A 144,179-nucleotide genomic window follows, 5' to 3' on the forward strand; every position below is an offset into this window, starting at 1 on the left:
ATCATTAGGGTTAGATTTCTAACACTGCCACCCTTTGCTTTGTTGACAGCGATGCAAACCTTTGGCCACACAGTTCCAGTAGCAGACACATCTCTACATCAGCTGTTCAGACAAGACTGTGTGAATCAGGCCTTTATGGTCAAATAGCTGCTAAGAAACCACGACTAAGGAAAAGCAACAAGCAGAAGAGATTTGTTTCGGCCAAGAAACACAAGAAATGGAGATTAGACCAGTGGAAATCTGTGCTTTGGTCTGATGAGTCCAAATCTCAGATGTTTGGTTCCACAAAGGTGAACTGATGGTCTCTACATGCATGGTTCCCACTGTGAAGCACGGAGGAGATGGTGTGTGTGTGTGGGGGGGGGTTGCTGGTGAGACTGTTGGGGATTTATTCCAAACTGAAGGCACAATGAAACCAGCATGGCTACCGCAGCATCCTTCAGCGACATGCCATCCCATGATTGATTTTCCAACAATGACCCCAAACACACCTCCAGGTTGTGTCAGGGCTTTCTGACCAAGAAGGAGAGGGATGGAGTGCTGCACCAGATGGCCTGGCCTCCACAGTCACCTGACGTAAACCCAGTGGAGATGGTTTGGGATGAGATGGAGCGCGCAGAGTGAAGGCAAAAGGACCAACAAGTGCTCATCATCTCTGGGAACTCCTTCAAGACTGTTGGAAACCATTCCAGGTGATGATTATTTCACACTACAATCTATTAGTATTTTATTATTTAATTTACTTTAGTAGTTGCTGATCTTACAGTCTTGGAGCAACTATGACCACATATCATCCTCTGGCAGTCAAGGTTACAAAGAAGTCTAAAATTTTACTTTTTGAGTTAGCTACAGTAACAAATGAGCCATTGTACTTATATGAACTAAAGTGAAAGACAAAATATCACTTTCACCACTCTTATCGTCTTGGATGTCATCTGCTGTACTCTAAGGCCTCTGCCAGTGACTTCTGCCTCTGGGTCAGGTGTCGGGGTCTGTGGGGGTTTCTCTCCTCCTCTCTCTCTGTTTTTGCAACTTGATGTTTTTGTGTTTGTACTAGTGGTGTGATGGCGTCCCAGGGTTTTATTTGTGGTGCCAGCCAACAGAAAAAATAAAATGCTCAGACTTTTTCCCCTTCTAGCTTCCCAAGCCTTATCATGGTGATCTGTTTGTATCATTTTCTTTCAGTATTGCCTCTCATGTGCTGGATGAAGATGAGGAAAGGCTGGATGTCCTGGGTATGTTGAACTTGGTTGTTAGTACAGGCCCTAGGTGGTGTTAATGTTTGCTCTAATAAATGAAACTCCTCTCTACAATGAACAATAAAGTTGTATACACTGAAAAACAGAGCAGGCAGGATATTGGAGTATTTATTTGGAATATACAAGCAAATAGTAAGACCAGGTTACAACTGTGACAGAAGAACTTCAGGTGTTAGAAGTGAGATGTAAATATGTGATAATAAAACAACGCTAAACAGCTAACAAGACAGACTGATTATAATATTAAGTCTGAAATATACCTGTGGGTTTGGTGCTTAATATACTGCTGCTGGTAGTTGTTCAAACTGGGCACCAAAGTATAAAACCCACTGAAATACAACACAATATGCGACCGTTACTACGGAAATACAGAAAGCTCTCAGCTTGTTCACTTCTCTAACACTATCTTATCGAATGACAACGTGGTGCTTCTTCTTTAGGCTTTGCTTTTGTCTGAGGTGTCGTGCTCTGTGCTCTCCCCTCCACTGCCAAACCTCCGGTTCAGCTCTGATGTCAACACCAAGCAGCAGGATTTCTGCCAAAGAACAGAAGAAATGTTACAGGATAAAAACATTCCATGCCATGATTACATTGTGATATTCTTTCCTACCTTGCCATCCTTAGCTTGGTTGTGGGCCCTTGATAAGAGCTCCAGCAGGGCTAGCAGGAGCCCGATGCCCAGACCCAGTCCCAGGAGGAGGAACAGGCCCCGTAAGTCATAGGGTTGCAGGGCCTCGGAGATGTGGGCTCCACCAGTGCCAACACAGCTGCTGGCCCACCACTTCTCACGCAGGTATGTTAGCTCACCAGACTCACTGAGCTGGAGGATGGCAACAGTTAGATTCTTCACCAGCGGGGATCCTAGCAGGAAATAAACATGCGATTTGAGTGAAGAAAGAGGTTTCTGAATGTCTCACCCCATTACCATAAGTGTTTACCATTTTCCACAGTGGCACAACTCACCACCTTTACAGTTTAGTTTTTCTACTTATGACAGGAACTACTTTTTGGAGTGGCACAAATAATTTGGGTGGAATCTTATTGTGACACCTGATTGTTTTGTAAATAGTTATTTAAAAAATGCCATTGCCCAGTCTTTGTCTCTGCTGCAGGGGATAGGTGGTACAGCGGACTCGAGGTAATCAGGCGGATGAACTTTTTTCCCTTTTTTAGTGACGCCAGGGACGGGAGAGGAGCGTGGAGGCAGCTGGAAAGCTGATCACGGCAGAAACACTGGTGCCAAATCGAGCTGCATTGTACATGTGGATATATATGTATGTAAGTAAACGTGTCTCAACAGTTACCAGAGCACTGTGTCAGGTAACAATGCAATTATGGTATGAATTACAAAATCCTGTCCATTTAATGGCTGAAGGGAAAACTGATTTGTTAAACATGTTTGTGGTTTTCATAGTAAGAAATCTATCTTTTTCTTTCATTTTTGTGTGATTTTAGGGTAATACACTATGTCAAAATTAAAAAATACCTATAAAGTCAGTCAGTTTTTTAAGGTGAATTAATTTTAAAGGTATATCTATGACCGAGAGGGTTAAACTCTGTAAATGCTAATGGACTCAAGCATAGAAAAAGTGCTTGTATAAGTGCTTTCTAAGAATCCACACATTCACATTGATCTTACCTGAGGATATTTGGCCTGCAGACCTGAGCAGCCAGGAATCAAACCACCAACCTTCCGATTAGCAGATGACCTGATCTACCTCAGCCACCTCTTTGTCAATACTGATTTTATTCAATCAGATAAAATTGTCTCATTTTGTTTTTTGGGGGTTTTGTTTCAAAGTGAAAACAAAGTGAAACTTTCAAGCATACACACTGACAATAAAACCTGCCATAAATGTTGCCATAAGACAGATGCAAGTAGGTTGCTGTCCTATTTTTACTTGTGTGACTGAACCAGTAGCTCCGTCTGAACTAGGAGGTAGCTTTGTAACGCTAAGTGTGTCCAATGTTTTGTCAGTTCAGTCAATTTAATGTGAATCTGCTCTGCTAAGATTGTCTAAGGAGGGAAGTAGTGATATGAACTCTCTTGTTTGTAGTATTCCCAGAGTATTTTAATGTATTTCATAAAATATGAACTTTTGGTGTCCCTGTATTGATACAATATCACCAAGCCAAATATTGCACTATGCAATCTTACAGAGATTGTGATGATTTTATGGATAATTAAAGTCAGTCATATATCCACAAACACAAGCTGAAAGTCAGTGATGCTGCTCGGTTTGCAATCCTGAATATCACGGCACAAGCAGGATTCACTGCACTGTTAATTTTAGCTATGTTATATTGCTGCCTCTGTTTGGTGGTGTCGAGCCAAATGGACTTTAATGTTTGTTTGAACGAGCTGACGGTTCACTCGTTAAGCTGAAAGAAAGATGCCTTAATCACAGGAATCACACATGTGTCCACTGTACCATCTGGGAACTCTTCTTGTTTCGTAATAACACAAACACTAAATCCTCCTTCTCTTGTGCTGTTTTGTAGCAGTGTATACACCTGAGACTGTCACCTGTCTATCTGTCCTGCACTCTCTCTCTTTGTCTTTCTCTCTGATTGTGTAATAAAAGTATGAACATGTGTTTATAAGTTACACTTGTGTTTGAATCCTGCAGCTTATCACACATTTGATTTCCATGTGTGACAACTGCAAGTGTCCAGAGTGAGGACAGACTGAGGGACCCACTGCTGCACATCATCTGTGAGGCTTTGCACCCCTGATGATCCACCGGGACAAACTCAACAGTGTGTGAGGAAGAGGAGGAGGAAGAGCCAGCAGCAGCTGACAGATGGAGAGAATAGACAGACTGTTCCCTGTTTGTGAAGGACTGCTAGAAAAGTTTAAAATAACTAATTGTCTGTCCTGAATCAGTCTTATTAGGTAATGTTCAAATAATTTTATCATTCCAGTGTTTTCAGTGTGGGAGAAAGTACTCAGGGCCTTCAAGTTACACACTATGAAAGGCAGCAACAAGTGTAATATTCAGAAACCTAAAGTATGTATCAGCAGCAGAATGGACCTAAAATAAATGTTTGTTTCAGTTCTATGAAGCTTTGAGTATTTTGGATTAGTACTGCTGTGTTTGTTGCATCATAATCGTTTATATGCTTTATATATTCTCTGAGGTAAGTTGGTCTATAGTGTTACATCATATTCTATAAAGATGATATGATATATACTTTCGGTATACTTTCTGCCCAGTTTGACCCATTTAGCAGAAGTCAGCCTTTTTAAGGCTCTGATATCTATTCTGTATGACTTAAAGAAGCTATGACATGGTATGATTTTCTCACCCAATAAAGGAATATTCAATATATCAGTCTACTCTTCATTCTATCAGAAACAGTTATCACAGCTCGTACATTTTCTTTTTACACATATATGTAAGCATTGAGCCAAATTTAGTAATGCCATCTTAATAAAATAACAGCATTTGCCTATTATATTTAATATATCTATATACACACTGTCAAAGATGCTTGTCTTTGAGTGAAGATTTAAGGTGATAGGAAATATAAATAACTGCAACTTGAATCTTTACTGAAGCTCAGTATTTGACACAGAGTTCAAGTTCACTGCTGTAATAACTAATAATGGTTAATATAATAATAACTTTGATATTGGCCATATTACATTTACATTACCAAAGTAAGATGACTTTAGTCTCATGAACAACATTAGCTAATTGTTATTAACTAGCTAATCTTAAAATGACTGTTCAGTACAGAAATGAAGCCCAACAATCATGTTTTTACAGTCCTGTGGTCTCAGCCTCAGATACTTATCAAATCAAAGTGATGTGATAAACAAAATGAACTAACAGAAAAACTTTTCTCCTTCATTTCTGTCAAACGATGCTGTATGAAACGTTTCCAGCTGTTAGTATCATAGTTGCTAGGCAACCTGGGCAGCGAGACAGGAGCTAGACCGTCCCATTTCACAAAACTCACACTTCCGGCCTTAGCAGTCTTTGAGTGTGCGGCCCTTGTGGACCGTTAAGGCTGTGTACTTTAAGGCTTGCAGAACCTGAATTGGGATACAGCCAGTGTGTCAATGTGGCATGTTGTATAGAGCACTCTGAGTAATCTGGGAGACTAGAAAAGGGCTATATAAGAATCAGTTGATTCAGTGTCTGAACAGAGTTTCATCATGTTAGTTTTGCACTATTATGTTCCGGCACATGTTGTTATTACATGGCTTGATTAAGGTACACATTAAGCTGACATCTGGGGCCAGAGCTGAAACTGTTCTGGGCCAGCACAGGGCCAGCAGTGTGTCTGCAACTGGCCTTGTGCTGGCCCATGTGTGGGCCACCAAAGAAGAAAGCTAGAAAGCAGCATCCTGACAGATCCAAGCAACTCACCTAGAGGTGCTGCTATGGCGTAGGACCGCATAGAGATGACCTCTGGTGAACGGGTCAGTTTACAGTACCGAGCCACTGCCAAGTCCAAGGACACTGCTTCACCAATAAATGCAAAGTTTCCTTCCTGTGTGCGGCGTATACCTTCTTCTGCGTTGGACACATAGCTTTTTTTACGCTCCATGTGCTGGTAGATACGCCGGTACACAGGATTGTTGGAATTCTAGGAAAGTAAAGTAAAATATTTATCATGTTTATTGAACCTTTCCCATATGTTATGTAGCAGCAGTAATGACTATGAATGCTAACTAGGAGTAACTGATCATGCCTTAAAGAAGAGCATAGTAGATCCAGATTCAATTGTGCCGTAATTGATTACATCCTGGTTAGCCAGGTCTGCAAAGCTCTTAATGGAGATGTGTTTGCTGTTGGAGTTCAACGCAGACTTTAAGTTGCAGAGGTAGCAGGCAAGCAGCAATACAGAAAACAGCCACCAGATGGCACTGACTACACGTCCAGACAATGCCTTGGGGTGAGGACCGGCTCCTGAGAGGACAAAGAAAGTGGTCAAGCAGTCAGCAGGTGACAAACAATCAACCAAGAAACAGAGTTGCAGTTTCAACGGAAAATAATGTATTTATATTATTCAAACAGAGCCTACTCTTGATGTTCAGCTACTTGAAATATATATTTTCTACTGATATTTTTATGCTGTTTCACTCTGCACAATTCTCTCATATTTACAGCAGGGTTATTTTAAAAAGCATAGATTTTTCCTTTTGTCTTTACAGTAGTCAGTGTATATACACAGATTAGTCATTTGCACTCTTCACTATTCATTACATAGCCAATCAAATCATTACTGAGAGCAACATGAAGAGTGAGAAAAGAAGTGTTAAAGCTACTGTGAAGTTTTTACATGTCAAATAAACTTGAGGGGAAAAAAAGAGGGAATCCTAACTACTCCTGTTAGTTATTAGTAAGCAGTTTATTTAAAAACAGCTTTATTTTTCAATGCAAACTTTATTTGCAGTTTCTTATTAATAAAATACCCCCAGCTCATTGTGAAAATGAAAAGTAGATGCTGAATTGACTGATTTTTAGAGAGCACTTTTATACTCAACTTATGCATCCAAAGCACTTCAAACAACTTGCGTCATTCACTCATTCATACAAGCACATTTTTCTATCTAACCTGCCCAAGGACACTTTGGCATTCTGACTGGAGTAGCCAGGAATTAAACCACCAACCTTCTGATTAGCTGATGAAGTGGTCTACCTCCTGCACTACAGCCATCACACGTTTACACATAATACTAGCGAATTGTAACTTCTTTATTTTACTTGACATTCAGTTGTTGACTATATGCAGACATTGATACAAGTCTCAATATACTACATTGAATTGTTATGCATGTGGAACTTGTCATTTTCATTTTCCTTATTTGATCTCTTTCTATAGGTATTACAAAATGATCCGTGTACCGTAAAACATGTTACTACATATTTGTCTTAAGGCATGTAGAAAGTGGCAAGCAGCAGAAGAGTGCATTTCTGTGCTTTAATTTAGTGGACTGCTGCAATACCTTGCAGGGTGAGAGCTCCTGTAATGTACCAGAAGCTGTGCAGCAAAGTGAAACTGTGTTCTTCTGTGTCTGGCTCAGCCCATTCACTGGGACTGATCCTGCAGGATAAAACAAATGAAAGCTTTCATAACATAATTCAAGATTCAATTGTATATACAACATTCAACCTCAACAACAAAATCATTGAGATGAACAAAATAACATGGATGATCCTGTTACAATGCAACATTGCAATGTTCTGCTAGGATGTTCTGCTGGTATTCATGTAGATCACTTTTTTTTTTTTTTTTTTTACATATTTTACAGTTTGCTTTGCTGGTAACTGGATGTTTTTGGTTTTGTTCAATTCCTCATAGGGACAATAGTTGTCAAATTCAGGTTTGTAAAACAGGTACTTGTGAGTTGGCTATGTGGTAGCTCTCTTATAGGAGTGTAATCATCCATGCATATTTTTGCTTAACCAACCATCATCATGATAACAGCAACACCTGACAATGGTGGCCTTCCCCAGCACCCCCAAGCACTCTGCCATATTAAAAACTGCCCAGGAATGGCCTAAGACAGCAGTCCCCAACCTTTTTGCGCCATGGACCGGTTTATGCCCGACAATATTTTCACGGACCGGCCTTTAAGGTGTCGCGGATAAATACAACAAATTAAAACTAGTACCGGTACCGAAAAAAAAGAAGATTTATTCATAACACAAGTGAAAAGACCCAGGAAAACCGAGTTAACGATAAAAACGATAACAAAATAACGCTGAAAACCGATAAAAACCCTGAAAATCATACATTTCACACCTGAGCCTCAACTATTGCGGCCCGGTACCAAACGACTCACGGACCGGTACTTGTCTGAGGTCCGGGGGTTGGGGACCGCTGGCCTAAGAAACATGATAAAGAGTCCAGGGCATTGTCAAGCTTCTAAATTTGGGTTCGCAATCATAGTGGGATGTATCAAGAGAAGCCTGATCCACAAAGGATGCCCTTTTAACCCACCACAGGATCTAAAGCTAATGTGCCAATGCAGAGTCAGAAGGTATCTATGCCCAAAGAGCAACATGAGCAAGACCTACACATTATCAGGAAGGTAATGTTGTGGCTGATCCATGTTGCCTTTAATTATAAGTCAGTCTACATGTGTTTTGTGGACTTGGAGAAGGCATTCAACCGTGTCCCTCAGAGTGTCCTGTGAGAGGTGCTCCGAGATTATGGGGTGTTTGGCCCATTGCTACGGGCCATTCGATTCTTATACAACCGTTACAAGAGCCTGGTCCGCACAGCCGACAATAAGTTGGACTCGTTCCTAGTGGGTGATGGGCTCCGCCAGGGCTGCCTCTGTCACAGATTCTGTTCATAATCTTTATGGCCAAGTGGAGAAAAGCTTTCACTTGGGTGGTCTCAGAATCTCTGCTTTTCGTGGATGATGTGGTTCTGTTGTACCGGTCTGTTGTGGTGAAGAGGACGCTCAAACTCCCAGGCCTCTGATAGAGGACCCGAGCTTGAATTTTTTTTTTATATAGATAAAAAAATATATATATATAAAAAAAATAAAAAATTCCCCACTCCTTCAAGCTCCTCTACCAGAGGCCTGGGAGCTTAAGGGTCCTGCGCAGTATCTTAGCTGTTCCTAGGACTGCGCTCTTCTGGACAAAGATCTCAGCTGTTGTTCCCGGGATCTGCTGGAGCCACTCGCCTAGCTTGGGAGTCACTGCACCTAGTGCTCCGATTACCACTGGGACCACCATCACCTTCACCCTCCACATCTTCTCGAGCTCTTCTCTGAGCCCTTGGTATTTCTCCAGCTTCTCGTGTTCCTTCTTACTGATGTTGCTGTCATTCAGAACCGCTACATCGATCACTACGGCCGTCTTCTTCTGTTTGTCTACCACCACTATGCCCGGTTGGTTAGCCACCACCATTTTGTCCGTCTGTATCTGGAAGTCCCACAGGATCTTAGCTCGGTCATTCTCCATCACCCTTGGGGGCATCTCCCATTTTGACATCGGGACTTCCAGGTTATACTCGGCACAGATGTTCCTGTACACTATGCCCGCCACTTGATTATGGCGTTCCATGTATGCCTTGCCTGCTAGCATCTTGCACCCTGCTGTTATGTGCTGGATTGTCTCAGGGGCGTCTTGCCTGGTGTGATAGACCCCATCCTCTATGGATCTTGTGCTCAGAGCTTGTTCTTGTGCTGCCTTGATTAGTGCCTCTGTGCTGTCTTTCAGTCCAGCTTTGTCCAGCCACTGGTAGGATTTCTGGATATCAGCCACCTCCTCTATCTGCCGGTGGTACATACCATGCAGGGGCTTGTCCTTCCATGATGGTTCCTCGCCTTGCTCCTCTTTCTTGGGTTTCTGCTGCCTGAGGTATTCACTCAGCACTCGGTCAGTTGGGGCCATCTTCCCAATGTATTCGTGGATGTTTGTTGTCTCATCCTGGACTGTGGTGCTGACACTCACCAGTCCCCGACCTCCTTCCTTCCACTTAGCGTACAGCCTCAGGATGCTGGACTTGGGGTGAAACCCTCCATGCATGGTAAGGAGTTTTCTTGTCTTTATGTCAGTGGCGTTTATCTCCTCCTTTGGCCAGCCTATTACCCCAGCAGGGTACCTGATCAAGGGCAGGGCGTAGGTGTTGATAGCCCGGATCTTGTTCTTACCATTCAGCTGACTCCTCAGGACTTGCCTGACCCTCTGCAGATACTTGGTGGTTGCAGCTTTCCTAGCGGCCTCTTCAGTGGTTCCCATTCGCCTGCGGGAACCCCAGGTACTTGTAACTGTCCTCTATGTCTGCAATGTTGCCTCCTGATAGTTCGATCCCCTCAGTTCTGACGACCTTCCTTCTCTTTGTTACCATCCGACTACACTTCTCCAGTCCGAACAACATTCCGATGTCATTGCTGTATATCCTGGTGGTGTGGATCAGTGAATCGATGTCTCGTTCACTCTTGGCATACAGCTTGATGTCATCCATGTACAGGAGGTGGCTGACAACTGCTCCATTCCGTAGTCGGTATCCGTAGCCAGTCTTGTCAATGATCACACTGAGGGGGTTAAGGCCTATGCAGAACAGCAGTGGGGACAGAGCATCTCCTTGGTAGATCACACACTTGATGGTGACTTGTGCTATGGGTTTGGAGTTGGCCTCTAGTGTTGTATGCCACATCCCCATTGAGTTCCTGATGAAGGCTCTTAGGGTCCCATTGATCTTGTACAATTCTAGGCATTCCAGTATCCAGCTGTGGGGCATTGAGTCATAGGCCTTCTTGTAATCAATCCAGGCAGTGCACAGGTTGGTCAGTCTGGTCTTGCAGTCTCGGCTGATTGTTCTGTCTACCAGTAGCTGGTGTTTTGCGCCTCTGGTATTCTTGCCAATTCCTTTCTGTGTCCCGCTCATGTATTGACCCATGTGCCTGTTCATCTTAGCTGATATGATGCCTGACAGGAGCTTCCATGTAGTACTGAGGCAGGTTATTGGTCGGTAGTTGGAGGGGACCGGTCCCTTCTTGGGGTCCTTGGGGATCAGGACCGTCCGGCCTTCAGTTAGCCATTCCGGGTGTCTCTCGTTAACTAGCAGCTGGTTCATTTGTGCTGCCAGACGCTCGTGGAGTGCAGTCAGCTTCTTCAGCCAGTAGGCGTGAACCATGTCGGGCCCTGGTGCTGTCCAGTTCTTCATACTGGAGACCCTTTCTTGGATATCTGCCACTGTGATGGTTACTGGACCCTGTTCAGGGAGGTCGCTGTGGTCTGCCCTCAGATCCTCTAGCCACTGAGCATTGCCGTTATGGGTTGCGTCCTTCTCCCATATGCTCTTCCAGTATTGCTCCGTCTCCAGCCTTGGTGGTGCTGTTCTCTTATTGTTCCCTTGCCACTGAGAGTACACCTTTGCTGGTTCTGTGGAGAACAGCTGGTTTATTCTCCTGCCTTCTATCTCTCTGGTGTACCTCCTCAAGCGGCTGGCCAAGGCTGTGAGTCTACACTGGAGAAGTGTAGTCGGATGGTAACAAAGAGAGGGAAGGTAGTCAGAACTGAGGGGATTGAACTACCAGAAGGCAACATTGCAGACATAGAGGACAGTTACAAGTACCTGGGGATCCCGCAGGCGAATGGGAAGCATGAAGAGGCCGCTAGAAAAGCTGCAACCACCAAGTACCTGCAGAGGGTCAGGCAAGTCCTGAGGAGTCAGCTGAATGGTAAGAACAAGATCCGGGCCATCAACACGTACGCCCTGCCCGTGATCAGGTACCCTGCTGGGGTAATAGGCTGGCCAAAGGAGGAGATAAACGCCACTGACATAAAGACAAGAAAGCTCCTTACCATGCATGCATGGAGGGTTTCACCTCAAGTCCAGCACCCTGAGGCTGTACGCTAAGAGGAAGGAAGAGGGCCGGGGACTGGTGAGTGTCAGCACCACAGTCCAGGATGAGACAACGAACATCCAAGAATACATTGGGAAGATGGCCCCAACTGACCGAGTGCTCAGTGAATACCTCAGGCAGCAGAAACCCAAGAAAGAGGAGGGAGACGAGGAACCATCATGGAAGGACAGGCCCCTGCACGGTATGTACCACCGGCAGATAGAGGAGGTGGCTGATATCCAGAAATCCTACCAGTGGCTGGACAAAGCTGGACTGAAAGACAGCACAGAGGCACTAATCGTGGCAGCACAAGAACAAGCTCTGAGCACAAGATCCATAGAGGCTGGGGTCTATCACACCAGGCAAGACCCAAGGTGCAGGCTGTGTAAAGATGCCCCAGAGACAATCCAGCACATAACAGCAGGGTGCAAGATGCTAGCAGGCAGGGCATACATGGAACGCCATAACCAAGTGGCCGGCATAGTGTACAGGAACATCTGTGCCGAGTATAACCTGGAAGTCCCGAGGTCAAAATGGGAGATGCCCCAAGGGTGGTGGAGAATGACCGAGCTAAGATCCTGTGGGACTTCCAGATACAGACGGACAAAATGGTGGTGGCTAACCAACCGGACATAGTGGTGGTAGACAAACAGAAGAAGACGGCCGTAGTGATCAATGTAGCGGTTCCGAATGACAGCAATATCAGGAAGAAGGAACACGAGAAGCTGGAGAAATACCAAGGGCTTAGAGAAGAGCTCGAGAGGATTTGGAGGGTGAAGGTAACGGTGGTCCCCGTGGTAATCGGAGCACTAGGTGCGGTGACTCCCAAGCTAGGCGAGTGGCTCCAGCAGATCCTGGGAACAACATCGGAGATCTCTGTCCAGAAGAGCGCAGTCCTGGGAACAGCTAAGATACTGCGCAGGACCCTCAAGCTCCCAGGCCTCTGGTAGAGGACCCGAGCTTGAAGGATAAACCGCCCGCAGGGGCGTGCTGGGTGTTTTTGTTATACATATATACATATACATATACATATATATATATTTTTTATTTTATTTAATTTTATTTAATTCTATTTTTATTTATACACATATATGTATACATCCCTAGTGTTTTAGGGATGTTTTGTTGCACTGACCTGCCCACCAGGAATATGCAGAAACCTGTTAGCAGGAAGGCAATGATAATGCCAATCCACATGTCAGTGGAGAAGGGTGCCAGCAGGCTGAACGTGCTGTCTTCAGGGTCTGTTGCTTCGCGCAAAATGAAGCTGAGGCCAGTTTGAATGAAGGGGGTGGTCATGTCCACAAACCTCTCTCTGACGGCAGTGACAGTCAGCGGGGCCACAGCCAGGTCAGCCTCCTGAAGCAAGGTATAGCAACACATATGAAAAACCAGGGACACAATCAATGAAAAAAAGAAAAGAAAAGTTAAAACTCTGTACAATGTGAGTACAGATAGAAAGGAGTACAGATAGAAAGGAGTAACAATTTTAAATAATTTATGGTCAGCATTTGTTTTGTAAGTAGCACAAAACATCATAACAAATGTTGAAATATATATAACCCTATGCTCACTGCTACACAGATAGGGTAAGAGCTTATGCTATCAAAAATGTGTTTTTTGTTCATCAAATGGTCTGAAAATAACAGACGTTATTCATTACTATGCTATGCATGATTGGAATAAGTTTTAAGTAATTTGATTTATTTATGGGGTTTTTGTTGGATTTTATAACACCTGTGGTCCTCGTGGACAAAAATGACCCCAAAGTAGAAAAGTGTTGCAAAGGGCCATATTTTCACACCATACTGCTTTCAAACATCTTTGATCTTGGATCACTGATTTGTGGGGTCAAGCAATGGTCATAACAACCACCACAACAACAACAACAACAACAACAACAGGCAGCACAATGAGGAGACAGGTGCTCTATATTCAATTCAATTTTATTTATACAGCGCCAAATCACAACAACAGTCACATCAAGGTGCTTCATATTGTAAGGTAGACTCTACAATAATACATACACAGAAAGTATGCTCACAAGCCTCCATTGCACTAGAGATTTGTGAGCATACTTTTTTTTTTTTTTACCATGTTGTGCAAAGCAATGACCAGTAGAACAAAGCACATATTGTCCTCTAGTATAATGAGGAGGGAGAATCAATGTTCAGGAAGGTCCAGGGTTAGAAGATAAAGAAAATATTGTCAATATTTAGATCACATGCTACCCTTTCTCTGAAAAAGCACATCACCCACCTGCAGAAGTGGAAGAAGGCTATGAAGTGAAGGAAAATGATGAAGAATCTGAACTATGTTCAAGTAGGTTCTCAGGCATCCAGGACATGGTAGTCTGAGGAGCTTGGAAAGAAAGTGACTGGGCTTCTTGAAGTTTCTTGAATTTTCAGAATGTGAAACTGAAATAGAAGATGTGTCAGAGGACTACACATCTTCCATTTCAATTATGATGAAGACAAAGAATCAAACAAGAAAGAGGAATCAGCTGAGACAGAGGAATATTTGCAGAAATGTGAGGAAACATTGATCTGGTCTTCTATCCTTCCCAGTGACAGACGATGCATGACTCTCTCATGTGCCACAGAGAAAGACAATCTACCACGGTCCAAGCACATATGCCAGGTCCCATACTCCTTCAGTTGCTTTTCTGCTCGAGTACTGAAAGCATTATACACAGTGTATTCTGCTTGTATTATGCTTTTTAACGTTCACATGCCAATGGATTCAATTCAATTTTATTTATATAGCGCCAAATCACAACAAAAGTCGCCTCAAGGCGCTTCATAGAGACGGAGAAAAACCCAATAATCATATGACCCCCTATGAGCAAGCACTTTGGCGACAGTGGGAAGGAAAAACTCCCTTTTAACAGGAAGAAACCTCTGGCAGAACCAGGCTCAGGGAGGGGTGGGGCCATCTGCTGCGACCGGTTGGGGTGAGAGAAGGAAGACAGGATAAAGACATGCTGTGGAAAAGAGACTGAGGTTAATAACAGGTATGACTCAATGCATAGAGGTCTATTAACACATAGTGAGTGAGAAACGTGACTGGAAAGGAAAAACTCAATGCATCATGGGAATCCCCGGCAGCCTATGTCTATTGCAGCATAACTAAGGGAGGATCCAGGGTCACCTGGTCCAGCCCTAACTATATGCTTTAGCAAAAAGGAAAGTTTTAAGCCTAATCTTGAAAGTAGAGATAGTGTCTGTCTCCCGAATCCAAACTGGAAGCTGATTCCACAGAAGAGGGGCCTGAAAACTGAAGGCTCTCCCTCCCATTCTACTTTTAAATACTCTAGGAACAACAAGTAGGCCTGCAGTGCAAGAGCGAAGTACTCTAATAGGGTGATATGGTACTACAAGGTCATTAAGATAAGATGGGGCCTGATTATTTAAGACCTTGTATGTGAGGAGCAGGATTTTGAATTCAATTCTGGATTTAACAGGAAGCCAATGAAGGGAAGCCAAAACAGGAGAAATCTGCTCTCTCTTTCTACTCTTGCTGCAGCATTTTGGATTAGCTGATGGCTTTTCAGCAAGTTTTTAGGACATCCTGATAATAATGAATTACAGTAGTCCAGCCTTGAAGTAATAAATGCATGAACTAGTTTTTCAGCGTCACTCTGAGACAAGATATTTCTAACTTTAGAGATGTTGCACAAATGGAAGAAAGCAGTCTTACATATTTGTTTAATATGTGCATTGAAGGACATGTCCTGGTCAAAAATGACTCCAAGGTTCCTCACAGTGTTACTGGAGGCCAAGGTAATGCCATCCAGAGTAAGAGTCTGGTTAGATATCATATTTCTAGGCTTTTCAGGGCCGAGTACAATAACCTCGGTTTTATCTGAATTAAGAAGCAGAAAGTTAGCGGCCATCCAGGTCTTTATGTCTTTAAGACATTCCTGCAGTGTAACTAATTGATGTGTGTTATCTGGCTTCATGAACAGATAGAGCTGGGTGTCATCTGCATAGCAGTGAAAATTTATGCAATGTCTTCTAATGATGCTGCCTAGGGGAAGCATGTATAGTGTAAACAGAATTGGTCCTAGCACTGAACCCTGTGGAACTCCATAATTAACCTCAGTGTGTGAAGAGGACTCTCCATTTACATGTACAAATTGGAGTCTATTAGATAGATATGATACAAACCACTGCAGTGCAGTACCTGTAATACCTACAGCAATATATGACACACTATGTGAGTTACGGCCGGCAATGATCATCAATGTTCAAAAATTTTGGTCTGTTAGAAGCATGTTCTAATTGCTCTAATAGGATATTATGGTCAACAGTATCGAATGCTGCACTAAGGTCTACCAGGCCGATTATTAGAGATAGGTAGATCATATTTAAGATCGAAGAATTAATTAATGGCAGGACTTCTTTGAGCAGTTTTGTCGGAATGGGGTTTAAAAGACACGTTGATGGTTTGGAGGAAGTAATTATTGAAGTTAACTCAGAAAGATCAATTGGAGAAAAAGAGTCTAACTTAACATCAATGGTACTAAAAGTAGCTTGGTCTCTGGATGCATCAGAGACCAAGTTGGGGTTCAGTAACTTGCCAAAGGACACCTTGGTAAGAATTCCAGATTAGAGCACACAGAGATTGAACCAACAACCATCCAATTAGCAGATGACCTGCTCTACAGCCAACTCAATGACAAAAGAGGAGGGACAACGAGAGAGGAAGAAAAATGGATCGAATGCAGCTGTAGACATATGTGGGCATATTGATTCTTACTGCCGTGCATCTAGTAAAGTCGCTACGGCCAGTTTATGACATCCTGAGTCTGGTAGAGAAGTTTTAAAGGTGACACAAGATTAATCATAGAAGCGCAAAAAGGTTATAATTTCTTGATAAAGACACAATAGATGATCGTTGTTCATGACACAAACGTGCTCCCATTTGAGGTGTATGGAACAAGTGGATGTTTCTCCTGCTGTTGATGTAAGATCCTGGTACTGATGTGACTGTGTATGAGCAGCAAGTCCCCTTCAGAGGACTCTGTCCATTCCAACAGAACATCCCAAGTAAACCGGGGAACTATGAGATAAAAACATGGGAAGTATGTGATGCCAGGTCCAGCTGTACATGGAACATGTACGATGGCAAACAGTCTATCCTGCAGTCAGGACACGCGAGTTGTCCCTAACATTGCAGAAGGTTTCCAAAAGAAAACAATCACCAGTAACAACTTGTTTACTGTATATGACCCTTGGCCTGCAACTGCAGAAAAGAAAGCTGTCCATGATGGGACCAGTGCAGAGGAATAAACCTGAGCTTCCTCCTGCACTTGTGTCAAATATGGAGACGCCTTTGTCCTCATGAAAGTTTACCTTCACTCAGATCCATGCCCTGGTGTCCTACCATGCCAAAATATAGAAAAATGTCAGGTAATGAGTTGGAATAAAGATGAATAAAACCTTTAAACACAGAGATGGATGATATTTTATACTTATTGCTTTATAAACAGTCAAAGCAAGCGGGGTCATCTTTGAGCCCAGAGGACAACAGATGTGATGATTTGCTGCCATTAAAAAACTTGAATTAGTTTAAGAACCGCTTTCTAAATTAACTTTGACATATACCCGTCATATACCAATATATACGTATACGTCATATACCAATCACAATAACTGATGATTTAATTAATTTTTTTTACCCGAAAACAAAGAAAAAATTCATTTTTATGAGGTTTTTATCAGACTTAAATTTGAATTGGAATAAAAAAAATTGTGTCAAAATATTTGAATTAAGTTTTAATTAAAAGTGGGGGAAAATCCACTTCATATTAATTAAGTATCATTCAAACCAGATGGGGACATTTTTGACCTCTGTGGACCACAGGAGGTCAAAAATGGAGGTCACATGTGCTGCCATTTAAAAATTTTAAATGCTTCAAATGCTTCAAAAACTTTCTTACTGAAGTTCAACATACAGGACTCTGTAGTTAGACAAATAGTCAAAATTATCTAAACAATTAAATATTTTATTGTCTCGTTTTATTTTCGCTCAAAAACAGAGTGTACTTTATGTAAACAAGGTCTGGTGGCCCTAAAATGTATAATGTATGGTAAATTTTGTGTTGATGTATTGGTCTTAAGTAAAACTAAGGTGTAACACTGAATTGATTGACAACTTATATTTTATATTTTAAAAAACACTCAAATGAAGTGGGGACATTTATGACCCCTGAGGACCACAGGTGTATGGAAATCGGGAGGACATTATGAGGGATAAATTAAATTAATTTGACAATTTAAGAGTAATCTTGCCAATTAATGTAATTAATGTAAAATTGCAAAGAGCATTGTGGCTCGGATAATCTATAATGCATAATATTAGGAGGGCTCAGACATTGGTGGCATTAAATTTAAAGTGTACATTCATCAAAGCAAGGTCTGAGGTTGAACAGGAGGGTATCAAACTTAATTTAACAAGAGCAACGAAACACATTACACTAAAGACACATACTACAGTGTTCACATACTGTAACACACTGAGGTAGAGTTGTTTCAGTGCTCTATAACTCTATGACTCACCCCTCTGATGACTTCACCAATCATGCCATTCCAGTTGCCGCTGGAGTCCATGGCGCCATAGCGGTTGTCTTTGACCAGATGCAAGTTGTACTTGAAGCCTAGCTTCTTGGAGAGCTCTGAGATCAGATCAATGCAGTAGCCTTCTAGCTCAGAGCCCTTGCTCATGGCATATGGTTCATCCTGACAAAACACAAGGCAGCAAGCAAGGCATACTTTAAATTTAAAGGAAATCAACATGCTCTTACAACTTGAAGTTTGTGTAAAGTTCCATCTATCCATTCACTTCCGCTCATCCTTTTTCAGGGTCGCGGGGGGTGCTGGAGCCTATCCCAGCTGTCATAGGGCGAGAGGCGGGGTACACCCTGGACAGGTCGCCAGTCTGTCGCATAGTTTTAAGTTCTGAATCCTAAAATTGTAGTATGTAAATGACTGTTTAAAGGAAAAAGTGCTATGTGTAAGGCAGTCTCACTTTTTGCACCGAAATACTTGAGGAACTTTTCACTCTGAGTTTTTAACAGTCAGGTTCAAGAAGGTCAATCTGACATGTTCCACTCCTTTATGAACTTTGTGGAGTCAAGCACATCCTCAGTTTCCCTTAACTTCACCCTTAACCTTTTCTTTGACTTTAAGTATTTTATCACAATTGACGTGATGCCTACCGGTCTTTGTGCATTTAAAGTTTTTAAATAACTAGATTTAGGAACCAGAACTAAAAAAGCATCCATCCAAACAATAGATACATCCTGACAAGCTGACAAGCAATGACTCAGAGCTTTGGCCAGCCGCTTGAAGAGGTACACCAGGGAGATTGAAGGCAGGAGAATAAAGCAACTGTTCTCCATACAACCATCCAAGCGTCTGGGAGCACAAATGAACCAGCTGCTAGTCGATGGGAGACACCCGGAATAGCTAACACAAAGCCGGAAAGTTCTGATCCCCAAGGACCCCCAGAAGGGACCAGTCCCATCCAACTACTGGCCAATAACCTGCTGGAAGCTCCCGTCAGGCATCTGGTGGCTAAGATGAACAGGCACATGGCTCAATACATGAGCGGGGCACAGAAAGGAATTGGCAAGAATACCAGAGGAGCAAAAGACCAGCTACTGGTAGACCGAGCAGTCAGCCGAGACTGCAAGACCAGACTGACCAACCTGGTCTGTACCTGGATTGATTACAAGAAGGCATATGACTTGATGCCCCACACCTGGATCGTGGAATGCCCAGACAAGATCAACAGGACCCTAAGAGCCTTTATCAGGAACTAAATATGGATGTGGCAAACCACTCTAGAGGCCAACTTCAAGACCATAGCACAAGTCACCATCAAGTGCGGGATCTACCAAGGAGATGCCCTGTCCCCACTGCTGTTCTGCATAGGCCTTAACCCCCTCAGTCAGATCATTGACAAGACTGGCTACGGATACTGGCTACGGATACTGACTATGGAACGAAGCAATTGTCAGCCACCTCCTGTACATGGATGACATCAAGCTGTATGCCAAGAGTGAACGAGACATTGATCCATGTCACCAGGATATACAGCAATGACATAGGAATGCTGTTTAGACTGGAGAAATGTAGCTGGATGATATCAAAGAGAGGGAAGGTAGTCAGAACTGAGGTGATCGAACTACCAGAAGGTAACATTGTAGACATAGAAGACAGCTACAAGTACCTGGGGATTACACAGGCTAATGGGAACCATGATGAGGTTGGGCAAGTCATGAGGAGCCTGCTGAACAGTAAGAACAAGATCCGGGCTATCAACACCTGCACCTTGCCCTTGATCAGGTACCCTGCTGGGATAATAACCTGGCCAAAGGAGGAGATAGAAGCCACTGACATAAAGTCCAGGAAGCTCCTTACCATGCATGGAGAGTTTCACTCCAAGTCCAGCACCCTGAGGCTGTACGCCAAGCGGAATGAAGGATGCCGGGGACTGGTGAGTGTCAGCACCACAGTCCAGGATGAGACAATGAACATCCATGAATACATCTGGATGCGACCGCATGCTCAGTGAATACCTCAGACAGCAGAAACCCAAGATAGAGGAGGGAGACGAGGAACCATCATGGAAGGACAGGCCCCTGCACGGTACGTACCACCGGAAGATAGCGGAGGTGGCTGATATCCAGAAATCCTACCAGTGGCTGGACAAAGCTAGACTGAAGACAGCAAAGAGGCACTAATCATGGCAGCACAGGAACAAGCTTTGAGCACAAGATCCATAGAGGTTGGGGTCTATCACACTAGGCAAGACTCAAGGTGAAGGCTATGTAAAAATGTCCCCGAGACAATCCAGCACATAACAACAGGGTGCAAGATGCTAGCAGGCAGGCATAGGATACAGGAACATCTGTGCCGATTATGGCCTGTTTGTGGTAGACAAACACAAACAGAAGGTAGACAAACAGAAGAAGACAGCTGTAGTGATAGATGTAGCGGTTCCCAATGACATCAGGAAGAAGGAACATGAGAAAGGGCTCAGAGAAGAGTTGGAGAAGATGTGAAGGGTGAAGGTAACAGTGGTAGATGCTAGGTGCAATGACTCCCAAGCTAGGCGAGTGGCTTCAACAGATCTCAGGAACAACATCTGAGATCTCTGGCATTACCAGGTAATCAGGCATTACCTACTAACAGTACCACTCATTCGACTGCTTTCCCTGTTCAACTCAGCTTGTCTGGAAATACTCATTACATTCCCATTACATCATAGCGCACTCGGTGCTTGCTTGGAAGTTTAGGGGTTTTTTTTCGCTGTAAAAAGAAGTTTTCTTCCCACGCACAACGGACACTAATGTTTTTGTCACTTTTTATGGAATCAAAGGTCAGTACTTCCATGCTTTAAACGCTGCACGCTCATACTCTCTCCCGCACTTGATATATTATCCACTGTTGATCTGCAGACAGCTGTTGTCAAGAACGTCGCACTTGCTTACGTCACTGTCATGAGACATTCTCGCAAAAAAATCACGGATTTAGTAACGCAGCGTTCCTACGGGAAAGTAACGGTAATCTAATTACCGTTTTTGCAATAGTAATCCCTTACTTTACTCGTTACTTGAAAAAAGTAATCGGATTACAGTAACGCGTTACAAGTAACGCGTTACTGCCCATCTCTGATCTGGACTTAACAGTACTATCAAATTTCCGCCCAATCTCTAAATTGTCCTTTTTGTCAAAAGTTCTGGAGAAAATTGTCCCTCCGCAGCTCCAGACCTTTTTAGACCAACACGACATTGGTGAACCACCACCGTTTTGACACAGTAGATCACAGGATTCTTATCTCTTGACTGAAACAATGTGCTGGAATTACAGGGCTTGCTTTGGAATGGTTTAAATCCTACTTATCTAATCGTATTTTCTCTGTTAGATTCAGAGACACATAGCCTCCAAAGATGACCCTTTTTTGCGGGGTCCCCCAGGGCTCTATCCTTGGTCCAGGCCTTTTTTCAATTTATATGCTCCCGTTGGGATCTATTTTTAAAAAATATGGAATTTTGTTTCACTGTTATGCAGATGATTCTAAGATTTACCTTCCACTAAAATGAAAATCTGTGAATCCTCTGAAGGGACCATTTGATTGTCTAGAACAGGGGTGTCAAACTCCAGGCCTCGAGGGCCAGTGTCCTGCAGGTTTTAGATATTACCCTGGGTCAACACACCAGAAACAAATGATTATTTCATTACCAGGCCTCAGGAGAACTTCAAAACATGTTGAGGAGGTAATTTAGCAATTTAAATCAGCTGTGTTGGATCAAGGACACATCTAAAACCTGCAGGACACCGGCCCTTGAGGCCTGGAGTTCGACACCTGTGGTCTAGAAGATGTCAAGGCATGGATGGCTCTAAATTTTCTAAATCTAAATGAACAGAAAACTGAGGTCATTGTCTTTGGTCCTTCTGACCATTACGACCTTGGCCCCTTAGAAAATTATATAAAAAAAAACCTTTTGCAAGAAATTTACGAGTGATTTTTGGCAGCACTTGACAGATAAATAATGTAGTCAAAACCAGTTTCTTTCATCTTCGCCTAATTACAAAAGTTAAGCCCTTTCTCCGTTTCAGAGATTTTGAGAAAGCGATCCATGCCTATATCTCATCTCGCCTCGACTTCTGTAATAGTCTCTACTCTGGCGTCACCTCTTCATCAATTGGCCAACTGCAGCTAGTTCAAAACGCTGCAGCACGGTTTCTAACTAGCACACGCAAGCGAGATCATACATCTCCCATGCTTGCATCACTACACTGGCTGCCAGTCAGCTTTCCAATTGACTTTAAGATCTTAACACTTGTTTTTAAGTCATTGCATGGACTAGCCCCTACATATCTTGCTGCTCTCCTAACCTGGTATTCTCCCCCAAGATCCTTGAGGTCTGCAGACCAAATGCTTTTGGTTGTCCCTAGGTCCAGATTAAAACACAGAGGAAACCGGGCATTTGCTGTGACTGCCCCCAAACCTTGGAATATATTGCTTTTGCATATCAGACCCTCCCCAACACTGGATACTTTTAAAAGTCATCTAAAGACCCGTTTTTATTCTCTGGCTTTTGATTCATCATGAGTTTGTTACTATTATTCTTTTTTATGATTTTATTCTATTTTTTATGATTTTATTCTCTTTTTTATGATTTTATTCTCTTCTAAAACACTATTCTGTTTTTTTGTTATGTTTATTGCCTTGTCCATTTTATTGTACAGTACTTTGGTCAACACCTGTTGTTTTAGAAGTGCTATATAAATAAATTTGAACTTGAACTCTGTCCAGAAGAGCACAGCGCTAGGAATGGCTAAGATACTGCGCAGGACCCCCAAGCTCCCAGGCCTCTGGTAGAGGAGCTTGAAGGATAGATGGCAGGGGCGAGCGGGGAATTATATCCTCCATCTATTATATCACTCTCTTGTTGGGACCGTTGTCCCTCTTCCTGCACTTCTTGTTGGTGCTATTAACAGCAGCCTCCTGTGGCTGTGAGAGCTTGTAAAAGTTGTTGTTGGCAATACTGCTGATGGTGCAGCAGCAGCCCCAACAGCTAACATGTCGGTTAATTTGACACATTTTGCTGCATTTATTTTTAGTTTATTTTTATCTGTCTTAGCAGCTCCACAGCTTTTCTCCACTTCTTTCTCACTAAACTCTGTTCTACATGTTGTGTGAAGTACAGCAAAGGCAAGTGGAGTGCCTGGTTGTGTAGAGAGATTTGATTGGGCAATACAGTATCAGTAGTGAAAATTAATGAATGGGCTTATGTCAGTGCATGCAGCACTGGTGCACGGCCATCGGCCCAAAAGTGCATCAGCCCAATGGGCAAATGCCAGGTATGCCAGATTACCAGTCCAGCCCTGGCTAAAGAACATCCCAGAAACAACATCCAAGATCTCTGTCCAGAAAAGCGCAGTCCCAGGAACAGCAAAGCTACTGCGCAGGACCCTTGTTTGATGGATAAAGACTGCCTGCAAGGAATTGTTGAATTTTTTATTTTGTTTTAATTTTTTGAAAGGTGGCAGACACTGTGCTATGTTGTTTTTTGTTTGTTTGTGTTTGCTTAATAAAAAAAAATCTGTTTACTCATATTTTAATCAGATAGACTGTACAATACCTTATGTTAAGAGTGTATATATATATATATATATATATATATATATATATATATATATATATATATATTATATATATAATATATATATATATAATATATATATAATATATATATAATATATATATATATATATATATATATATATATAAGCTAACTTTGAAAATGTAAAGATAGACTTTAAAGCTTCCTTCGATATGAAAATGGTGAAGATGGCATATGGACTGTGTTTATTTGGTTTATTTTATACTTGACAGTGAAGTGTAAAGTGGGTCAGTAAGAATTATGGCGACTAGGACAGAAAACCCAACTTTGCCGATATAAAGGACAAGTGTTTATGTCTGTTTTTGAAACCAGAACACAATGTTTTAAACTATTAAAGAGACACTGTGCAACTAGTGATAATTAGCTTGCTTGTTCAAGTTCAACAAGGGTAAGATCAATTCCCAGTCTTCCAAAATAATGTATTACATGATTTAACTCATTCACTGCCAGCCATTGGCAGTGAATGAGTTAAACCCATTGACTCATTCACTGCAATTGACGGCTATAGACGTCAATGGCAGTGAATGAGTTAAGAGCTATTCTGAACATACAATGAAGTTGTATATAAGAGGCATAAATTCTTATATTGTTGACTTGACTTTGTATCACAGCTGGACTTTGGCATTCTAGTCAGGAACAAGAGACAAAGAAAGAATACCTTTATGGTTGTGATGAATAACTCCTTGGCATCTAGAACAGAAAAAAGAAAAAGAAAAACAGAATTGAACTTTTGGGAAAAAAGTAATTAAGCATCAGATCAAAATAATAGGATTCAGTCTGATTTGTGGTTTGGTTTCAAGTCTACAGGCTTATGGAAAGTATGGCTTCAAAAAGCCTAATGAAGCATATTGTTCTGCTGAGTTCCCTTCATGTGTTTTTTCTCTGAACCATAGCAAATAAATCAGCCAAACAGCCAGTGAAGGACAATGACAGTCTTGTTTTCGGTTGTTTTTTAGTAGAGCTGAGAAATTGGCTCCATGGTGAGGGGAGGTTGCGAGATACAATAGGTGGGGGGGACAAGGCTCATTTGATGGGATCAAAGTGAGGTCTTAAAGGATGTGTTTTCCTGTTCTAATCTAACCATCCCCTCCCACCACCACTGACCAACTCCTTTTCACCATGTAATCAGGGGATAAAACCCCCCAGCCAATCCCATCATTACTCATGACACTCACAGTTGTTTTCTTCTTGCTCTAACTGTGAGCAGTGGCATGCCAGGACTTAACATGCCCTGCCAAGGTCTGTCAGAGAAGAGAAAATGATGGGAGGGTAGGGGTCGGGGATGTGGGGCATGCAGAGGTGCTAGGGGTGCAAGTTTTTCATAATTGCGTACCACAACAAAAGCAGCTCTGTTTGGGTAATATAAAGCTGATGACACGATGCCAGTCTCCTCTAGTGATGATGGCAGGACCTACAATCTGCGGAGATGCTTGTCACTTCACTGCCTGCCTGCTGAGTCCTCCTCTCACACAGTAAATTGATCCATCACAGTGCTTTCTGGAGCACAGTAGGGCAGTAGCCCCTCCACTGGTGAGAAATAGGAGTCTGTCAGTGTGGACTGGACCCCTGTGTGAAGTTTGATAGGCCTCCAGCAGTCTAAATCTTGCCACAGAATTTTAGTTATAGCATACATTAAAGTTGTAATTTAATGCTAGTTAGAGTAAAATGCTAAGAGTCCAATCAGAAAATGTTTTACTTGAAGGCGTGGAGGTGTTTTCAATGCTTGTTTAAAATAAAACCTAATGGAGAAATGGATAATGGGGAACATCATGGTTAACAAAGTATCAAAAGTTGGCCCAGATCTTGATTTTTTTTTTTTTGAAATTGTAAATGTTTATACCCAGTATTCATTTGTGGGGTGGGGCTGCAATAATTAAGGGACAGTTGGATGGATTTAAAACTTTTATTCAATTCAGTTTTATTTATATAGTTGCCTCCAGGTACATTAAACGAATGAAAAACAATTGGAGACCTAAGACACAAACTCGTGCCGATTAATCAGCCCATCAGTACCTCACCATTATTTCAAGCTTGGCACAACAAAGACAATGTACTGACACTGATTATTAGCTCTGGAAGAAACTTCTTTTCACGCGACTCTAAGGGAAATATCTGTAAGTAATAGACCTCATCTTGTGTACCAGCTACTTTTTACAAAGCTGGGAAGAAAAATGTATAAATCTGACAAGAATGTGGTCAAGCACTTGAAAAAACCCCATGCACATGAAAATAACTTTGTAAGATTAGCAAACACAACTTGAGGAAGAGAGCAGAGATTGAGCAATAACAAGTGCCCATGTATAATTCCCTGATAGCTGAAGTGTTGTTTGTTCTTACTTAGAACATTTTGCCTCATCAGAAAACATCCCTACACATCAAACAAGGGTTTGTAAAAGATCACATTAGTCAGTTACTAGACCTTTAACCAGGAGACCTGGGTTTGTGTCCCATGTTAAACTGTCATTTTCAGACTTTGCTTTATTTTTGAGACTTTGTTTGGTGTGGTTCAGGTAACAAAACTTCTTTGTAAGAGTGAGGAAGAGATCATGGTTTCATGATCATAGGTAACATTATTAAAAACCTGCTTAGAAATCTAATGCAACTCATGAACTAATGGCAATTTCCTTGATTGCACATCTCTCAGATGTAGCATTATTCTTACCTGCAGTAAAGAACCATGCAGTCAGGACTGCCACACAAACGAATAAAGCCATGCAGAGTTTCATGTTTCCGTCCTGTAAATGACACAGACTACTTTAAACTTCTGTGAAAACATGACCATGTTTATGACGAGCGATGTCTTTGATTTAACATTGAAATTATCTGCAGACACAACACTTTTAAACAGGTTTTTTTGCAGTTGTTTTTACTTGGCACATGAAGGAAAAAAAACCTTACCTCTTTCCTTACCTCTGCTCTGTCAGGCACAGTATGCAGAAACAGATTGTGGACACAGGGCGAGTCCAAGAAAATGAGTAAGAAATTAAAAATATCTTGTGAGCAGGCCACTGAAAAGACTTAGTGCGGCTGAAAGTAGTGGAGGGTTTATATGGGAAACAGAGAGGGAGGAGATAAGGGCTCACAGGGAGATAAACCCACAACTGCTGGGCCAAAAAAACTACAAAGTCTTGAGAGGTATGCAATTTCCTAGAGCTGGGTGTGTTTTTCTGAGGCAGAATCACTTTATGTCTTAGATTTTCAGACTTTTAAACAGTTACCATGTGTTTTTGCACGGTTACACAACAGGATCTTTAACAACAAAGGAGGGCGGGGTATGGGTCAAGGGTTTTGGGAGCTTAACAGTGTGGTGGTGCAGTAAGCTTTACATATGGATGGACTGGAATGTCCCAGTGGCTCAGAGGAAGGGGGATTTTGTTTTGGAGCACATCACATTTTCTCTCACTCCTGACCAACCATGAGGGATTCGTCATCATAAATTCAATCTCTCCTGCAAAACAGCAACAGAGGTGACTGTGAAGCTATGTCCTTTGTTTAATTTGCTAGGACAAATGTTTTATTAATCTTCAGCAGTTTGTTAAAACTATCCAAACACCCACTCCCTACCACGTTTCTTTGTCTCAAAAATTTCTACGTATAAGCTGCAAACCAAACTGATTTATTTGTACAAAACAGGCAGTGATTTCATCTTGAAAGGAAAGACTTCATTCATTCTGTGAGACAAAAAACATTCTCTCAGGCCTTAAGTGCTAGACAGGGCCTGGAGGTTTCAGTTGAGAGGCCAAAACTTGCCAAATTGTCGAGATAAATACAGCTTTAAGAGGGACTCAGTAGATCTCTTGGAATCCTAATGAAGCTGTCTTTTGTATTTGTGTGCTGGCTGGAGCAGAGTCTGCAGCGCTAAAATGAGCATGTCGAGCTACACAAAGTCTTACAGAGCTGAGAAAGAGGCCTAGCAGTGTCTGACAGCTCGCCAGAGGTGGCTGTCAGCTTTGGAAATCACAGTCCTGACAATGGACAAACCTTTGACTGACATGCCAGTGTCCTGAGAAACCATGAAAACAGTGCATGGATTCTCAGCTCTGGAAAATGGTAAGCAGAGTTGGTGTTTTGTAGGGTCTTAACTCTAATATTGTAGGGTCTTAACCTTACTACAGAAAGCACGACCTTTTCCTAACTCACTGGCTAGGAACTTGTGACGAAAAAAGTTGTTTGAGTGTGAAAATGCTAGTCTCAAGGAAACAGGCACAAATCCAAATTTAGGAAGTGTTCCAAACAGAAACTTTATGATTGTGTGCAAATGTATATTTTAGCTACAAGTAAAATAACCCGAGTTAAACAACAACTCGATTCCAAAACCAGTCCAAAAGCACAGTATTGTCTCTTTTTAATATCTGATCTCTTAACAAGTTTGTCTCTCTTGTGAAGCTTCAAGGAACATTTTGTCTTCCTGCAGGGGGTCTAGTTCTTTTTTTCCCCTCCAAAGGTTGAAAGGGGTGATGGCTGGTAAACACAGACCCAAGCAGAGTCCATAATTAGAGAAGCCAGCACACTGCCAAAACCAAGGCCAAGGGCTTTTACATGTCACCTTGTGCAAGGCTGAATTAACCCAGCTAATGACTTTGTCAAAAAACTAAGACGGCTGCAGACAAGATTAAGTACAAATTAAATAAATGAGCTGTGAAATGTTCAGTATTATTAACTTAAGATTTATTCAGATCATTAATTCACAATGTCTAAATCAAACAAACAATACAGGATGCTGATGAATAAACGTGCTTTGAAATGCATAATTTTCATCTTATTTTAGTATCACAAACTACTGGAAACGCAGGGTTTCAAACATGATGCCATTTTGATCATCATTAGACGATAAAAACAGTGTTTAGAATATTAATTTTCATATAAAATATATTTGCAAAAAAAAGCACAAGATTCGGATAAAGGTTACAGTACATAAAAGACATGCAGTCAGCATAAAAGGGCTAAAACTTGGTAGTACAGCACTGCTTCAAAACACAGCATCTAAATGCTGCAGCATGCCACAGATGAGAATGTTAGCAAAACCTGGTCAAATTACACTGTAACTACTACACAAAGAGAAATGAAGAACTTTAAGAATCGTTCCTTTCTTCAGCAAAAACATGAGATGAACCTTGGCTTTTAGCATTGAACTACACATCTTCCACAATGATACCATGCCATCAATTTAAAAAATATTGCTAGTGGATTAACGGTCTTATAAAAATGCATATAGTATCTAACTTTTACCACAGCCAAAGTAAGTTATTCCACTTCAAGTAAATAAAAACAACACGTCTTTGAAAAACATGTAAACGTGTATTGCTACTGTATTTATAAAAAAAAAAAAGAAAAGAAAAAAAAAGAAACAACGAATAAAACCCTTGAACATGAGAGCAAATGATAGCCAACGAAACCAACATAAAAAAAAAATTCCTGGTATTTGTCACTAAACACATTCTGGAAAATATCTAACATTTTGTGCAAACAGATTTCAGTATTGTTGAACATTTTCAAGACGTTTCCTGATTGCACAAAAAATGTACATCATTGGTTCAAAATATACAACATTTAAATGTCAAACAGATTGTTCATGGATTACTAATAAGTGGTAAAACACCTTTCTTTAGACCAGTATTTTGCAAGATTTGCAGCTTTTTCTACAAGAAAGAAAATATTAATAATATAAATAAAATAAAAAGTTTTCTGCTGGAGCAAATTTATTCCATACTAGTTTCAGGCTTTCTCTCTTACAATCAGTTTAAAGTCAGCCAGTTCTTAGAGATTGAGCAAAAAAGAAACTGTAATGTTTTCAGGGTCGGTGGAGGTTTGGGATTGTATAGGGGAGGCATGTGCAGGGCATCTGCAAGGACTCTGGGACATGAAACAAGCACCTTCGGGGATTCCAAGCTCCTCAATGGGGCTACTACCAGTGCTAAGAGTAAGCCTAAAGCTTGCACCTCTGTACTGGAACACTTTGAAGCTTCAGTCTTTCCTGGGCCTCCCTGGCCCGGTTTGTAATGTACCACACTCTGCTTTGGCTCCTGGAGGCAGTCCCTCGAACCAGGGTCTTATCACCTTGCTCTTCTGGGAATTCTTTAGACCCGTGAAGCGAAATCTCCAGCAGTCAGGGGCTCCACATCAGTCAGCTTCCGTAAGTGTTCTGTAAAGTGACTGGCTGAGTTCTGTGGGCTGCCATTTGGGAATTGGTCTTTGGTTTGCCTAACAGTGAAACTGCAGATGATGCTGTGGTACTTACTATCAAAGTTGCACCATATGTCATCAGAGGTCAGATCTCCAAGGCTTTTTGGACAAAGAAGCTGTAGCTGTTGTGGATGTAGCTGGAGGTGATGAAGATTGCTTCAGTTCCTCTATGAAGATCTGGCTCCAGGTGTGGCTCCTTTGACTCACTCTGCTGGCTCACTCTACCAGTGGTTCTGCAGAAGACAGAGATTAAGCTGATCTTTGGGGCACTCATTTTGCTAAAGATTGAGGTTTGACTTGCTCTTGCATCGTCGCAGACAAACGCTGGGTGACAGCAGCTGGCCCAGGAAGCGTCACAGGTATTGCTGGCTGTAGATAGACTGTTGAGACTCTTTCTGGCCAGGTTAGAGAGATTTCAATGGCAGTGTCACTTGAACAGATACTAGAGGAGGATGATATGCTGCCGTGGTGGTTGCCTGCCTCCAGTTTCCTCCAAAAACAATCATTCACGGTAGCATCTGCACAGATCTCTGGTACTGCTGACTGAGCCAACCTAGCTGAGGTTACATCTCCTCGAGCATGGCCCTCACTTTTTGTTCTTCTTATTGGAATGTGAGATGGCACTTGGCTAAAAGAAGCTCTCCTAATCTGAGCTGGAGGGACTGCAGGAGTTCTAGCCGACACGGTTGCATGAGGAGGTAGCTCTGCTTGGTCATCAGACTTTAACTCTTGAATCACTTTTTGTTTCTGCTGTAGTGTCCTGGTTTGGTTTGATTTGTGCTCCATGTAAAAATAAGTGTTTTTGTTGGTTTTGGGGTCTTTACTGTATCCTGATAGTAACATTTTCTCAACAGGGTTTGCCAGGAAGAGGGATGTGGTTTTGGAAACTGTAGAAGGTTTCATAGCATCTCCATTCACCACAATAGGACTGTGTACCATCCCATTTGAAGGAATGGTGTGCTGTGTTGAATGTACTGATGTAAATGAGGAGCGATGTGAATATTCTTCCTGAGTGGAGGCAGGATGAACAGAACGAATGCTCTCGGTGTCTTCTGGGGTTTAGTGCAAGAAATGGAAGAGGGGCATCTGGTCTGTGTACTGTAGAACAATCTGTCGAAAAAAAGAAGGAACTCTATAAGCTTGATCACAATACTGACCTAGTGGCGATAAAACCTAATCAATTTGAAAACTGGAGATCTTTTGATCTGATGTATTTGGTATCAGCTTGGATATTGACATGCTAATGATTTGTATATTGCATAATTTAATATTGGCTAAAATAAATGCTTTTGAAATCATACATAAGTCAGTACCATGAAGCTGATGAAATAATCTGGCATGCTACTCATTTCTGCTCAGAAATGAGTAGCATGCCCTAAAGCACTAAAGTTGTCAAACAACAATAACCAGGCAGTTGTATCTTAGCTGTGTGGCACAATGGCTTATTCTCAATGTTGCCAGTAAAATGACAGAAAGCTAAAGTTACAATCTCAGTATTAGCTAACACTAGCAAGAATAATGGCGTCCCAGTGTAAGACCTGAATTTTTGCACTGTTCTTTTGCCTGCTCCCTTTACGGTTCACCACAGTGGCTCCATCTCATTATGTCACTAGCATCATCTTCTGTCAAACAAACTCTCTGCATGACATTTGCCACTACACCCATGAACCTTGTCTGAGGTCTTCTTCTTTTCCTCCCCCCTGGCAGCCTGATATACAACATAATTTGGCCAAAGTATCTGCTATCCTTCTGCTGCACATGTCCAAACCATCTCAACCTGTCCTCTCCAACTTGGTCAACCTAAGCTATCCCTTTGATGTACTCATTCTTATTCCTGATCATTCTGCTTCCTCTAGCTCTGCCTCCTGTCTTGTTGTTAGTGCTATTGCTGTGGTGGCAGGATTGGTGTATGGCTTAACTGCAGGGGAGGGGCCGTGAGGTGGGTTCAGGGGCATTGCCAGGGAAGGCTGGGAGACGCTTCTGTCAGTAGTTGCCAAACCATGTCTCTCATATTTATACAATAGTAGGGACGATGTGTGGGACTACTATGCAGTAGAAGAAATGGAACTGGCAGAAGAGGAGAGTGACCACAGCTGGCGGGCAGTGATGTAAAGCAAACAGTACAAAATAAATTGTGTGAAAATAAAAGAGAAAACACTGAACAAAGACACAGTGTGTGATGGTGCAGCTCCTGTAGCAGCAATTTGCTAAATTGGCACACAACGTTCCCCAACGTGAAGATGTTGGACCGACAGCCCGTGCAGCTGGTGCACACATTGGTTCAGGTGGTGGTAGAACTGGCTTCAATACACCGACAGTAGGAGGCAGTGCAGCTTAAGCAGCTGGAGAACCTGCAGGTCCAGGCCAAGTGTGAAACTCAGGTTCTGGACAACCTGGTGGCTTGATATGGGTCCACCCTCACAGCTCCCCACAGCACAAGCTATCATGCTGGACAAGATGGGAGACAGATTATCTGCATTCCTGGACATCTTCAATGCCACAGTAGAATCATGTAGGTGTCTGGAGACTGATTGGCCAGTGCGGCAAACACTGGTGCGCTGAATTATTGGGCATTAAGTCTATTCAGACAAGCATCTATCATCCCAGGACTCCACAAGATGTTATTCCTTTAAACTATTTGGCAGGGAGCCAGGGGGAGTGTTGGACCTAATTAAGAAAGGGTGAGTTTCTCATTCTGAAACTCACCCTGGCATGACGATGTGTTCACTGCCCTACAAATTACCTACAAACAAAGGCAAATACTTCAGAAGGAATTGGCTGATATGCTGGAGATGGGAGTAATATAAGAGCCATACAGTGGATGGTATGACCTCTTGGTTCTTGTGGTGAAAAGAGGATTCTGTAGAGTTCTGTGTAGACTAGCACAAGGTAAATGTGGTGTCACAGTTTGATGCGTATCCCATACTCCAGGTTGACAAACTGCTCAATTTTCCACAATACTTGATTTGACCAAGCACCACTGGCAGATTCCCTTGTCTCCAGAGTCTAAGGAAAAAACAGCCTTCTCTACTCCATATGGTTGTATATGGAGCCATGGCCACATTCCAGTTCTTCTTGGCCCAGGTGATGCAGCAACACACTGCATGAGCTGCCGCCTACCTGGATGATGTTATCATTCACAGTAACATCTGTGCAGAGCATGTGCAGCAGGTGGCTGCAGTCATGTAGTCTCTGCTGAGGTGGGGGTTCGGGGTTCATGGCCAACCTGAAAATGTTTGCAGTTGTATGAGGGTTACCACCTGAGAGGCAGACAGGTGCGCCCTCAGATGGCGAGGCCAGCAGTCATTGCATCCTGTCTGTAACAAAACCAAAACGGAGGTGAGGCAGTTTTGGGGCTGGCTGGTTCGTCCCGAACTTTGGGGAGCAGACCAGTCCCTTAACAGACCTCACCCAGAAAGTTGCCCCCGATTTGGTCCTGTGGATGCAGCAATGCCAGGTGGTGTTTCATGTGAAACCCTGCTCCAGACCTAACTTCTTCCCTCCCGTTTATTCTGAGGACTGACACTTTGCACACAGGGCTGGGGGTAGTTTTGTCGCAGCAGGAAAAAGGGCTGATCACCCTGTGGTGTATTTCAGCTGAAAACTGTGAGTGTTAGACTTACTGTAGCACACCTGAAAAAGAGCGCTTGGCTCTGGGGTGGTGGTCTCTCTTTATTCCTACGTCCTGGGGTGCTCATGGACCCTTTGCTCAAATCACGCCCCAATGCAGTGACTCTATTGCATTAAATATTCCAATCCCAGACCACCATTGGTATCTAGGTCTTACAGCCATATAAGTTCAACGTGATCCATAGGAGAGATATGATGATCACCTCTCCTCTTAACCTAGCTTCAATAGCACTTTCCCATAGCTTGATGTTAATGCTCATCAACTTCACTATAACCTTAAAAGCTCCAGGAAATATATAAGGACTTTCAAATATTTTAGCCACTTTTTTTTTTTAAATGATAATTACAGACCAACTTAAATTTTAAATTTTTTAAGGGTTTTTTGTACTACATCATGCAGGTCCTGTGACATTAGTTTAATGAATTGTCTTTTCCACTTGTCCACACCAAGTCTCTATTTAAACCCCTAAACACAGATGAAGCTGAATTGGTGCATTGGTGAGGTACAGTATTTTTGAGAACAGGATGAGAACAAACAACTATGGTGGGAAAGAGAAAAGTTGGTGATGGATGAATTTAAGAGGCTGCATGCATTTAACAAAGTTTACCTGACTTTGGTCATCCTCTCAATTCTGCACTAGGATGGAAAGAGAGCGTGCAAAAAGGGACACAGAGGGAAAAGGGTAATTTAGACAAACTGAGAAGAGAAAGACTGTAAGCAAGGAAACAGCTTTTTGGACAGAAGAAAAAACATCCTCACAAAAACTGGTCTCCATATCAGAACAAATCTCTCTCCATGTTAGACTGAAAAGAAAGATAATAGATAACGCTGCTAGAAAGGATTTATCTGCCAGCATCATATGACTTAACAGATGTCAGCTTGTAATCAGGCCAGAAAACTTGTAATTCAGCTCCCTACACAAACTTGCTTCCCCCATAAGGTTCATCAAACAGCAATGGCAATCACATGATGAACTGCAAAGGGCTCAAGGGGAGTCAGTTTAGGTAGAACAGCTGGTGTTTATAAGGAAGTCAACTCCTCTAAAAAATGTAATGTGTGGCTCAAAGGGGGATTGTGTGGACATAACTCAGACACCAGTACCTCATGACTCGCAGGACTCAGCGGTTGTCAATTAAGTACCTAAAATATTCTCGGTTTCAGGACTCAAGCTGAATATATGTTGATTGCTATTAAATGCAATGGTGAAGTAAAGTAAAGGGTTTTATAAGATTCAATGCAAAATCCAGAATCCGAAACAAATACCCATGAAACATTCCATGGATAGTTGTTCTGGTGGCAAATTCTTTGTATTTCTATATTTTAAATAGAAGAACACATCTCTGAAGCACCAGATGTCCTTGAACAACATTTTCTAAGATGGATGTGGGCAATCCTTGCCCGATCAAAAAATAATTTCTTTCGCATCCACACAAACCATATTTTTCAGACCATAACGTGCACTGGATTATAAGGTGCATTAAATGAAACAAAACAGTCAGTTAAGTCAAACTTTACTCATCTCATTCTTCTTGCTTCCTTCACTTCCGTATCATTGATTCATTAATGTTGAATTCTATCACAGCTGCTCTATTCCCATGTTGTTGCAGTATATTAATCACCAACCTCGTATTGTGGATGGATTATCTCAGTTGTTCTCCTGACTGAAGTTTGGTTTATTTGGTTTATTTACAGCATCCTGCCATGCGATTGCATTTGTCCCTAACCATCAGGAACCCTCACGTTAACTTTCATCGATTGGAAAAAAGTTCACGTTCATCCTCCAGCTTCACTGTCTTTATGTTATGCTAACATAGCTGTGTCGCTAGCGATCACGTAGCACATCATTATATACCACCTAGCCCAACTTCAGTAACTCTACAAACGTCACTGCTGTTTAGTTTTCTGTCTTCATTTATGTTGGAAGTGATAACAGAGCTGTACGTTTTAATTTGTTTCAGAAATCTCTCAGTCAGAACATGCTATATCATGTTTAGGTGGAGGCTAGCGAGCTAACTTCCTGCTAACTTCTAACTCTGTTAAATTTCATAAATGTAATAAATTCTGTTTTCATGGATGCCTGGATGTTAAACTTAATTGTTACACCTGGTAAAGCAGCAACGCTGATCATTTTATTAAAGATGAAAGATTTTAGACAGTTTTTAACTATCAGTGATTGACTTTGGGACCTGAGGCTGACGGCGTTTAGGACCCAGATTACTCCGCGAGGCTGAACGACCCATTGACCCACCCATTGAACAGAATTTGGTGGTGAAAAATGTTTCTTATGTTAACCCAAGAGCTGTTAAAACTGACCGGGAACACTAAAGTAAGGGGTGGGGGTGAACGTAACCGGAGGGTTAAGCGGTGCGGCTTCGTAGCTTACCAAAGTCGAGTTTTGAGCACCGTGTAGCACATAAAATCGGTTCTAGGTCAGTAAGCACAACCAGAATTCATACATAAGGTGCACCGGATTATAAGGAGCACTGTCAATTTTTGTGAAAATTAAAGGCTTTAAAGTGCGCCTTTTAGTGCAAAAAATACAGTAGTTGAAAATCATGAAAAGTGATCTTTTTAAACTTTTATGAAGACTTTGCTAAAGCTAACCTTTCAAACATTAACCAAAGCATCCTACAGAGCAATTTTATGTAATTAATAGATCTACTACCACATTTTGCCTTATCTTTACAAATGTTTTGAACTGAACTAAATGCTTTAATACCCCTGAATTATTCTCTAAAAACAGTTTAGGACAAGCACCTGCTTGACAAATTAAAAGAGTCTAGTTTGAGTTTTTTTGTACTTTGTTCAAATTGAATGATTACTATTGTTTCTAGACAAAAACTTACCATTTTTCTCATCTGTCAAGCATGTGGGTAAAGTAAGAGGATTTTAACGACATAAGCAAATTTGAAACAATTTCAATCATGAGGCTTTGATGAAAGCTACTGAACTCTAAGAAACGATTGATAGGGTTGGATTTGACTTCATTTTATCAGAGGCATGTTGCACAACACAGATCTAACTAACGGCAAAAGGGAAAGCTGACAGCACGTGCTACTAATACTGCTACAGCACACCATCTACCTGGTGAGTTCTACATCTGCCTCAGATACATCTTACCAGCAAAGAACATTGGAGACTTATGGCGCAACTCTTCCATTTTCTGAGCAAACAGGGCATTCATCTCTCTTTGAAGGGTACCCACAGCCCTCTTCCGGGTGTCAAGAATAGAACAAGGGGGCAGCGTAGGAAGAGACTCCAAACTGCTCAGACTGCCAAAGCTCTGGCAGCTACTACTGTCACTGAGCAAGAGACCTGAATTCATGTCACTGTATGTCAGTTTAGTGAGTACAGAGCCATAAACAGCACCATAGTTGGGTGGTGTCGCCTGCTGCCAACAGTGAGTGCTCCTGCAGTCTGGTGCGAGGCTTGGTGCTGGTGTAACAGCATTGGAGGATCGTCTGCGGGGAATGCTGCAGGAACGGGTGTACCTCTGTGACGTACCAGGTCGATTGTGGATATACTGGGCACCAAGTGTTTGTCTGAACTTAGATCTGGGGAATGGCATGGGCGAGTACTGAAATTGGGCCTCCATACAAGTCTTGGGTGTGGGAGGAACCTGCTGTACGTTGGGCTGGGCACCTAGGGACCGGGGCATGGCATCAGGTTCTGACTGGACTTGTCTCTTTGATGAGGAAGAGTGGTTACTTTTCTTTGGTCTCTCCCCATCTGTCACCTTGGACTTTTGCTCAACCTGACCCTCTCTTTCAGCCTCTGGGCTCCCCCTTGAGCCAGTCACACATGTGATGCAGTTGGAGGACATCCCCACACTGCCCGAGCTGCTAACAGCGAAACGTGCAAACACATTTGGCTTCGTGTCCAGCGGATCATGAATGCGGAGCCGAATGGCGCGCTTGAGAGGTTCACTCATTGGTCGTCGCTGAGTGTAGAACGAGCGCTTACCTTTACCTTCCTCGGGATGAAAATTTGTGTCGGAATGGTTCCACGGTCCCTTGGTTTGTTGGGGTGCCAGTGAATCCCCATTGTGGTGCTGAGAGGTAGCAGCAGAAGCCTTTTCTCCCTCCCCAGACTCTCGTTCCTCACTAGCTCCCTCTGAGCTGTAGTCTTTGGTGTCAATTGCAATGTCTGGTAAACCTTTCTTGATTTTGGGTTGACCTTTGGTAGGTGCACTGGCCGTGCGGCGCAGGAGGTGGGCCCCAAACGGGTTCTTACGGCTGTGCTGTACAGCAGTGTGACTGTCCAGGGAAGCCTGCTTTGGGTTTCTGTGAAACAACCCTTTTATGCCGCTGGCTGCTCTTGCCTGACAAAAACACAACAGGACATCATTGCCAAACACAATTCCCAAATAAGTTGAAGATATTGAAAACAATCTGCCATATTACACTAAATTCATTGCACCCAATGAATTTACTGCAGTAGTACATACATAGGATTAGTATAATGAGCATGCTTAAAATAAGGAAAGTAAATTAAATCCACATTTCCTACAGAAACGCACATGTGTGACTGATCTCTCATAGATCACACTGACATGATCATCCAGCTGCAACCATGCTGACTAGCTTTGAAATCCACTTGGATTCAAAGTGTTAGACATTTTAAGCAACCAGCTGAAGATCCTGTAGCAAAATATCAGTTACATGTACACATGCTTGAAGGTAACTGGCAAAGTTGAACAAAAACCTTCTCAACACTGCATGGATGTTTTCACTAAAACAGAAGGTCAAAGGTTACAATGACTGGAACAAAAGAAGGACACTGTGGCCGTGATGATTGTGAAACTCAGTGTCTTGGGGTCTTAACTGACTAAACTAACTAAAATTAACTTCCATCAAGATGGCTGTAAATTCAAAAACAGTCCCAGCCTAGAGATCATAATTTGTGAAGATCATTTGTAGACCACGGATTTGCTGACTAGTCAAATTACTAGGACAGTACTGTATAACCAAAGGAACAAAGACCATGTCAGCAGGCTAACTCACCTCATCTTTTCGGGATCTTGACTATTGTAGAAAGAGTTCTTGGCAAAGCAATTCATTCTTAGAGAACTTGGAAAGAAAGCAACTGGGCTTCTTTAAGTTTCTGGAACGTCTAGTACATAGACACCTATACTGAAAGAATTTCACTGCCTAGACCAAAAACTGCAGAGGCTGGGGAAAAAAAAGTGGGACCAGAACAATCGCATTCTACCACCTTACAATTTTCAGTACTTTAATTTAATGGACAGTTGAACAATTTGAGGGGGTGTGCACTGAGGAGAATGATGCAGGGTATGTGGCTCATGCAAGATTCTGACTGGATCTCACTACACCCAAGTTTTGAGTGGCAGCTTCAGGACTCCTAAACATTGTCTGCTTCTATGTTGAGCATTTCATAAAAGAGAGGTCCACTGCAATCACAAACAGACATGGGGAGAGAGTGGAAATGAGAAAGGAGAATGATAAAAGGAGAAAAAAATAGGTGGGCTGTGGCTTCAGACAGGAGTCACACAGCAACTCGAAGAAAGGCAACTTCAAAACAAGGACAATGTGGACAACAAAGTGGTCATTTACTAAATAGCTACTGATAGCTGAGGGCATCGAAAATATGGGCTGAATGAGGAATAACACTGAAGCTAGTGTGATCTGCAAAAACAGGTGCAGTCAGTATATTCTTATGAACAGAAAACTGAAATTTACACTGAAGTTTAAAAGCATAACAATAATAATAATAACAATAATAATGTATATATTTTACATGTCTGAATATGGTCTAGGTTACATAGTTCATAGTTCAGTTTTTGCTGAAATAACCACAAAGCAATAAACAAAAGGAGGCAAGGACGAGTGGCTAAGATTGGAGTGGATATTCTGCTATTAGAAAGTCTCCTAATCATAAGTACTGACAAGTTTTGTTTTGTTTCTAGGATTTTTGTATTTTCAAACAATATTTCAAAAAGAAAATGAAAAGAAGTTTTTGTAGAAAAACAGTTTAATAACAATTTAAATTATTATTATTATTATTATTATTATTATTATTATTATTATTATTAGTAGTAGTAGTAGTAGTAGTAGTAGTAGTAGTAGTAATAATAATAATAATAATAATAATACCAAAACACAGATTTTGGTATTATTATTTGGTTTTTGGTGAAATAACCTAAGGTAAAGTTTATTGTATATTCATTACTGTATATTCATTTTATTCATTCATTATTCATATATATTCATTCATTTTATTCTATTCTGTACAGTTGTGTACTGTATTTATTCTTATTGTATTCTAATTTTTGCTTCATAACTTTTGCACTGTCCACTTCCTGCTGTGACAAAACAAATTTCCCACGTGTGGGACTAATAAAGGTTATCTTATCTTATTACAAGAACATCTGTAAAAGCTGTCAGTGCACAACGCTTTCATGAACATTTCTGTTTGAGAGCAAAGTGAGCAAGACTTTAAGCTGGTTTCTGCAGTAATACCCACCTTACCAGTGACGTCATTAACAGCTACATGAACAAAGATGGAAGCTTCCTCCATTCCTTCCAAGTACACATGGCGATAGCCTGCATACAAAAATGTCAGAGACAGCTGCCTTATCAGGGACTCAAATATAACAGCCACAAAGGAATAGCTGTAGCCAAATACCCAATAAACACCAGCTCAACCAGCAGCAAAACTATCAATTGACATGATGTTAGCAGAGACTCGGAATCAAGAGCACCAAATTAGTTATATATAGTAGATGTATAGTGAGTTTGTACAGTGAGTTTCCGGTTTGAGTTCCTTGTTTAAGTATATAATCACTAAAACACAGCAGAAAACCTTGAACAAGTGTTAGTGCCATCCAAAAGCAGCACCATGTCTTACCTGGCATCATGCTGTTAAAGGCAATGGTACGCTGGCCAATGAAGTCCTGGCCAATTGGGTCATGATCCCACACAAGGAAACGAATCAGGGCCAGCTCGGGCATGTGAACCATGAACACCAAAGTCTCCTCCCACATCGGGTTGAAACCTACAGAACCATCCCAAATAGGGATGCAGAAGGGATGGGATAGGGGAGATATGTGTGGGAGGTGAGTGCAAAGGAAGAGCAGATAGGAGAAATAATATGATAGATAGCACAATAAGAGTAAGGCAGATAAGAGGACAGCATTTTGGCAAACGGGCATATAAAAGAGTAATAGAGACAGGGCAGCAAATTATCTTTGCACTCATCAATTATTCAGGGTGTGTTTGAGAGAGAGTTTTTGGTGCTGCCTGTGCATGTCTCGTCTTGCTGGGCTCCTCAAGTATATATCAGAAAGCTGTCAAACTATATACACAGATTCACCATATTATATTATATTATATTATATTATATTATATATGTACAAAGCACAACAACAAACCACAGATGTCTACATGCAAACACCTGGACATTGACGTGACTGCGAGTGTCCACAGAAAACTCTCGACTACTTTTAGAAGCTGCAAGAAGCGTCTGCTTCACAGGAATTGCAAGGTTGAACTTGCAGTAAGCTTCATTTGCACGGTGCTTTCAGCTGACATGTTTAGTTGAATTTCCTGACATTACTCCTACAAGTTCACCCTGACATGGCTTTGCACACCACTAGAGGTCAGCAAAAACTAGTTAGCTGTTCCAAAAGAACAAACAAAAAAAAACCAGCATCTATTAGCAAGAAACTACATCACTGATAGCAAAGCTCCTCTGTTTTTTTTTATATATATAATTTTTGCCTGTGTGCGTCACAAAAGCAATCTTGAGCACCATTAACTGTCTAATGAGATCCCCATTCAGCTTTCTGAACGTGTTCCTGTAATTATTTCAGGTGGTGATATTGTATTTTCAAACTGCTGTATGAATGAGTTCATTCAGTTTAATATGTCTGAACTGCAGTTACCTTTACACCCACGGTGATGTCTTTCAAAGCACATAAACCTTTCAATACTGAGGCTAAGGTCACTCTTTCAAAATGAATTCAATCCCATCTTTAAAACACAGGTAACTGTTAAAGAGCTGGGCCCCAAATGTTAACATTTCTGTTTAGCAATGCTGGGACACAGGTCTGACCTTTATCAGATTTAAACCAAACACTTAACTATGTACTGCATTTATGGCATCAAAGGCTCAGGAAGCAGAAAATTCTGCAGAGTGAAAATAAAATAAACAATAAAAGGTGAATCAAATGGACCATTATGGCAAGGCTGGGATGGTCAATTTGGTAAAGTAAATCCGTTGGATTCATCTTTCTTTGCCTTTAGACAACAATTCTGATGGCAAAAGAGCCAAACGGGACAGGCAAACAAAAAAAAAAAATTCTGCAGAGTTTAAAAGGTAAAAACAGTTGGAGTCCATAAACAGCTTCATGTTGGGATGTCATGTGGAAACTTGTTTTTATCTAAAATCCAACAGATGGAAACAGCTGTGGTTGCAAAAAGACTTCCAGTCATGACCTAACCTATTTAAACACTTCTTCTTGGCTGAGTTTATAGGCTGAGCCACTCGTTCTGACTCATACTAAATGAGAAAACACTGTTTTTTTACCATGTTTAAGATGGATGATTACCTGTAGTATGAAACCACACACTCATTGGCTAACGACTTGTCAATCATCAGTCATCAGCTAATAAGCTTGCAGTCTGTTTCTCAGTCAGATCCGCCCCTTGGCAGAAGTGCTGAAGTCAAGACTTCAGAAATCAATGGACGGCATCACTCTAGCTGTATATATTTATATGTATTTTATCTCTTTGTAAAGTTTATTTTATCTGTTTTCATTGTAAACCTACATCGGTTTTTATGTCGTTTTCTTCTGTGTGTCAAGCACATTGAGTTTGAGAAATTGAAATGCACCATTTAAATACAATTGACATTTCATGACTAAATGGAGACCCACCATTATCATCCACCACTCTAGTCTGTTCCTTGCAGCAATCCACTGGGAGGCCAATGATCTCCACTTCCACAAAGGGATCAATGATCTGTCAGAAAGACATTGCACAGTTTTAAGACATCTACAATTTTGACCATTCTTTCAGCAGTCAGAGGTCAGGCCTAACTTGCAGTCTCTGCTTTAATTAAAGGTTTTTATCAGGTTGAGGTCAAGACTGTGCAGGTCCACGAAGTTCTTCGACCCCAAACTCTCTCATACATATCTTTGTGCAGTCATGTTGGAACAGGAGGGAGCCATCCCCAAATTGCTACCACAAAGTTGGGACCATGAAATCTCATTTCTGCTGTTCAATACCTAAGAAACTTTAACTTTTACAAATGATTGCTCAGCTGTGTCTGTAATCAAACATCTCTAACTTTGCTCTGCTTCACTTCAGCAGCTTCAGGTAATGTTCAGATGCTGATTCATGGTTTTCTTCAGTTTTGATCTACTGCAGAATAATTTAGGTTATCTGCTATAAAATGTCAGGCCAGGAAAATCTCCTTCATGCTTTTCTGTTTTTATCCACAGTTACTTTGACACAAAGGCATCTGCTGTGATCCTCACACCTCTGATGAAGTCTCACAGTGTCAGCTTTGTTTTTATACATTGATAGTTTACACTGAGTTTGTAATTGCAGAAAAAACAGTCAAATTGTTTAAAATTGAACATTTTTAATTGTTACGACCCGTCTCAAAAGCCGCAACATAAATAAGGAGACAAACACCAGATTGTAGGTGAGAAGAGGTTTTAATCCTAAAATGCATAGCAGGTTGGCTAACATGGCTGGTACCACCAAGGCAAGGCTAGTGAGGCTTCCTGAAAGCCTGCCTCAGGTATCCTTTTGTCCACACCTGGTCAGGTGTGGTCAATTAGCAACAGCTCAACCCACTGAAGAGATTAGGGGCTGCAGAGGGACGTAACATTAATTTAGAAGTACATATAAAAGATAAATGATCAGGATTATAAATCGAATCGAAACCTTGTGAATTTGAATCAGTTGTAGAAATCAGTGGTGATACCCAGCCCTACAAATACCCATAGAACAGCAAATAGCTTACATTGGCCTGCCCATAAATCATTCAGACTAAAAGTAAGGCGCCTTCTCTGCAAAAAGACATTTTGAGGAGGTGCTGCTTGTAAGGATGATTACAGATTTATCCCATATTCATTCAGTTCAACGTGGAACTTCAATCCTATAAATCTAGTCTGTGGTCCTACCTCTCCTCGGTCTCCCAGCATTGAGTCTTTGGGTTTGGGCAGCTGTTGTCCACTAATGACCTTTAACACCAGCTGTTTCTTCATCTGACCAGGAATGGGGTCTTCCACGTTGGGGTTAAAGGCATCTGCAGTGGGTAAAATGATTACACTCTACTTGTGATTTTTCACTTATTGTAATAAAATGACAAATGTCAACCACTTCAACTATGAATTTTTTAAACTTTATTTTGTGATATTATAAAAAGCAGGACACACACATCCAGTCTGAGCCTACCTGGTTCTCTACACAAAACACTGGAAAACTCAAGTGAACTAAAGAACAGTAGAGGAGAGGGAGAGCATTAAATAAACTAAATACTGAAAAATTAGAAGCAGTTAGGGACCTGCTCAGTTAAAAACAAACAAACAAACAAACATGGAAAGATGCACAGCCTCTTTAATTCTTCTTCTTGCTACATGTCCTGTACAGTTATGGATGATATCTCTTTCTCCATCTTCTTCCACTCTCACATTAACCAAAAATAAGCATCAAAACTAATGAAAGGCAATGAAACTGATAACACACTGAAAAATGACAAACTAGTGAAATACCTTCGCTCATGAAGGCCGGTTTGAGGATGTAGCCACAGTTGCCATTGCTATAGAATTTGGCTCTGTTGAGTTGGAGGACCCGGCCTTCAGACTGGTAGTTGAGTGCAACTGAAATCAAAGCATTTCACTTCATTGTTCATAGATTGGAAACCTTTAATATGCTAGGTAACAACCACTGAGGGAAAACCAATTGGCATGAGCACCACCTACATTAGTTTAGTCATGACAAACTGAAAGCATCCCTCATAATCTGCTATTACACTAAATGTTTGGCCATACTGAATATAGTTTCAACATTCATACCAAGCTGGCACCCAGCATTCCAGAAGGGCTGAGGGTTGAAGTTGGAGGAGTCCACACGGTACGAGGAAGGATAGATGCGGGACAGCTGCCGCTGGTTGAACTGAATGAAGGACGATGCTTTTTGCTGCATCACCTGGTGGGCTTTAGTCTCACTCAGAGATGACACCTGCCAGCCACAGTTAGCTGCCAAGGATAGCACAGTTTTCTTCCTGAGGCTCATAAACTTTCCAAGTAAAGAAAATGCAGTAGTAGGTACACTGCACTTATAGTTAGGGATGGGAAACTGAGAACTGGTTTTTGTAGAGAACCAGTGGTTCAGTTCCTTGGAATTGTTAGACTGCTTGCCTTTTGATCTCAGTTCCACTTACACTTCAGTTCATGTGCAGGAAGAGGAAAATCACAACATGGTGCACCGAGTGCATACGGACATTTATTTTATTTTTACTGCGCAAAGGATGCGAGTGCATAGAGCACAGAAGAAACTGCATTATGCTGCTAATATAACTTTGGCTAAGCTAGCCAAGAACCAAGAGTGATGTTAAAGCTGCCGATCACAGCCCAGCAGCCAGACCTTCAACTTCAACTGGTAAAACCAGCAGTGATGAGCAGTTAGGCTGCAGCCTCAGTTGCTACCTGTTCATGTTTCTACTGTAGAATCACTTTGCCCTGGTTTTCATTTCTGCATCATGCTATCAACAAAATAGCATTAGGATAGAGATTTGTGTCGGTGTGTGGGACTGTAGCGTATAGCTTTATACTGTTAAATAGTAATGAAGAGTTTCACAGGAAAGTAATGTATTGAGTAGTGTAATAAGTTACTTTTCTCTGGGAGCAATTAAGTAACATGCTGCATTACTTTTAAGAAAGGTGTTCTGTGTAATGCATTCATTTTTTGAGTAAGGACCAACAACAGAGTGGAACTACCTCCAACATGCACAGATATTTGACCTCACAGCAAGCAATGAATTTATACAAATGTAATCCCTTTGACATGCTGCTTAGCAATGGTTGACTCTCAAAGCAGAGCCAACAAGAATCGATAAGAGAACTGATAAATAATCAAATCGATAGCTGATAATGATCAATTCCCCATCCCTACTTATAGGGCACTGTCACCATAAACTAAGCTTTGTGCAGTGAAAATACATTTGCTAACCTTGTGCTTCGATGTCATAGAGACCCACAGACCGCGTGTATTTGACTAGATCTGACAGAGCTCTGGACAGCTTCATGGTTTTCTTCTTTCTGTAGAATAGACAAAAGACAAAAGGTGACACATGTGTGGAAACAGCTGGCAAGATAAGGAAAAAACATCACACAGAGTTGATTTTGAGTCTCCAAGTCTCAGGGGATGTGGCTGATTCAAGTGTTGGTGAACGTGTCAGCAAAACACAGTTGTTCATTTGAGCTGAAACCTTTTAGTGGGCGCTCAGGTCCTCCAGGCGATGCACTGCCACCCTGACCACTCCCATCAGGATAGAAATGTTTCATCATAGGATAGAGCTGAACAGGGTTCAAACCTAAAGTGTGTTTCTGTAGTTTCATTCATTTATTTTTTGGACCTCTGTCCATGTGTGTAAATAATGACTGTTCTTGCTTACGGTCTGTTTAGATCCACACAAAGATGTAATATCCCAAAAGGCTAGTATTAGGCATTGTATTGAAAAAGTAGAAAGTGTGGTGTACACCCCTCTCTACACCCTTTCTTATGATATTTTACTCGATATAGTTTCTTTTTTTGAGTTAAACTTTGAACACGGGCACCAGCCATGACAGTCAGAGTCAAACGCTTAGCCAACCAAGGTGTTCGTGTCCCTCGAGGCCTGGTATATGTTTTGAACAATCCATAAAAAATTGTCAGTAACGTAAAGTTCTTTTTACATTGGGTATGACCTTGACCTGATTTTCAACAAAATTACATCAGCTCAAGCTGTTTTCGATCTAACATCACACAAAATGTGAAAATTCTATCTAGAAAATTGTGGATATTGGACCACTAAAAAGAAAGACAAAGGGAACCAGTTAGACACACCTCACACAGACTGAGTGGCTTTTGCTTCTGCACACTTACACTACAATCAGCTGATTTCAGCTCATATGCAGGAGCAGGAAAATGGTGGTACAGCATTACAGATTTTCAGGACTTTTCCTTATAAAGTGTTTGATCTTCTCAACAAAATAACCTCTCGTCTACATAATCAGACGATTCAATTATTTTTTTTAACTGGAAGCAAACACGCAGAGACCAGTACCTAACTCTTTGACTCCCACCAACCTCTGGAACACAAAATCATCAGAACCCTGAACATAGGGGAAAAACTGTTCCCTCAGTCAGAAAGAGCTAGAAGGGAAATAAAAGGAACACACACATGTAAAGAAAGCTCTTAAAACATTGGGCTTAATTGGGTTTTCATCAAATTAGTACAGTGGTGGGAAAGAAGCAACTAGGGAGAAACAGTACGACACACAGAACAATGACAAACAGCCACACACTCAGACACAAACTGGTTCATCCCAAAGACAAAACTCCCAAACACAAAGTAAACAACACAGTGTGTGCTGTGCAGCGAGGAGTGCTCAGACCTCTACACTGGAGAAACCAAACCAAGCTACTCTATAAACACATAGCACAACACAGAAGAGCCACCTCAACAGGACAAAACTCAGCTGTCCATCTGCATCTAAAGGTCAAAGGAATCCAATGTTCACATTTTGGACAGAGAAGACTGAAAGAGGAGTGAAAGAAGCATCTATGTCCACTGTGGATGACCATCCTTGAACAGCTTATGACACCAACTGTCTGCCATCTATAATCCAGTTTTGAAATCCTTCCCAGACGCCTTAACGCCCACTCACACCTTGCGTCAGGTGATCTCAATAGGTCACATGACAGGGTGAGGCAAAGTCTCACAATGGTTTCACATGAAGCTTATATTTCTGGTGATTTAGCATTCGTCAAAATAACCTGATGAGACTAGAGACTGGCGGCACTGCTGTGTTGCAGTGGGTATGCCTGTATGTGATCAGCACAGTGAAGCATTCTGAAAATGTTCAGACCCTTTGAAAGCTGCCACATTTGGTAAGTTTCAGATTTGTCTGATAATCAGATTTTTCCACAATACCCACAGTTACAAAATAAATATGATATATAACAGACTCAAAAGTTCCGTCTGAACTTTTTACTGACAGCACTTCTTTGTTAACCTTTCTGCATGGAGACTGTGTGTCTGAATGAAACACTGGTGCGTTGGTGTGTCATACTTGTTGTGATGCAGCGGGGCACGTGAAGCACTACTTGTGCTTTCTTGGTCTGTGTCTGTGTCTTCAAAGCTTGAGACCTTCTTCAGCTTGGATGCCTTTTTCTGTGAGGAGTGAGGAAGCACACGAGACTGTTCAAAGTTTTTCTTTCATTTTGAAAAGACAAGAAGATGACATTTTAAACCATCATGGACGCTTTTGATTAAATGTATAATAACAGACATAAACTTAATTTTAAAGAAGTCTTTTAGTCATCACAACAAAGGATGCAAATAAATGAATGCAGGTTAACCATCTTTTGTAAGAGTGGCAGTCTAGTCAATATCAAATACATAAAGATGACATTAATAGATTAATTGAATCCTACTTTAATTAACAAAAAGCAACTCTCTTAATTAGTGTGCTTATATTTAAATATGCTTAAATATGCTGTCTTCACCTGAACCAAGCAATAACTCATAATAATGCAAACTCTGTGTCAACAGGTCAGTTCTACAGTGTCAGTGTTTGTCGTCCTCACAGAAGCAGAAAACTGAATGAGACAACAGGAGAGTTTACCTTGCGTTTAGAGAAGCTCTCTATGAAGGAGCGGCCTGAGCGCTTGTTGCTGCTTGGAAAAGCCTCATCTGCTGTGTCCATCGCATCCTTACGTTTACCCTGACAAGAGAGGAGTAATGTATGTTTTAAAGAAATAAAGAAAATAAAGGTATCACTAGCTACATTTCCACCTCATACTGGAAGGCAAATACTTAAATGTGGAACACAATCTCAACTTTAAAGAGATGAAAAAAATCCATCAAAACTGTGGCTCACGATAGATATGGAGAGATAATTTAGGTGCATCTCAAAGATTCTAAAGGAAGAAAACATGAATTATTACATATATGCCAGTGAAGTCGGAGAGCACTGATTTCTCCCACAGTGGTGCCCAACCTCACACGCAAACTACAGGAAACACAGAAAAATAAAAGCTATGTGTAATCAAACTTAATGTCAATCATGACTTTATACTTGGAGATCATTTTGATTTAGCCTTCTTATTTTAACAAACATGAAATTATTGTTCTCTTGCCTCGGAATTTGTTTCCCACAAAGTTTCAACCCTATTGGAAGGTGTTACACGGTTCGACGTTGTACTCTTCCTACTCGTCTCATTTGGACTTCCAGATCAGCAGAAAACATGAGACACAGTGAAATTATTAGTTGTTTGGTGTATCCACTTTTTTGTTGTACTCACTGGTCTGTGGGTCCATAAATTCAATAGATTTTTAAAATTTGAGTGCAATTCATACACAGATTATTGTCCCATATGCACTAAATAACTTGTTTTTAGTGCATATGAGTCACATGATCGTTGGTGTTTTCTCTGTATTATTGTAAGGGGTTTACCTTACAGTATAAAGAGTCTTGAGGTGACTCCTGTTGTAATTTGGCGCTGTATAAATAAAATTGCATTGAATATAATCTTTCCAGTGTGTCCTGGGTCTGCCCCGGGCTTCTCCTGGTGGGATGGTGCCCAGCACGCATCCTTGTCAGATGCCCAAACCACCTCAACTGGCTCCTTTCGTTGTGGAGCGGCTCTAGTCTGAGCCCCTCCCGGACAGCATACCTCCTCACCCTCTCTCTAAGGGAGGGGCCAGTCACCCTTTGGATTGACCAGTAAATCGAGAGCTTTGCTTTTACACTCAGCTCTCTTTTCACCAGAACAGACGAGTGCAACGACTACATCACTGCCACTGCAGCCCCAATCTGTCTGTCAATGTCCCACTCACCCTCACTCACAAGACCCCAAGATACTTAAACCACCCTTTTCTGGTTTAGGACCATGGCCTGCGACTTGGAGGTGATGATTCTCTTCCCATCGCTTCACACTCAGTTGTGAACCACACCAGTGAAAACTGGAGGCCACCTGATGAAGTTGTTCAACTGCCTCAGTGACTTCGCCCCCAGTGATGGATGAGTCTGTTTCTCTAAAGAAGACATGTCAATGGGATTAAGGAGGTCCTGTGGTCCTGTGACCTAAGGTGTCCTGGTGCCACGAGGACTTATGTACACTCTTATGTTCGAGCATGGTGTTCGTTATGAACAGTTTGGATTGCCAAGAAGGGCGTTCCCCCAATTGTGCCCCACTCATGTGAGAGCTAAAATATTTGAGTAGGACAACAGTGTCTTCATGTGGAGCACCCTCGAGCACCCCCACCCAGGGACTCCAAGAAAGCCGGTTATTCTGCACATAAGTACAGAGAACAGTCAGTACCCGTTCCCTGACCCAAAAGCGCAGTGAGCGAACCTTATTGGACACTGGCAAAAACTCCAATCTTGGTATCCCACCCCAGTCGCTGCCTCTCATCGAGGGCAAACCCAGACTGGGACAGAGTCCAGCCCCTCTCCACAATGCTGGTTCCAGAACCCAAGCCAATATCTAGGCGTTACGTCTCAACCTCACAAACAGCTCGGTTCAGGCTCAGTCTCTTTCCCCACCAGAGAGGTGACGTTCCATGTCCCAGTCGCTAGACTTGGAAGCTAGTAATCAGTCTGCCGGGGCCTCTGCCTTTGGCCGCCACCAAGCACAAACTTCACCCGACCCCTATGGCGCCCTCTGTGGGTGGTTGAAATGGATACTGAGACAAAATATTTGCTCTCTGTGTTTACCTTACTGCCAGTTTTATCCATGGTCTTCCCAGCAGGAGGGAGGGCTGTGATGGTAAAGCTGTCTGGATCCTCTCTGTCTCGGATCTTGGATTCCTTCATCAAGTTGTCAAGCTTCTTCTTGGCCATGTTCTCTATTTGGTTTCTGTCAGCTGACATCTGGAGGAGGAGTTAAACAGATTCATTTCAGCTGTGACACAACAGGTGAAAAAGTCAGCAACTCTAAAACTGTCTTATTGAGATAGATTTATATCATCTGTAATGAATTACAGGATATGTAATGTGGACATTAATTTATTTTGTGACACTTTCCCAGAGGACCTCAAAGTACACAGGTCTGGGATGATATTTTTAAGGTCACTCTTTTTGTTGCTGTTTGCGCTCTTGTTTTTATGTATCATTTTCTTCCCTGTCACAACCTTTAAGCATCATGGTATCAGTAATATTGGTAACACAGTAACACATCAGTATCATTAACACTGCTCACTTTGAAAACAGTTCTGGTGTTCTACTGAATTTAGGTCAGCCGAACATGCTGGCTGTTAAACGCCTATTCAATTCCTTCGTCCACCAGGAACTGTCTGCATACTCTCAACACACGAGGATGTTCATGCACCCGGGGCCACTGCACCAATGTAGGGTCTAACAGGTCCCAGGATTTCATCTTAGTGACAAGCAGGGTGTCGTTGCCCAGCCTATACAGGTCTGTGGGCCCCTCCATTGGATATGCCTCCCCAGACCACCACTGACCCACTATCAAACTGATCATGCTGAATGATGTCACAGGCAGCATAATGTTCTCCACAGCTTCTCCAGACCCTTTCATATCTGTCACATGTACAAAGCACAGGACACCAGCAGTGGACCTGCCACCACAAGACAATGCCAATCATTTTCCACAGTGCCGAGCAGTGAGCACAGGGCGCACTAGAGGACGGTGTGTTGTCAGAGACATTCCCACCAGCAGCTTGCTGGAGTCAGTTTGTAGCTCTTGGAGTGCTGATCCTGTGACTCCTTGCATAAAGGAGCAGATTCTGTTCCTGCTGAGGGTTAAGGACCCTGTCCAAGTGCCTCGAGTAGCTGCCTGTCTCCTGGAATCTCCTCCATGGTCTTGAGACTGTGCTGGCAGATAAAGGAAAACTTCTGGGAATGGCACATGCTGAAGTTCTATCTTGGAGGAGTCGGACTACCTGTGCTACCTCTGTACGGTCCAGGTACTGCCTCATGTTACCAGTATTGATACTGACCCTAGCCAAATGCAAAGGTAGTGAAAAACGTTCAGAACAGACGAAGAGAATGAATGTGAGTGGCCTCCACCTGTGCATCCATTCCTGTTTAGAGGGTGGTCTCATTGTTGCTCCTCTAATGAAACTAACCTGCTGTTAATTCCATCAGCACATGCTGAAACTTGTTAACAACCCAGGCTGCTACTTAACTGATTAAATCAACATCCTAGAGTTGTGAGATTATTATACTATCTTATGCCACCTTATACTTCTAATCATATAGACCACATTATGCCTTGGATTAAAGATTGTGAAATCATTACACTGTTTTATGATGCATTATACTGCTGATTTATAAGAAATACTGTTTTCAGAGAATCATGGCCTTATTTGTCTGATTAGAAAGAACAGGAAGCGAAAGCACAGCAGCATTCCTCCAGAGACCGTCCAAAGGTCAGGTTTCATCATGTTACATAACACAGAGCACAACTGTGTCAGTGATATAACCCATTCCAGATGTGGTGTAAAATGTCATTCTTATATACTGTCTTTAACCTCCTAGGACCTGGCGTCCACATATGTGGACATCACATTTTGGGTTATTTAGACCAAAATACTAAATTTTGCTCTACAAGGGCCTGATAGCCACTTTCGAGGACATTATACTGCTACTGTTCTATCGAAATTTTAAACAAATATCCTCATATGTGGCTCTCATTGTTCTTAGAAACAAAAATCAGGTAAAAAAAAAAAAAAAGAAAAATCTGGTAATTCTTTGTTTTTCCATTCATCAGGTCCCAATCAGCTCAAATATCAAAGATAAATTAAAAATGCATGCCATGAAAGAGTTCAGGTCTTAGGAGGTAACGACAGGATTATATTATGAGTGTTCATTGAGGTTGACAGGCATTATGTCATTTGTAAGAATACTTTGATAACGATAACCAGGTCTGAGCAGACGGGGGGAAAAAACCCATCATGCAGAAACCCATATTTCAAACAAGGAGCAAAGATGCAGCGACACATAACATTACATAATTCATGTTAGTGATGTAACACATTTCAGATGTGGGAGTAAGACTCTGCATAATAATATGAATTATACATATAGTCAGATCAGAATCTGGATATCATTAAGGAACCAGTGCAAAATGGGAGAGGGACATGAAGCATTAGCAACAAGAAATACAAGCATACCTCACATTTCATCAGCTGGACAAAAGGACGCAAATTGTTTTGCTAGACTGAACAAATAGATACCAGATAGGTACATACATCCCCATTGATCAGCTTACAGTCATCCTCCATTTCATCAGCACTGTCCTCGTCAGACACATCTCCCTCCTCTGCATTCTCGTCTATGTTGGGAGGAAGTTTCTTTCCCTGTCAGAGTGGACAAAATAAATCACACGAGATTCTTATATTCTAACACAAAAGAGATATTCACCATATAGTATGATCACAATGTGCATGTCAATGTAGTATACACATCGATGGTGGTTTTAATGTAGAGCACTGGGTTGGAGGTTAATTGGATATTGTGGCTAAAACGTGCCTAATTCAAAGTAAGTTAAAGTAACATTAAATTAACCTAGTTAATTAATTAATTAACCTAAATAACTTCAGTACTGCCTCATGTTACCAGACAGAGCAGCACGGTGGCATGGTGGTTAGCACTGTTGCCGCACAGCAAGAAGGTCCTGAGTTCAATTCCACCATCAGGCCGGGGTCTTTCTGTGTGGAGTTTGCATGTTCTCCCCGTGTTTGCGTGGGTTCTCTCCGGGTACTCCGGCTTCCTCCCACCGTCCACAGACATGCAGCTTGTGGGGATAGGTTAATTGGATAATCCAAATTGCCACTAGGTGTGAATGTGCGAGTGAATGTGAGTGTGAATGGTTGTCTGTCCCTGTGTGTTGGCCCTGCGACAGACTGGCGACCTGTCCAGGGTGTACCCCGCCTTTCGCCCTATGACAGCTGGGATAGGCTCCAGCGCCCCCCGCAACCCTGAAAAGGATAAGCGGAAGCGGATGGATGGATGGAACTTCAGACAGGTGGAGTACGTGTTCTGAAAAGGACTGCCCCAAAATTTGGTTTTTGTCTGAAAAGCAGAAAAATTGGTTTTCAGCTGCGTCAGTGTAGAGCGCTCTCCGGGACATGACCATCCCACCACAGTGGGACGACCTCAGTGAGTTTCACTGCAGGTTTACCAATCCGCCCCAGGGGTGTGTCCTCTCTCCTCTGCTCTTCTCCCTGTACACAGTACAGTTTGCAGATCACATGACAGCATTTAGACTCATCTAGGACGGCAGTGAGTGTGGCTCTGTGGTGCAGTCAGAGTAACCTCGAGGTGAATACGCTCAGAACTGTAGGAATGACCGTGGCCTTCAGGAGGAACCCCTCTCCATGCACAGCAGCACAGTGTCTGCTATGGAAACCTCCAGGTGTCTGGGATCCACGGTCTCCCAGGATCTGAAGTGGTCCCCCAATAGAGACACAATCATCAGAAAAGGCCTGGCAGAGCATCCACTTCCTCTGCCAGCTCAGGAAGTTCAACCAGTCTTAGAAGCTGTTGAAACATTTGTGCTCTGCAATAACACAGTCAGTTCTTTGCTCATCCATCACTGTATGGTTTGGATCAGCCACCAAACAGGACAAGGACAGACTATAGAGGACAGTGAGGACAGCAGAAAAAAAAAATCACTGCTGCCAAATTCATTCAGTACAAATCAAGAGTCGAGAAACGAACAGACATCAGCTCTGCAAACCATCACACCATGGTCACAACCTGTTCCTGCCGCTCCCTCTGATACATGCTCCAGATCAAAGCATGCAGTATATACTGTATACTGTTTTGTTTTGGTGTATATATGAAATAAGTATTGAACTATTTCTAAAGGGGCTCAACAAGAAACATCTCATGATGGGTAAAACCAGTGAGTTCTCTCAAGATCTTTACAACCTTATTTTTGCAAAACATACTGATAATAATTTCTAAACTGTTCCAGGTTCCAGTGAAAACTGTTGGGGCAATAATCCAGAAGAAGAGGAAAAAACATAATTTCACTATAAACCCGCCACGACCACATGCCCCCTGCAAGATTCAGACAGAGGAGTGAATAATCAGAGGAGCACTTGTGGACAGCTACAGAAAGACCTGGAATCAGCAGGTACATTTGTCTCAAAGAAAACAATAAGTATGGCCTGTATGCATCACACAAGACTCCACTGCTGAAGAAAAAGCTGGCTCTGAAGGCTACTGCAGTTTCTGTGTATCTACTCTATTAAGGGTTGTAAGGGCGCCGCAATCCATCTCAGCTGTCATAAATTACATTTAATCTGATAATAAATGAGGGAAACACATCTCTATCAACATTTCATCCCTCAGAGCTTTCAGAGATTTGAATGTAGCTCATGACCCAGAAGTGCACCTGCAACCAGTTATCTGCAGAGTCTGCACTTAAGATATTTTTGTACAATAACAAAAACACCCAGATAATAATCCAGCTACCATCTAGTGTACACACACACACACACACACACACACACACACACACACACACACACACACACACACACACACACACACACACACACACACACACACACAAATAGTCCAAAGTGATTTTTGTTTTCTTTCTATTGGCTTCATATGTCACTCTCTGCTTCTGTCTCACTACTTTGATCACCCCATTATATCATATACCTTTGAAGTTACTCTGTGAGTTTCAGACTCTGGATAATAAAAGCAGTAAGATGAGATAATTGCCGGAGGACTGCTTCCTCACACCAAAGAAAATCTGTCACTTTCAAACATCCATATTGGGATTTTACCTTCACAAGGATCTTGCCCCTGAGTGCTTCTGGGGATGGCAGCTGCCCAGATTCATCAGCTTTGATGTTGGAGACATCCAGCTTGTCCCCCAGGATCTCAATCAGGTACTGAGCCATCTTCTTTTGCTGGGGAACACTGCAGTGGTTCTCTATAGACAGGATCACTGGGTAGCTAGCAGACAATCACACAGGTTGGAGAAAGAGGGCTGTGTCAGCTGGTTGTTACAGCACAGCTTAATTATTTCACACTTTTCACACTTTGAGTTTTCTTGATTTTACCGTCAGTACAGGTGGAAGAATACTGTAAATTACAGTAATGGCAAAGCATTGGCACATACATGGCTGTGTAACAGTGTTGTTCACTGTTTGACGATGCCTGTTTGTTTTTGTTTACACTACTCTCTGTATCCGGTTTGGAGTATTTGTTGTGTTACTGAGGTTTAATTTTGGATTACAGCTGGTGGACTAATACCAACCCCATTTTAACACTACTTAGTTTAAATTATTAGTCCTTGCAATATTTTGTAAGCAGGATACTAGTTGGCAAACTAGCTGGCAGGTTTCCAGGGTAACACTACAAGAGCGCAGTAAGGTGATGGTATTAAAAAGCCACAGAGTTGACAGAGGAGATCACTACGGTCACACTGCAGCAGAAAGCCACTCTGGGTCTGGTGGAGGAACTGAGAACATTTTTATACATGGACCATAACATTCTTTATGGGAGGATACAGGCCCAGAGAAGAATTTCTTCAACATCAGCAACAACTGGTGCTACTACAGTGATGAACAGTAATCACACCACAAAAATGTACAACAAATTATTCATCAATTTTAACAGCAGAAGTCTGTATGCTAATTGATAGGAGATAAACTGGAAGTCTAATACATTATAGTTCAATACTGAGAGTAAAGCAAAAAACATTCTGGACAACAATGTGATTTCACATTGTTTCTTGATTTCACAATTTGTGTTTCTTAGTTATAACAGTTCTTGTTGGCAATAAACCTTACACCACTGGAAAGCCTGTTTATTTCCCCTTCATTGGTGCTACATTTGCAAGGAAAGTGGATTTAGCAGTGGGTGGGTTGAGCAGCAAAGTTGAGTATGTGGGTTGCGCCCATGAAAAACTTGCCAAATCTTCTCCATCAGTGCCAGACAGCTTCTTCTGCTATTGACTTGTTTGGTGTCGTTTCCTGGATTGGATGACTGAAGTCTGAAGAAACAAAACATATTGGTAGCATGTGGAAGAACCATAGACAACCATAAGAGCCTGGCAGTTTCTCCTCATACTGGTCACCAGCTGGGTCACCCACTGCCATGGGATGGCATCACTTTATTCAACCAGCATTTGTTGTGAGTTAGCCAGTATGGTTCTGTTATGTATTAGCAGAACTGGAGGCAGGCCATTCCATCCTCTCCACTTCCAAACTCTGAAGGTAGTGTCTAATAAACCCCGCTCTGCGGAGCCAAACATTGTCATCTTGGAGAGTAACATTTGGTCCCGGACTGTGGAAATATGGGCCACTGTTTGCAGAGTCTCATCTCCATATCTCCATTTGAAACATTTTTTCCGGCCAGGACTGAAATCGGATGTTGTTCAATACTGCCATGTATGCCAAATAACTGCCAAGCCAACTGAAATAATTCCTCCAGCTCCCCTTTGTCCTATCCCAGTAGTAGAGGAGCCATTTCAAAAAGTGATTGTTGACTGTGTGGGGCCTTTACCTAAATCTAAAACTGGAAACCAGTTTCTGTTGACGGTTATGTGTGTTTCAACTAGGTTTCTGAGGCAATCCCACTACAGAGGATTACAGCTCAGATTGTTGCCAAACCTCTGGCAGACCAAATGTTGAAAAGAATCTCACCAATGGTTGTGCAAACAGACCAAGGCACCAACTTTAAGTCGAGAGTATTCGACCAAGCCCTTGAAACATTAGGCATCGAACACATAACCTCTAGTCCTTACCATCCTGAGAGTCAGGGGGCACCAGAGAGGTTTCATTAGACTTTGAATAATGATAATAATAATGGATTGCATTAACATAGCGCTTTTCTAGGCACCAAAGTCCTGGTGAACTGGGGTTTGGGCGTAAGATGAGGGGTCCTTTAAAGGTTTTTAAAGAGAGGCTGGCTAATCCGGTTGACAACACCAAGAGCCTTCTGGAGTATGTCAGAACACTAAATGACAGGGAATAAGCCCTCTTTAACCTAACAAGGAATGCACTAGCCGCTTCACAAGCAAAGATGAAGAGACACTTTGAGCAGAGGGCAGTCGACCGTTTATTCCAGCCAGGTGACAAAGTGCTCCTTCTCCTGCCTTATCCTGGCTCAGCTCGTTCTGTTAAATTGTCTGGTCCTTATGTTGTAGAGAAAAACCTCAGCAAGACCAACGACATTATTCAGACCCCAAACCTAGACGTCCTACTAGAATGTGTCACGTCAACATGATGAAGCTGTACAGCTCTTGTGAACCTTCACAAAAAGGTGGCCCAAGAACAAGTGGCTACATTCCCAATGGCTTCTGTTTCCAAGGTGGACGCTACGCAAGATGAAGAAGGGTTGGTGTTACGGGGTGCTGAGCCTCAAAGTGCTCGACTAGGCAATTCCCTGATATTGTCAACACTATCACAATACCTGTCCCACCTTCCTGATGAACAGAGCAATGATATCATAACACTCATGTTGGGATTCCCATCTCTGTTCAATGACGTCCCATCTAAAACCACTGTTATAAAACGCGTTGCTGACTAAACCTACACCAATCAAACAGCGCGCTTATTGGGTTAGCCCAGCAAAGAGGGAAATCATAAAACAGGAAGTTGAGTATATTCTTCAGAATGGCTTTGCAGTGCCAAGCTCCAGCTCTTGGAGTTCACCATGTCTCTTAGACACAAAGTCAGATGGAACTCCAAGATTCTGCACTGACTTTCGAAAGGTAAACTCCTCCAGCTTTTGTAACTCCTGACCACTTCCTGCAGTACACAGTTATGCCTTTTGTAATGCTCCTGCAACCTTTCAGAGACTGGTCAACAAAGTTTTGGGAAACATCCCCAATTGTAGAGCATACCTAGATGATATAGTTGTGTATAGTAGTGACTGGGCAACCCCCACGGCTACGTTGAAAGAAGTCTTCACTAGCCTAGAAAATGCATCCCTCGCTTTGAACCTTGCCAAGTGCAACTTAGCTAGAGGCAGTGTCCTCTACCTTGGCCAGCAGGTTGGTCTACAAAATGTGTGCCCTGCAGATGCCAAAGTCTCTGCAATTAAGGAGTTCCCCAACCAACCACTAGGAGGGAACTGCGCTGTTTCGTTGGGATAACAGGATATTACTGGCGATTTTGTAAAAATCTTTCCTCTGTTGTTGCCCCTCTCACTGACTTAATCAGTCCCTCAGAGCCTTTTGTTTGATCTGAGGGTTGCCAACAAGCTTTTGAAAGCCTTAAAGGCCTACTTTGTTGCACTCCTGTCTTGTCTACTCCTAACTTCTCTTTACCATTCAAACTGGAAATAGATGCCAGCGCAGTTGGGGCAGGAGAAGTGCTTCTCCAGGAGGATACCCAGGGCATTGACCATCCTGCGAGTTACTTCTCTCGCAAGTTTGATGAACATCAGCTCAGGTATTCTACCATTTAAAAGGAGACACTTGCTTTGTTGTGGGCGTTGCAACATTTTGAAGTTTATATAGAGTCAAGTCAGAGTTCACAGATCACCACCCTTTGGTTTTCCTCTCTAGGATATATAATCACAACCAGCGTCCTATGCGTTGGTCACTGATTATTCAGAACTATGTTCTCGTCACAAAAAAGGTTCGGAAAACTTTGAAGCACACTCTGCCGTGCTATTTACATATGTCACCAAACCCCAAGTTTGGTTCTTAATGGGTGGGGGTGTTACATGCCAAGAGGTGTGGCTTTGTTTTTATGTTGCAAAAGCTGTTACACTATCAGTGCAGCAATCAGCATAGCAGTCTCCACGTCTTCTACTTAACTCTACAGTCCAACTGCCATAGCCAGAATCTGGACTCATTGCTGAGCATAAGGTTCCTCCACATCTCCAGGTTCAAATGTACACATTGCCAGCACCAGTGCAATCAGGCCCCGATGGAGAAGGGCAGTCATGGCAGGCCTCTCTATCGGACTGAAAAGGCTTTGTGCAGTCTGTTCCAGATTGTCAGGGTAGAGAGCACGAGTACTGATGAGGAAACTCTTTTTGTGCTGTCGTCCTCTTGCGTTGCCAACTTCATGGTCTGTCTTTGAAATCCATCATTGTATGGAACTTAGCCTTCAATGTGGAGATGGTAATAGGGGTCGCTCCACATCATGTTGCAAGTTGGTTTTGCAGAACACCAGTTTGAAGTTGCTGTATAGCACAGGCCCTATCCAGATCAATTGAACATGACATGCACCATCTGACTGCTTTAGCAGGGTCCATGCTAACAGGTGCTGCTAATAAGGTACCAAACAGTCTCCAGATAATCAGAACCTGAGGTACCAGACTCTCAAAACAAGAGTCAATAGCAGCAGAAGGTGTTTGGCATTAGCAGAGAAGATTTGGCAATTTTTTCACTGGCACAACCCGGTCGTCAGTGCAAGTCAGTTAAAAAGGATAACTATGGAAGCATGAATGAGAGCAAACATACTCATTCTTGACAAAGGCGTACTTGTTGATTGTCTCAATGACATCTCTGAAGAGGATCTTGGAGGTTAGGGTGTAGCCATGATGGACAATGGGCTCACCGTCCTGACCGTCCCAACAATCAACTGTGGACAGCAAAGAAGAGACAAAGCTGGCACTGAAATGTTCAAAACTTACAAAAGCAAGACAATGATGGGATAGAGTTTAAAAGACAACGTGTTCCCTAATTACCATTTATTCGTTTATATGACAAAACTAAGATAAGTGAAGCCTGCAGGCAAGTTCACACACAGCACCCTGAATGTGAGTTTACACTACACACTAATATAATCTTATATAACTAAGAAGACTGTATCAGTAACCTTTTATTAACAGAGCTGACCCAGATGACTAATGACTAACTAAAAAATAAAAAATAAAAAAATACTACAAAAACCCAAAGTCTCTGACACGTAATACACAGCAAGTGTAACCACTCCAATAAAAGCATTAGTTTTGGTAGTTTGCTGGTCTGGAGCTTTGAGGGGTGTGTCAACACAATGCCCCAGCCGTAAAGGTCAAGACAGTGCAATACTCAGGCTAAATTAAGAACACAGCTTGTTACATTATTGGTGTTACAGTGTTGTCTGAGTCAGATTCTGTAAACTGTTGAATTAAACAAACAAGGCAATGCAAAAATTGGGACCACTGCCTGCCTTTAAGAGTATGACACTATTTAAGTTGTACCTGTGTACTGTGAGTGTATGTATGAGTCCATGCTAACCTTCCACACAGCGACAGCCAGACTGCAGCACCCAGGCATACATATCCACCCTGGACTGTGACATTAACTGATCACCCATCAGGTAAGTGTTGTGTGATGAGGCGATGAAGTAGTTGCACAGGGGCTGGGTCATGTCCTGGTTCACGCTGTAGTGATCTGGGTTGAAGATGTCCCCTGCTGGGCTGCGCATATAATTTGTAAAACCTGGAACGAAGTTGGACAAAGAATTTTCCTACAGGGTTCGTCTAACCATTTATCCAATCATTTGGTCTCAGGTCTAGTCTGAAGTGTAGGTTCAACTATATTGGAAGTTGTTAAATCTTAGTACTTTAATGTAGTAGTATGTTCTGAACAGGTATAGCTCTGAGTTTGGAAACATGGAAATATGTTAACTTTAAAGACTCAGATTCTATATGTCATTCACAATGCTTAATTAAAACATAAAATATAGAAATTAGTAAATGCAATATTTTATCAAGACATATAATACAGATAAATATTATAAAACTTTCGTTCCTTTATTTAAAAGAAAATGAGAACAAAAGTGAAAAAAATCACAACATTAAGAGAACAAAAATACTTTTCAGTATTAGACAAAAGATGCTGACATAGCTGGATTATACTGCGTGTAGTTTTACAATATATTAGCAAAACATTGGGGCATTTCCTTCATATTACTATGATGATAAAAAAAATATGGTTTTACACTAAAGTTTTAAACTAAATATTTCTATTGCAAAAAATCACTTCTATTGTTCGCCCATGCTTGCTGCTTCTTAGTGTTTCATCTTTAACTTTATGCTTCTTGGAGATCAGCTGGTCTTTTGCTGATGTAGACCTTTAGCTGACACATGATTGGGCAAAATGGCAAAATGACCAAAATCAAATTTCAGAAGCATTTCCTAAAACCAGTGTTGGGCAAGTTACGTTTAAAAAGTAATTCATTATAGTTACTAGTTACTTCTTCAAAAAAAGTAACTGAGTTACAAGATTCTAAAAGTAATTAATTACTTGAAAAGAAACTATTTTGTTACTTTAGTTTAATTGGCCATTTTTAACTACTTTTGATGTTTCCTCTACATTTCACATTAAAAACTATTTACTTTGCCTTGTTTGGTAACATTCTTTTCAGCACAACCTCACATGTCTGAATTTGCAGTTATGTTTTCATTTTGACATACTGTATTAACACAATTGATCTAAAATCAGACAAAAAACATAACATCCGAGAAGAAAAAGTTATATTTTTTACTGTAACAACCACAAACATGTTTAATGAATCATATTTCATAACTTTAAATGTAAATATAAATTGTCAATTTTAAAATCCTATGCACAGGTTTTGCAAACAAAGTTATTTGCAGCCATTTACCTTTTACCTTGATTTTTTTAAATAACCATTTCAAACTATTTACATAACAATCAGCTGTTCTGCATTCAATAAGATGCCACACAAATTATTTGTGCCACTCCAAATATTCCTGTCCACTATAAAGGAGAACATCACAGCCTGATACCTGCAGGTCTGACAGCAGCAGGTGTATCACTCATCCTGTTTTCATTCAGCAGTCACCTCATTGTTCTGACACACAACACAAAACTATCCACAACACTACACACTAACTACACAAGACAACACATTAACTACACACTCCAAACACGCTAAACGTCACAAATCTCTCACATTTCAAAACTCTCTCTCTCTCTCTCTCTCGCGGTCACTCCTAAACTTCCCCCTCTTCCTAAACAACCAAATGTAATATTACCATATCATTTTTGATTGGTCGACATGGTGCATTTTTCCACCAACACCAATGGGCTGTTTCTGTTTAGTTTTTTTTTTATTTTTTGGTCATAAGCAGAGAGTGCTTGCTAGCGCTGTCCTTAGACAGTAAACGTGACGAAACTATTCAGGAAAAAACACAGCGTATATATTGTTTATCATGAAGTGTCATCTTGGCTTACCACGACTACTTTATTGTTCCTCAGTCAAACAGCAGCACTCATGCGATTGTTTTGCCCCCTTAGCTCCAGGTGTTGTGTCAAAAAGTGATCATCAGCCAGAAAGTGAGCAGAGTGAAGCTGACCCCCCCCACCCACTTGAAACATAAAGGCAAATAGGCGGAGTGGTTAGTGCTACGTTTGTGTAGATTTGTGCAGGTAAAATTAGTGTTTGTGCTGCTACGGTTTCTGAGATATAACGATTTTAATTCTTACAGCCTATGCTGTTTAACAACAGTGTCTGTGGCAGTGAGTTTCAGCAGCTGTGGAGTGGACCACTTTTATAGAAGACTGTCCACTTCTTTTAGGCTTGCTGCATATTAAGTTTTATTATTATTTTTTTTAGTAAACCAATTTAGTCAGTGGAAAGGTTGATATTTCTTTTGTTACCAGTGCAGAAACGTACACATGGTAGGCTAAAGTTTTTATTTTTTTCTGTGGAAAACTGTGAGTTACGTGTGAAGTGATTCATGTATACCTAAATTATTATTTTTTCACGTACCCAGTTTGTCTCTATGATTCTATTTTGAATTATATATGTTCATTATTATTATTGTAGCTGTCTCAGAAAAAAGTAAGTGCTTGGTTTCATAGGTTGTCACCTACATGTAGAAAATTGAATATTCCACAGCACCTCGGCCAGGGATCTTCAACCTGCGGCTCTAAAGCCACATGTGGCTCTCTGGCCCCTCCACTAAGACCAAGTAAGTTCTGTTTTATTATAAAGACAACAAGAAAGGGTTCTGTTAGCAGTTTGTTTTTTATGAAATATCTGCATTGACTATTCACAGAATGTACAAGGCTTTTAAAAGTGATTTAATGTTTCTTAGCTTCAAAACTATTTACTGTAAATCTCAGGTTGGTTTCCCATCTTTCCTAATTTTCAATTTTTATGGAAAGGACTCACTTAGCTGGCTTCATTTTAACAAATACTTTTCCCGTTGTAAAGGTTAGATGACTCATTTTCTTCTAAAATCTAAAGATAAACATTTTCATTTACATTTCCATAGCTTTCACTAGGGCTGTTCGATATAACCATATATATCAGATGACGATATAAAAACGTCTATCGTTTCATTTTACGCTATCGTTTGTTTCGTGGTGTCGCAAAATAAACTCTTTACGGCAATATTTTTTCATCGTTTTGATGGTCACTGTATTAATTTCTTAAAGTTCTCTCTTTCTCTTATATTTAATATAACCACACTACGGACGGACAAGCGCCTGTTTTTATGCGTTGTTGTTAGCAACAACGACGGTAAAACCATCGCATGTCCGCTTGTTTATATTCCACATAAACCTTTCACAATAAAGCTCAAGATCCTGTTGAGACTTTTCAAAATAAACTGAATCACGTGAAAGAGCAGATTATTTACGGATGAGAAGTAAAAAAGAGCCGCCAGATGCTAAAAAATAAACCTTAGACTCAAACGTTAGAACAGGCTTTTCCCTGCAGCACGCCGTGTAATAAATACTCACAAAGAAAACAACTTATGTCTAAAAATTTATCGTTTCATGCATCGGTTAAAACGTTATCGGAACGATGAGATTTTGGTCATATCGCACAGCCCTAGCTTTCACGATACAACAACTAATTTTCTAGATATTTATAAGTGCTTTCTTTTTTTTAGGCTCTAGACATGTTTTGTAGCAGCAGGGAAAAAACTGAACTGAAAAGAATGCTGACCCCTGACCTAAGCCATGAGGTCAACACAAAACAAATACAGAAAAATTATTGACAGAAAAATGGAACGGTTACTTTCAAGAGGCTACAGGTGAAGATGAATGGGTGTGTAAAAGCAAATATACATCAGACTGACAAAGAAAAGAGCGTTAAAAGATTTTTACTTTTGAACTTTAACTTTATATGCAAAACTGAACTTACAGATAACACACACACTAGCCATATTGAACACATGCAACTGTAATGAACCAAATAAAACAGAAAAATGCAGGCAACACTCATTATACTGTGTATAACAGTATAACTGTGAGTAACTGTCCCTGCACAGAGCTCATTTGCTGTGGTGCTGTCTTCTGTTTTGAATTCTGATGGACACAGAGATGGATTGGAGAGTGGCCTGAGGCAGGTAGACTCAGGTAGGCCACGCTCCTGCTTCAACAGCAGTGCCAAGATGAACTATAGCAGACTCTTTGAGGACAGAGATGGCAGGAGAAACAAATGGCACTTCCCTTGTCATTCCTTTGCTGAGGTAGCAGTGCTGTGAAGAGCAGCGTTTTGTAAAATAAACACTTAATATGTTCCTCACTGTCTTAGTAATTACAGCGGAGATATTGCACTGAGCATCGATTTGGATCGCACCAGACCTCAACTGGTCAGCTTCGAACATTGCACTAAGCAGCTCTGCCCTCCTGTATGTTTGATGGGTCACACCATCTGTGGCAATGGCTTTCACCAGCTGCAAGACTGGGTTTTCACTGTCTTTCAGAACAGCATTTTAAAATGTGGAGCTGTCACAGAAGGCACAACATAAGCACTGAAAAAAATGCATCAAATGCACAGGTACTGAGCACAGAGATTGTTGATTCCTCTAATCTAATAGGCTGATGAAGGTTTCCATTTTTTAATAATCCCACCTTCACTCTTTTGGCCCAAAAAGATTCATCTGCATGGAGCCATTCGGTACATGGAGAGAGGTAGGAAGTCCTCTTCCTTTTTTTGGGTGGAACAGCTAGGCCCCTCCAGTTCTCAGCTGCATCTTCATCAGCTGGAGGAATGTTTGTGGCAGCATCAGATCCCACAAACAGGTGAGCATCCATTTTTTATTTTGTCTTCTGCACTGTGAGTTGTCATGGATCCAGAATTGGCATCTGTGACTTCCAGTGATCCCACTGTTGCCTCATCTTTGGTCTTTTCTTTTGCAGAACAAATCCGCATATTTCCCTTGATGAAGGAAAGATGACGAGCAATAAAGCGATCGACTCGAACAGGCAAGTTTTCATGTCTGAAAAGGCCATGTTTTATCTTTTTGAACTCAGCTTCAACAGTGGCTGACCTTGCTGTGATGCTGGTGCTTTGGAAGAGAGGGACCATTATTCCTGTCCAGAGTGGCAAGTAACTTGCCACTCTTATTATATGAGGAATAATCTCAAGGAGAAAGTGAATATTATCTCTATCTCCGTTTGCTGCAGCAAGTGACCTGCTCTCCTCACATATTTCTGTTACCCATTGTCGTAGGTCAGTCTGGATCTCATCCACCGAATCCACTCTCTCACTTTCCTCGGTCTGTTCATCTGGAATGATGATGGAGTCTTGAGCAATTTGGGCTTTCAGGGCGCAACATCAACCCTGATAAAACAAGGGAGGAGTTTGGCAGACTGGGTTCCAAGAAGGACATGAAAGCATTCATTAAGGTAGGACTTCAGATCAGGATGAGGAGTGAAAACCTTGACCAGAGCTCCCAGAATTGCCAGACGAAAGTCACTCACAGCTTCCTTTGGTACAGGTACACCTACATGAATCCATTCTGTCAACCAGTTTGCGATGGCATTAACATCATGTTTCTCTTCATGTTTCCTTTTTTCTTTCTCAGCAGGTGATCCAGGTGATTGATATATGCATTTTTTATTTCTTTTTTTTTTCTGCTCATTCTGTTGGTTTTTGTTTTTTGCCCTTCTCCCCCGTCCCTCTTCTCAGCTGTTTCTCTTTCCCTCTTTCTTTCTCCCCTTCTTTCCCCCAGTCAAGTCTGTCCCGTATTCAGTAAGTGAAAATAAAACAAACAATAAAAGGTGAATCAAATGGACCATTACGGCAAGGCTGGGATGGTCAATTTGGTAAAGTAAATCCGTTGGGCATCTTTCTTTGCCTTTAGACAACAATTCTGATGGCAAAAGAGCCAAACGGGACAGGCAAAAAACCCCAAAAAAACCCCAAAAAAACATCATGTTTCTCTGATAGCATTTGCACCACTGGGACACCGGGGCAATTGTTTTCTGTCAGGATACCTTGATAAAGGAAGATAAGGCCAGATTTGCCATTTGGTCTCAGCAGTTTTTTCACAACTAAACCGGTTGCATCAAAACACACAGTTGGGGGAGATTTTTTTGACAATGTCTTGTACACATGGATCTGAGTTTGACTCTAGTAGTTACAGAAAAACCTGTCCAGTCCAATATCTCGGATGCTACCACTGTGAGGAACACTATATTTTAATAATTGCAGAGATGCAATGGGGTCCTTATCTCCTAATTCCAAGTCTTTTCTCTCTTGTTTGACCTTTCGCAGAGTGGCCAAATTTGGAAGGTGGCTTGGCTCAGGATCTCCAACAGCCATCAAATCTGCTGCCTTCGCTGAACTCCATACAGCTGGTTCCATTCTGCCCTCACACAGCTCTTTAGCGATCTGTTCACGCAGGTTTCCAGACATGAACCGCTTGGAGTGGCCAGTGTGCAGGGAGAGATCTGTATTTCTCATGAAACCATTGGACTATTAATTGCTGGCTGTCTGTCACATGACATTTCTAACTGGCCATGACACTCCTTACAGTTGCCTCTAATGTCCAGATAATTATTGGTGACAGCTGGATGGACCTTTGCTCTTCGGAACACAAGTGTACATGTATTTTAGATTTTCTTCCATACAAGGTCATTGATGATATGAGTCCAAGTGCCAGGCTTCAAAATTGTGTATTCCCTTTTTTGAGAAGGAGAAAACTTGTCATTGTATTTAACCTTTTCAGGAATAAATTTAACCCAGTCCTCAAAAGGTACTTCAAGTTCAAAAGCTTGACAGTTTTCTTGTCCAGGAGAAATGCAACGTGAATCTAACTCTCCTTCACTATTACTTTCCAGATTACTTTCCTGATCAGTGATTTCCAAAGCTGACCAGATGTGTCTATTTAGCTTCACAAAAGTGTACAGGGCCTTTGCTGACATCTTGTTTTCTAGCTGCTGACTCAGCTCTTTCCAGACTGGGGCAGCTGGAGTGGCTATTTTGCCATTTTGGACTATGGCCTCTTTTGAATTGCAAAGAATTGGAAAAATGGAAACCTTGTCTACAGATGGCTTTCGAACCATCTAAATAAATTTTAAAAAAACCACAAAAAAAACCCCACACTATGTTTAGGATGGAGCAAAAGATGACTTCTGACCTATATATTAAGCAAGGAGAAACCCCTCCCCCAAGTTCTCCACGAATCTACACTTTCATATTTTGTCGAATTCTTGTTTTTAAGATGGAGCTATTTAATTTGTGAGTTTTATTGACTTGAGTCTGAGTGTTTAACCCATTAACATGTACTGTACAGCACTTAGGTCCAGTGTACCAGATGTTTTTAAAGTGCTTTAGAAACATAATTTCTTTTTTAAAAGTTTTCTTGGATTTGCACATTTGTAATTGCTGTATTTTTGAAAATGTTTAACATTGAAAAAAAATCACTTTGATCCAGCCATATCATGTATTAACTCCGTAACTAAAACCTTTAAATGTAAGCTTACCTTGTTCAGAAATCAGATTTAACACGCTGTTGTAAGAATCCTTCAGAAATAGTCATGCCAAATAATACTTTTTTCTGCCAAATATAGGGTTTTTTTAATCCACTCTAAAAACAATAAATCCTCAAGCATTTGCATCATAGTTTTAGGAATGAAAAGTGATTGAAGTAAAGAAATTGAAGTAAAAAAAATAAATAAAAAAAAACTACATTCTACAAATTTAGCTGATTAAATACATTAAGAAAAGTTTATTTTAACAGAAATTTATTGAACAAATGAACATACAAAGCGAAAAGTCATTTGAAAAAAAACATTTTCATACCATAACAGCACATCTCAGAAACCGTGGCAGCACAAATGATAATTTTACCTGCACAAATCAGCACAAACGTAGCACTAAAAAAGTAGACCATTTTGGTCCTTTTCGAGGCAGTCTTGAGGGATGATGACCTTTGAGAGTGACCTATAAAATAAAGTTTAATATCTCAAGGAACCGTAGCAGCACAAACGCTAATTTTACTTGCACAAATCTGCACAAACGTAGCACTACAAAAGGAGACCATTTTGGTCCGATTTGGAAGAGTCTGGGGGGATGGTGACGTCATCAGCCAAAAATATAACTTAATATTTCAGAAACCGTGGCAGCACAAACAATAATTTTACTTGCACAAATCTGCACAAACGTAGCACTAAAAAAGTAGACCACTTTGGTCTGCTTTGGAGCAGTCTGGGGGGATGGTGACCTTTGAATGACCTATAAAATAAAGTTTAATATCTGAAAAACCATAGCAGCACAAACGATAATTTTACCTGCACAAATTTGCACAAACGTAGCACTAACCGCTCCGCCTATTTGCCTTTACGTTTCAAGTGGGTGAGGGGTCAGCTTCACTCTGCTCAGAAAGTGATTGCTGTCCGCGGGAGCGCGCGCGCAGCTGCTTAAAGCTGTAGCGCCCAGATTACTTACAGCTACTTCCGTCCAACTGATATAAGGTGCGGTAAACTAAACACAGCTTCAACCGTCTATTTGTTGAAAAATAGTAACGCGACCGCATCGCATTTTCTTGTTAGTAATGGTAACGGCTAGACCTCTTCGTGGGGACGTAACAATGTGGGGGCTCGTCCAGGATATGAATGGAAGGTACAGTGATTAGTAAGTTTAATAAGTTTTGGTGTGTTGTTTGCCAGTCGTTTGATTAGTTGTATTGTATCTGCTACGCTCTCTCCAGTTAGCATAGGGGAGTGTGTGTAGCTGAGCATAAGCTCCTTCTTCAGGTACTCATTTTTTATTTTGCCTTTTTTGTTTTTGGAGTAATCCTGGGTGGGGATTTGTCCAGTTGGAAAGGAAGGATCAGGAGAGGGAGGTCCAGCTGAAGAAGGAGTTGGAACTTAAGCGTTTAGAGGCAGGGCTTGCCAGAGCCAGGGAGGTTGAATTGAAAAAGGTGGAGGTGGAGACAACTGTCAAGTTGCGACATTTGGTACTCCAGCAGGCTTCCCTTCCTGCGACTGCCTCCATTCGGCAGGCAGACGCACCGTTTGACGTGGGGAAAAACAGTCGTCTGGTTCCGGTGTTCCGCGACACTGAGGTTGACAGTTACTTCGAGTCATTTCAGCGAATAGCCACAGCCTTGCACTGGCCAAGGGATTCGTGGGCCATTTTGCTACAATGTAGGCTGGCAGGTAAGGCTCATGAAGTTTGTTCCTCGTTGTCAGCTGAGGACAGCCTGGACTATGACAAGCTGAAAAGGGCTATCCTGCTGGCTTATGAGCTGGTCCCAGAAGCTTATAGGCAGTGTTTCTGGAGGTTGAAAAGGGGACAGGGTCAGTCCTATCTGGATTTTGCCAGGGAAAAAAGTGTCCTTTTCGATCGGTGGTGTGTGGCCTGCAAAGCTACTGACCTGGCTTCGATATGTGAACTAATGCTCATAGAGGAATTTAAGAACTGCATTGCTGAGCGCATTGCAATATATATTAATGAACATAAGGTTTCCTCACCAAAGGAGGATGCAACGCTGGCTGATGAGTTCGTGCTTGTCCATAAAACTAGTGTCAGTAGGTATGACCGATGGGATGCCCCAGTGAAGGCTAGCGAGGTGCCAGCTGTGCAGTACCCGAAGAGTGAGGTACTTGTCTCGTCCCAAGGCAGACCGAAAGTGTTTTTTCTGTTTTAAGTCTGGCCACTTGATCGCAGATTGTGAAGCTTATAAACGGAAACAATCAGTCTCAACTTCACGTGGGGCTGATTAAAACCATGCCTCCTGTCAGTAGGCCCCCCTCCCCTGACACCCCAGATAAATGTTTTAAGCCTTTCATTTTTAAGGGGACAGTTTCGCTGTCTGGTAAGCCCGGGGACAAGCGTGAAGTGCTCATTCTGCGTGATACTGGTGGCTCACAGTCCCTCATACTAGCTAGTGTGCTTGAATTTGATGAGAAGTCTGACTGTGATGCTAGCATCATCGTAAGAGGTGTTGGGATGAGTTTTGTGCCTGCTCCCCTTCATTGTATTTGGGTACAAAGTGAGCTGGCGGGTTTTTTTCAGTGGCTGTGCAGCCTTGTTTTCCAATTAATGGGCTGGATTTTATAATGGTAAATGACATAGCGGGTGGGAAAGTTTATCCTACCCCTGAGGTGACCAACAATCCTGTTGTAGAGCCTGTTTTAGATGCCCTGAGCCAGCAGCACCCAGATGTGTTCCCTGTGAATGTTCTTACTTGTTCTCGTGCCCAGCAACAAGGTGGGGGGGTTGATTTGTCAGGATCAGTGATTGCCTCTATTCTAGAGAAGGATGTGATGCCCTGTACTGATGAAAGAGATAATGGAGCCTTAGAGTCGGCTCAAAGTGTGGTTGAGCCAGCTCCTGAGTCTGAAGCTCCTTTTCTGCTCACTTGGGAAGCACTTGTGGAGGCTAGTAAAGAGGACCCTTCATTAGTCAAGTGCAGCTCAGGATGATGGGGGTGAGGGGATCAAGAAGCAGACATTTTTCATTTGGGAAGGTTTATTGATGCGCAAATGGACCCAAAGGCCTGGAGAAGACTGGAGTACAGTGTGGCAGATAGCGGTTCCGACAAGTCTGCGGCAGCATGTGCTACAGTTAGACCATGGTCAGGTCATTTGGGTGTCACTAAAACATATGACCGTATACTGCAGCATTTCTTTTGGCCGGCAATGAAAGCAAATGTAGTGCAGTTTTGTAACACCTGTCACATTTGCCAGCTTGTGGGTAAACCGAAGAAGGTGGTGCCCCCCGCCCCTCAACGTCTTATCCCTGCTGTCGGTGAACCATTTGAGCATGTCCAGGTAGACTGTGTTGGCCCCTTACCAAAGACGCGGGCAGGGAATCAGTTCTTGTTGGGCAATCATGGCTCAAGAGTTGGCAGTTTGTCTTGTAATCGGAAGGTTGTCGGTTCGAGCCCGGCTCTGACAGTCTCGGACGTTGTGTCCTTGGGCAAGACACTTCACCCGTTGCTTACTGGTGGTGGTCAGAGGGCCCAGTGGCACCAGTGTCCGGCAGCCTCGCCTCTGTCAGTGTGCCCCAGGGCGGCTGTGGCTACAATGTAGCTTGCCATCACCAGTGTGTGAATGGGTGGATGACTGAATGTGTAAAGCATTTTGGGGTCCTTAGGGACTAGTAAAGCACTATACAAATACAGGCCATTTATCATTTATTTACCATTTAACCATAATGTGTAACCAAAAAGCTGTGATGAAGGTGTCACTTTTGTATTGTTCGCTATACGTGATGTGAAGCAGGAGTCTTTGGGGTTCAGCCCAGCTACCCTGTTGTTTGGCCATGATGTGTGGGGTCCACTAAAAGTGCTGAAGGAGAGTTTTCTCAGCGGTTGCATGCCTAAAACTAATGTGGTGGAGTTTGTGAAAACATGCAAGGACAGGTGGCAATGGGCTGCTTTGTTAGCAAAAGAGGCTCTCTGTGTATCCCAGGCCAATATGAAGAGACGGTTTGATCAGAAGGCAGTGGAAAGACAATTTCAGCCTGTTGCTTGTGTTGCTGCGCGCGCCTAATTCTGCCCTCATGGCTCATTTATCAGGCCCCTATGTAATAGTGAAGAAAGTGTCTGACACCAACTATTTTTCTCAACACCCCAGAACGCAGGAGGAAGACTCGCCTATGCCATGTTAACATGCTGAAACCATACCGCACCACAGAAACCAGCATGACAGAACAGGCAGACACCGCTGGGATCGCTGTCCCTGGTTCAGTCCCTGCTTCCCTGCTAAGTGTAGAAGTCAAGGGCGTTGATGATCTGGGTACCCTTTCCGAGGGACAGCAATGTGGGCGGTTGTCAAATTCTTTTTTTTTTTTTAGCCAAGGACGAGACCCACCTGTCTCATCTTCCTCCGTCTCAGTGTAGGGATGTACTTGACTTGTTGCACTCCTATCAGTCTCTCTTTAGTGATGTGCCCTCCCGCACCAATGTTTGTGAGCATGACATTGACGTTGGCGACGCAGCCCCAATCAAGCAGCATGCATACCGCTGCCCCGTCGCCAAACATGAGGTGATGAAAAAGGAAGTTGAGTACCTAGTAGAAAACGGCTTGGCACAACCTAGTTGTAGCCCCTAGGAAGGAAGCTTTAGCTCTTCGCCGGTGACCGTGTTCACAGATCACAATCCCCTCGTTTTTCTGAACCGGATGTGCAACCACACACCACTGACAATATCGTAGCTGATGCACTCTCATGCAGCTCACAATGAAGTGTTTTTGTTGTTTTGGTAGAGCTTGAATATAAGGGGGGAATGTTACATCCTGTGAGGCTTTGGGAGTGTGTGGGTAGGGTGTTTGCCCGCTCTCTCCACCTCCTCCTCTCTTGCCACTCCTACCCCCTCTGTCTCTCTCACTCTTCTCTCTCCTCAGGACACAGCTGTTTTTGATTAGCCTCGTTTGCCACCAGGGCCCAGTTAACAATCACCTCTGAGCAGTGATGGGCAAGTTACTTTGAAAAAGTAATTATAGTTACTAGAGATGGCACGATACCACTTTTTTATGTCCGATACCGATATCATAAATTTGGATATCTGCCGATACCGATATGAATCCGATATAGTGGTTTTTAATCAACAAAACTGTTTTTTAAATATCTTGCTGCATTTTGTATAAGTTCATACTCAAGTTTAAAACAACAACTACACTAAAGCTATTCTGTTATACCCCTATGCAAAAAAAAATATTTCATAGTTCAGCAATACTGATCAATCTAATAAACTTAAACCTACACCATCCTCCCTATTCTGGTATTTTAAAGAGTACTTAGCATAAATATTAAGCAACCTAACTAATAGGGTTCCAACTCCCAGCAACAACAAAAATAAATAAATAAAAAATAGGGAACCACCCCTCACGCTCCACCTCATGATGCTTAATCAACGTAATCAACCTTAATTTGATGAAGTGTGAAAAAAAATGCACAGAAATCAATTATTTTTCAAGAAATATTAAATAGATTCAACATCTTTCTTCAACAAAATTGCAGACTGCACAGATGGTACCTTCCCAAAGGAAAAAGTACTATAGCTTACTAGGGTATATATATTAGACTTAATAGTTACTATATACAGTAATTGACTTCTATTCATTTTACATCAAATTAAAACTTTGGGTGTCAGATAATTATTTATTAAAAGCTAGACATTTTAAATGAGAATAAGAAAGAAAAGTATGTCTTTGTGCCCCCTTTTCCCTGTTAATGCCCTATCGGCCCCCCTGGCTAAACTTTGCTAGATCCGCCCCTGCACAGTTACCAGCGTCAGCTACGTAGAAAAAGATCCTGGTGTAGAAAGTAATATTAAATAAATTCTAACAACAGCTGATCAAGCTTAAACGTGCTGCTGTTGTTCAGCCGCTGGTTTCCTCTTTCTGGTGCAAAGTGGGCCAAAAGCAAACAAGAGAGATGGACTCGCGACAGAAAAGCCGATCAGCTGATCGTTAAGCAGTTTCATGATTGAAGTAGCAGCAGGAGAGGCAGTCGCTTGTTAAGCTTAACGCAGGAATGCTTTACAAACATTCAGAGATGGACTTACACACTTGCTTTACTTCTCTCGGGATAACTTTGTTGGAGATGAAATGCCGGGTTGCTAGCGAAGCTCCAAATGCTATCCAGACCACCGACAGGTCCCACATGCCACAGCCGCTCTATCACGTGATGCATACTGCTCCGACGTGCTAACGTTCTGAGGTGAGTTACGGCGTGTTGCAAGTTTTGTGAGGTGCTTTCGTGATATTTAATGGATCGGATTACATTTTTTTATTTTTCTCCGATATCCGATCCAGTAATTTAGGTCAGTATCGGACCGATACCGATACGTAATATCGGATCGGTCCATCTCTAATAGTTACTAGTTACTTCTTCAAAAAAGTAACTGAGTTAGTAACCGAGTTAGTAACTAAGTTACAAGATTCTAAAAGTAATTAATTACTTGAAAAGTAACTATTGCGTTACTTTAAAAAAAAAATAGTTTAACCCTCTGGGGTCCAGGGTATAATTGGCCATTTTTAACTACTTTTGATTTTCTCTCTACATTTCACCTTAAAAACTATTTATTTTGGCTTGTTTGGTATCATTCTTTTCAGCACAACCTCACGTGTCTGAATTTACAGTTATGTTTTCATTTTGACATACTGTATTAACACAATTGATCTAAGAAAAAAAAAAAAAGGGGGTTCCTTTGAGGGGTCCTGAAAAAGCGCTATATAAATGCAATCCATTATTATTATTATTAATAATAATAAAAAACATAAAATCCGAGTAGAAAGTTATTTTTTACTGTAACAACCAAACATGTTTAATGAATCATATTTCATAACTTTAAATGCAAATATAAATTGTCAATTTTTTAAATCTTATGCACAAGTTTTGCAAACAAAGTTTTCAGAGAGGTAGTGTTCAGTTAATGTTTGAAGAGATTTTACAAAAGAGTATGGGTGAGACAATGATGTTCAGATTTTTAAATGTCACGGGGATTTTCTTAAGAAAATATCCAGGCCTTAAAACCGTCATCGTCCACATGGGGGACTGTAGCTCAGGTGGTAGAGCAGGTCATCTACTGATGGGAAGGTTGGTGTTTCGATTCCTGGCTTCCCCTAGTACTAACCCCAAATTGCTCTCCGATGCATCCATCGGAGTATGAATGTGTGGGTCTTAGAAAGATGTGCTTGTGCGAATGGGTGAATGTGAATGTGAATGCACAAGTTGATACTCCGATGCATCCATCGGAGTATGAATGTGTGGGTCTTAGAAAGATGTGCTTGTGCGAATGGGTGAATGTGAATGTGAATGCACAAGTTGTGTAAAGCGCTTTGAGTGCTCAGATGAGTAGAAAAGCGCTATATAAGAATCAGTCCATTTACCATTTACCACTCCAGCCCAGCAGGTGGCCTTTAAATTAGCGGCAGAAGAAGAAGCAGCACCTAAACACGGGATGTCAACAAACGTCTAGAAACTAACTCCTCACAGCGCTTCGTTACATGTATTACCCTGACAGTGCTCGCTGGACTATATGAGTGACCTTCGTTGAAATATTGAATGCAGTACTGTAGGGTGTCTCTCTCTCTCTCTCTCTCTACCAACAACCAAATGTCATGTTACCATATCATTTTTGATTGGTCAACATGGGGCATTTTTCCACCAACACGAAAGGGCTGTTTTTTTGGTTTGTTTTTTTAATTTTTTGGTCATAAGCAGAGAGTGCTTGCTAGCGCTGTCCTTAGACAGTAAACGTGATGAAACTATTGAGGAAAAACACACGTATATTGTTTATCATGACTCTGGTTTTACGTAGCCTATCAACACAACTTAAAAACTGGTATATATCACCTTGTTGCTTTGTCATCTTGAAATGGTCGTGTGATTGGCTTACCACGACTACTTTATTGTTCCTCAGTCAAACAGCAGCACCCATGCGATTGTTTTGCCCCCTTAGCTCCAGGTGTTGTGTCAAAAAGTGATCGTCGGCCAGAAAGTGATTACCGCCCGCGGGAGCGCGCGCAGCTACTTAAAGCTGTAGTGCCCAGATTACTTACATAGACAGCTACTTCCGTGCAACTGATATAAGATGCGGTAAGCTGAAGACAGCTTCGATGTCTGCTTGTTAAAAAAATAGTAACGCGACCGCACCGCATTTTCTTGTTAGTAATGGTAACGGCATTGTAACGATAGAAATAGTAATAGTTAGATTACTCGTTACTGAAAAAAGGAACGGCGTTACAAGGGGCGTTACAAGTAACGGCGTTATTTCCATCACTGCCTCTGAGGTTATATAAGCTGGGGATGAACTGTGAGTGAGGTGGTTTTTTCCCTCTGTGGCTCTACACGTTTTTCCGCTAGGTTTTGGACAGACAGCCTCCTTGCGAGTAGTGAGTAGGCGGGCTTGTGGGCCCCAGAAGTGTCTCCCCTTGGTGAGGAGTTAAGGAAGAAGTGTGGGAAGTGCCTCCCTTATTTGTTAAAGCCGGTGTTGCCGGCTCTTTAAGTTAAGGTTATTTGTAATAAAGCCATATTGTTTGTAATAAAACGATATTATTATAGAACACCTCTGTCTGTTTTCCTTTTCATTCTATTTCTAGACCCATTTGTTACTGGTCCCCACACTCACACCCCTAGACCCCTTCGTGGGGACGTAACAGGCATTGTAACGATAGAAATAGTAATTAGTTAGATTACTCGTTACTGAAAAAAGTAATGCCGTTACTTGTAACGCCATTATTCCCATCACTGCCTAAAATCAGAAGCGATGTAAGCACTGAATGAAAAGAAGCTGCTAGAATCTGAAGATGAAAGTCTTTAACACATCAACCACAGCCTGGTTCTTCACTATAAGACTGCACTTCAAAAAGCAGTATAATGCAACAGGGAAGCCATTTACTAGAAGAAAACTAAGAGTATTCAAAAATTCAAGAGGAACTTACCATCAATTCCCAAAACATCGTGCTTTTGGTTCTCAGAGCACGGCTCAAATTTGCGGATGATGTCCAGGCAGTGGTCTTTACTCACCTTGGCCATCTATAAAATGTAAAAAATTCATGTCACAAATACCTCTTTGATCCAATTGGTGATCTGGCTGCACGTTTTTATTTTCATCTTGGCTTCAGGAATCAGCTGTTTGGCACCTGTCCTCATTGGTCAATCAGATTTCGACCTGACATTTTTACAATGTCTTGACACTGTTAGCTTGTTAAAGGTGTCTTTAAACAAAAGTCCAAAAATAAGACAAAGTTGAACTGAAAAATTGGAAATTGGAAACAACAAGTAAAGAAAAATCTTACATTAAACAGGACATCAAGCATTTTTGTGTGTATATATGTTCATAGAGGGACTAATAATTCTGTTTTCCTCTGTATGTTGTCCTGTAATCACAGCTCAGAAACACTAGCTGTGGTATTGCTGTGTTCAGCTTTTTTATGTCATTTCATATAAAAATAAAAATGTCAACAGAAAAAGAGTTAGAACAAATGCAGAATGTACTTACTTTCATTTCAGTTTATTCCACTCCAATCAAATGTTATCTATATAGCCCCAAATCAGGTCACAGCTGGCTCAAGTTGATGTGTAATAAAATAAAAAAATAAAAAATAACTCTCTCAGACTATCAGGCAGCTGCACTGAAAGATAACTGACTCCATGTTGTTAGATCAGGGGTCTCAAACTCCAGTCCTCGAGGGCTGCTGTCCTGAAACCTTTCCATGTGTCCCTGTTGCACACACCTGAATACAATTAGTAGCTCATTAGCAAGAGTATAGAACTGGAACTATAGAACTTGGTTCAACCCCTAACATTCATTCCCTCATGAGCTGCTGTAACATGAATCAAATGGCTGAATTGCCTCCTCAGCATGCAGTCAAGTTCTAGAGTCTTGCTAATGACATACTAATTGTAGGTGTGTTGCAACAGGGACACATGGAAAAGTTTCAGGACAGCGGCTCTCGAGGACTGAAGTACAAGACTCCTGTTGTACATGGTGTAACAGTGGTAAGCAATGTTGCCTCACAGCAAGGAAGTCTTGAATTCGACTCCACCATCTGGCCGGGACCTTTACGTTTGGAGTCTGCATCGACGGAAATTCTATGCACAACAACCCATAACGTCAAAGCTAAGAAAAACAGCTCCATCAGGTTTGAGGTGTGGGCCTTTTCCAAATCGTGTTCGATTAACTGAAATTACTACAGCTGGACTCCAATCACGTTCTAGAAACATCCGACTGATGATCAGTGGAAACAGGATGAACCTGAGCTCAGTCTTGACTGTTATGGCAAAGGCTGTGAATACTTATGTACACACTTTACTGTTGCTTTTTATTTTAATACATCTTCAATAATTTCAAGCAAACTTTTCTCACTTTGTCATTAATGTGTATTGTGTGTAGACGTTTGAGGTGATAATTTGTAGCTAGACTCACAGAGATGTGCCCACCTGCTGTAGTGCAGGATATGGGATTTAAAGCACAATCAGCAACATCTTAGTTTGGCTCTGATCAGCAGTAAACTGACTGGTGCAACTCTATTTTCTAAGTCTGCAGATCAGTAGCATTGTGGGTTTTCACAGTAAAGAACACCACGAGAAATAATTTAAAACAAAACAAAACAAATTTAAAAAAAGAGCCGCTTCAATAAGCAAAGTAACTTTGAGTCCCATTAGAACCAGTTTGTACCTTTTGCTCAGTCTCCAGGAAGCGGGCCAGGTCATCAGTGTTGAGATGGTCCTTGTGGTTGCTGTAGCTAAGCATGAGGAGGTACAGATCCCTGCGGGTCGACATCATCTTGTAGAAGGAACAAAACTCCTCAAAGCCCAGAGTTCCCTGGGTGTCATCTGTGTCTGCCTCCTACACATCAGGTACGAGACAAATTTCCAGTGTTAGAAAACTGTCTTAATACTGTAATACTGCAATACTTAATACTCTTTATAGTGCTTCAAGCAGGACTACAGAGTTTCCTTGTTTGCCTACTAGATAATAATAAAAGATCAGAATTGATTATTGTGATATTTACAGCTGATTTTGTCTTTTGTCTGCAGAGCAGCTTCATGCACACTGGGCTCACAACATTAGAGACTTATACACATGCTTCTATGGCAGGGGTGGGCAACTCCAGGCCTCGAGGACCAGTGTCCTGCAGGTTTTAGATGTGTCCTTGAGCCAACACAGCTGATTTAAATGGCTAAATGACCTCTTCAACGTGTCTTGAAGTTCTCCAGAGGCCTGGTAATGAACTAATACTTTGATTCAGGTGTGTAGACCAAGGGTGAGATCTAAAACCTGCAGGACACCGGGCCTCAAGGCCTGGGTTGTTGCTGCCACATTTTTCAAATCAGTTTGTACCAAATATCTTAAGTGATGTAAATTCAAGACTTTTATCCAAATAATATGTTCAGACTCAATGTACCGAGCCTCCGTTAGAGTCCCATCCAAGTTGTGCTGGCAGTGGGAGCTAAACATCTTATGGACTGGGGCCTCTGCCAAGCCAGCTCTGCATCTTTAATCTCCAAATGATCCAACTCACCACCGATGATACAATTATTAAAACCTGTAATAATGATAATAATATTACTATTATTATTATTATTATTATTATTTTAAAAATAACACCTTCCCTGACCCAAAGGCGCTATAGATCAGCGGTCCCCAACCCCCGGGCCTCGGACCGGTACCGGTTCGTGAGTCGTTTGGTACCGGGCCGCGAGAGTTGAGGCTCAGGTGTGAAATGTATGGTTTTCAGGGTTTTTATCGGTTTTCAGCGTTATTTTGTTGTCGTTTACTCGGTTTTCCTTGGTCTTTTCACGTGTTTTATGAATAAATTTTCTTTTTGTCGGTACCGGTACTAGTTTTATTTTGTTGTATTTATCCGCGACACCTTAAAGGCCGGTCCATGAAAATATTGTCGGGCTTAAACCGGTCCGTGGCGAAAAAAAGGTTGGGGACCGCTGCTGTAGATGATATAAAACAAAACTGAATTATGTTGAAATTGAATTTTTTTAGGATACAGTGGTGTGAAAAAGTCTTTGCATGTTTCCTGATTTCCTATTTTTTTATATGTTTGTCACACTTGAATGTTTCAGATCATGACACACATTTAAATATTAAAAAGAAATATTACGACTGTGGTTTGCTGGAGTCCCACAGCTTTATAACCTCAATTAGTTTCTCACTTGTTCCTGAATATTCCACTTGATCAGGCAAGCCCTATTTGGGTAACTGACAGCAAGTGTGACAGTAACCAGGCCTGGGTGTGGCTTTCCAAAGATGTGACACAACACAGTTCATTTATGTTATAACTAAGGGCAATCACTTTTCCCACACAGGGCCACGTAGGGTTTTATTCTAATTCACCTTTCCTTCAGTCTGTTGTACTGCTGTAACAAGTTAATTTATGGGATTATATAAAATCTGTCTAATAAATGAATTTAGGTCCAGCATTTAAAGTAAGTCTGTCACGTGTGATGCAGTAAATTAAATAATATTTGTGTTGTTCTTTGTAAACAGTGAAAACAGCACGTAAGGGAAATGCAGCTTAAAGGCATCATCATCATTCTAGCCTTACTGACTCCCATTTCTTATTTATGAACCAATATACTCGACAGCTAATATCCACTAATTCACCAATCAGTCCAGCCGCTTCTTGTTCCTACAAAGCTTGCACCCCACATGCACATGTGCAAGACTCCACTGTGATTAATCAGTGAGCAAATCCCCTGCTGAAGAGCCGTGCTTCTTTACATTTTATTTAGTACAATAACACCTCCAGCTGTTACATCCAACCTGTGTCAATAACGATGTAGCTCTGCTTTGTCACTACAAATGTATACAGGTCTCCATTTCCTGGAACAAATACACAACAAGGCTAGATCAGATGGTACCATGCGAGGGACGCCTGTTGCAGCAGCTTTTTGTATGGTTGTCAATGAATCTTGTATTTTTCAGGCTTGCTGACTGTGGCTCAGCTACATAAACCATGTGTGTTCAATTTTATTTATATAACGTCAAATCACAACTGCTCACTGCCCGTTATATTGTAAGGTTAAGACCCTACAGCAATACAGAGAAAACCCTCTGGCAATCACTTGGTGACAGCAGGAACGAGAAGATTCCCCCTTTAAACAGCGAGAAACGTCCAGCAGAACCAGGCTCGGGGAGGAGCAGCTATCTGCCACAACTGGTTGGGGTGAAAAGAAGAAGACAGGACAAAAGACACATCAGGGCTTTATGAGAATGATGTTTTTGGATTTTTCCGGTGCCATTAATCCTTTGGGGTCCAGGATGAATTTGGCAGTTTTTCACTAATTTAACTTCACATTTATTTTTCGGTTTTAAAAACAGTTTACCTTCTTTGGCATCATTTTTTTCAGCACAACCTCATATCTGGCTGTACAGTTAGTTTTCATGTTATTGATCCATGAAACCGGATAAAACAAACCAATTAGTTAAACTGTGGGAATGTTTTTAAAGACAAAGGCCTGGATGACCTCTAATTTTCTGCTTTGAAATTCAGATAAAACCCAGCCCGAAAAATCGTAGGTAATGCTATCCAGAAAAAACAAAAACAACTTACTCTGGATGGCATTACCTTGGCCTCCAGTAACACTGTGAGGAACCTTGGAGTCATTTTGACCAGGACATGTCCTTCACATATTAAACAAATATGTAAGACTGCTTTCTTCCATTTGTGCAACATCTCTAAAATTAGAAATATCCTGTCTCAGAGTGATGCTGAAAAACTAGTTCATGCATTTATTACCAGCACAGAGAATGTGCTGGTATTGTCTTACCAGGTCCGTGAGATCTTCGACTCCCACCTCCAGCAAAACATCAACAGCATTCTGAAATGGCTGGGGACATTAAGTCCAAATGGACCACATTCTGCACCTCTATTGTTGAGGCTGCTACAAGGAGCCCAAAAAGGTGAAGGGAGAAGGGAGCCATCAAACTGAAGGAGGAGTCCTACTGGGCTTGGTTACCTAGTGGGACTTTGGACACAGCAGATCAGCAGACCAAGCTGAATGCTTGAAGAGAAGAACGTTTTAGGAGTGACAATGGTGAGAGAGCAAGTGATAACGAGTTTTGAGATGTGAGGCCGGCAGGTTTCAGCCCTGCGATGTGTTCCTCTGTCTTGTGGTGGACAGAAACTATTTTTAGAGTGGCACAAATAAATTGCGTCGCATCTTAATTGTTCTGTAATTTTAGCGGTAGGAATATTTTTAAATGGTTGTCCAAAAAAAAAAAAAAAGAAAAAAAAAAAAAAAAAAAAAGACTTGAGGTATTGGCTTACTTTATGCAGAAGTTTTTTAATTTACAAATTACAGTTGCATTTCAAGTTATGAAGATGATTCAATAAACATCTTTGTGGTTTTTACAGTAAAAGAAAAATCTAACCATTTCCTACTCAGGTTTTTTGTTTTTTATGTGGTTTAGATCAGTTCTCTACAGTATGTATATGTAACTATAAATTTAGACATGTGAGGATGTGGTGAAAAGAATGATATCAAATAAGGCAAGCTAAATAGTTTTTAAAGGTAAAATCAAAAGTAGTGAAAAAATTGCCCCACTGGGTAAATAAACGCTGTCTTTAAGGACAAGAGCTTATTCATTTGTAACCCGGGCATCCATGGTGTTCGTATGGAAAAAGTTAATTGGATGCACACCCACCTGCCCTGTTCCACAGTGGTTCACTGCAACTTTTTCCCTCTAACAAGTTTTACTGAAAATTCACTTGCTAGTTTCCCCAAGTAGAGAAAAGTAATGTTGTCTGATACAATACTACTAATACATCCATGGAAATGTTTAGTTATTTATGGTTAGATTTGATGATGAAGTCTGTGGTGCACTGGTCTACCCTCATTTACATGACTGCACTGCTTTATCTGTTCTCTCTGTGTGCCTTTTACTGTTCATTCTTGGTGTGGTAAAGTATATTCACTAACGTGTGTAATGTGATCATATGTAGTATCGCTACACACTGAGAAAGAGGTAAGGACACTATTATTTATCTTCATTGTAAGTAGATTAAACCAAAGAATGAGTTTAGAGATCATTAACACACAAATCCTCATCAGTGTCAGAACACACCTGCAATACGCCAGAGGCCATCTGTGTCCCAGCAGCACCATATGGCTGACTGTCAATAGATCGTTTGACTTAGTGACAGGAATCCGGCTAAAAGGGCCAAATCAACCTTCAGCACACTAATCCTTTAGCCAACATCTATATTAGTCACAGTCTGTTCCCTGCTCACTCACACACTGCTGTCTCATGTGACCTAGTAACACCTTTCTTGACCTGGATTGACAGTGGATCATATTTTACACATTTTACAAGCTGCATTAGCCTTTGCACTAGCAAGCTTAGTAAGTCATGGATCACATCCACTTGTAGATGCTGTTGCATTGCTGTAAGTAAATTAACCAACAGCCTCTGGAGTGAGGTTTCTTTAAAGGAATACTACAACCGTTCACTTTATACATGGGAATTAATTTGTACCAAATAATATCAAATGTGGACATTTTAATTTAAAAGCATAATCTCCCCCCTAGCTCTCAGCCTCATATCCAATGCATTGAATAATTTACCTAATCCTATAAAGCTGGCCAGTGCAGGGAGATCGAGGTTGGATATGGATACAAGTGGAATATTTTTGCATCAGAAGACGCGAAAGCAGGCATGAGTGCAGCAGAAGATGATGGTGGTGCTTGTTAGCAATTTCAAGCTGTTAGCTGCACCTTGACCCTGCCCTCGGGGTGGCTGTAGCTCAGGAGGTAGAGCAGGTCAACTGCTAATCGCAAGGTTGGTGGTTCGACCCCTGGCCTCTCCAGTCTGCATGCCAAATATCCAAATATATGCAGGTTGTTCCCCAATGCATTAGACATGTGAATGCCAGAAAGCATAGGTGGGGAATAAACAGTCCATTTAGAATTTTTTACTTGAATTTTCCCCACAGGCAGAACTATGAGTCTCTGTATTTTAAATTGTGACAAAACACAGGCCAAAGCTCAGATGGGTTTTACAGACCGTCACTCACAGGACAGATCTGGTGTAGTAGTAGCTCCACTACACCAGTGCTGGGCTTGATAGGTTCAGGGTAATTGTAAACAGGTGACCATTTAAAACAATGAAATGTAGAGTTTCCAAACTTTCTTAGCAGTGTTAACAACATCTTTGACCAAAAAACACTATCTGTCTGATGACTGTGCAAATGCAAAGAAAGAACACATTGCAGTATCAGATGGTTTATAACAGTCATAGTCACCGCAATTAGTGTCCATAGATGTCAATATGATGTCACTCCCTGCCATACATACCTGCTCATTATTACTTAATACTCAGCAGTAATGGAGCACAGATATCTTGGGCCACATAGGAAGCCATATTATTTGTCAGTTACTTGCATTAAAATGCTCCAACAGGAACCAGCAGCACAAAGAGATTTGGAGAAGTGCCTCAAAAGAGTTATATATGATCCACAGGCGTAAACCAAGATGTAGAACCCCAAACTAAGATGCAGTGGAAGCTCAGATGTCCCAGTTTTACACTGGAAATTGAATGTATCTTACATTTGTGGATCGGTGAGAAGATGGCAGCATTAAATTTGTCTCAAAACAGATGGTGGACACTGTGCGTATCAGGTGATTCGTCCACACATATTTAAGGTTTTGTAAGTGACCGAGAGAGAGCTGCATGTAGTTTTACACATTTGTACAGTTTTCAGAAGGTAAAATGATCAGATTTATGAGCTGAACTAATAAATCGTACGTACACGATCAGTATTTATTGTTTGGCTGTACACATTTTTAAAATTGCTTTTGCAATTTTGCGTAAAGATTTGTGTAAAGATTTCTTTCCATGAGTCCAGTTCAGTGACTGAGGGAGGTGAGGCCCAGCCACAGGGTTAGCACATGACGACTGTAGCTCTGACTGTGAGAAAGATTGATTTCAGCAGCTGCTGACAGAAGACACGTTTTCCATTCACAGTGCTACGATAAATCAAAGTGCTATTGGTCTTTAAACACCTCACTAAACCATGTGCCCACACATGCCTTTGTGTCCCGTACGGTCCTCCTGAGTCTGGAGGTCACTCAGGTTAATTTGCTCTGTACCTTGAACATCTGTTTGACCTTCTGTCGGGGCAGGTTGACATTGAGTTTGTGCAGGAGCTGGAGAACTTCGCTGATGCTTAAGCTGCCATCGCCATTCTTATCAGCCTCTGTGAAGGTCTGCTTTAGCCATGTGGTGACACTCTGGTTAAGGAAAGTCACCACAACAGTTCAGCACATTTATCGTTTATAACCAGAGCAGTGTAACGTCAGTGCAATGGGTCAGTTCAGCCTGTCAATGCTTTAAATTGCCCTCTATTAATGTTTTGAAATTCTATAGTATGTAACATATGCAGTTACACGATACAGGTGAAGAGGCTGAAAGTAAACAGTACAATGAAAAGGATATTGGTCACGGGTGCGCTGCCTCTTAGCAAGGCTGTCCTCATCACTGATCCCAGCCACCAGGTACTTGAGGCCTGTGATCCAAGTGCGTGCCTCCTCACCAGTCGTGGACACCAGGTCCAGGGACTCCATGTGTTCTCCATAGTAGAGGCTGAAGCAACAGTTTGGGTCAAAGCTGCCCTCTGCATAGCGCTGGAAGATCTCAGACTGCTTACCCTCACACACCTCCCGGATGGAGTCGATGGAAACTGTTGGAGGACACAACAAGTCGGTGAGTTAGCGGTATAAGGTAACTTTAACACAGTATGGGAGTAAACAGACCATGAGGTATAATAATAATATTCATAATAATAATAATAATTTGATGTACTCTTTCAGTCATTTGTTCTTGTGTATCGTTTTTCTAACTTTATTTTGAGCCTTACTCTTGCTGGGTTGTGTATGCTGCCATCTGGTTGTTAGTGTTCTTTGCATACCTCGCAGGGGGAGTTACTATAATAAATTCAAGTTCTTCTTATTGCTATAATTTTATAAATTATGCACAAGCGTAAACTGTGTTCAGAGTGTTGAGCATTAGGAGAACGTCTGGAATCACTGTCTGTTGCTGATGATGGCGATGATAACGTCAGTTGTCCTCCTCCTCCAAGGACCGGACAAGTCACAACTTTTCCATTTATACGCTTGTACAGCAGGCTGTATTTCACCTACAGTTCAGCATTTTAACAGCTCAGGATTGGTTTAAACTCCAAAACAAATAAAGTTCAGTTAAGTGCCTGCGCTCTCTGATAGAACAGGCACTTAATTACTGATAACATTCAAGTTTTAAACAAATGATGCTTAGTTCTGACCACATCACAGACAGAATCTCTGTCCTCAGGTCGTCACACTGCTGCTTCGTAAAACAACAACAATCTGTAGTAGATGCTCTGATGCAGAAATAGGAGCATCAGAGCATCACATGACTTCAGTTTCCTGATGGAAGGAACCACTTATTTTCTCTTCTCCTGTAATTTTGTCTGCTGCATTTCTTTGTTTTCTTAATTCTGGTTTGTTCTGAGGTTAACTGCTAACTTAATTGTAAGCATATTCTCATGTTTTTGCCACTCAGACACTGAATTTGTGTGGCTTGTTCACTTTTTGCAAGAGAAGCGTCTTTGCTGGGAACATCCATTGGGGCTAATGACATCTTCTTTGTCCACTATTGTGCAACTTTAGTGACACAGTATAAAGTAAGTATAGGAAATGTAAGCAGAAATGTAGCCTTAGTAGTGTTTACCTTGGAAATGTGAAGTACAACACGACTGCTTAAATGTTTAGTTTATAAATAACAGCAAGTTAACCTCGTATGTTGTTAGGAGCCTGCACAGTATCCTCACATAAATAAAACTTTTCTACGTGGGGTGGGGCTTTTTTTTACCACTTACTTCAACCCATCTCTTCTGCCATGCAGCCACATCAGTAACTTCTATGAAGCATTTGCACTTCCTGTAATATGGAGTGCAGCAATCCTCAGCTGAGTGTTGAGTGGCTGCACTTGTAATTGTTTATGCCACTAGTGTTGAAACAAGTCTGGTGTTTTTACTCTCAGCAGGAACAGCTTCCTGGCATATTTTAAGCAGTATTGTGCTTTGGTGGAGGCCCGATCTCTTGTAGCTCTGGTCATCACAGGCTGACAGGTGGCTCTTGCTCTGAGCCATGTTTGGGCTAATGACACGCTGACACCATGTAATCGACTGATTTTTCAGTAAAAATGAATACAAGGACGGTATGATACAGCATGACACATCCCCATAATCAGTTACAGAAGATGCTTAAAGTTAGTGGTACTTTACATGTTGCTGCTACTCCTGTTAGCCTAACAGTCTGCTGATTGGCTTCAGCATGTGACACTGAACCAGTGGGTGTGTCTGTGGGCAAGTCACTGCTGTAGACCACAGCAAGGCTCGCAAAATTTCAAAATCTCTGGTAGCCCGTCGGGCAGGCATTCTTCAGTTTTTGGTAGCCCACAATACATTTAAGGAGCCCGAATAAAAAAGAAAGCAATTTTTTAATGTTTTGTTTCCATTACAATATTATACATTAAAGTATAATATTGCAATGGAAACAAAAATTCATCAAAAAAATTGTTCAAATAAAAATCACAACAACTGTATACAAATTACAATCATCAACTCAAATACTTGGTTCAAATTGAACAGAAATTTCTATGAACTTGTAAGAACTGTGTAAAAAAAAAATTTGCTTTTTGAAGTTTGCAAAGACTGCTAAATTTTGCCAATGGTAGTTCACTTTTTGCAATATAGCACACTGTTCTAAACAGCTTTTTCAGGAGTTCTTGTTGTGCTTGGTTTATTTTTAGTATGTTTTTTGCAATTGCTGTTTGTTCCTGGAAAGATACTGCAGACTGGGCAATAATGCATTTCTTGCATTTCTCATGGGTTCTGATGCGGTCTTTCTTAAAACTACTAGTCCCAGTAACAAAGGCGCTTGTCGACTCAGAAATCAAATGAAACTCACAACACACCTGGCAGAACATCATGTTATTTAGCTTGTCATATTCCAGCCACAGAAATTCTTTTGTCCATGAAACCAAAAAAGCTGCACTTTCTTTTTGCCTCATAGTCTGATTTGTCATAACTTTTCCGTTTTGTGGTAAGCTTTTCTTTGGCTGTCACTTCTTCACCCTGACCTGTCTTATTTGGCTGAGCAGAACTAAAATACCAGCGTAAATCCTGCTGCTTTTACACACGCACACACATAACGGTCAGCGATTCTTTGCGCACTCAACCTCTCACATGTTTAAGCTTGCTGCGAGAGATTTCACTTGTCGCGTTTGAACAGTAAGCTAATGAGTGATAAGACGAAGTCAGAGGAAATGGTGCGCAATTAGTCGTCACTCACCAATCAGTGCTGCTGCTCTCTACAAACCATTCACGCGATTGCAAAATGAAAGTGAAAGCAAAAAAACAAGCGCAAATTCAAACGCGATTTCAATATGTCACATATTGACAGTGGCTCATCGATGCCAATGACATAATTACTCAGCTACATTGGCGAAAGAATGCAAAAGCATAGACATATTTTCCTTCCTATGATAGCCTGACGGGCAGGGCTGAGTTAGATTTTGGTAGCCCACTGGAAAAAATCGCTAGCCCCGGGACGTCGGGCTAGCGATTTTGCGAGCCCTGCACAGAGCAGAGCTCTGCACCCGAGCTGAATCAATGAAAAACTGCCTAATTTAATTTGAAAACGTTTTTGTTTTGTTTTTTTTGTTTTTTTTAGAAAGGATGTTCTCCCACCACCACAACCCCCTCCAAAAAAAAACCTAATAAATAAATAAAGCTCTAATTGTTTTTAACTTTCAAGGGAGCATGTGTGTTATTTTGTGTGTAGGACACTGCGGGCAGATTAAAGCTGATGAATAATTAAGTTGACTTAAGAAGCTCATTAAATCCAGGGATGGAGCAGGCAGAGCAACAGGGAACCGAGTCCCTAAGCTGCTATGAGACCTCATTTCTACTGAGAGCTACTGCTGAAAATCCCCTTTGATTCTTTTCTAAAACACTCAAATCTTTTTTGTCGTTGTTGTTTTCTTTTGGATTGGAAGTGTTTCAGGCCATTGGGGAAATTTATTGGAGCAAGAGTTAAACCTATAAGACCTTTAAAGCCTGAAACAGTGAAAGGTAAACAGGGGAACAATGTGCACTTAACCATGAATCTGTCAAAGATCTTTGGAGATGATCTGCTGTTTCTAGCTGAGCAGTTAAACTGAAGCAGATCTGAGATGCTGAGCATGTATAAAAGGTAACCTCATATATTACTATTGTGACTCGTACCTTTCTGACCCCAACTGGTCATGGAGGAAGCAAAACAATTACCAAAAGGTCTCAGAAGCACATGATAATACTATTGTGCCAAAAATTAAAAGAAACATATGGAACAATAGTCCATAACTGGCTTCTTATTAACAGGCAAAGCTTTTTTAATGGGCCGATCCATTATGCTGTTCGACCAGCTTTGCAAAGCTTGCCCATCCTCCTCCTTAGTCTTCAGTCTCAAAGGCTGTCATTCTCCACTTTTCATGTAACTTATATAGAAGCTTTACTGAGGGGACTGTGCACTTCTCAAGCATAAGTAGTCAATGCTTTACAAGCTGCTGACTCAATCTGAGGCCATTTGAATGCTTTATACTCTTCAAACACTTTATCCTTGCACTGGATTCTGCAATGACAAGCTACTCTGTTTTAGCTTTCAGCTGTTTAGCATGTAATATCTTCCTCCTTGTTTACTTCAGACTTAGCTAAGAAATAATATTATGAATCTTATTCACTTTTTTATACTTAATACTCATTGATTGTGCTGTTGACATCCACTTTTCTGTATTTTCTATAAACTCTGGTATTGCTGCTAATTTGGGCCTCCTCCAGTTACATTGATCTGCTTATCCTTAGGTCTCTTTTGTTATCCACCTGAAATCAGTTCTTATTTCTTCTTTCAACTTAGTTTGTGTCTATTGTGCTAGCAGTATTGTTGCTACTACTAAGCCGGTCTGTGTTCAGCTTTCAGAATGACATGCAGGAATAAATCTTCTCATATATTCTTTTAACATATTTGCTTAAAGTTACATTTGGTCAAAGTGCTGGTATTGTATAAAAGACTGTACGCTGCCACTCAGACTATAAATATATGATCTTTCAGAATAGAATTCTTTGTCCGTATTGCCCGGCCTTATGTTGTATCCTTCACTGAAGATGTAGCTCACACTCAGGACGATCGAGCTGAGATATCTTTGCAAGGACAACATGTAGAAATAGCTCTGAAATTTCAATAAAGCCTCACCTCTCACTAAAAATATGGTTCCGGTAGCTTCAGGCACAACATTAAGGCCACCTGCCAATATTATGTTGGTCCATAGTTTGCTGTCACTACACCCCTAAAGGTGTGCTCAAACATACCTTTGTGGGCCCTCCACAGATTGTTCAGGACATCCTACAGATGCTCAGCTGGACTGAGATGATGGAATTTGATTTGAAGGCCAAGTCAGCACCTTGAACTTCTCGTTGTTCTCCTCAAACCATTCTGAGAACGTGGACGGCACAACCCAAGGTTCCCCAGCAGAACATTGCCCAAAGCATCACGATGTACGCCCTCTTTACTGTAATACTTCCTGGTCCCATGTGTTCCCAGGTAATACACACATGACGTTAAGTCAAGTCCTGATAATCACATGCCCATTGCAGGCGTTTCCTGTCTGCAGCTATGCAACCCCACGTGCAAACCACGATGGACTGTGTATTCTGACAGCTTTCTATCAGAACCAGCAGTGAGCCTTGGCCACCCATGACTCTGTCAACTATGGTTGCTCTATTGGACCATTTTTGATACTGACAATGGCAGAATGTGAATACCCCACAACAGCTTCAGAGATGTTCACACCCTGTCATCTAGCCATCACTATTTAGCTTGTGCCAAACTCATCCAAATCCTTATGCCTCCCCATTTTTCCTGCTTCTAACATGAACTTTGATAATTTATTCAGTTTCTTGCTGGTGCCGTGATGAAAAGATGATCAGTGTTATTCACCTTACCTGTCAGTGATCATAATGTTACGCTTGATCAGTGTATATTTAAAGTCCCAGAGTAGCGACACACAGCTTTCTTACTGTGCCTTTAAGAAGACAACACTCACTCTTGGCCTTTTCATTCTTGCGTGACGGCCTCCAGCGGATGCAGGACTTGTGTTCGTCCAAATAGAAGAACCGCACGAGTCCCTTGGAGCTGCCGCGGAGCTTCAACATCTGGGTCCCCATCTGCATGGAGCTCATGCATTTCTCCACTGCAGGCAAGAAAACACAAAACAAAACAGACAGACGAAAACACGGAATATTGTCAAAAGGGAAACTGCTGGAATGTGCACTGAAATTCACAGGAAAGCATGAAACAGAAATGTACATACAGTGCATGTTTTCATTCAAGAAGTATGTATGTGCACATGAATATATATATGTGTAGTTCATCAAAATCCATCAGAATTGTAAAGCAAAGCAATTGCTCCCTCCAAAGCAAGTGAATGGTGTGGTAATCACAGTAGAGCCACACTAGATGGTGTGGGAACCACATGTCCCTGTGCCGTGGTTACACCCCGCCTGACCACATCAGTTTCATTTTTCTGTAGCATCCACTGTTTTCACAGCAGCATGCAGGAAACTAGGCCACATCCGCATTCACACATCCACACCATGTTAGGACACCTAACATGCCTGTTGCATTAGTAATGCTGCATTGAAGGTAATGTGAGGCAGGCAAACTGTTTTTATTAAGAAAGTGGGAATCTGTCCTTAAAAGTGTTCGTGCTATAAATTCTCACCAAAAATATGCAGATAGTGTTTGTACAGCAGAAACGGAGCTGTGGACATACAGACGACCCGCTGTGATCATGGAAACTAATGCACTGGATAATCTTGTGTGGCAGAGAAGAAGTGAGCGGCCTCTTGGCTTTAAGCGAACACAAGTTTTATTTTTTTGAAGAATCAATAGTGAAGCCACAACAATGTCCACAGACCAATGCTTCATCACAGCATGCCTATTGAGCTGCACCACTCACACATTTTTCACACCATACACCAGAAACAGCATTGATTTCTGTTTTTCTGATGAAAGATTTTTGTTACAATTTAGATACAAATTTTGAATGTCTGTTTTACAGTAACAGTCAAGTCATTCTAATGCTCTGTGTTGTCAATAAGTCTAAGTGTCAAGTGTAAAACATTTTCAATTGTTCAAAAAAAACAAAAAAAAAAAAACCCAAAAAACCCCCACCTGACTCGAGCCATATCAAGCTAGCAAATTGCTCCCGTAACATAATCAAGCTGTGAGATTTTTACTGTACTCCACATGGCAGAGCTACATAAAACCCTTACAGTAGTACTTACAGTAACACTAGCACAGTTGTGTGCTATGTGTGCTGTGTGTAAGCCCGCTGGTATGCTGCAGCAGTATGCTGCAGTATGCTGTGATGTGTTTTTTCTTTCCCCCTATGACATATTGCAACATATTGAGCAGACGTCACAGATTTGGGATGAATGCATGAATTAAAGAAATGTTACAGCAAATCAAAGCATGTGCATATAGTGTTTCAGGACAACGTTAACTACTCAAAGAAAGTGTACACATTTTGCATGTTGTTGAAATTTTAAAATAATGTTTTATGGCTCTGAGTTGGCCTGAATGTGTGCACTGTGCTTTCATGAGCTTGAGGCATCACAGCAGGATAAAATCATATAAGGTAGGTCATATTTTAGTCCATTCTTATAATGCCCATCTTAGACTTCTGTAGAGAACCTTTGGAGAGCTTAGGACATAACATGCATTACATGTTAATTGTCGTGTGGCCGTGTCATGAAGTTTCATATGCAATGGCAGCTGGTAGAGAAATATAAAATCCAGGTGCTGAACCTGCCAATCACAGCAGTTGTGGGCTGCATCGACCAAGCATAAATTGGGTATAAGTGACTAAAGGCAGCCAAACTCCAGTACAAATTTCTTAGTGCCTAGTAGCTGTAACAGAGCTGGGGATCTTCACTCTTCTAGCCAAACAGAGGGCAGTTATCCATGAAATGATCTGTTGTCACAGCATCCAGACTCTCACGGCAGACTGTCACACTGCTGAAAACAATGCCTTGAAACCCATCGAAAGCCTCATCTTCAACCCTTTGTCAAGTCTGAAATAAATCCACTCTAGCAGTCATCGCTGCATACATCGAGAGTTCTACAGTCAGCTCTTCACTGATTTTAGAGGGAAACTGTCAGGATGTCTATAAGGTGAAGAGCAAGCAGACTGTCCATTTTGTGAGCATGTTTCATTTCAACACATCTAATCAAACTGTTTTCAAAGAGACCCATTTCAAGATGGAACACACTCAGCTTTATGGTTGGCTTAAACACAATTAAATCACATATGAGGGCGCAGCAAAGGAAAGCATGCTCTGCTCACCCTCCCCTGCAGGTCAGCTAAAAGAACAATATGTTTGCTGACATCCTGTAGCTGGCCAATGTTGGAAAATCCCTTGGGAAGTTTAGTATTTGAAATTTCTTCCTGGTGTAGTTAGCTAAAGAGTGCTCACAGACAAGTAGCATAGCTTGGAAAGTTACAGGTTTCCAAATTAAATGTTACTTTTCAACACTGTAGCCTGTGGCTACAGCCTGCTAGTAAAATCATGAATCAACCAGTTTGAATCATGCATTTAAATAATGTACAAATGTAGCATGACACCAATAAATCCTCAAATCATGTAAGAAAATAATAACAGAGACCTCACAGGACAGAGATGAAGGAATACATCTGTCTGTTGGTAACACAGCCTGTGGGAGGCTGACTGAGCCCGGGTAACACAAGCTGCTGTAATCAACACAGCATCAGTCTGTTGGCTTAGTTTGAACAGTTCACAATTGGAGTCTAAGCTCCAGTAAGTCCACAGATCAGATGACAGGGAAACTGTGCCTACATGAAGGTACACAGCTGTTCTTGTTGGTTGTTTTTATGCATTAAAACTCAAAATACCACAAAGAGCTCAGTGCTTTCACACCAGTAGAAATCGAGGTTTTCTTCGTGCAGTTGAAAAACTCAACCCCACTCGTCTATCATTCTGTATGCAGATGGACAATGGTCCATTAGAATTTGAGAAAATGATCCTGCCACTGATCCTGGCACGTTATCAATCCCATTATCAGCTGATCAAAAACACCATCATTATTAAAAATGCCCTTTATGCTCCGCTCTGTTGTTTTCTCACTCCAACCAGGTGGTGTTACTGATCTGCCCTCAACTACAGCTCAACATGTAACTGCTCTAACAGTAACGACATGTTTACAGAGCTGCCTGATCCTGCTCAGAACCACGACAATCGCATCCTAAACATGAACAACAGCTTTTAGACACAAAACTAGAGCATGAGTCACACAGAAAAGCTGTACAGTCGACACCACTGGGTGTCTGGGCTTGTTGCCATGGTTACAACCTCACACTTAAAGTGCTGGAATTTCAAATGGATAAAAAAAAAAAAAAAAGAAAAAAAAAAGAAACAGGCTCAGACTCTGAATGTATGATTAATGACACTACAGAAGTCCTAAGAAGAGAACTTTTCTTTATCCAGCTATAATGGTGAAAAGAAAAAGAGCATCACTGAGATGCAGCACAATAATCGTTTTACCTGATTACCTTAAAAAAAAAACAAAAAAAAAAAAAACAGCAATCTCAGCTGAAGATTATTAAAACGTTAAATGCACAAATGTTACCATTATGAAGAATAAATAGAAAAAGCAAACACAGCAGCTTTTTTTCCTTCCTTCCTTGGTCCACATTTTATATTGTTTTACGTTATGGTGACACCCGGTGAGATCGTGTAGATCAGCCATTATTTTTGGTTTAATTTTATTATCTTTATTAAGTTTTTATCTTTATGTAATGTTCACATATATTGTTAATTAAACATACAATTGTTAAAAACTGCATCTTTTTGCAGGCATTTTACTTTAATTAAATTTTAGCTTATGAGAAGCAAAAACAAATGGCTGTCCAGTCGGGAGTTTGACCAACATGGACTTAATCTGGAGAGGGGACCTGCTTGTCCCTGCTGTCCTGCAGCCTGAACAGTGGGATACAGAAGAAACTCGGGTGGCATTCCAATATGTGCATCAGTAAAACCACACAACAGCCATGGAGGTGCTGTTAATCTCTGTCTCTCTTCCACAGCGTGTTTGCTGTCCTGCCATCCTTGCCTCATCCCCAACCAGTCGCAGCAGATGGCCCCGCCCCTCCCTGAGCCTGGTTCTGCCGGAGGTTTCTTCCTGTTAAAAGGGAGTTTTTCCTTCCAATTGTCACCAAGTGGTTGCTCATAGGGGGTCATATGCTTGTTGGGGGTTTTGTCTTTATCTTATAATATAAAGCAGCTTGAGGCCACTGTTGTTGCAGTTTGCTGCTATATAAATAAAACTGAACTGAACAGGCATTAGTGGTCCTTGTGAGTTAAATCAGTAACCAGACAACAGGTGGCAATGGAAGTAAAGTTGAGGCCTGGATCTCAGTGACGTGGCAGGATGACCTGAATGTGGCCACTGACCTGCTGCAACAGTCACAATGTGGGCCGAGGAGATGGACTTGGCTATTCTCCTCAGTCAGGTCACTGGGTTAAGCCCAGAGCGAACCATCTGTAGATGGGCCAACTGAGGCAACAGACATAATGAAGACTGACAAAGTCACTGTGTCAGTGAATTAGAGACTACAGTAAACCTATAATTAGCAAAGGGATCTCGTTTGAACAGCACCTACATGTTAAATATTGGGAACCAGTTTTCTTATAAAGAATGTTGCTGCAGCATCATCTGTTGTTAGAGTTGGGGTTATTTCCACTCTACAGTTTAAACTTCCTGTTGGTACAAAGTTTAAGATGCATTTTATAGCAGTTAATAAACAGCACATTACTGGTCACTGGTTATGAGAATATGAAGGACGACTGTAGGAGAGAGTGGTTAATTTAGCTTTTGAATTGCCAAACCCACTAACCAAATCCTACAGTTCTGTGATTGGTCTTGTTTGCTTCCACAACATATTCTGTAGATGAAGCTCTTCTTCAGCCTAGTCATTGGTCCACACCAAAGTTTGACTCTGAACTTTCCCACAATAAAAGAATCAGCCTGGGTTCATTAAAACAGACCCAACCCACTCAGCTGTGGAAACACTACCTCTGTGCAACATACATGTGATTAAGCTTACCCATGTAGCCCAGTCTCCACTTGGAAAAGGCCACAATGCTGCTGCCTATCCAGAAGAATTCCTCCACCACATGTGTCAGAAAGACCTGCTGCTGGCTGTTATTGGGAACAACATCTTTGTTTTTGTCCTCTTCTGTGATAAAAGCACCTTTAGCCAAAAGTCCAGGCTTGTCCCCAGTCGCTGCAGCAGCGGTGGTACACACGAGGGCTGAAGACAGCGGGCTGACGCTGAAGATGCTGTTCATCTCGGATTTGCTCACTTATAACAGAGATTGGTTTTGATGCTGCCTCGAAGTTGCAGAAATGTTCCCAAAGACAGTTAATCTGAATCAATGTGGATAATCTTTGGGTCAATTAAGTTTGCAAAAAAAAGAAGTCACAACTTCTTTAAAGTGAACGTTCTTTACGGGTAAACCATCCAACTCCACTAACCACAAGAACAAAAGGATTATTATCAGTAATATCAGGGGCTGCTTTCATGTTTAGCTTCAAAACAGATGCAAAGAAAAAAAGCACACGTAAAAAAAAAAAAATAATCACTCTCTGAACACTTAAAACAGTTTATCAATAATCTTCAAATGTTATTGCATCAGCAAACCTGCTCATCTCAAAACCATCTCAATATTGTTCCATTTCAGAGCAAAAAGATGCAGCTTTGGTGCCGTGTCGTTGTTTCCTTAGTCCCCAGGATACACTCAGCCAAAACGGCTGGCTTCTCATGAAAGACAGAGAGAATGCAGCAATGGACAGCAGAACAGACATGAAAGCACAACTCACAAAGGTAACTGTGCAACATGTGTTGGGCAGGCAGAAATCCTAAATCCCTAGCAAGCTGTAATCCCAGTCCAGGAGATTTGCTAAATGTGTGAACTGAAATGCAACAACCAACAGGAAGAGAGTGAGAAAAGTCAGCAAGGCTTAACAAGGTCATAATAAAAATGTTCCAAAACCAATTAAAAAGTCTGTTTAATATGAGTCGTGTCAACGGACATTTCTTCTGAAAGAGAGGTGTCAGGTACCCCCACCCATCTGCAGATATCGCATAGTCCCAGCTAAATCAAAGCACCTAGCTGCCGTCTTACTGGGGCTCAGATATCGGTACATATGAGGAGTTTACCATTATCTTGCACCAGATTAATAAATTCATCATAAAACAGGTCAAATTCCAGGCTCGTGACTGTGTGATGCAGCAGTGTGAGCATACTGAGTCAAAATAATGTCAGAGGCTTGGATTGAAATCCCTGAGCTTGACAAACAGATACCAGATACTGAAGACAGAACAGCTTAATGTAGAAAAATGACAAAACCATATGAAACTACAACCAAGATTACATAGAAATAAAAATTCCAAATATTATCAATGTTCAGATTGCATAAAAACTAAACGTATGATGCAGTTTGACTTTTCCTCTTTTTCTGGTACCACAGGTAATGTAGGCAGCACATGTACCACAGCTGCAACTCTTATGGAGGTGATGGTGGCAGCACACGCCTTATACCACATGAAAAAATAAGGATGCCCACAAGCACAGGAAATGCTACACATGGTGATGCCATAACAGCTCTGCTCTCTAAAAGGCACCAGGTATCAGGTAACATGCAGATATCACGTGTTCCCATTCACCATTCAAGAGAACTGGACCCAGTTGATTTACATGCGAAATGACTGTACAAATGTGTTTGTGTATTTTAGGAATTTAAAGGCAGAATGAGCTGAGGCCACAGCAGATGGCCCCGCCTCCCTGAGCCTGATTCTGCCAGAGGTTTCTTCCTGTTAAAAGGGAGTTTTTCCTTCCCACTGTCGCCAAAGTGCTTGCTCATAGGGGGTCATATGATTGTTGGGTTTTCTCTGTATGTATTATTGTAGGGTCTACCTTACAATATAAAGCGCCTTGAGGCGACTGTTGTTGTGATTTGGTGCTGTGTAAATAAAATTGAGTTGAATTGAATTGAAAATTTCCAGCATGAAATCCTATGTTCTATTTAGCTAAACAAACAGGTGGCCACTCCATCTCTGATAAACCCCACTGTTTGGTCTCAGACTGTTGAGACATGGGATTGTCACTGTTTGCACAGTCTTAGCTCAATATCTCTCTGCACTGAGCCCACGTTGATAACAAGCCTTGTCATTATGACACAAGATATGCACTGACCAGCCACTTTATTAGGTACAACTTGGTACCAGGATGGACCCCCCTATTGCCTTCAGAACTTTCAGAACTCTAAATTTTTTGCAGCATAGTTTTACCAAGGTGCAGGAAACATCTAAGATTTGTCATCATGTCATTGCTTCAAATTTGTCAGCTGCACATCAACCATGCAAATCTCTTATTCTCATCCCAAATGTCCTCTAGTAGATTGAGACTTGCTGGAAGCCATTTCAGTACAAGAAACTAGTACAACAGATGTCAAACTCATTTTACACGGTGTCCTACATATGGACCAGGAAAATTCCCCTGTAAGTGTAAAGATGTAAACTGCATATTTAATCCGTGCGATATCTTCAGCTCAATACATGTCTCAGTTTTTCTACACGATAAAGAAAAGCTGCTGGAATAAATGACAGAAATCTGTCAGCGCTTTTAGTCTGTACTGGGGGTTTAATCTTGTCCCATCTTTCCAATATGCCAGTATATTTGTCCATGTTTGAAATTGGTCTGATGTTTTCAACATCGCCTCTTTCAAGTGAACAAGTTCAAAACCAGATTGGAAAACTCTGGGTCGACTTGAAGTTAGAAAACACTCTTTGGCAACAGCCTAGCCTGATCGCTGACCTAGTTAGCTGACCTAACGAACAAATACAGGCGGAGCTTCTACAACCAACCCTTCTTTGAACACCGTTAACTTCATTCCATACACATATTAATATTATTATTACTACTACATGGCAAAATGTTACCCAAGAACTCAAAACCTGCCCTGATGTCTTATTATTATTAACATATAATACAATCCTGCCAAGTGAGTAATTTACTAATAACAACAGACATAAAAATTTACATAATTAGTGATGGAGTGTGGTATGTAGTCTGAGCAGATTAAGAAAACTGGAGTACAAATAACGGTCGATCACTCACCATGACCTCGGCGTTTGGCCTTGACGATTCTGCCAGGCAGACATTTTGAAACACTGTTTTCAGACAGCAAATTGGGTTTATAATATACTCGTTTGCGCACGTTGGCCCGAGTGGCATAAACATGAAACTTAGGGAACTCATCCCTGAGATACCAAAGACATGCCGAATGGTGGAAGGACGCAATTTGTGGCATAACAGCTTTTGGATATTATTAAATAAGACTAAAAAGAGACCGTCCACTTCCGGGCTTGCCGGTCTTTTTCACTTTCAATATTATGAAAGCCTTAAAAACAGAAAGAAGATGCGACGAAAGCGGCTTAATAATTTGTCGTATTCATATCCACAGATGGTCAAATCGCAGAACAACATTATGCCGGATGTCATTTTGCAGCCGGGTCCTGCACGTGTATGCGCATGTCGCATTGAGGCACACTTTAGAATATCGGAAATATAAACTCTATAACACAACATTTGTGTACAATGTGAATATTAAATGTTAAAGCATGTGTTTAGAGTATTTCCTATTAAAAAAAAATACAAAATACACACTCTTGTCCCAGTTTTACAAACGTTTATTAGTCTAATCCTTTCATTTTACTAAAGGGATGTTTGATTTCATATATCACACCTTGACACACTGACATCACTTTAATGGAATTATTAGTGTAAAGGATGGTATTCCTCTTTGGAATTCTGAGTTGTGGATATATTTTCTAATCTGTCAGATGCAGAAAGTCTCTGATGAATAGTGAAAAGTACATTTCCAGCTTTCAGTTTAGTTTTCTAAAGTGTTTCTCTCTAAAAACACCACTTTGTGCTGGTATTAGACCTTAAAAAATAAGTCAACTAGATGTAATGTTGATGTTTTATAGGTAGTCCAGAGAAAAGTAGGACAAAACCCAGGTGACTAATTTTACCAGGTGAAACGTCTCCTTCGACTGTGTTGTTTAATCGTGCTAGAATCTGATTTTAGAGACTCTGAGAGGGTGCAGACTCTTGTCTATTGCAGCGGACACATTAGTGGCCCTCTGAGTCTGATGATTGATGACAAGCAGTGGGAAAGCTCCCTGTGGGCAGAGTGGGGGAGTGGAAAATCAGTAGTTTGTCATTTAAATACTATCACCTCACAGAAATATGTTTGCTGTGTGTGAGCCTGTGCACTAGGTGTGGAGTTCACTGACTGTGGTGCTAAAAACCTCCAGCAGCACTAAACCTGTACTATGGGACAGAAAAACTGAAAAAAATACCATCCAAGATTTTGCATCAGCTGCTGTTTCATGTACTTGTTGCTTGGCCTGCTGGTGCCCATCCATAGGATAACCAAGCTGTAGAGGAAACCTTCTTCAGCTTGATGGCTCCAAGGGCTGGGCCATACCCTACCGTTCACTTTTTTTTTTTTTTTTTTTATTGAAAGAAATTTTCATATACAAAACAAGTCAAGGAAACAGACCAGAATTGTAACAATTTACATTATAAAGATGGTGCAGCAAGTCATCATAACTTTACAGGGAGAAAATAAAAGTTTCTAGGGTCGAGTAATAAGGAACATAGACCTTTTGACATAGGCAGGAAAATTAGAATAGCAAGTATTTTGTGATTTTACAGTATAGTACAGCAGTTTTTTTTGTTCATATTTGAAATAAGCTTAAGTCACTTAAAATATTGACAAAAGTAATTCAAGGAGACAGTAAACATAGGAGAGGCATTCTTCCACTTACATAAATGAATAAAAAACTTACATAGTACTATTACAAAATTGACAACATCTGAGATTTCAGAATCCAGATTGTCCATAAAGTAAAGAATATCCTTAGATGTGAAGGCAGGTATATTGGAAATTCTGAGTGAAACCCAACAGTGTATTTCAAACCAAAAAGCATTAACATACTGACAAGTAAAAAATAGATGCTCTAGTGTTTCTGGATCGGAAGAACAGAAAGAACAAGAGTCGGCCTCAAAATTAAACCTTTTATACAGGAATTCTCCAACTGGATAAATGCCGGATATGATTCTGAAGTGTGTTTCTTTCATTTTGGGCACAAGTGGGTATTTTAGGTAAAAAGAAAATGACTTTTCTTTCAACATGCTATCAAGGTCATGTCTGACATTGACATTGTAGTTGCAGAATACCATTTGCTTAAAGGTATTAGAGATTAACTTATTATTAAATTGTTTGTCCTTTATTGAGGTATTACCTATCGTCAGTGAAGGTAAGCATGTTCTTATTAGTGAATACTTTAAAGTATTTACGATAAGATTTAACAACGGTGTGGGTAGTGCTTTACAAACCTTATTATAATTATTAAATGAAATGTCTATTTTATACTTATCAATAAATTCTTCATAAGATAGCAAGTTTCCATTTTTATCAAGCAGATCAACAACAAAACATACACCGCTATCATACCAGTCTGATTTAAATAAGGACTTCTTATTGATGACTATAACCCTATTATTCCACAACACAGAATTGTGAGGTGAAAAATTGTGGGTGAAAATTAGTTTCCCAAAATTCAAAGTTTGCTTATAGAAACTAGACAACTTAAGAGGAATCTTAGATATTTCATAATCACATCTGAGCAGAAAATCTAACCCCCCGACCTTATTAAAGAGTTTGTTTGGAATATGGTACCACATAGATTGAGGATAGGAAATGCAGTCTTTTATCCATCTGAGCCTGAATGCAGCAATAATGGATTCAAAGTCTAAAGCTTTCAAGCCCCCATTTTCATAGTCTTTAACTAATTGTGATTTGCGTATATAATGTGTTTTATTCTTCCAGATAAAGCTGAATATAATAGAATTGGACAGTTTAACCATTTTAGGAGATGTAAAAATTGAATAACAGGGGTATATGAGTCTTGCTTTAGACAGTAAGATACGACCTAATATGGATAAATCACGTGTTAACCAATGATTAAATATTTTTTTAACTACATTTAATCTAGGAGTTATGTTATTATTCTCTCGATCATTAGTATTTTTACTGATTATTAAACCAAGGTATTTTACCTCCTCTTTACTGGAATATTGTTAATAGTACTGTGATTACAGCTGTGTACAGCTAAGATTTCACATTTTTTAAGGTTTAGTGTTAAGCCGGATGCTTTTGAGAATGAAAGAATTTTATTAATTGCAGTAGAGACCATATTTACATTCCTCAGAAATAAGGCAGTGTCATCAGCAAATTGACTAATTTTAAATTCTTTATCAAGAATGTTTATGCCTTCCAGATCTGAAGAGAGTTTGATATAAATGGCAAGCATTTCTGCTGTAACAATAAACAATAACGGGCTAATAGGGCATCCCTGCCGAATGCCACGATTAATTTTAAAACTATTAGAAAACCCTTGATTGAGTGCAATACTACTTGTCATATCTCTGTACAACATTTTCACTACACTAACAAATCTGGGACCAAAACCCACAGCCTCCAGAGCTTTAAATAAAAAATTATGCTCCAAAGAATCAAAAGCTTTAAAGAAATCAAGAAATAAAATAAGGCTATCATGAGGAATTATATGATTGTAATCCAACATATCTAATACTAAACGGGTATGATGATGGATATGACGTCCTTTTATAAAGGCTGACTGTGTCTCATCTATTATTTGAGTTATTCCTGTTTTTAATCTGTTGGCATAGACATGAGCTAACAATTTGTAATCACAGCAAAGAAGTGTGATAGGTCTCCAGTTATCTAAAAGAATAGAGTCCTTGTTTGGTTTAGGAAGTAAAGAAATTATTCCTCGTTTCAGTTGGAGATAGCATCTGATTATTTACACATTCATTAAACACCTCTAGTAATAGATCTTTAATGTCACTCCAGAAATATCTGTAAAATTCAATCGTGATTCCGTCGGGACCTGGTGATTTACCACTCGCCATTTGGGAAACAGCAGTATCCAATTCAGTTAAAGTGATTTCAGACTCATTGAGATTTTTAAAGTGTGTGTCAATTTGAGGAATTTTTCCATGGATAGAGCTAAAAAAAAGAATAAGTCTCCGAACTGGAATAATTTGTAGTGTAGAGGGCTGAAAAGAACTCGGTAATATAGTTGTTTAGAGTCTGTTGGTCTTCAGTCAGGGTATTATTAATTTGTAACTTCATTATAGTTTTTTTTTGTTTGTCTAGTTTTCTCCAGGTTAAAGAAATAAGAAGAATTATTTTCCCCCTCCTCAATCTATTTAGCCCTTGAACGAATGAAGGCACCTTTTGCTTTGTCTGTATAAAGTTCATCTAGTTTGTACTGCAACTGGTTTAGTTCTATAGAGTTTTCCTCTGTCAGATGTGATAAATTGCACAATGAACTTATTTTTGCGGTGATTTCAGCCTGTTTCTGTCTCCTTTTATTAGCCATTAATTTTCCTTCTTCACTGGCAATTTTTCTGAGATTAAACTTCAACCATTCCCATTTACTAGTAGAAGAAAAATCCTCCATTGCTTTTACCTCTCCTATTAAGAATTTAATTTTTATACAAAAAGATGAGCTTCTTAAGAGGTTACTGTTAAACTTCGAGTGAGAATTCTTCGGTTCTGATAATCTATTATCCGGGGAGATTGAAAGTGTTATGGCACAATGGTCAGTAACAGGGGAGTGAAGAATCTTACAGTTGGATGATAGGGGGAAGAGACTACCAGTTATTAAGCAATAATCCAGTCTTGAGCATTGAGAGCGCTCAGAATTACTCCAGGTGTAATGCAGTTTTTCTGGGTTTAAGTTACGCCAGATATCGATTAGGTTGAGGGTGCAGGAGAAATCCATTATTATTTGGTTAAAATGAGAAGAGTTATATTTAGTTGGAAATCTATCCAGTTTTTCATCTAGTACCATATTAAAGTCACCTGCAACAACGACTTTTTCAATTGAATAAATGATCTTCCATTTTTCTATCATTCTTTTCAAATCAGAAATTAATTTCCGGTTTTTAGCTCTATTGTTGAACCCATAAACATTTACTAAAATGTACTTAGTATCATCCAACTCTATGTTAACCATTAACCAATGACCTTCCTCATCACCTTTATGATCAATAACTCTTCCATTAAAACGATGTAGAAAAATAGCCACTCCTGCTGAATGAGAGGTACCATGAGATAAATAAATATCACCGCTTCCCCACTGCTTTCTCCAAAATATATGATCATCTTTACTACTGTGTGTCTCTTGAAATAAAAAACAATTTGTGTTAGGCTGTTCCTTACAAAAAAGAAAAATCGCTTTACGCTTTATGTTACTTCTTAAACCTCGAACATTTAAAGAAAATATTGAAAGAACCATTGAATATGGAACGTTTTACCTCCTATTAACTAATAAACCCAGTGAAAGTTAAGGACCATTGAGCAAGTTACCGGCTTAAATTTAGTTGAACAGTTATACCTTCTTATCTAGGTCGTTATAAAGTTCTTTCATTCTTTGATTTGACGACCATCGATGACAGCATATCCGTCCTTCAGGAAAGCTTTGAGCCCTCTGCTCCTTGCCTCCTCCACCCTCGGCCACAGACGTTTGCGGGCTTTGTCTGTCTTCCTTACAAAAGTCCTCTCTAAACCGAATCTTCTTCTCCTTGCAGAACTGCGCCTCCTTGGACATCTTCCACACTAGGTCTCGAACAGTTCTCATGGCAAACTGTATGACAATCAGCCTGGGTTTGTCACCAACTCGTCCCTTCTGACCCAGCCGGTGCACTGTATCCACTGTGTTGTATAGCTGCTCGGCGTTCGCAGAAATGATCTTGGTCAGAATTCTGATTATTTCTTCTCTCATGCTTTCCCCCTCCTTTTCAGGAACGCCAGTTAGCAGCAAAGACCATCTCCGTTTGTATCTAGCATGCTCCAGACACATTTCCTGAAGAGCCTCGTTCTCTTTTTTCAGCGTCGCCATCTGCGTTTTAATACGTTTCACATCTTCCACCACAGATTTAATAGCTTCCGTATTAGCATCCACAGACTCCTTTACTTTTCTTACAGCGTCTGTGTTTTCTTGCAGCTGGAATTCATAATTCTTTAAATGTTCACTTTGGGTGTCGAATTTACATACCAGTTTTTGGATAGCGTTGAGGAGAACTGTGTTTGAAACTTCGTTTTGCGTCTGTGATTCGTTAGCCTTCATTTTCTTAGGATTTGGACTGTGAGATTATTCTGTTATCATATGTTATCTTATATTTGTAGTTAAAATAGTTGAATTATGGTAACTGCTGTAGGTCATATAATATCCTTTCGTCTAGATTGTGTGCTGTGTATGTAGCTTAGTTTCCATTATATTTTTGGGTTAAAAGAATGTGACCATTTTTGGATTTGTTAGACAGGTGTACATTACCCTGTACCCTTGATCTACTGTGAATGTGTTACACTGTTTCTTGACATTTCAGACTGCTAAATCATGAAGAGAATGTTGTGTGTAGAGGACCTTGTGCCGATAATAGAAGAAACAGACCACATTCCATACCCCCACCTTTACAGAGAGCAGAAAGACAGGGAGCCGAGGTCATAACTTAGGCGCCATAACAGAGAAAGAATGTGAATGTTTAGGCTCTTACGACTAGGTGGGGGCCACTAGAGGCTATAAGAAGCTGAGTAACCAGTCACCATTTTGAGATTTGCTGTGACCCTCTGCATGCATGTCTCCCCATCCGGATGGTTTATGCTCATTGTATGGAAATAAATGATTGTTGATTGAGCATTTATACACCGAGTATTGTCCTTCCTTCAGCCCAAAGATTCAAAGAATTGGGAGATCTTAACAGGACTTTTAACCGGTGTGTGGTGTCGATCAGCTTGCGGTCTGTCTTGTGATAAGTCGTGCTGCTGATCCATCCATTCAATATCTTCTTCGTCGCACGCCTGTCGAAGAGCCGCTAGGTGGTAGCCATGATCTTTGTTAATGTTAGCCATTTCGCCGCTTCGGAGAAGGTGGCCGAGAATGACGGAGAGAAACACAGGGAGGACGTTTTTGAGTTTTAGAGATGAAGTATAACTAGTCTGCTTCTAATTCCGGTTTACTTGATTGCGGTCAAGACATAAAGGAGGTTCTTTTCAGGAAAAGCCTCGGAGCCCACTCAAGTTGAACCGCTCACTCCGCCATCTTCCCAGAATATCCTACCGTTCACAGTAATATCGGTATAATGTTGGGCAATGATAGGAAAATGAAATATCGCGATAGAATATGGGTAAAACGCGCATGCGCAGTGCCTTTGTTTTCATACGCACATGGCGGAAAAAGCATGACGGCAACGGAGAATGTGAAGGGCGAACGTGGATCGTTGAATGAAACGGATGATCAACTGGTCTCTGAATGCTATTGACACCCTTTTCTCAACGAGAATCTGGGCTCGGGAGAGCCTGAGTGCCCTGGAGGGACTTTCCCTGCCGGATACACGATGGACGGGTGGCAGAACTGGAGGATCATGTGCCTGGCGGGACTGTTGATCGAGGACGCTGAAGATATCTACCTATTCGGAACCATGATAACAGGGTTCATGCTGATCGGAGTTGGCTTAGCCCTGGTTTATCGGAGAAATAAGAGAGCGGAACCGGCTGTTCAAACCCCCCCCCAAGGCTGCCCGCTGGAATTGAAATGGAACGAGGCGCAACCTCTCACAACGAACGTAATATGGTCAACACCTTGGAGACGCTTGCAGCTGCTGTGAAGGCTCAAAACAACACCATTGAGCGTATGAGGGGAAACATCAGAGAGAGGCCTGCTCAAAATGAGACCCTTGAGCGACAGTTGGAAAACATCGCGGAACGGATCACTGCAGTTGTGAGGTCTCGGAATCAAAAGAACGATAACACCATGGAACAGAAGTTTGATACCATCATGGGGAGGCTCGCGGCTCTCCAACGGGAGATCGAGAGGCCAGTGTCGGAGTGTTAAAGAGCAGCCTGAAAAATTCTCCTGGGCTGCTCGCATGGAAATGAACAAAACCAACATAAACATTGCGGATCCCCATCACGGCGCCAGCTGCAGGCCCAAGGCTGGAGCCGAACAATCACTCCCTGATAATGACTGTGTTACGGCTATTCTTCCCATCCCATGCAAGGACACCTGGATTGGCTGGAGGACTGTTTACTTAGCCTGATAGGCCGAAGGACACTGTCTCAGCTAAACTATGGACACGCACACACATACACTTACACTGATAAGCACTCACTCATCTCCCCTCCCTTTCCAACGCCTTCGATGCTTGTGCCCTACCGGGGAAAATAGCAGTCAACTGGACCAGCACAGATGCTGCAGGACCGGATGCGCTGTCTACACCGGCTCTCTCTCACCCTTTACCCGCCCCTGTTGCTTGTCTTGTGTTTCTATGGTGTATTGATAGTCATGTGCTTTTGTGCTGAGGTGTTTTTTCTGTTATCAAACTGTTCTCCCACTAGGAGCTCAGTCTGAGTGGAGTTTTTTTTCTCCTCCTCTTACCTCATGTAGTGTATTTTCGTTGTTTTTTCCTATCAGCCTACCTTTCTGACATGTCTGCCCAATGTGATGTTTGTGTAAAGTTGGTCAGAAGGTTCCTTTGTAAGTGCGCATGCGCCATTAGCGTGCTGCTCGCTGTAACCCTAATTTCCCTCGGGATGAATAAAGTATTCTGATTCTGATGAACCAGAATTGGCTTGTAAAATTGCTGCAACTTCAGTGTGGAACTGGTTTGGCTTTCGTCCGTCAGATACACAACAAAGCACTATTTTTGGTAGAGCATGCTAGCGGGCTGTCGTTATTACCGTGTTTTTTGGAAAATACGGCACACTTAAAATCAATCCTTTGATTTTTCTGAAAGTCGACAGTGCCCCTTATAATCCCGTGTGCCTTATGTATGAACTCTGGTTGTGTTTACTGACCTCGAAACGATTTTATGTACACAGCGCTCGAAAATCTGTCAAATGTTTTAGTACGACTTTGCTAAGCTACGAACCCGCACCGCTAGATGGATTGTCGGAGCATTACAGCTACCGTAGGCAGGAGCCTCGCGGAGTGATACGTACTGTGCTTCAACATAATATTACCATTGTGTGTGTGTATAACCTCTTTTTAAGTTTTGTGGATATTATACATGGTTATGCTGAGGCTATATCGGCCAATTTCCACTGGAAATGCCTTTTGGGTAAACTGTCAGCAAGGAATTTGCATTTGCACTGTTAAATTTTATATAACTTTAATGCACATAAAATACAGCTGTTTGTTTAAGTGAAAATACATAGATGTTTTTTTGTTTGCACTAATAAAATTGTGATGTTGTAAAGTATTTTGTCTAGTGTCAATTATATCATCAGTTATATCGTTATCGCAAATTTTCAAATGTATATCGTGATAAATATTTTTAGTCATATCGCCCTGCTCTAATGGCTCCCCTCACCTCTGGTGTCCACCATTTGCTTGGTGCCTGTCTATGATGTACTGTAAGGGACATTATTATTGAAACGCTCTCACACACAATACATGAGCACGGACACACTCTGGATCTTCCCATATCGAAAAAAAATAGAAAAACTTAAAAGACTTGCATAAGATTTGGCTTACTTCATCTAGTGAATCATATAAGGCTTATATGATTTACTCATGAAAGTGGCCACTTTCATATATTGTTTTAGTAAGTATCCAAAACATACAAGTTTCATTTATATACATTTCCAAGGGCTCTTATATCTGTTTTCACTCTTGTATGCTTTTCATACAAGTTTCACACAAGACAGATACAAACTTTATAAGATTTATATATATCTTTTCCATATGGGTTGTCCTGTCATATGATCTGCCTGTCACTAACCTGGAGATTTGTGAGTGTGCACTTTCAGATCATATGCCTGTGTTATTCAACGTTGTTTTTAAACATACTGCAGTTAAATCTGGCAATTCTGCTCGGCGCTGTCGGGTTATTAATCCCTCCACTGCCGCACAATTTTCTGTTGCTTTTAATCAGCTCGGTGGCCCTTCTGACTTCGTCTCCTCTGACACAGAAGAGCCTAATTCCTGGTTTTATACTTGCTGTCAAACAATCATAGTCTATGTAGCTCCTTTAAAAACCAGGCAGCCCAAGGCTAAACCCGAGCCTTGGTTTAATGAGAGCACTGGTGCTGTTAAGAGGGAATATCATCGAGCAGAATGGAGGTGGGAAAAGGATTAACTGCAGGTGTCAGCTCCTGACTCTGACCCCTCTGTCTCTGTCCCTTGCACTGCCGTTTTTACTCAGTTTGATTTTGTGACACTCTCCACTTTAGAGGATGTGGTTTGCCGTATAAGGCCCGCAGGTTCCCCACAGGATCCTTTCCCTCCAGAATTCTTTAAAGAATTTTTTCCTAGTATAGGACAGTATGTCCTTGACATTATTAACAGCAGTGTGTCTTCTAGTGTGGTTCCTGCAAATTTCAAACATGCAGTAGTGCAGCCATTGCTTAATAAACCTGGCCTTGATCACACAGTTTTAGCCAATTATAAGCTGCCTTTACTTTCCAAGGTTTTAGAGAAAATTGTTTTTAGTCAACTGAAAGATTTTCTAGATGATAATGGCATCCTTGAGGTTTTTCAGTCAGGTTTTTAAACCCTTTATAGCACAGAATCAGGATTATTAAGGGCTTTTAATGACATCCTTCTGGCATGTGATTCTGGTAACCATGTTGTTCTGGTCTTGCTTGACCTAGCTGCTGCCTTTGACACAGTAGACCACAATATTCTAATTTCTCGATTAAATGATCCTGTGGGTATTGGTGGCACTGCACTTAATTGGCTTAGGTCTTATTTGGCCAAGAGAACTGTCTCTGTCAGCCTTCTCGGTTCCGAATCATCTTCTGTTTCTCTGTCATGCGGCGTCCCACAGGGCTCAGTTTTAGGGCCACTGCTGTTTTTACTGTATTTATTGCCTCTGGGTTCCATCCTTAGAAGACATGGGATCTCTTTTCATTGTTATGCCAATGACTGCCAAATTTTTTTGCCACTAAAGCAGAAGGATGACATCTCCATAAACCCTATCTTGACATGTCTACATGACATTAAAGCCTGGTTGGCTCTAAACATTTTACATTTTAATAAAAATAAAACAGAGGTGTTGGTGTTTGGACCCAGTGGTCCCTCTGACTTCTCCTCTGTAGATTTGGAAGTCTATTTTAAACCTGTTGTTACCGACCTGGGTTTTAAAATGGACAGTGATTTTAAACGTGAAACGCTCTCACACACACTACTGAAACGGTCTCACACACATTACTGAAATGCTCTCACACACATTACTGAAACGCTCTAACACAAACTACTGAAATGCAGTTACACACATTACTGAAACGCTCTCACACACATTACTGAAACACTGTCACACACATTACTGAAACGCTCTAACACAAATTACTGAAATGCAGTTACACACATTACTGAAACGCTCTCACACATATTTCTGAAACACTCTCACACATACATTACGGAAACGCTCTCACACACATTACTGAAACGCTTTTACACACATTACTGAAATGCTCTCACACACATTACTGAAACGCTCTAACACAAATTACTGAAATGCAGTTACACACATTACTGAAACGCTTTTACACACATTACTGAAACGCTCTCACACACATTACTGAAACGCTTTTACACACACAATACTGAAACGGTCTCACACACATTACTGAAATGCTCTCACACACATTACTGAAACGCTCTAACACAAATTACTGAAATGCAGTTACACACATTACTGAAACGCTCTCACACATATTTCTGAAACACTCTCACACATACATTACAGAAACGCTCTCACACACATTACTGAAACGCTTTTACACACATTACTGAAACGCTCTCACACACACAATACTGAAACGGTCTCACACACACAATTGAAACGCTCTCATACACAATACTGAAATGCTGTCACACACACTGCTTAAACGCTCTCACGCACAATACAGAAACGCTCTCACACACATTACTGAAACGCTGTCACAAACATTACACATTACGCAGTCACACACACACACAAAAGGAAATTCATGTGACGAAAAAATAAACAGAGTAGATACAAAATGGCTCTGGGAGTTTTAGTGCTCGAACCCTAATAAATTTATTCTATATCTACTTGAAAGTTTCTTTAAAAAAAAGAAACTTTCATGTCTGCACATTTATTAGGAAATGTGCACAGGAGACAGAGCCGGTAGGAAAAACAATACAAGTGTGAGTGTGAGGGTGTTCCATTCAGTCATGATCAATGCAATCCATGAGAGAACTATAAAAACGAGGACAACAGTCAAAGCAACATCAGCATCATCACCAATAACCACAATAATGCCAACAATAATGGCAATATCCACGACCACTGACCCACCATGAACAACCACAATGACTACTGTTTACTTTGGATGACGTGACAAAGATGTGTAATTCCACTTTTTTTCCAGGAGGAAACCTCGGTAAGTGTTAGGAGATATAGGGATAATCATACAATTTCAGACCCAGAAGGATGAGTTATAATTATTCATATCCCAGTGGAAAAGTCATTTTTAACAATAGTTCATTTGCACCTTGAGGCGACTGTTGTTGTGTTTGGCGCTGTATAAATCAAACTGAATTGAATTTAACATGAACGTTTCTAATGAGGTCGTCTCATTCTTCTGACAGTCTAAACCTTCAGTTTTCACAGTGTCAGATCACCTGGTTTGAAACCGTTTGCTGTCTGATGATCTTGTAGAGATGTTGATAAGGATAAGATGTTTTTTCACTTTTTAATAATGATAACTCTGCAGACAGAAATCCTGACAACTGGTATGAGGATTTCTCTAGAAAGCTCAAGATATAAGGGTGGAAGCAGGTAATGACAGTTTACTGAGATGTCAATGCAAGATGAAAGTCTGCCTGAGAAATGTGACATTGTTCAGATTAGACGTACCTTTAAAAGAGAAAGCTTGTAGCTGAAGTTTGTTGTTCTCTGAGAATAAGTGTGTGTGTGTGTGTGTGTGTGTGTGTGTGTGTGTGTGTGTGTGTGTGTGTGTGTGTGTGTGTGTGTGTGTGTGTGTGTGTGATAGAGAGAGTGTGAAACAGAGTACTGAACTCCCTCTTGGCAGCTATAAATAACAGGAACAGGATATTACATCAACAGCTGCAGGAGCACACGACATATTAAGACCAGCGTCACTTTGCATGGTTTGTAATGCCCTTGTGCACTTTAGCATCATTATTACTTTTTATTGCAGGGGAGGGTTCAGTGTGCAGAATATGCATGTGTTTCACAGTTAAAGCCCCAAACACAGTGATGTATAATGTGATGACACTGAAATCTGCAGATGTGCTCCTGCAGTTTTAAAAGAAACCACAGCCGACCAGCGTGTGAGCAGACAGAACCTACGCTGTGGTTCTCTTTCATAGCATTCGTTTCGTGTCTCACTATGGGGAACGCCTCCTGCGTGACCTCATCAGAAGCTCAAATACCATTACGCCAGCCCTTACAGGCTGGCTAGGTGACGCCCATGTCAGGAGGGGCCAGTGCCTCCCTATATAATAGGCTGACATAGCGTCAGATGTCATTCAAAAACCTCTTCTCGCTTCTCACAGAAGCCTGTAGACAACTGTGCTATTGGGTGCTAAAGCTAAACTGTCCACAGATTCGAGTGAACAACTCGGTCGCCGGGCACTTTGTTCCCAGCTTTTCAGTTGTCCACTAGCATACAAGCAGTAGCAATACTGTTCTGTAGCTAGTGCTGGTGCCAAGTAGCAATACTTTCACCCAGGGAAGTAGCAATATTTCCCGAAAGCGAAGTAGCAACACTTTGCTAATAAAGGTACCCTAGCTTCACCATCAGGTAGCGATACCCTTCGACGCTAGCGGTTTTACACATTAGGTAGCAATACCTGTAGAAAAGTAGCAACACTTTTCACCCCACGTTAGCGAGGAATAGCAATATTCTCAGCACTCAGTGTCAGTCTCGCTAACGTGCGCGGCCCTCTAGCTAACCATGGCTACGACGGCCAACGAAGTTGCAAAACTTTGTCCTTGCGGCAAGAAGATTTCTGCCTGGGATACACACCCCGTGTGTGCGGCATGCCTGGGTTTATCTCACGCTCAGGCTGCCTTGACACCCGCACAAGACTGTATCCACTGCGCGGCTTTCCCACGCAAACTACTCCGCCGCAGGTTAGCTCGCCAGGCTAACCTGTCGGGTGGCGACCCTTTGCTGTGTGAGGCTGCTGCGGCGCAAGGAGAAATTGAGATGGCCGATGATTTGGCCGCAACGCCAGGGCCGAGCTGGGCAGAGGCAGACCCTCGGCCCATCGCGACCGCTTTCCCGTCGCTGGAAGCACACGGAGATCGTGTGTTTTTCCCCGATGCTGGAGTCACCTGGGGAGGAGATGCTAACGAGGACGGAGATGAGTCGGCGGACTCGGACCTCCTGCTGTCTGACGACGGCGAGGAGGAAGATTCCACCTCCTTGGCTAGCATCAGCTGGGCTGCAAAGCCCTCGGCTACCGGCGAGGTTGAAAAACCGACACCGCCGTCTCCCCTGGATCTCGACATGCAGGACATGTGCAAGCGCGCAGCCGCTAGGCTCAACATCCCGTGGCCCGCCATACAAATAGAGGTTGTAAAGTCTCGTTTTGACGGTAAGAAATTGCCGAAGGCGAAAAAGACGGGGAAGCATGTGTTGCCTGTTTTTCCCGAGCTACTCGATGAGATAGCGGTGACGTGGAAAGCAAAACCTTACAGCGAGAAACACCCCATCGCGGGGAGCTCCCTGTTGGATTGTGAGGGGATGGAGTCTGTCGGCCTCCGCCAGATGCCACAAGTGGAGCCGTTGGTAGCGAGCCATCTTCACCCGAAGACGTCTCTGTCCTCATCGGCCCCGTCTCTCCCCTCCAAAGCAGACCGCTTCCAGTCTAGCCTTACAGATAAGTGCTACAAGGCAGCGGCTCTGTCAGTAAGAGCCCACAACGCCTCCTCTATGCTAATGGCTTACCAAGCTGAGCTAGAAGAGGACATGACAGCTAACACAGATACCACAGTGTGGGAAGAAATCTGCGTTATAACTGACCACGTCCTCCGCCTCCACAAGGTAGCCATACAGGCTACTGGGAGAGCCATGGGCCTCATGGTTCTTCAGGAGCGAGCACGCTGGCTCGGGCTCACCAACCTGACGACCAAGGAGAAAGAGGAACTCCTCGACACCCCTGTCGTCCCTCAAGGTCTCTTCGGTGCGGCTGTTACATCCATGCAGAAGAGATGTGAGGAGAAAAAGAGAGATGATGAGGCTCTGAAACTCTGCCTGCCGAGGAGGGCCCAGCACGCCACCCCAGCAGTGCCGCGCCAGTCATTCGCGCAGGCAGCGTCTCGCCCGGTCCCCGCTTTCAGGATTCCCAAAGTGCCTAAGACGCAGGCAGCCCCCGAGGCTGCCGGGGCCCCTAAGAATCCATGGACTCGGAAGCAATCTCCCCAGGCCAGACCTCAAGCGGCCCCTCCTCCTCCCCCCGCTGCCGCGATCGTGAGGAGGAAGAAGCGGCCGGCCTGACAGCCTCTCCTCTAGGCGGGAGCGAACCCAGTTTCCCCCCTTCATGGGCCGCCCTGCCGCCTCCCAGCTCCGTTCCAGAGCGAGTTCAACACAGAGTGCTTAACTCGGGCCGGCGTTCCTGTCACCGGACCCGCCAGAGGGAAAGAGAGCCAAAGTTCACAGTATTGTTTCACTAGCACTTATTTCGTGCATTCTGTATTAAAAAGCCCCGACACGCGCATCCAGGCAGTTTGCCGAGGGCGCTGTCGAGTGTTGCAAAACACATTAAAAAAAAAAAAAAAAAAGTTGAAAAACAAGAGCAACGTCTGCCATAACGCAGCCCGTGGAGACTCGCGTTTCCACGGCTGTGATGACACAGATGAGCCCGTCACCTCGCTCGCCTGTGACAGAGGCGACGGGACACCGAAATGGCGTATGGTTCGCGCTGCGACCACAAGGGGGCGCCAAAACGCCATCTTCGGTGGAGTGGCCAGTGAGCCCTCTGTCTCTTCGCATGAAGAGCTGGGCCACCTGTGCTCAGTTAGCATGGGTGTTGAAGACACTGGAATAGGGCTACAGGCTGCAATTCAATGTCGCTCCACCACATTTCAAAGAAATCATTTACTCTCATGCTCTGGGCGTCAGTTTTCTCTTGGAGGAAATTTCCACCTTGAGAGACAAAAGAGCTATAGGAGTTGTCCCTCCCAAGGAAATGCACAGCGGATTTTATTCAAGGTATTTCCTTGTGCCAAAGAAAGGGAGGAGGGGGATGAGAGCCATTCTGGATCTCCGTGCCCTGAACCGGCATTGAAGGACATACAAGTTCAGGATGTTGATGCATGCCTCGCTGCTACGGTTTGTACAAGCAGGCGTCTCGTTCACATCGATCGACCTGAGGGATGCTTATTTCCACATCCCCATATATCCCCCACGCCAAAAGTATCTAAGATTTGCTTTCCAGGGGATAGCATAAGAGTGTGTAGCCCTGCCTTTTGGTCTCTCACTGAGCCCGAGGGTGTGTGACGTGCACCGAGGCAGCAGTGGCCCCGCTCATGGAAAAAGAGCACATTGACGCCAACTCAATGCATTACTTTCATAGGGCTCAGCCCAGACTCCCTCCGGGTGAGGGGGGGCCACCCACGAGGGCAGGACAGTGAATGGGGAATGGGGCCCTCACACGCGCTCCACCCACATAAACTGTCTGGAACTGCTGGTGGTTCACCTGTCGCTAAAACACTTTCTCCCTTGGCTGTGAGGTCATCATGTTTTAGTGAGGTTGGACAATTCCACTGTTGTGGCCTACATCAACAGACAGCAGGGTCTGGGGTCCCCCCAAGTTACACACACTGGCACACAGACTGATAGTCTGGAGCAGTGTCCACCTGCTGTCACTGACAGCAGCTCACGTGCCGGGGGTCTTGAACTTTGGAGCAGATCTTCTCTCCAGGGGCAACCCACTGTATGGGGACTGGAAGCTTCACCCAGAGGTGGTGAAGCAGATCTGGCTGCGATTCGGTCAGGCGACCGTGGACGTTTATGCATCCAGGGAGAATGCTCAGTGTCCCCTGTTTTACTCGCTGCACGATCAGAGAGCTCCACTCGGGGTGGATGCCCTAGCTCACGAGTGGCCGAGAACCCTCCTCTATGCTTTTCCCAGTGGCCCTCATTTCTCCAACTCTGGCCAGAGTGAGGGGGAGAAGTCACTATATGATCCTGATAGCCCCGCACTGGCCAGGGAAGCACTGGCTGGCGGTGATTTTTCAGCAGCTGTGCTTGGCCGTTACCACTACGCAGAGACCTCCTGTCTCAGACACAGGGGGGAATATTCCACCCCCACCCAGAGAGGCTAGCTCTATGGGCTTGGCCCGTGGGTGGTTTAACCTGAACACGGTGGGGCTCCCTCATAGTGTTATCGACACTATTCAGTGTTCTGGGGCATCGTCTACTAGGACGCTATATGAGCACAAGTGGCGTGTGTTTGAAAGCTGGTGCTTAGAATCACAGGCCATCCCTTTTCAGTGCTCTGTGGCTGTGATTCTGTCACTTCTTCAGGCCCTGATTAATAGGGGTAAAGCCTTCTCCACCATCAAGGTGTATTTGGCAGCAATTTCAGCCTGCCATATTGGTTTTGAGGGAAAGACTGTTGGCCAGCATCCCTTAATATGCCGTTTCATGAAGGGTGCACGGCGTAAATTGCCTACGTCTAGGCTGTTGGCTCCATCGTGGGACCTTCCCACAGTGTTGGCTGCGCTCTCCTGTTGCCAATTTGAACCCCTGGAACAGGTTGGGTTAAAATTTCTGTCCTTGAAGACGGCTCTATTAATTGCTTTAGCTTCTGCTAAACGTGTGGGAAAGATCCACGCTCTCTCAGTGCATCAGTCATGCATTCAGTTCTCCTCGGATAATACGAGGGTCAGTATGCGGCTCACCCTGCCTTTGTCCCGAAGGTTGTCGGCACATGTTCACCAATAGAACTGCCGGCCTTTTGCCCACCGCCTTTCTCCTCAGAGGAGCAACAGCGGCTGCATACCTTATGTCCAGTCCGTGCTCTGCGCATTTACATGGACCGAACCCAGAGTGTCAGACAAAGTGACCAGCTGTTCGTGTCCTGGGCTAAACCACATATGGAAAAGCCTGTGTCTAAACAGCGCCTCTCCCATTGGATTGTAGGAGCAATTGCCCTGGCCTATACTAGCAGGGGCCTTCAGCCCCCTGCTGGCTTACGTGCACATTCCACTAGAGGTCTGGCGACCTCATGGGCTCTCTTTAGGGGAGTTTCTATTCAGGAGGTGTGTGCAGCTGCATGCTAGACTTCACCTCATACATTTGCTAGGTTTTACAGGTTAGATGTGACAGCACCTAACCTAGCGCGTTCAGTCCTCCGTGCAGGTTCTTCCCGGGTGGGGGCCTCTCCCCTGTGAAGTGCTGTTGGGGACAGTTGTCTTCTTAACAGGCATGTCTGGCAATCCGGGAGTCAGTATTTCTCCCATAGTGAGACACGAAACGAATGCTATGAAAGAGAGCTTAAGGTTATGTATATAACCCCGGTTCTCTGAGTAGCATGAGTGAGTGTCTCACCAGACCGCCCTCCTTGCTATGGAAGCGAGGAAGAGGTGGGCTTGTTTTGAATGACATCTGACGCTATGTCAGCCTATTATATAGGGAGGCACTGGCCCCTCCTGACATGGGCGTCACCTAGCCAGCCTGTAAGGGCTGGCGTAATGGTATTTGAGCTTCTGATGAGGTCACGCAGGAGGCGTTCCCCATAGTGAGACACTCACTCATGCTACTCAGAGAACCGGGGTTATATACATAACCTTAAGTTTTTACTAGTATTTGCCTGACAACTTAGATTAGATTAAAACATTCTGACATGCAAATGAAGAGCTTCTGTGATATTGTGTAATATTATGTTACATGTTAAAACATGACATATATTATTAAAATACAATATTACTGGGGGTCTTTGGTCTGATGTTCTTACCCGTATTTACACACTGTAAGTGTATATGTATGTGTATGTTTGTATGTGTATATGTGTGTGTATGCATATATAACTATGCATATCTGTTGGAGGGTTACTGAGTTACAAAACCTTACTAATACTTAACTAATGCTTAACAGTGTGAAATGGTTGTAAAGTGCTACCAAATAAAGCCCAACTGTCACTATCAAAGCCTTTAGGGCTCATTCTTTCAGTTTAGCCAGTGGCTTCTACATACAGAGCTGATGGAACAGTAACTAAATAAACTCAATAATCACTGTCAGATGCCAAGTTAACACTAAGTTAAAAACTTGTTATACATTGATTCTAAATGTATGGATTCACTAATCCCTTAAAATATTATTCTCACTCTCAGATCACGTGCTAATTCACACACCAGAATGTGCACAGGACTCCAAATGCGTACATGCCATGATCCCCCGGTCTGTGAATAGGACTGAGGGACCGTGAATATATGTCTGCCTGTCGAGTATGTGCCCAAGACCAGAGGAGAGGAAGAACAGAGCTCATATTAAAGGTAGTAGTACTTAATAAACTTCAAATTTAAAAATTAAATGTAATGTTATCATTTTCATTCACATAGTCGATCTCTATAGAAGGTGTTTTGATTACATCTCAAGTATTGTATTAAATTATAATGTTTAAATGTTCTATATAAATTATACATTTTCACATTGTGAAGTCTCCTGCAAACTGACGTAGACTAACTTTGTTAATCAGTCATGAAAACACTCCGTAGCTTTGTGCTGGATAAACAGGTTAGCTTGCAGTATTATGCACATATGTATGTATATTCTCATTTATGTATTCTAATCTTATTCCCGTATTATTTTATTATTATATTCATATAACACAAAGTTGAATTACACTCTGATGGCTTTATCAGAGTGTAACTTAGGGTCGGTATCTTGCCCATGCAGACTGGAGTAGCTAACGATTGCACCACCGACCTTAGTAGATAACAGATCTACCTGCTGAGCTACAGTCACACAGCATGTAAAAAACATTAACTGCTAACACAGACACCGTTTTCTGCATCTCAGCAGCAGCAGGCCCTTCCTAACCCAGTTTGTCTCGTGTGACGTGTTGACAGTCTCGGTGCTCCCTGACACTGATCCTGCTGGAGGAGTGGAACCTCACACTTGCCATAGATATTCCCTCATTTGGTGTTCTGATGATGACAATGCTGTGCACATCAGTCCACAATATTCAAAGGGTGTTAATTTTGGAAGAGACCAGTCCCATAGCCAGATGAGTTTTATATTGAAAAGCAGTGAAAATGAATGAAAAAAGCAAAACTAACTACCACATTCCCATGCTGAAGGGTCTAGAGTTGATATTTGTTATATAATTTGTCACACATCTATATGTTACCCTAGATCTAGATTGGCCTTGGCTGTCCTGTGAGGATAGAGTGTTTATACTTAGATCCTCTTGCTTTCTAATTGGACTGGCAACTAAATATAAGTATCTTATACTTAAGATACTTACTAAACTCTGCACCTTTTCTGTGCACTTTGAATTTACATGTGCTAGTGGTGTTGCCAAATCCACAAGCTGCATTTGTGTAATGGATGTGATTGCAAGCCAACTTCATTCTGGTTGATGGCAAATCAACAGGACAGAGCAGGAGGTTGTTGAAGCTTGAGTGAACATACACACTGCTCAATGAATGCATTCAGGCCCACTTTACAGCTGTAACAAACAGGAAAAGGTCTCTCTCTTAATTTCATAAAATGCAATTTCATTGCATGTGACTGTTTTACGGATGTCAGTTTATCTTTGAAATTCAAACATTTCCTAAAATCTGATTAAAAAGGAGATGTATATGGGGAAAAGGCCTGGGTTGCAGTTCTGCTCTTATTCAGCCCAAAGCTGTTCTATCTGGTTCAAGGGGCCAGTCAAGTTGACATCCATGTCTTTACGGACCTTGGTTTGTGCACTGGTCCACAGTTATGTCTGAACAGAAAAGGGCTATCCACAAACTGTTCCCACAAAGCTGGGAGCATGAAACTGTCTAAAATGTCTTGGAATGCTGAAGAATGAAGGGTTCCTGTCACTGGAACAGAGGGGCCAACTCCTGAAGCACAGCTCCACACCATAAACCCCCCTCCACCAACCTTTACACTTGGGTAGAGTGTACACTTGCAGTTACACTTGCAGTTAGACACATACTGGCAACTGCTAAACCCAGACTTGTCCATCAGGAGAAGCGTATCATTCCAGACCTGCCACTTCATGACTGAGTTGCCCTTTTCCCTGTTGGCCCAGGGAAAAGGGTAACACTACCTGGGTCTGGGTGCAGTTTCCCCCTCCAGGGGCAAGGGTACCTAGACCTGGGGTATAGAGTACGCTTGGGGAGTGTGATTGTGTGTACAGTGTCTCTTTATGTCTGTCTCCACAATGGGTGAGTGTTGAGTAATTGCATATGAGAGCATGAGGGTGGGAATGGATGTTTGTATCTGTGTGTGCCTGTATGTCTGTGTCTATATGTCAGGTTGGGTATCAGACGCCACATCTCTAGGGACATCTCAGGCCCTCCAAGGTATGGAGGCCTATCTCCCCCCACCACTTCCCCTGCCGGTGGCAGACGTTCTCAGACATCGGTGAGTTGGTGGTTCTTTGTGTCTGGGGATGGGCGTCCAGGTACACACCGGCTCACTCCTTCGTGGCTGCTTGTCGGGGCCTGGAGCCTGGGGCTCGCTCGGGGTGGGCTGCCCTCAGCCTCTTGGCCTGGGGCTCGGTCACTCTGGCACAGCTGGCTGCCGGCGGAGCTCACGGGCACGTCACTGCAACCCACCCTGGCTTCTGCTCCGCGGCTGCTGAGTGACCCCTCATCTGGGGCTCTCCTCAGCTCTTTCTGGGATAGTGGCGTGGCTGCCCCTCTGTTGGTCTTCCTTGGTCTCTTGTGTTCTGAGGGCCTCTGGATGTCTGGAGTTTTGATCTCCTCCATACCTGCTTCATGCCCTGGAGGACGGGGCTGTGGCTCCCCACCTCTAGCAGATCATTACATGAAGGAACTTTTTAAATAGAAGCGCGCTTATGCTCACAGGTGTACACACGGGTGCTCACACACACAAACTACACCTCAAAGCACACTGTGCGCTGTCGATCTTATGTGCTGCACAATAATGTTTAATATTTAGTATTTACTGTTATATTCCCATAGATCATCGTGATGTTGTTTATTATGTTGCTCTTTTTTTTCTTCTTCTGCTTGTTTTCTCTTTTTTCTTTCTCAACAGGTGATCCAGGTGATTGATATATGTATTTTTTGTCTGCTTATTTTGTTGGTTTTTGTTTTTTGCCCTTTATCCCCATCCCTCTTCCACACTGTTTTTCTTTCCCTCTTTCTTTCTCCCTTTTCTTTTCTCCAGTCAAGTCTGTTCCGTATTTAGCAAGTGAAAATAAAATAAAATAAACAATAAAAGGTGAATCAAATAGACCGTTACGGCAAGGCTGGGATGGTCCATTTGGTAAAGCAAATCCATTGGGCATCTTTCTTCGCCTTAAGACAATAATTCTGATGGCAAAAGAGCCAAATGGGACAGGGGAAAGAAAGAAAAAAAAAAAAGACAATGGTTTACAGCCAATCAGAACGCAGAACACAATGTGCTGTAAAAAAAAAGAAAAGAAAAGAAAGAAAAAGCATGCAAAGGCCACAAAAGGTGATCCGCGTTATCGCGAGGGACCACTGTATTTTGATTCTGCATTCTAGAAATAGATTAAAAATGCATAGTTTACAAGGTGCAAATCACTGAGTACACTCAGGACCAGGAAGGTCAGACTAGGGAGAAAACATATAAAATACCTGAAATAAAACTGAATAACATCTTTAGATAGATGAAATGTTGTATCAAAAAGAATGGCTCATGATTCAAAGCATGCCACATAATCTGTCTAACATAGAGCCCACAGTAGAGCGGGCCCACTACTGTTTGTTGTGACAGCTGATAGAAGCAACTGGATGAATTCTGACATGTTCAGGACTACAGTCTATCAGCCAAAACTGCTCACACTGTGCTTCACAGTGCAAATGGATAATGACCCAAAGCATACTTCAAGAGCATCTCAGGAAATAGGATATTCTTCCACGGACATGTCAGTTAACTGATCTCAAGCCAAAAGAGTCTGTTTTTACAAAACTGAATGCAGAAAGAACCACAAACAGGTGTGCTGGAGCAACACAAGAGACAAAACCAGAGGTCACAAAAGTACACACATTACTGTGGAGGAAATGCAAAGGTGCTGGTCTTAAACAGTTTTAGCCATCCTGTCCTGCACACTGGCCTCTCCCTAAAGGACAGCTGCTTTCATAAATGGGCTCAATGGTCTCTACATAGTCTGCAGAATGGAACGCTCAGCAGGTGTGAGCCTGTTTGAAAAAATATGAAAGAAATGAATAAGAACAGAAAATGTCAGACATGATCTAACCCATAACTGGGCAGCTACTGCCAAAACTGTCTGACTCTAAAAGAAAACCTGTCATGGTCTGACCAGCCCTGCTGGGCGACCTGATTGTTTATGTTTGTTTTTATTTTGATGGAGCCGCGCTTCCCCGGAGGCGGGTCCGCCGGTCCTGTTGTAGCTCAGTTCGGAGTTTCTGCACACCGGCGATTGCACTTGCTAGGGAGTTAGAGATCCCATTAATTGCACTACAGGAACCTTCAAGAGTTTCAGCCTTGAATGGGAAATTACTAGCCGAAGTGACACACCGTACTCAGGAGATCCAATTGATACTCTCCGGCAACCATGTTGAGAAGATCGGTCTGCTTTTATTCAAAGCCCCTGAAACTCCTCTGGTATTAGGTTATCCATGGCTACAGCAGCACAACCCCCAGATTGACTGGCTGCGTGACAGGATGGAGTGTTAAATGCCACGAGCAATGTTTAAAGTCGTGTGGATGAGTGGAAGACAGCATTCAACACTCACCTGGGGCATTTTGAGTATCTCGTTATGCCATTTGGCCTCATCAACGTTCCAGCTGTGTTCCAGGCCATGGTGAATGATGTCCTTCGGGACTTCATTAACCACTTTGGTTTTGTCTATCTAGACGACATCCTCATTTTCTCAAAAACCCGTGCAGAACACATTAAACACATGCGTCTGGTGCTGTAGCGGCTACTAGAGAATTGACTGTTTGAAGGGAGAAAAATGTGAGTTCCATGTGCAGCCTGTCTCTTTTTTGGGCTTTATTGTGGAACAGGAGCAGCTGAGGGCGGATCCTGCAAAGGTTAATGAGTTGTTCTATGGTTACTGGGGCTTAAGGGAATGCTAGCAAGAGCAGGAGAAGAGGAGAGAAAGGAGAAAAGGGGAAGGAGGAGGCGGGAAGCAGTAATGAGGAGTTATCAAAGATAAAGGATTTCATCTGCTCGCATCTCCTCCCTCATCTCTCTGTCTGCCCTCATCCTCACTCAGGTTCGAGCGAGGATCTCAAAGGTTCCTAAACCTCACAAAAAGGGAAAGCATTCGATTTCACAGCCTCATCCAATCAAGCTGAGAAAGAAACGAGTATTTATAAGGCCAGGTGTTTAGAGTGACAAAGTCAAGAAGGTGATATGTCTGACAAAACCAGACACATGCTGAAGTCACATGTTGTGTTTTCACCAGAAGTGAGCAGGATGAGTCAGTGGGTTAAATGTGAGGAGAAACTCTCTGTCACGCCTCCTTCTCTTTAACCCCTCATGCACGAGGCGCTCTTCATCCTGGAAGATTACTTCTTCAAAGCTGGTGCATGCAAAGAAAGTATGAATCTGGGACTGTTTGCGTATCTTACCTTTCTCTGGGCACAGGTTGCGAATATTGCTGGATTCGTCCATTGATGTAATCCCAAAAGAGGCCAAGCTCCATGTGTTGCTAAACCCGGGACAGACGGGCTGGTTTCATCCTGATGCCATCTGGAGGGTTGCTACTGCTGCGGACATGCCTCACCCCATGGGGGCTGTCATTTGAGGTGTGACAGAAAACACTTTGGGGGCAACTTACTTACCCTCCCCAATTTCTATTCTGCCTTTGTTGTACAGTGTTTCCTCTCTCCTCGCTTTTTCTCTTTATGAAAGCTCATCCCTCCTGTCTCTATATGCTAATGTGGTGGGTAGCAGCAAAGACAACAGCGTGCTCTTGCACACTTCTTCTGCTTCTTCTGCCTGTACTGTACAGACTGAAAGGATGGGGGGAGGTGTTGCCTAGAGCGCTTTGGGAGCGTGCTCAGCGCAGTCAACCACTCACAGTTCGAGCATGAGAGGGGGAATTGCTTGGTTCAATGCCGATTACCTGGGAAAGCAAGCGTTATTAGATGGAGGAGGGAAGAAGCAGGGAGTAGAAAAGAGAGAGAAACAAGGGGAAGGGAAACTCACTGAGGAGGAGGAGCAGGAGGAGAGAGGAGACAGCAAATGAACTGAGATACATCTGCTAAGAAAAAGAAGGGAGAATAAATTTGCAAGCAGCATAGAGCAGCAGCATGAGGTGCACATGTTTTATTCAACAGGGAGGTGCTGAGAGAGGCAACCAGTCAAACAGGGATCTGTTTGTCCCAGCAGTACACAAAGACAGGAAGTGACATACGGAGGGAGATAAGAGAAAGAAGACACAATAAGATGAACTTCCCATCCATGATTTAGATCTGAGGTACCCTTCAAATTCTCATAGAAAGTGCAGCCTTCCAGTAAATTAACATTTCATGATGTTATCTGAATTCTCAAGTTCTGATCTGCTTAAATAAATAGCAGAATGTTGTGGATTATGTTTATTTTTATTTTCTTTCATTAAATTCAGAAAAATATGATTTTGTTCAATTCCCTTGAAAGTGAGCTCTACCCCTCCACTGGGAAACACTCCTGTTAAAGATCACACCGTCAGCAGCTCTTCTCCGGAACTACTCTGTATTGATTTGTGTTGGCTGAACCGTAAACTCATGTTGTGGCAACTTTACAAACACATGATGAACACCTAATGAAACGGAGATATAACAGGAGAGCTACTAAATTCCAAAGGGAATTTATGAATGCACCATGCAATATTTTTACTGCGTTGCTAGTGAGGAATCGAACAACAACACTCTGCTCTTGCATGACATTTCCAGTTTGATCCTTAAACCCACACTCCTGAATCCCAGAACTGCAACGTTTAATTTTGCGTGCCCAAGTAGTGTGTCATGGTCATGGGTCATTGGACCCAGCATTTTGAGTTTATTGTATGTTTGTGATTCTTTGAGTTGTACTGGTTTAGCTTTCTACAGTTTAGTTTATTTGTAATATCTGGTTCATGTTTTCTTGTCTGTCTCATCCCTGTGTCCCCTGTGAGAGTCTGTCATGTCCTCTGTGTATGTTTCCTCAGTCATGTCTGAGTTTGGTTTCCCTCCATGTCTCTTGCTTCCTCGTTCTCCAGGTGTTAGTCATGTCCGTGTGTTTCGTCTCCTTTTTTTCCGTTCCCATGTTCCCCTCCTTGTGTTTTATTCCTTGTGTCCCCTGTGTGTCATGTGCATCCATGTGTGTTCTCCCCAGCCCCTCACGTCTCTTGCCCTCTCGGTGTCCCTCGCTCTCTCACCCTCTCTCTGTTCTGTCTGTCTGTTTCTTTCCTCTGACCTGTGTCAAGCCGTGTGTCTTAGTCTGCATTTCACTGTTTTCTGTTTTATTTTGACAGTCTCTCATCCTGTGTTCGGTGTGTTTAGTTTTGCTTCCCCCATATCGTTATATCTGTTCCGAGAGTGTTCCCCGAGAGTGTTCCCTCTGTGTTTCCATATCCCTCGTCACCCCTCTGTGTATATATTGTGTGAATTTCCCTTTGTTCATTGTCAGGATGTCTGCTTATGATGGATCCATGAATCCAGGTTTTCATGTTCTGTGTTCAGTTTTAGTGTTAGTTAGTTTTGGTCAGTTTTAGTTTTCCCAGTCTGGGTTATTGTTTAGTTTGGTCTTAGTTCTCTTTTGCTCTTTTGTTTTGCATGTTTTCTTCAGCCTCAATAAATGGCTCATTTGTTTTGTTCAGTCCATTTCTTGCCTTGAAATTTGGAAATATTTTACAAAGCTAACACAAACGACATCTTTAAGCTTTTGTTTTAGGCAACCAGGCTTATGAATAGTCAGTTACGGAAGCCTTGGTCCATTATAATGACTGTCTGCCACACTGCACTGTATGTCTACATTTAACATATCTTTATATGTTGTTCTGATCAGAATAGACAAACTATGTCTGTCCTGCTAGTAAATTATCTATAGCAGAATATCATCTCTTAGTTTGTGATCTTGCTCTAAACTGTGCAGCTCTTGGTCTATTGGACATTACATTGAAATGAACTGACTGTTCCTGTGTTTAGAAAACAGCCCAATCTTGGTAACCACATGTATCAGCTCTATATGGGGATTGTGCTCACATGCTATTATGTTCCACTTACTAAATCTTGAACACAGTGTATTGAATGAACTCCCATCATGCCCTAGATCTAACCTTGGACAGCCTAATGTGCCTTCTTCTCTAACCCTCTTCCTCTAGAGTCAACATGCTTAAACAACCATTTTTTAATCTAATAGCCCTCCATGTGGAATAACTCCTGTGTCTGCAACATCAGCACAAACCCAACCAGTGCTATGAAGGCAAGCATCAGCTAACACGCCTTGTTATAGAGCAGCCTGTGTTTCTCTAGATATTGCTTCAGTGACATGTCATACAGATCTCCTGTGCCCTCGTTTATTTGCCTTTATCAGCTCTTGTAACTCAGTTGAAGAATGTCAGAAAACTGCTGTAACTAGGGCTGGGCCATATCATACCTTTCACGGTAATACCGGTATAATATTGGGCAACGATAGGAAAATGAAATATCGCGATAGAATATGGCTAAAACGCACATGCGCAGTGCCTTTGTTTTCATACGCACATGGCGGAAAAAGCATGGCGGCGACGGAGAATGAGAAGGGTGAAAGCGGATTGTTGAATGAAACGGATGAACCAGAATTGGTTTTTAAAATTGCTGCAACTTCAGTGGTGTGGAACTGGTTTGGCTTTCGTCCGTCAGATACACAACAAAGCACTATTTTTGGTAGAGCATGCTAGCGGGCCGTCGTTATTACCTTTTTTTTTGGAAAATGCGGCACACTTAAAATCAATCCTTTGATTTTTCTGAAAATCGACAGTGCCCCTTATAATCCCGTGTGCCTTATGTTTAAATTCTGGTTGTGTTTACTGACCTCGAAACGATTTTATGTTGTACACGGCGCTCGAAAATCTATCAAATGTTTTACTACGACTTTGCTAAGCTACGAAGCCGCACCGCTTGATGGATTGTCGGAGCATTACAGCTATTGTAGGCTGGAGCCTGGCGGAGTGATACGTACTGTGCTTCAACATAATATTACTGTATTGTGTGTGTATAACCTCTTTTTAAGTTTTGTGGATATTATACATGGTTATGCTGAGGATATGTCGGCCAATTTCCACTGGAAATGCCTTTTGGGTAAACTGTCAGCAAGGAATTTGCATTTGCACTGTTAATTTTTATATAACTTTAATGCACATAAAAACAGCTGCTTGTTTAAGTGAAAATACGTTGGTTTTTTTGGTTTTTTTGCACTAATAAAGTTGTGGAGTTGTAAAGTATTTTGTCTCACATCAATTATATCGTCAGATATATCGCTATCGCAAATCTTCAAATGTATATCGTGATAAATATTTTTGGTCATATCGCCCTGCTCTAGCTGTAACAAAAAGAAATGAAAACTGTTACAATAGTCGAGTGGCTGCCTGCTGCCTTACAACTGTACTAATATTTTGAAATCCCCACTTGTAGCATGAAATTAAGTCATAGTGTTATAAACCAGGTTCTTTGACACTAAAGCTGCAACAATCATTATTCATATATACTTAAAGAATAAATGGAGTTTTGCTTACATCCATTAGGTTTTTATGGTGCTTTAGACATTTGTTGTTGTTGTTTTCCAGCCTTCGTAACCTACTGTTATCACTCACACCACCTGGCTTCATGTTGAGATTATGTTGGCCAAGTATTCAATAATGGTATTGTGTTGGAAAAAGTGGAATATGAGCAAAATCTTAAGGGGTCAATACATCAATATGTCATGGTCTAGAGTGTTTATGTTTAAGTTTATTATTATTCTGTGGTTTTGTTTATGTGGGTTGTTTTTTATGGTTATCCCTTGCGTTTTGTGTCCTTTGTACTCTCGTGTTCCACGTTTCATGTTCCTATGTTCTGTCTCCCCAGTCTGTGTTAAGTTTACGTGTGTTTTTCCTGTTTTATTTTGAAGGTCGGTGTCTCTTGTCAGTGTTTCTAGTTTTGCTTCCGCTTGTCTCGTTATGTCCAATTAATTCCAGCCGTGTCTCCCTCCTGTCTACCATTCCCTGATTGTATTTAAGCCCTGTGTTTTCTTGTGTGCATTGCTGATTCATCTGTGTATGTCCCTGCGTTGTTCTGCATCTTTTTCTGTGTCTCCCTGTATCTCTGTTTCAGGTTTGTTTTTGCTTCGTTTTCCCAGTTTAGGTTTTCTCAGTTCTGTTTTTGCCACCCTCGCCTTTGTTGTATGTTCACGCTCCATAAATAAAGCTCCCTCACATCAGTAGTGCCTGCATCTTGGGTCCTTTAATAATTCCACATGGTTTTCCCTGATAACTGTGACACAATATTCAGACACTCAAACAAAAATATACCTGTGTAAACAACTGGAATGAATAAATTAGAATACAAGTGACTGGCAATCAGATTTTTCTGTGTTTGCTAAATCTGTGTCATAACTGTGGGTCTTTGCCCTAGTGTCTTGAGTTTTTGTACTGGCCTCTTTATTCATTCATTTGGGTTTAAGAAATATTTAAGTTAAAGCTCTGTATTAGTTAGTCTTGAGTTTTGTATTACCTAGTCTAAATCCTCTACACAGAATAAGGTGAATTATGGAGTTCCACAGGGTTCCATGCCTGGACCAATTCTGTTTTATTAGAAGGCACAGTATCATGTCTTACAGACATAAAGACCTGAATGGCCGCTAACTTTCTGCTTCTTAATTCAGATCAAACTGAGGTTATTGTACTCGGCCCTGAAAATCTTAGATAGAATATGGTATCTAACCAGCTTCTTACCCTGGATGGCATTACCTTGGCCTCCAGTAACACTGTGAGGAACCTTGGAGTCATTTTTGACCAGGACATGTCCTTCAATGCACATATTAAACAAATATGTAGGACTGCTTTCTTCCATTTGCACAACATCTCTAAAATTAGAAACATCATCTCTCTGCGACCAGGCCCATCAGCATCATCGGTGATGAGGTGGAAGCAGTAATAACTCCTCATTCTAGGACAGGTGAACACACACAGGCATAAGACATAATATTTTTTTAGATTTATAGTGTATGTATTATTTATTTATGCTTTTTGCACTTCTCTCTTACACAATGTCAGTTTTCCTTTTACTGTTTTTTTATGTTTTTAGCACTGTTGTACATTTATAAATTACTGCACTATCTCATACTAAAAGGCACTTTTATTTTAACTTTGTTGTTTATTTATTTATTTATTTTATTGTAGACTGCACTATCCTTACTCTTTAAAATGCTATTGTGACCTCCAAAAAATTCCCTTCTGGGATGAATATCTAACTACTGTAATTCATTATTATCAGGATGTCCTAGAAACTCCCTGAAAAGTCTTCAGTTGATCTAAAATGCTGCAGAGAGAATAGAGACACAGAGTTAAATATAGAATCCTGCTCCTCACATATAAGGTCTTGAATAATTCGGCCCTGACTTATCTTGACGATCTCATAGTACCATATCACCTCAATAGAGCACTTCAACTTCAACTGCTGGTTTACTTGTGAGGATGTTCACAGTTAATGGGAGGCAGAGCCTTAAGCCTTCACACCCCTCTTCTGTGGAACCATCCTATACTTTGGATTTTCGAAAAAGACACTTCCAGGATAAGGACTTCCTCTGTGACATATACTGGCATATACTGTGGATGAAGTGACCCTGAATCCTCCCTTACTTATGCTGCCGTAGGCGTAGGCTGCTGGGGACTTCACTCACCTTTATTTACTCACTATAGGTTTCTGTAGCACTCTGCATTTAATCATAAGCTATTATTAATCTCTGGCTCTCTTCCACAGCGTGTCTTTCGTCCTGTTTTCCTCCCCACCCCCAACTGGTCACAGCAGATAACTGCCCCTCCCTAAGCCTGGTTCTGCCAGTGGGTTCTTCCTGTTGCTCATCGGGGGTCATCTGATTGTTGGAGTTTACTCTGTGTTACTATAAGGTATATTGTCACTGGGAAAAGCTGTAAAACTTCTGAAAATACAGTTGAAAGTCCAACATTTCTTCTTGTGGCTGTTTTTGATGAGCAGCAGATGAAACAGTTTAAGTATTATTAATGGTGTCAAAGGCACATTTAGGCCTGTGAGACTCATTTAAACATGTCTGCATCTCTGCCATTCAAAGATACTTTGTATGTAGTTTATGTAATATTTAGTACTGAACTGTAACTGTAGTCTTTTGTAGAAGCAATGTTTTATTCAGTGTTTTGTTTTGTTTTGTTTTCAATTTTAGTGTATTTACTACTACTGGGGAGAACACACATGAGGCCTGAACAAGTTTATAACCAGGGGTGCACATAAGTGGAGTTTCCGCTGTCGAAATAAAAGACGCGCACCAGATAAGAAGTTGCAACGCGCGTTTGCACTGTTTTTGTCCGCTAGAGTGGGATTTTCATGGCATATTCTGCACCACATCTCTATGCGTTCATCATTTGTTTGAAGCCAGTTTACCTCCTGCAACCACTTTTCCGAGAATATGCGCTTCTTTTGCGGTTCGGACTCCTTCTGAAATTTCATTGTAGGTGGAGGAACACGAAAGTAATTGCTTAAAGGAGCTTGCTTCTTTAACAACTTTAAGAATTCTTAACAAGCGTCTGTCCTCCTCCAAAAACTCTTATGTACTCAAACGCACGTTGCAACTTCTTATCGGGTGCACGTCTTTTATTTTGACAGCGAATGTGCACCTGCGGACCACTTATGTGCACCCCTGTTTATAACCTTTTGTCCTCCACGCTGGAAAATGTCTGAAAATAAAATGGGCATCACTTTGGCCAGCTCCTCATTTTATCTTTGCAGTCTCCACTATCATTAAAATGCAGCCAGATTCTGCTCATTTTACATTTTCGTCGTTTCTTTACTTTTTCCAGACATGCATGCATTTAAATCCAGCTCCCGGTCTCTCTGTGTACCTGGCCTGTACCACTCCACTTGCTGTCTTTGGAATGTCAACCAGACTTCCTTCTTTCACATAATGGTATGATCCCAGTCTATCTTTGCATTTGATTGGCCACATTATAATCCCCTCTGTTAATCCTTGATATTTATAATTGAGTTATCTATTTATATTAGTGCTATTTCTTAAATGTGTCAAATCTGTAACATAATGTATTGTTTGTTTGTTGTTTAGTCTGTTACTGTTACTATTTTTACCATTTTTTCTTGGACCAACTGTACCCCACATAATTTCGTTAGGGATTAATAAAGTATTCTGATTCTGATTGTTTCAGGATGACCTGCCATTATCCAATAACACATCTGCTTACCTGTATCTTTTGCTCGCTTCTCCTCCTCTTCTTTTCTCTTTTTTCTAAACTCAGCACCTGATGGCTTTGAACTTTTCTTGTCCATCTTCCATTGGTTTTAATTTTGCACTACAGTATGAACACAAATCCACCAACTCGAGGATCACCACAACATAACCTAACAGACCTACACCTTAGTTCACAGATTCGCTTTCTGGGATTTCACACAACCCAGGATTCAGATCATGAATACATAATGGGCTTGGATTTACATCATTATGAATGAAATGTGCTCTATTTGGAAGCAGCCAGCCCCTCCCATTTCGATGGGTTGTGTGTGAAACTTTAAATCATCAAACTGTAAATTTTAAATTGTTATTGATCCCTTCACCCCAGTCCTAAAGTGTATATATTTTCTTACTGTTCTTATATTTATTGTTTGCTTTCTTGCACTGCTGTAACTGAAGCCTCATCATCTCGTGTCTCTATATACTGGACTGTATGTAGCGGAGATGACAATAAAGTTTACTTTGACTTCAGCAGCAAGCAGGCGCACCGAGGGCTCTTGCACTCACTTTTCGCATATAGAATTTCAAAAAAACATCGGTGCAAATTATAAGTCTGTATCATAATGTCTGGTGTTTTCATGTTTGTTGGTTTGTTTTTATTTAGTTTTATTTTCCGAGCTGGTTATTAGACGCTGCTCCAGCCACCAGTGAATCCCCCGCCGCCCCGCCCTTTCCTCCCTGTGCAGCAAGCAGCAGGCGCACCTCGCAAACGGAGGGCACCCTTCCTCCCAGCAAATGGGCGATAGAAAACTGATTGGTGCCTATGCCATTCCCAATATGTGCTGGCATGATGTCGGGGCAGCATGAGTACGAGTAAAAAAAATTTTTTGCCGATGCCCGTGATGCCGCCCCGGGCAACCGCCTGTGTCGCCCGTATCAAAAACCGCTACTGGTCGTAGGTTTGACACCTCTGATCTACAAAAACCAGTGAAAGAGTTTCAAATGACAGGACATGTATTTGGCAGCAGTCCATCACTATTGGTTGTCATTTATCGCCTCAGGCGAGCTGTTCTGGAAGCAGATGACTTCACTACCAGCTCATGGCAGGCAATTTTTATGTTGACAACAGATTGGCATTTTTTCCCAGTGAAGCAGAAGCCATTCGTGTCCTGCTGACTTCCCAAGAGATGCTAGCTAAATCAAACATTAAGCTACACAAAACTGCATCCAATATCAGCAGTGCCATGCAAGCGTTCCTCGTGAATATCTAGTCAAGGATTTGAAGGATCTGGATTTAGGAGTGGAATCACGATGTCTCGCAGCTTCACCATCTGTGTTTCTGATAGAACAAATATTCAAGTTATGCAGCAAGCTGTGCATAACAGTAAGCTGAGGGGATGCCTCTCTCTGTCTGTCCTCTTCTCAGGCCTCTTTGTGGCTCCTCCTCATCTGTTATCTGAAGCAGTTACAATCATGTTCAGTACAATTACGCAAAGTGTCACACACATATCTGCTCCCAGGATAACTCTGAAACAAATAAATGATGCGATTGCATACAAGTTCCCTGTGTATGCCTTCGCTACTCTGTGTTACTCTCACTTCATAAGAGATTTCTTCTAAGGACGAGAAGCCTTTGACCCAAAGGGACATTTAGTCTGCAGTGAAAAGTTTGTTTGACCCCCTTTTAGATGTTGTAGCGCCAGCCACAGTGGGGAGGAAGACATTTAGTGAGAAACCTCTCTGTAGAACGGTATGACTGAGGCACACCGATGCCGGTATCATAGAGAGAACAGTGGAAACTCTGGGGAGACGATATGAAAGATTTAGAGCAGATTCTACTACCTTATATTCCAGTTTCTTTGTCCACACACACTTACTACAGAGAGTTGTGTGTTTTTCAGATGTGTCTGTCATCGCCATAGCTGCTGTGGCTTACTTAAAGACCGTTTCTACAGTGGGAGAAATCCATGTGGCATTTGTTATCACGATAAAACTGGCCCTACACCCAGCTCGTGCCGTGCCCCACCTTGAGCTTTGCACAACTGTCTCGGCAACTGAAATGGCAGATTTTATCCAAGAAGAAATGAATATTGACATTCATTCAATATCACTACTGAAAGAAACCCAGCAGACCATGGAGCTCCAGCTGCTGTGACTCTGAAAAGCATCAACTGGTTTACTGGACTATCATTTCTATTAAAACATCCACAAGTTCATATTTCTCAGACTTGTGTTTTTGAGCTGCTACATCCAAATATGGATGCAGAAGTTCACCCCTGAAATAGCAACCTTTAGCACAATGATTAAGGAAAGTTGGACTAAAAAGGTTTCATGACTACACGGGAGGGCATACTGAAAGTAAACGATGGGCCATTATATTCACTTGTATGAGCACTCGAGCTGTGCACATTGAGGTTATAGAGACCATGAACGCTGTGAGCCTGGTCAGTTGTCTCAGATGTTTCATTGCCATAAAAGGGCCGGATGAACAAATTTCACTGGATCCTGTAATGAAGGCAGATGCGACACAGCAGATCCTTAGTTAAAAATTTATCATAAAGACAACAAGTGCACCTGGATATTCAACCCTCCTCACTCTTCCCACATGGATGGAGTGTGGGAGAGGATGATTTGCATCGCTTATACATATTTTAAATGCTCTTCTTCTCAATTTGAATCCATTGCATCTTACAAATGAGAACCTAGTCACTCTGATAGTGGAGGTTCCTGCCATTATGAACTCAAGACTGTTGTCCCAGTGTCCTCTCACCCAGAATCACCCCATCAGTGTTGTTGACACAGGATGGGGATTTTAACATTAACAACCTTTCCAACAAGATGGAGAAAGGAGTATGTGACAATGCTTCAAAAAGAGAGAAAGCGGAATCAAGTTAAGCCCAATCTTCAAGTGGAAGTTGTGCTGTTGAAGGACTCACAAGTGAAAAGAACTAAGAGGACCTTTAGTAGCCAAGGCAGTAAAGTATAGTCAATGCAGTCAAACACGACACTCCTAAGTTTGTGGCTGGTTTCAGAGATAATTTTACTATTCCATTGAGAAATTGATAGTGTTATAATAAATTATACCTGATGGGGAGTGTGTGGTTTGTTTACTCAAGTTTATATAGTAAAAATGGTCAAAGTTAATAGAATCTATGCAAGTATGAAAGTATGAGTATATTCTGAGTTTACAAAAGGGGATAAAGGGGGGAGGAGTTATCTGTTCCTGGACTGGCCAGTGAAATGGAGGTATTTTGTTTCTTATCCTGTGTACAATAAAAAGACAGAGTTTTCTCTTGCTGAGCCAACCTGTTCAACATCTGATTTTAGTGAGCCAGCAACTGCAAAGTATGAAGTGGATTTATCTGAACTGAGTCAGCAGATTTTTGTTTCAACTTGTTTTGTTTCCCTGTTGTGAAAAGATGTTTGGTGTTTCTGAGGCTGCTGGAAAAGATTTTTTGCTTCTGAACTAGAAACTAAAAGGATTATGTCTTATGTGGATGAGCCCTTTGCTTCCCAGATGGCACACTGAAAGACTGTATGTTCAGAACCCACCTCATTCTTTGAATTAGCTGGCAACCCCTAACCTACTCAAGTAAACTTAAGTAAATGTAAGTGTTTGGAAAAATGTACTTCAGTTCTTTTATTGCATCATGTTCATTCATTAATGAGCTGCTGTAACATGAATCAAATGGCTGAACTGCCACCTCAGCATGCAGTCATGTTCTATAGTCTTGCTAATTTTATGCAGGTGTGTTGCCGTAGGAACACACCTGACAGGCCCCAGTCTGTCCCCATGGGAGTACAGGATTGCCGCAGGGCTGTGTGCTCAGTCCACTGCTGTTCACCCTGCTAACACATGACTATACTGCACACTACAGCTCAAATCACATCATCAAGTTTGCAGATAACACAACAGTTGTGGGTGTCATCACCAGCAACAATGAGTCTGAATACAGAGAGGAGGTACAACACCTGGTGGACTGGTGTCAGAATAACAACCTGTCTCAAAATGTTCAGAAGACTAAAGAGATGGTTGGTAACTTCAGGTAGAGCTCAACGACCCACACCCCACTGCACATCATCGGATCTGCTGTTGAGATGGTCAACAGTGTGAAGTTCCTGGGTGTGCACATATCAGCTGACCTCTCCTGGAACCTGAACACCACCGCCATCAAGCCCAACAACATCTTCACTTTCTTAGGAAACTGAAGAACGTCTCCCTCCTCCCATCCTCCCATCATTTTACCAGGGAACCACTGAGAGCATCCTCTGTTACTGCATCACTATCTGGTACGGGAACTGCACCCTCGCTGAAAAGAAGTCTCTGCAGACTAGTGAGGACAGCAGAGGGGATCATTGGAGGCCCTCTTCCACCCATCTCCCAACTCTACGACAGACACATCATCCGATGTGTGAACAGCATACTGAAGGCCACTTTCCACCCCTCACATGCACTGTTCTCCCTCCTTCCATCTGGCAGACGGTTTCACAGCATCAAAACAGTAACGACCAGACACTGCAAGAGCTTCTTCCCCCAAGTAGTCAGAGCCCTCAACTCACTACCACAAAAGGACTGATATACACATACACCTTTACAAACACCTACAATACTCATCAAAAGACTCAAAGCAACAAAAACTTCCACAAATCCACTACAAACTGGACCTGGGAACAATATGCTTATTTGCACACTCAGTCACATCTAAATTATACTACATTTGCACATTTTGCATCGTGCACATGTCTTTGCCCTGTCTCGTCTACAATGCCCTGACCATAACTTGAACCTGGTATTCAATACAATAATCTCACTTTACTGTAATTGCACATGGCCACTTTGCATTGTCTCTGTCCTGTCTTTGTTTATTGTACATAGATATAATTAGTAATAGTACCTTTTCTCTCTTAACCTTACCCAAAGTTAGTGAGTTATTATTCATTTGTGATTCTAGTCTCATATCTCTTGGAGATATATTTTTTTTATTCTTATAAATGAAACGGCATTCCGGTAAGAGATACTGTGTATATTGACAATAAAGACCTTGAATCTTGAATAGTTTCAGGACTCCGGCCTTTGAGGACTGGAGTTCAAAGAGCGTGGATATAATTGTCCGGTGTATTGGTTTGACAGTGTGAGCAGTTGTTGGTAGACGTAAAGCCTATCTTGAACATCCGATGACCTGTATAGTGCACTCTATGTAATATTTTGTATTGAATTAATTGAAGACTGGGATTTCTAATTAAATGAAAGGTTTTTAAGCATATCTGAGACCAGAAGTTTTGGAGTAAGCAGTACTAGTGTGTGTGTGTGCGTGTGTGTGGGTGGGTGGGTGTGTGTGCATGCATGTGTGTGTGTGTGTGTGTGTGGGGGGGGGGGGGGGGGGGTGTCTGAAGAAAAGTCTGGAGAAAAGATAGATACAGGAAATCCTATTAGAGTAAAGGAGGAGATAAAATAAGCCTTTGTGATGCTGTGGATCTCTGTTCAGCAATAACACTTCAATAACTGTAGCCCATCACTGTAGCTGTAATGCAAGTTTCAGGTATACAATCGCATTCCAGATTGTAAACAAACAACCTGCAAAAAAATATGATCAAAAACCAAGTGCTATAAAAATGCTCAAAATTACAAGTATGGTTATTATCGAAGATCACTTAACTTGAAAACTGTCACATCATGAGCAGGTGTGCAGGACTCAGAAGCGGACTTGCATGTAAAGATTCAGAAGGTTTATTTACAGGCAATGAAACAACACAAAAGTCAGCAGAATGTTTCTCAAAGGGAGGGAAGGTGAGGGAGGAAATTGGCACGTTCAATCCAAAAAAAACCCCACACAACTCTCTCTTTACACAGGAAGGCTCTGTCTCACCATTCACCAGGGACAGAACACCGGTGAAGCCCTCTGCACAGGGAAACACACAATTAACTGCCAGAAGTTGCAGGGAGCACAGTCTGTGAGATCAGCCAGGGTGTAACTAACGGGGTAGGCCAACAATCTAGCGATGAATGACTATCAGCCACCACCTGTAGAAGGATGGGTGACTATCCACAGGTGAGCAGGGTGGGGACTCAGTCTGAGTCCACGACCATCACAAACAGAGAGAGGGAGAGAGAGAGAGATCTGTGGGAAGGGCTGGGACCATGACGAAAATTCACCACCAGATGACACTAAATGCTGCACAGGGGTAACATCAATCACCAACATAAAAAAAACAACTTAATCACTAACTACTCTGGTATTGTAGCCTAGGGTCTTTAAAATTGATTTAAAAAAAAAAACAACAGTAGATAAAATCAGAACAGCAGATAAAATCAGTAGTTAAAATGTAAGTTTTGAAATAGTTACTATCTTACCCAAGGATATTATACATACAGGTTGGATCAGCCAAGATCAGGGGCCACTTACCTTACAAAAAGATGACCTGATCTACTACCTGAGCCACAGCCACCCCTTGCCCCAATACCTGCATAACCTACCCTTCTGGCAACATGTTTATAGCCAGTAATAATGTGGCAGCCACAATATTTGCATTTGTTCCCATGCTTGACTGCAGCTGTAGTAGTCATGTAGGTTCACATGGCGCTGGTAAAGGTTTTGTGGGGATAGGGTTAAAGAACAGTACCACCTGGTGATAACAGGCCTTGTGATAACAGGCCAGGTGGATTTGACAATTAACCAGTGACATTCAGTCAGGACAAGCAAAGCAAGCAGTGCTTGCCTCGTCAAATGTAAAAATAGACATAAATAAAAATGTACCAATGAAAAGTGATCTGGGAGAGCGCTGCCATAAAGCTCATTGCCTGCCACGTATTTATTATGTAAATCTCTTCTTTACATTGCTGTCATCTTGTGGCCTCAGACAGATATTGTTGCTAAAAGCTTTGCTTATTTCAATCATAACATATTAATACTATTATAGCAGGAATAATATGTTACAATTCTTCATTCAGCCAGGAAAGAGTACAGAAAGATGTCCGTGCAGACATCAGATTAAAGGATCATATTGAAACAGTATGCTTTAATCTGATCCATTTTGTCTCATTAGATTGGTAAATAGTGGAGGAAGTTGTTTTTATTTATGTCTGTAATGGGCTGCAGGAGTGGGTGGCGTCTCTTTCTGTAAAAATCACCACACACCACTGCAATGAACCCAGCAGAAGAAATATGTCCTGTTGGAAATATGTGTTGATCCAAAAAAATGTCATAAGTCTTATTATTATTGTTTTGTAGCTCCGATAGACCCCACAATATGACTTTTACATTTTGGTGACTACTTGACCTTATTTTAGCACAGTAAGTAACACAAACTGTGTCAATAACTGCTACGAATTTAACTGAAAATATTCATGTTTGGAAGGACACTTTCAATTTGGGAACATTTGTGTTTTTCATTTCAGTGTTTGTTACCTATATTTTCCAGTGTTAATTTTAACAATAGTTTTAATAATTGGATTATAAAGACTATGATACCAGAACAACATAAAAACAAAGATCTACTGTTGCAAGTGTTGTCCCACATTTCTCTGGCATGTTACTTAAACCACGCCATGCTAAATCACGATGATACAATTCCACAGAATGGCCGTCACACAGTCTCCAAGCAGCCAGTGAACTGACTGAGACAGGTTAGGTTTGCAAATGTAATGACGAAAAACCATGATCACATGAAACAGGGAATAAAGGAGCAAAAACTGACAATCTGACAATCATCCAAGCATCTGAAGTATAAAATTAATAAAATCACATTAGCTCAAATTTACAGCCCCAGGGACCCCAGGGGCTATGTTGTTGTGGGGCTTTTGCCCCCTGGTAGGGTCACCCACGGCAAGCTGGTCCTGGTTGAGGGACCAGACAAAGACTGATTCAAAAGACCCTTATGAGTAGAACATCGAGGGAACAGTTCACCCTGCCCAGGATAGAGTTAGCCAGGCCTGGGGAAGGTGCCCGATGGTGAGCGCCTGTTGGCGAGGCCTTAGTCCATGGGGCCTGGCCAGGCACGGCCTGAAAAAGGGACATGGGCCCATCCTCCTGCACCTACAGCAGGTGCCGTAGGGGTCGGGTGCAATGTGTGTTAGGCGGAGGCCAGGAACAGAGGCCCTGGCAGACCGATCCCCGACTACCAAAGCTAGTGATTTGGACATGGAACGTCACCTCTGTGCCTGAGTTAGTCTGTGAGGCTGAGAGGTACCAGCTAGATATAGTCGGGCTCACCTCAACGTACAGCTTGGGCTCTGAAACCAGTCTCCTGGAGAGGGGCTGAACTCTGTCTCAGTCTGGAGTTGCCCTTGGTGAGAGGCAGTGAGCTGGGGTGGGTATCCCCTCAGCTTGCTGCCTGTACACTGGGGTTTCTCCAGGTGAATGAGAGGGTTTGTTCCCTGACACGAAGGGGCAGGGAAAGGGTCCTGACTGTTTTCTGTGCTTATGCACAGACAGAATTTGTAGGTGTAGCCAAGTGGCAGAAAGCTCACACTGAGGTGGTCTCAGAATCTCATTTCTGATTTTTGCAGATGTTGTGGTTCTGTTGGCTTCATCTGGTGATGGCCTCAATCACACTAGAATGGTTCACAGCCAAGTCTGAAGCGGTGGGAATGAATGTGAAGCCAAATCTGAGGCCATGGTCCTCGTGGAAAAGGGTGGAGTGCCCGCTCCGTGGAGTAGTTTAAGTATCTCTGGGTCTTGTTTACGAGTGGTGGGAGAAGGGAGTGGGAGGTTGACAGACGGATTGGTGCCGCAGCTGCAGTGATGCGGACGCCGTACCAGTCTGTCGAGGTGAAGAGGGAGCTGCGTGTAAAAGTGAAGCTCTCAATTTACCGGTCAATCTACGTCGCTACCCTCACCTAGGGTCACGAGTTGTGAATAGTGACCAAAAGAACGAGATCGCAGCAGAAATGGGCTTACTCTGAAGGGTGACTGCCTTCTCCCTTAGAGATAGGGAACACCTTGGTGTTCCCTAGGGAGAGAGAGGTCTGGGCATGTCTGCTTAGGCTGCTGCCCCTGCGACCTGGCCCCGGATAAGTGGAAGAAGATGGATGGATGGAAGTTAGAAAAGGTATTAATAATAATTTTACTAATGGTATAGGGATGTGCTGTCTTGCTTTCTCTCTTAGTGATGCATTCAGGCCATTGGAGTCCTGTTTTCTTCCCCTGACTGCCTCAGCCTGCCTAAATGTTCTACTAGAGCGATTAGAACATGCTGTAGGTATTACAGGTACTGTACTGCAGTGGTTTGTATCATATCTATCTAATAGACTCCAATTTGTTCATGTAAATGGAGAGTCCTCTTCACACACTGAGGTTAATTATGGTGTTCCACAGGGTTCAGTGCTAGGACCAATTCTGTTTACATTATACATGCTTCCCTTAGGCAGCATCATTAGAAGACATAGCATACATTTTCACTGCTATGCAGATGACACCCAACTCTATCTGTCCATGAAGCCAGATAACACACACCAATTATTTAAACTGCAGGAATGTCTTAAAGACATAAAGACCTGGATGGCTGCTAACTTTCTGCTTCTTAATTCAGATAAAACTGAGGTTATTGTACTCTGCTCTGAAAATCTTAGAAATATGGTATCTAACCAGATTCTTACTCTGGATGGCATTACCTTGGCCTCCAGTAACACTGTGAGGAACCTTGGAGTCATTTTTGACCAGGACATGTCCTTCAATGCACATATTAAACAAATATGTAAGACTGCGTTCTTCCATTTGCGCAACATCTCTAAAATTAGAAATATCCTGTCTCAGAGTGACGCTGAAAAACTAGTTCATGCATTTATTACTTCCAGGCTGGACTACTGTAATTCATTATTATCAGGATGTCCAAAAAACTCACTGAAAAGCCTTCAGCTAATCCAAAATGCTGCAGCAAGAGTCCTGACAGGGACTGGAAAGAGAGAGCATATTTCTCCTGTTTTGGCTTCCCTTCATTGGCTTCCTGTTAAATCCAGAATTGAATTCAAAATCCTGCTCCTCACATACAAGGTCTTAAATAATCAGGCCCCATCTTATCTTAATGACCTTGTAGTACCATATCACCCTATTAGAGCATTTCGCTCTCGCTCTGCAGGCCTACTTGTTGTTCCTAGAGTATTTAAAAGTAGAATGGGAGGCAGAGCCTTCAGTTTTCAGGCCCCTCTTCTGTGGAACCAGCTTCCAGTTTGGATTCAGGAGACAGACACTATCTCTACTTTCAAGATTAGGCTTCAAACTTTCCTTTTTGCTAAAGCATATAGTTAGGGCTGGACCAGGTGACCCTGAATCCTCCCTTAGTTATGCTGCAATAGACATAGGCTGCCGGGGGATTCCCATGATGCATTGAGTTTTTCCTTTCCAGTCACCTTTCTCACTCACTATGTATTAACAGACCTCTCTGCATTGAATCATATCTGTTGTTAACCTCTGTCTCTCTTCCACAGCATGTCTTTTATCCTGTCTTCCTTCTCTCACCCCAACTGGTCGCAGCAGATGGCCCCGCCCCTCCCTGAGCCTGGTTCTGCTGGAGGTTTCTTCCTGTTAAAAGGGAGTTTTTCCTTCCGACTGTTGCCAAAGTGCTTGCTCATAGGGGGTCATATGATTGTTGGGTTTTTCTCTGTATCTATGAAGCGCCTTGAGGCGACTGATGTTGTGATTTGGCGCTATATAAATAAAATTGAATTGAATTGAACTAATCTGCTCTGTAAACTTGGCTGGACCACTTTAACCAGCCAGCAGAAGACAAAAGAAGATCATGTTTAATGGGGCTGGCAAAGTATTATGAGCACATTAAAATGTAATGAAGACCAGTACACCACCATTGTTGAGTAAATAATCCACATAAAGTAAATTAATTTTATGTTAGAGTTGGGGAACCTACACACTGAATGAACCAGCGATGGGGCAGCTTAGCCCCGTAGCTGTACTCCAGCAGATGACTGCAGATGTGTGAAGACTAAGCATAGCCCAAAACAGAAGATTGTGTTGCTGACGAAGGGAAGATTACTTAAGATTGAGGCATTTCAACAGATTATTTTAGGTACCCTAACACTGACTATGAACACTATAGCACCAGTCCAACATAGTTCTGTAAATACACCACAGTACAAGCTAAACTATGTACTCTGCACTGAACTGCCAAGTATTTTCATGCAACCTTTGAATAATACAAAGTTAGTACACTTCAGTTTGTTTGAATGACATTTCACAGTATGAGAATACATCATTTATCAAAATCTGAAATCTTCTGAAACCCAATATCCGATTTTATAAAGATTGCATTACATATGAGCTTTAGATTTCTAGGTTATCAGATGTTACTGAACAGTCGTTATATCTAAATGCAACCTCTCTTCTCCCGCTCCTGTCCTTCCTTTCTTGCATTCGTTGTTCCTTGTCTCTCCCTTAGAAATGCAGCAGCTAGAACTGTGAGACAAAATGCACAAAACATTTGTGTGTTTGCTGATATTCACTGAACTGTTAGAAATTGCTGGCCACCCCATATGGAAAATAAATAGTAAAAACATATATGATTTACTCATGAAAGTGGCCTTTCATATATTTTTTTAGTAAGTATACAAAACATACAAGTTTCATTATATAATTTTTCAAGGGATCTTATATGTGTTTTCACTCTTGTATGCTTTTCATACAAGTTTCATACAAGACAGATACAAACTTTATAAGATTTATATATATCTTTTCCATATGGGACAACACATTACTCCATTTATGCTGGTGCCTCATCGAACACTAGCTAGATGTTGAAGTAATACAACCAAAACTTACAGACATCTGCACACATCCTGGTCCACTTTAACCCCTGGATATAGTGCTATTAATGATACGGAATGACAGAAGATACACCAGTAAGACCAGTAAGCATTTCTGTGTCACTGTTCCCTCCAGTTAGACTCAAAACAGTTTGATGTT

General features: G+C 41.9%; 2 protein-coding genes and 2 pseudogenes across 4 annotated transcripts; 2 read left to right on the forward strand and 2 right to left on the reverse strand.

Annotated features, from left to right (window-relative positions):
• Window positions 1-1,356: 1,356 nt before the first annotated feature.
• Window positions 1,357-26,950, reverse strand: LOC146645582 (glutamate receptor U1). 3 transcript variants are annotated; one of them, XM_085393618.1, is made up of 10 exons: window positions 26,687-26,950; window positions 26,451-26,523; window positions 24,447-24,478; window positions 18,150-18,329; window positions 12,896-12,945; window positions 7,222-7,319; window positions 5,964-6,181; window positions 5,639-5,858; window positions 1,870-2,120; window positions 1,357-1,794 (listed from the first exon to the last, which is right to left on the reverse strand). In XM_085393618.1, the coding sequence occupies exons 2-10, from the start codon at window positions 26,512-26,514 to the stop codon at window positions 1,696-1,698; spliced, it is 1,212 nt and encodes a 403-aa protein (XP_085249744.1). In that variant the 5' UTR covers window positions 26,515-26,523; window positions 26,687-26,950; the 3' UTR covers window positions 1,357-1,695. The 3 variants fall into 3 exon arrangements, with proteins under 3 accessions (XP_085249744.1, XP_085249743.1, XP_085249742.1); XM_085393617.1 differs by having other exon boundaries at window positions 12,722-12,945; window positions 26,699-26,949; XM_085393616.1 differs by having other exon boundaries at window positions 12,722-12,945; window positions 26,687-26,948.
• Window positions 26,951-28,515: 1,565 nt separating this feature from the next.
• On the reverse strand, window positions 28,516-99,993 carry plch2a (phospholipase C, eta 2a). Its single transcript, XM_085394206.1, is given in 29 exon segments — window positions 28,516-29,738; window positions 29,740-29,870; window positions 29,872-30,075; window positions 30,077-30,219; window positions 30,222-30,308; window positions 30,311-30,379; window positions 30,382-31,031; window positions 31,033-31,081; window positions 37,566-37,923; window positions 40,086-40,165; window positions 40,470-40,616; window positions 42,499-42,583; window positions 43,756-43,880; window positions 44,347-44,454; window positions 44,650-44,832; window positions 45,806-45,894; window positions 47,911-48,011; window positions 48,466-48,564; window positions 50,560-50,715; window positions 53,058-53,165; window positions 55,614-55,785; window positions 60,254-60,374; window positions 61,013-61,216; window positions 77,384-77,477; window positions 79,123-79,293; window positions 85,554-85,683; window positions 85,900-86,143; window positions 91,585-91,731; window positions 99,743-99,993. Coding segments are annotated over 29 exon segments (4,641 nt in total). The 5' UTR covers window positions 99,936-99,993; the 3' UTR covers window positions 28,516-29,545.
• A 15,579-nt stretch (window positions 99,994-115,572) lies between these two features.
• Window positions 115,573-117,087, forward strand: LOC146645584 (uncharacterized; annotated as a pseudogene).
• Window positions 117,088-117,374: 287 nt separating this feature from the next.
• LOC146645585 (uncharacterized) lies at window positions 117,375-118,012 on the forward strand (annotated as a pseudogene).
• Window positions 118,013-144,179: the final 26,167 nt, after the last annotated feature.

Source organism: Rhamphochromis longiceps, linkage group LG20, assembly GCF_057381845.1.
Source record: "Rhamphochromis longiceps isolate RC_006_pf linkage group LG20, R_longiceps_female_GT1.1, whole genome shotgun sequence".
Lineage (NCBI taxonomy): Eukaryota > Metazoa > Chordata > Actinopteri > Cichliformes > Cichlidae > Rhamphochromis > Rhamphochromis longiceps.

Excerpts from the sequence above, each read along its gene's own strand:
- LOC146645582 (XM_085393617.1), bottom strand. The coding sequence starts at position 26,514 with ATGAAACTCTGCATGGCTTTATTCGTTTGTGTGGCAGTCCTGACTGCA. Across the intron at positions 24,479-26,450 it reads TGCATGGTTCTTTACTGCAG|ATGCCAAGGAGTTATTCATC; the intron begins GTAAGAATAATG and ends TTTCTGTTCTAG. Across the intron at positions 2,121-5,638 it reads CGCCATAGCAGCACCTCTAG|GATCCCCGCTGGTGAAGAAT; the intron begins GTGAGTTGCTTG and ends ATTTCCTGCTAG.